We start from the raw sequence: 138,381 nt of genomic DNA, 5'->3' as shown, positions 1-138,381 counted from the left end.
AAGGTCCACAGGCCAAGTCTGGAGTCTGTATAGGACTCTACAAATTGTCTCCAGGGAGCTGAGCTGCACAGCTTTACTTCCCAGCTCCGTCTGTTCTAGGGATGTCACTGGTTACACAGTGAATTGGTAAGTATCACCCTTACCAGGTGATGCTTACTGGTTAACTAGCGGCCCGACTGAGCTAAAGCTGCTCCCCACCTGCGCTAAGTGTGGTGGGCCCAGCCCCATGCCCAAGCAGCCCCTACCCACAGGAACCCATTTAAGCAGTCAACCGGTTAAGCATAACGTTTGACTGGTTAAGTGATCTAATGGGATTTTACATCCCTCGTCTATTTAGGGCCCAGTTGTGCCCTCCGGGCTCCTGTACAATGGGCATTAGGTTAGAAGGAGACGACAGCAGCATGGACCTGTACTTGCCCATTGTGATAAATTGTCTTGTGCCTTTACTTCTGTATTTTGCCTTGGTAAAAGGAAGTAGCAGCTTGTGGAGCCCTGACGGGGCTAGCTAATCACATAACTGCACGCCTGCTTTCAGGGACTGATGCCACTCACGCCGAGCACATTGAGACCATCAAGTCCCGGATGTACGTGGGGCTTACTCCAGATCAGAGGTTCCTGCCAGGGCATCTGGGCATGGGGCTGGTGGAAGGTAAGGCCGAGGACTGCAGTTAGGCGTGCAGGTGTCTTCGCCGTCCCTTCCTTCCACTTACAGCCGGCTGTCATTCCTCAGGCTACGATTCCATGGGCTACGAGATGTCAAAGCCTGACCTGCGTGCGGAGCTGGAGGCTGATCTGAAGCTGATTTGTGAGGGCAAGAAGGACAAATCGGTGGTGCTGAGGCAGCAGGTCGCGAAGTACAAGCATGTCTTCACCGAAGCTGTGGCCAAAGCCAACAAGTGAGTGCCCATAAAACTCTCTGCAGTCGTCCAGGACAGCTGCAAGGAAGGGGGAGGGCTTAGCTTTGTGTCTGGGGCTTAGGCCGGGCTCTGATTATCGTATTTCCATGACGTGCTTAGGCCTCTCCAAGAGGAGTGGGGGGAGTCCTTGTTACACACAGGAGCGGCCCTAGACGAGCTGCCGGCAACTGGTGCCCTAAGCGAAACGCGCGATCGGCGCCCCTGCCTCCAAAGCCCTCAATGGCCGTTTATCTTGGCACCCTAGGCGACTGCCTAGTTCGCCTGTATTGACGGGCCACCACTGATTGCACAGCATCAGCACTCCGGCATATGGAAGATGAGAGCTAATGTAACCGCTCATTGCAGAGGAAACCAAGGCAACTGTGGGCATGTTTCTTTCCAGACTGGATCAGGCTTTGTCTCAGTATTTTGGAGAAGTGACAGAACTGGCACAGCAAGAGGAAATCTACCCAGCAATGCCTGTTCCCATTCGGAAATGTCCACGGTGCGGCAGCGACATGGTCCTGAAGAGCAGGAAGAACGGCGGGTCTGTGATCTCAGATAAGCAGTCGACAGTTCCGTGTGCTGATGTTGTGTGGGTCCCTTGCGGCTCAGTGTGGTGCACAGCTCTCCCCCAGCCTTTCTCCCCCTGCCACTGTGGCAAAGGGGATGGTTATGCCAGAGAAGATCAACAAAAATGGTTAAAGGTCTAGAAAACACAAGCAAGGAGGGAAGACTGAAAGAACCGGGTGTGTTTAGTTTGGAAAAGAGAAGACTGAGAGGGGACATGAGAGCACTTTTCAAGTACCTAAAAGCGTGTTACAAAGAGGAGGGAGAAAAATTGTTCTCAACAGTGATGATAGGACAAGAAGCAATGGGCTTAAACTGCAGCAAGGGGAGAGGTTTAGGTTGGACATTAGGAAAAACTTCCTGTCAGCATGGTTAAACACTGAAATAAATTGCCCAGGGAGGTTGTGGAATCTCCATCACTGGAGATATGTAAGAGCAGGTTAGACAGACACTTGTCAGGGATGAGCTAGACGGTGCTTGGTCCTGCCATGAGGCCCATACTTGCTCCTGCGTTGATGACCTCTCGAGGTTCCTTCCAGTTCTAGTGTTCTTTGATTCTATGCCAGCTGCCCTGAGCCTCCAGGCCGTTGTTCCCATGCCGCCAGCTGCGAGAGCTGTGCTTACTCATGTGAGCTGCAATGCTAGAAGCAAACAGTAGCTTGTATAAAACACCCTCGTGATGCTTGTCTGTAACGTTTGACTGGTGAGCCCAGTCCTATAAGGTTTATAGCTGCAGATGGGACAGCTGATGAGCTCCCTGGATTCCTCCTCTTCCACATCCTAACCCTTTATTCCTCCCCAGGTTTTATCTCGGCTGCATGAACTATCCTAACTGTAGAGCTGCTGTGTGGTTTCCTGACTGCGTGCTGGAAGTCAGCAAGGACGACAGTGTCTGTGCTGTGTGTAAACCCCATCCTGTTTATAGGTGAGGATCATTAGTTACCTACAAACACACAACTGCCCTCAGAACATACACCTCTGCGCTCAGGACCACTCAGCTGCAGTGGTTCGTGCTACTACATAGGAAGCCATGTCCAGTTTTTCAGCTGGGCTTGGATTGCTACAGACACAGCACATCCTGTCCTGGGACAGTTTGAGGATGCTTCATATTGCTACGGCCAATTAAAAACCAGCAGTGACTGGCATCCAAATAAATCTAGTCCATTCCTCCTAGACTGGGAGAATGGTGGGTGCAGCGCAAGGCTGGGAGGGCCGATAGAATGAATAAACTTTGTGGTCCTCAAGGTTCCAGCAAAGGCACTGAGGTCTGGAGAGGGAGAATTCTGATCTGTGGATTTAAATTTTTCATTTAGGCTGAAATTTAAATTCAAGCGAGGTAGCGTCCCACCCCTGCTGCCCCTAGAATTTGTTGGCTGTATTGGAGGCTGCGATGAGACTCTGCGAGAGATCTTGGACCTGAAATATTTACAAGGCGCGCCCAAACCGGTACAGTCAGTCAACCCGCCAGCTAACTACTTACAGGTCAACCAGTCCCTGAACCGCATGGCCAGCAATGAGAATGGCCAGGGGAGAACTCACACAAACGCTGGTGCAGCAAGGGCCCCCAGAGCGGCGACTCACCCAGCTCCCGCTGGGAACAATGCAGTGGTTTGCAATTGTAGGGAGGAGGCAGCACTGCTCACAGTGCGTAAAGAGGGGCCCAACCAAGGCCGGCAGTTCTATAAATGCAATGCTGGCAGCTGCAACTTCTTCCTCTGGGCTGATCAACCATCAGATGAGGGAAATAGCGTAGCCCACAGGAGCTTTGCTGCATCTTCTGATTCCTTGGGGGAAAGGCCACAAGGAAGTTTCCGGGGCCTTGGAGGAGGAAGAGTTTTGGGCCACCATGGAAGCAACGGTTTCGACTCCGGAGGAGGGGGCGGCGCGATTTGTAAGTGCAATCAGCCGGCCATCACACGCACTGTCCAGAAGGAGGGACCCAATAAAGGGCGTCAGTTTCACACGTGCCCAAAGCCGAGAGAGCAGCAGTGCGGCTTCTTCCAGTGGGCGGATGAAAACGTGGCCCCAGGTAAGGCTGGGATGGTGCTTGGCGTTGGGGTTTGGGTGGGCTGTGTTTAAAGCTGAACTGAACCGAGAGATAGGGCACTCCTTCCTACATTTAAGATAAAAATAGGAAAAGGACTGTAGAGGCAAGGGACACGGACTGTGGTAAGGTAGCTTGTCGGAAACGCATTGCGAGAATCCTTTAAAGAAATGTCAGTGTTCTTCTAAAAATCTTGGTTGGCTCTTTGTAACAACACACAAACTCAGAAGCTTGTCTTTGAATTGCTTTCCCTTTGACTGAGCTAGATCGGGGTCTGTAACACACAGGTGCCCTGATATGCGTTAGTTCTCAGCTGACTTATTCAGCAAATAGGGCACTGCTACTGGCTGTGGGAAGCTGAGGGGGGAATTCACTTGGAGGGCCCACTTCAGAGCTCTCGACCTTTGCCAAACTGAGCGTCATCAATTGGGGAATGTCCTCTCAGTTTGAAGTATCTGTTTCCAGAAAAGCTATTTTTCTTCTCACAGCACACAGTCAACCTGTGGAACTCCTTGCCAGAGGATGCGGTGAAGGGTAGAACTTTGACAGGGTTCAAAAAAGAGCTAGAGAGATTCATGGAGGTTAGGTCCATCAATGGCTATTAGCCGGAATGGGTAGGAATGGTATCCCTAGTCTCTGTTTCTCTGGAAGTGGGAGACGGGAAGGATCATGTGAGGATTACCTGTTGTGATCCCTCCCTTTTGGGCATCTGGCATTGACAGGATACTGGGCTAGATGGACCTTTGGTCTGACTTAGCATGGCTGTTCGTATGTTCTTACGATTACTGAGTGGATGAAAAAATTGAAAAGCGTATGCATCAATTTGGTGCATATCCTCCCTCTCCTGGCATTGGAGCCGCACTCCATCCCACCCAAGGAACACTGAGCTACTTTTCCTGTACAAGTTCCATTAAAAATAGATCTCCTCCCTCTTGCATTACTGCGTAACAGGACGAGCTAAAGCCTTCAGGTGGGGCAGCATCAAACTTTCCTTGGAGGGACAACTATCAAGCGTTACAGGGTTCAGTTGGCCATTTGTAAAAAATGGACTTTCAATCTTACCTAGAATCCCTTTATTTTTTAAAAGAGGAAGGGTTTTTCTTGCTCCCCTTTATTTCTGCTGGTCTCTTAGAAACTGACCATAGGGGCGGGAAATGGTAAAATGATTATTCCTGGAGCGCCGTCAAATCACAGAGGAGGAGCTGGAAAAAGCTATCAGGATATTTTTAGCAAGTTTTGAGGGGGGGGTAAGTGAAATTAACTAACTAAAAAGCCCAGAATACTCTCTGTTTTTGCTTTTTAGTGTGGACTTCATATAACAGACTTCCCATTTTGCTCTCCTGCACTAGCCTTTAAATCCAGCAGGACAGAAGTGACTTTAGTGTGCTGAACACTTTAAATAGTAAGATTGGTAAAATGCTTAAATGGACCTCGATTCCCTGACCATCTCGACTCTTCATTCTTCCCCCCTCCCTGTGTCTCCGGTGGTATTAAAGTGCTTAGAACCATCTCTCTCCTTACAGGAGCTGCTGGAGCCTTCCCTTCAAACCAATTCCGGGATGAAGGACACTCAAGAGGATCAGGAGGCAAAGCTAAAAGACCAAGTAATTTCTCTTCTGAGATGGGACCGACTGCTAAGAGACAACGGGCTTGTGGCATTTGCCACCAGCTTGGTCACACCAGGAAGACGTGTCCTCAGGACCGCTGAAGTAGTACGGTAGATGGGATGCTCTTGTAGGGAACCCTGGAAAAGCCAGATCCCTGAATTGCTCCTGCTCCAGCTGTGTGTCTAGAAACGCAGGGCATTGTAAACATGTCTCCGGAGCCTGTGATCACACTACTTCCTGGAAATGCTGGCTAAAGCAGGCCTGCTCTCGGTGGGGAGCAGCGCTCTCAGCTCTGCAGTCTAAGCCCTGGGAGGCTTCATTCTGAAGCGAGCGTTAAGCTGCAAAGGAGATTCAACTGCTGCTGCCATTTCTTGGTGTATTAGCGTGAGAGATTTTGTAAACCGCTCCGAAACCCCCAGGACTGGGTCCCCTCTCAGACGACGCTTAGGACAGAAATACAGGTCTGTTGTCTGTGCTCCTCCTGGAATGGGCATGGGCTTTCACAGAGCGGCAAACCCCACGTTCTTCCAAGGCTGCCATTCCCTAAGGCCCTTCTGTTCGGGAAATAATAGAGAGGGGGCCAAAAAGAGTTGTGCTCTAGGACTTGGAGGAAGCCTTTTACCTTTGAGCAGCAGTTTGTGTGCAGAGAAGGATGATGCTTCGAGGAGACCAACTCTGGGAATCAGTCTTTCTGGCTTTTCACAGGGTGGGCTTTGGCATTTAAGGCTAAGGGGAGTCAGTCCGTGTTCGCTTACAACCCTCCTACATCGCTGGCCCTTGCGGCTACAGAACTAACTGTCGAGAACATAACGCCTCACCCTTGTCCTGAAGAGAGAACTCAGTGAAAGTGCTCAAACAAGAGAGCCCTTGCCTGAGCTGCTATTGAATTTAAAACCAGCTATGCCTTGAACACTGTGAGCAAGGGAACTGAATGAAGCTGCCAGTGAAGGCAAATTATTTTGGTCAGATTGTTGTGCCTTTTAATAAAAATGCCAACTTTTACCTACGCCCTGTGTTTTAATTATGCCCAGGAACAGTGTCCCCATCTCTGCTCATAACTGCTTCTTGCATAAGTAGGCTCAGCTGAAAATTCACTTCCTAAATGCAGCTGTTTCCACCACTCCCCTATTTACAGGAACAACAGGGCCACTTTCTGGGCAGTCTTGCAAGCTTTATTTAGAAGTGATCTGCAGCAGGAAAAAGCCTGAACTTGTCCCTAGCTTGCTGCATTTATTGTCTGTCTGCTGCAGTCTAAAGACTTAACGAAATATTTACGAGTAGCTGAAAGTTGAATGGCTCAAGCTGTCTCCTTCCAGCCGATTCAACTTTCTTCCTTTCTCCACCCTGTTAAGAGGTTTTCTGTTCTTTAGCCATCCCACCATTGTACAGACTTGCCTCCAGAACCAGAGCTGATTTTGATAGTGCTCAGACAAGGCCTTAAGAGTCCGATTGCTTTTATACATCACAGCAGAAGAGGGCACATGAGCCCAGTTTAAAGTCCTTTGCCATTCAGCCTGCAGCTTTTCTGGACCTCTGAAAGAACCTCTCACCTGGGCTAGTTCGTGGAGCTTCTTAGAGGAAAGCCCCAATTTCCCTTTCCTTCGCAGACACTGCAAGTGAGGCAGTCTAGAACTGCACAACCAGGAATTCCTTGGCTAGCACTGAGAAGAGGCTGCGGGTGCAGCAGACAGGAGGGAAAGAAGCAATATTAATTGCTACCAGTGATGTGAGTCAGAGAAGCTGTTCTGATCAATTATGTAGTGTTGGTCACATTATGCTCCCTTCAGGAACTGGGGGAGTAACTACGCAAGCCCAAGGAAACAGCCCCACTTTAAAATGTTCAGGGTTTGAAGGGCACATCCCCTGCCTTAAGTTGAATTGTAGCCACTTCCCCACCATCACTCAACTTTGCAGTAACCCTCCTGGGATCTGGCAGAAATATTCAAAGAAAGGTCAACAGAAATACAGCTTCACTTCAGTCCCTCACGCCTACTGTTAGGAGCAGCTGTGACCTAAATATACCTCTCAGAGCGGCTGGATATCTTGGAAGGATTAAAAGAGGCGTTGCAGGGCAAGCACAGAACAGGCTGAATACAGTAGCGGTACGTTCGTCAGTGTCCTTATAAAGGACAATGGCCGTAAGCTGGCTGCCAGCTATTCGATCCACAGGAGAAAGCCTCTGCAGCCGCACAGCTCAAAGCGTTAACGCTGGTCTCTTGCCAGTTTCACCGCATGACACAAAGCGAGGTTTACAGCTAGTGTGCCCATTTGGCCCGCTGACGACTCCAATTGCCAGAGCAATATACAAGCACGCAAGAGCTCAGACTGATGTACGTGCTACAAGGGAGTCTAAAATAATCTTGTTCTCCAGGAAGATGAAGGCAGCAAGAAATGCCTGGTGTGCTACAGAATTCAGTGAAATAGAATGAAAGGCCTGAGCCCCTCAACATGTGAGCTGCCATTGCTGTGAGTGAAATGTGACGTAGACGGCTGTGGGAGAGGGACAGTCGTACTGTATTCCTACACATCACCTTAAGCAGCAGGGACTCAGGTAGCCAGAGCCATAAGCAGCGTTCCCGATTTGTTCTTGCCATGTGTGAAATAAACTTTGTGCATCAAGGTGCATGTGGATGTGCACCACCTGTAGAGAAAAAAAACCTAGCTGTGGGCTCTCTGCTAATCAGGGAGCTGTTTGAGCCCTGTGGGGGACCCACCATGGGCAGGGAGCTGTTCTGATGGGGACCCAGCAGTTTCTCCGGCCCGAGCCTGGATCCTGTTTTAGTTGGTTAACTGTTGGGTCAACCTAATGTTTAACCAGTTAACTGATTAACTAGGCTTTTACATCTCTACTCATCACCTGGGCAGCACCTGAATCTCTCCTGCGTGGCTGCCCAAGCACACAACTTCCAGGGAACGCTGGCCATGAGTTCCCAGATAGGCAGCAAAACCCTGTTGCCAACATGAGATGAAATATCTGATTGAGGGGGAAGCGCAGTGCACACAGAACTGGATTTTCCCCAATACCATCTCTGCAGAGAAAACTACACACCGGTAGAGGCTCACATTAAAAGGCTAAAGGTTTATTTTCCATCCCGAGAGTGCACAACAAACACGGTTCTGAATTCATGAGAACAGTCAGAAAACGTCTGCCTCGTATTGGGTAGAGCTGGTACCCAAGTAACACCATCAGCCGTGCTCAAGGAAACTCATTCTTAGCAGGAAGACAAACAAACATAAAAATAATCAAGTCGGCTCTTGCCTACAGGGAGCCTTCTGATGTAAGACTCACTGTCCCCATCCTGCCCCTTTCTGGGAGCAGAGTCGTACTGGGGACCTCGAAGGGGCAGGATGGTTAGGCAGCAGCACCACGGGCATAAAACAGGGTTCGATCTGAAAAGCTTGGCTCATGGGGACAGTCCCCAGTCTTTGTAAAGCGGGAGGAGGGGATGACATTGGGGCCCAAGAGCAGTAGTTACAGCACGTGTCCCCAGCTGTAGCATGATTCAGAATCACTTCGTTTCTGCAAAGCAGATGGGCCTATCCTGTAGTACTCGTCTCTCTCCTGCAAGCCCCACCAGTAATCCCACCGTGGCGCCCCCGCTAAAGTAAAAAGTGCATAAGGAGGGAGCGTTAAAAGAGACACACACACTGAGGGTACAGAACCCCTCCTATTACAGCTCCCATGAACAGAGCGCCCGTTAGGGTTAGCTTGTCCTGGTGGGAGGCTACATTCATAACACTGGAAGTGCTTCAGAAGAAAGCAAATGAGATTTGATTAGCTATGGCAATATCCTGTGGTGCATAATCAGTTTCACCTGATCTCTCCCCCCCAGGCCTGTCCCTTCCTATGGCCCAGATCCTGGGGTTGCAAATACACACCAGGTTCCATCACCGCCCCCACTCCAGCAGTTTAGAGCCTGTCACTTTCAGGGTGAATTTTGTGCTCCTGAAAGGGGCTGGATTGAGAGCCCTGGAGACTGAAATCCAGTTTGTACAGAGCCTGGGTTCAGCACCAGCAGTGGCAGCGGGAGGCTCTCCATGCTTCCAGGCGCATTCAATCCTGCGCCTCTTCATGCGACAGGGCCAACTCTGATGGCAGTTTGACAGGGGCCAAAACTACCTCATCCAACTTCAACACGCAATGGATGGTCCAAGCTGGACTGGAGACCCAGCAGTGACTGGCTCCAGATGCCACCTCCCATCCCTTTCCTCAGGCACTGGGTATTGAAAGAGTGAATCATTCAGTAAGTGCAAGGGTTTCACCCGGTAACACCTCGTAAGTTAGAAGCTTCACAATTCCACTTGGCTTGGAGAAGTGGACAGACAGAAGCACACAAAAAAACCACCCACCACCCACCAACGATGAGACACGCTCAGACTAGCAATTCATTTATACGCCCATTCCTGCAGCAAGAGGCCTGGCTCGGATACAGCCCGGTAGAGTTCATAGCCCATCTCATCTATCTCCTCTTCCAGCAGCTCACAGAACAAGTTAATGTGGCTGTTGAAATAGCAAGGGAGGGAGCTTCTCTCCAGGTAGCCAACCAGCTCTTCGATCGCTTGCTGGAACCTCGCGGCCAAGGCCTCCTCTGCCCAGTCGGACTCGGTTTCACTGAGGTGGAGGAGGACGTGAGTCAGAAGGCTGCCGGTCAGTTTGCTCAAGAAGGGATGGTTTTTACACACCCCCTTTAGGATTTTGAGGCAGCACTGCCTGGCTCCCGAGTCTGCAGCATCCAGATCTTTAAGCTTGGAGACCTCGGACCTATAGAAGCTTTGTCGCCAGAGGTTTTCCACACGTCCTTTTGGAGGGTTGGCAAGAAGAATCTTATCCCCCGCTTCTGTCACTGGGCAGAGGGTTATGTTCAGCTGGGTCTGGTAGTGCGTGACCTCCAACTGAAGCTCCTCAGAAGCCACCACGGGTCTGATGATGCAGTCCAACAGGCTGCCTATGGCAGGCCAGTTGACAGAGGCCACCAGCATTTTATGGAGCGCCTCATTGAGCGCGTTGGAGGAGAGGTATCCGCCCACGATGAACCTGTCCCAGGGGCTGCTCCCACGAGGGATGTACTCCAGGTCAGTCCGCCGGATCATCCAAAACTGGGGGTCTTTTATGATGGTGTCCTCTCCTGGGATGAGGCTCCAGAGCGTGGTTTCAAACACCAAGGGCAGCATGAAGCAGACATGGTCGGCAGCCACAACCTGGAGGTCATCACAGAGCGAGCCCCCAAGGTACATGCTGCCGAAAGGCAGTTCCGAGCATTTGTTCTGCAGGAAGCTTTGCAGTTCTATGCAGATGTCCCTCGCTAGCTGCTTCCCACGGGCGACCTCCGTCTCCGGGATGGCAACGTAGTTTCTGTAATAAGAGAGGAGTTTCTCCTGGAATGTGAGACAAAGCAGCATCCTGGGTTCTACCTGGGGAGTCTCCGGGGAGCTGGGTTGGCCATGAGGCTCTGCAGCTGGGAATGGAATAAAGAGACGTGTTAGACTAGTCAGTGCTTCCACACAGGACACTGGCAAGCCCAAATACTCATCGTTAGTGCTACAGACCGAATCCACACTCAGAACTGCAACAGCATAAGCAGTGGCAGTGCAAGCTAGCCCCAGGCAAGCTGCGCCCGCCATGTCTCGCTGCTGACCTGGAAGGATCATCAAGATTTTCACTGGATATTCAGGGTCATCCAGTCCTTGACCTCTCAGCTGAGACTGCCAGCAAAGTACCATTGGAAGCTTTGCGGGGGCACACCTAGGATCACCACCGAGCCGTATACAACCATGCGGGGACAGGGATCACCCTCACAGGTCACTGGAAAGCCTCAGTAGGAAAGACTTAGTGACTTGCCCTGGGCCTGGCCCGGTCTGGTCCTTTGAACACAGCATACATGAGAGACATGCAGCTGACCTGGGCCAGGCCGCCTTGGGCTGAGGTTGCAGGACTATAAAATGGTAGATGTTTAGGCTTGGACTGGAGCCTGGGTTCTGAGTCCCTACGAGGGGGGGATGGTCTCTGAGCCCAAACCTCTACTTGCAATTTTATAGCCCCATCAGCTGCCCTATGAGTCTTTTATCATAGCACAGACGTATCCTCAAGTACCACCAGGAGAGCTACCGACGATGGTGCTTTTGATTCAGGAACACATCCACAACACATTACGAACTGGACTAAGGCCACTACACATGTTCTCCGAGGCAGTCGCTGCCTATTGTTCGGAGTTTGTTCCGCACCTAGCGCCCCGGAGACCTGGTCTGGGGTGGAGCTCCTAAAAGCTGTAATGACGTGTGTGGAAGCCCGCCATGCCGGAAAAGTAGTGACTTCCAATCCCTGCCAGACTGGCTGAAGCTAAACAGTCACCTAGATGGGCACATCCCATTACCACTGTCCTGCTTGGTGCATCAGAATATCTTCATTTCTGCACCGACTACCTGTCTGTTCCAAACAGTCCCCACCACCGTTTCTCCACCGGTTCAGGTCCATGACCCCTCGGCCCGTGGCAAGGCATTTTGCAACCCCCTTACGTTTCCTACAGAACAGTGGCTCTAAACCTTTCCAGACTACTTTGCACCCCTGCAGGAATCGGATTTGTCTTACGTATTCCCGCATTGTTTAAAAACCTCTTGCTTACAAAGATCAGCCATAAAAATACAAAAGCGCCACGGCACACCGGTACTGAAAAACGGCGTTTCCCTTGATTTCATAATTGTATGGAAAAAATTAGACTATAGCTGTTGTACTTACATTTCAGCAGGCAGCAGATAGAGCAGTATAAACAAGTCATTGTCTATATTGAATTCCACTTTGTCCTGCCTTCACTAGTTTTTTTTTTTTTTTTTTTAAACACGCACAGCCTGTTATAAAACTAAGCCAACATCTAGATCATGGGTTCCCAAACTGGGGGGGGGGAGGAAGGGGCGAAATTCCAGGGGGAGTGCGAGGTGTCCCGGCTCCCCCTCCCCCATTAAGTTTTGCTGCCCCAATCAGTTCTTTTTGCTGCTATTTTTGGGGGGGGGAGGGGCATGAGGGTTTTTTAAAATCAAAAAGGGGGGCGTGATGCCGAAAAGTTTGGGAACCACTGATCTAGACGAATGGATGTGCCTCCCGGAAGACCTCGGTGTACCCTCACAAATACATGCACGCTGAGATTCACTGCTCTAACAAGCGAAACAAGGTGTCTAAGAAGCCTACATCATGTGTGTGTGTTTGTGCGCGCGTGAACGTAGACAAAATATTGGACCTGGTGGGGGCAAAGCTGTGGGAGGCATGAGATTTCTCTGCTTTCAGTAGCCCTCTCTGAATGCCTTTCATGACATAAGGTTGTGATCCCCCATTAAGAAAACCATGTGACCAGTACACAGACTGCACAAAGGGGTTATTCTTCCAAATCAGGGGTTCTCAAACTTTAAGCAACCTGAGGACCCCTGTGATTTAAAATGTTGGGGGACCCTTTGTGGCTTTCTGAGGGTGGAGGAGTTCTTACGTAGTCATGGAGCGGAGCGTTACTTGAACAATCAATGTGAAACCAAGAGGTTGCCTGAGGGCAGCCACTCAGTGAACGCCTGGGACAGGTGTTTTAACCCGGTCTGGGACTTGAACGCTAGGAGGAGTAAGGAAACAACATCCATCCTGACCTTGGGCAGGTAGGGCTGTAGTCAGGGACAGCTGAGACTCGCTGAGATCTGCCCGGCTTTGCTTCTTTGGTGGCTTCGGCACGGCCTTGATCAGGCTCAGATCTTGCCAGCTCTCCTCGATGGACTTCTGCTCTGCCTTAACGTTGTCCTCGTCAGGCGAGCTGGTGGCTCGGTCTATCAGCTGTGGGACCAAATGGAAGAATGAAGGTTCACAGCAGCATCAAGGCTCCTACCAGCTATTCTCCCTGACTGACTAACCCCATCTCTGTTGCCAAAGCAGCCATCCAACCAGAAGTGGATTGTTCTGTACAGGGCTATTTAGTTTTCACATGAGTTTTGTCTGCTCATGAAAGAGGCTCAGCTGTCAGCACTACAGAACAAAGAGGATAGACAGCGAGCAGCATTCCAGCCCCCGCTCCCACGGGCTGGATGTAGAGGGAACACATCTAGGCCTGCTGAGAATACAATGAGGACTTGGAACCACAGATTAATTGGTGCTGCAGACTAATGGCTTGTTTCAGAGCTGCATCCACAGATCAGCTTTTTCCTCCCCCTTGTGAAGGAATTTACTAGATCTCAGTCTAACTATAAGAAATCAGAATGTCCACACCAGACAAACGGAGACTCTAGACAATCACAGGGGTGAACATAGAGCTAGAACACCGTCATTTCTCTCCCTCCGAATCCTCACTCCTAATTCTCTAATGAGAGTGGATTAAAGTTTAGATTTTTTTTTAAATCAGATTTTCCTTAGTTTAGATGAAAATGAGGATGATATTTAAAAAAAAATTAACATTTAATTTGCAATTGGCAACCTATGTTCAGGCCTAATTATTTGAACACCATAAGGAACATTAAACTGTACATATTTGTTGCCAAGTTTTAAAAAGACGGTCAAACCAGCACACCAATGGACATCTCTGGCATAGCCCCTAGAACCAGAGTTTGAGGAAGCGAAAAATTGCTTTTGACAGCAGTAGCCTCTTCCACAGACTCAGAAAATATTTTCTTTATTTCAAGTTTATTCAGCTCATTCAGTTCAATGATTAGTTCATACAAAGACCAGGCACAAATTGGAGCCAAAAAACCCGGAGAGCCTGTTTTCTCTCTTCCATTTATCGATGAAAACTAAGTGGGAGGGGACCTAAAATCCTGGAGGTAACAGCCAGAAATAATCCATTCAGTTCACTAACTACAACTAATACTTCTTTGGTTTAACAGAGTTACAAATTTTGCATTTAAAATTAACATCTGGCACATTTAAGGAAGTTTCAGGTAATACATTTAAATGCGGGTTTTGTGCAAGTGTAACTGAATCCAACTGGGATTTGACAAGTCACAAGGGGAAAAAATTATTCTACTAAAGCATGGGTTCCCAAACTGGGGGTGTGCCCCCCCGGAGGTCATGAAGAAATTCCGGGAGGGGTGGCGTGAGGCGACCCAGCCACACACGTCCCGGTCAATTCCACCCCAAGTTTTGCTGCTTTTTTGGGAGGGGGGAGGGCGTGAGGGTTTCTCAAAAATCAAGAAGGGGGCGTGATGCCGAAAAGTTTGGGAACCACTGTACTAAAGGAATGCATCATGCACCTTCATCTAACATTAAAAAATTTTAGGTTAAGCTACACAATTGCTTCAATATATGTGTATAGGTATAATGTATCCTCCTGGTTAGTAAAAAAGAACCACTAAACTTAACACCTAGATTTAGCTGCAAATCAACAGAAGAACAAACGGTAACCAAGCAATGAGACTCAACTTTTCTTTAGGAACATAATTAGATAGTACAAATGCAAAACGTAATTGAAAATCGGTCATTTAAATCTATTTGACTGAAAGCAATTCACCCTGTTCTAAATGAGAAAATCTTGCACCCTGTTACGTTTAGAAAGCCAAAACGTTCTTTTTCCTTTAATAAAAAGCTGAATCACATTCACAGGCAGAGTTCAGGGACATTTTGGTGTCCAGGGCTGAGAAGAATGATGGAGACCAGATGCTTTATCTTCCTTTCCCCTGTAATAATTCTCCTGCCTCCCCAAAAATACACCCAACAGGTTTTGTAACCTTTGACCACACAGGTATCACATGCAGGGCTTCTACTCTGCTTAAATACAGAGATATACCTATCTCATAGAACTAGAAGGGACCTTGGAGAGGTCATTGAGTCCAGTCCCCTGCCCTCATGGCAGAGCCAAATACCACCCGTGACAGATTTGCCCCAGATCCCTAAATGGCCCCCTCAAGGATTGAACTCACAACCCTGGGTTTAGCAGACCAATGCACAAACCACTGAGCTACCCTTCCCTCCTGCCTGAAGGGCCAAGTTCTGCATGGAAAGAGACATGGACGGAAAGTCTGCTGCTTTGATGTTGCATGCATTGCAAGGTCTTATTCCTTTGCAACCTGGGAAATTAGCTCTTTTGTTAAGTAAGTTAGTTACGTCCCTGAAGCCCCCATGCACAAGTCACAGCTTGACGAGTGCTGAAGGGACACTAGTTTATCTTCCAGAGGAACCCAGACTTACCCGTTTCACCACCAGAGTTGCGATGGCCAGCACAGCAGCACCGCCCACCCCAAGCACCAGTCTGGCATTGGCCAACAGGAAGTCAACAGCACCACCCAGCCCGTTGTCATCCCGCCTCTTCCCCCTTTTATGAACCAGCTCAGCCATGCTCCACCTACAGAGAGAGAGAAACACACAAGGTGATGCACCTGGGGTCCAAGGTGACTTGGTGGAACCTTTGGGAACATTGAAGAACATGGAAATTTTCCTTCCAAAACGATCTACTCGTTTGTGGAACAGCATCCCTGGGGAAGGAGCAGATGGTCCATTAGCTGCGACATTTAATCTAACTGAGACCAAGCAGGGAATGGACCTAGAAGATCTCTTTGGCCCTTTGATAGCTTCTTCACACTTACCTTCCTGGCTATACAGAATTGCATCTCCATTTCCCCCTTCGTCTTCCTTATCACAGCCTTCCCACTCAGCTCCATGCCTTCCTCCCCCCAACCTAGAACTGCCTTCAAGTTGTTAGAACAGTCTCAATAACCAACACTTGGTGATCAGAGAAGTTTTCCATTTCACACGTTTCTGCTACATTGTATCCCCCACAAATTACTGAACCCTGCCCTGTAAATGTGACAGAGACAATTACACTAAAAAAAAAAGGGAGGTTATTTAGTGCAACAGGGTTTTCTGACTTGTGATGGAAAATTAATTGACTGAGATGGGGCTTGAATTCAGTTTCTAGACAAGTTTGTCAGTTTGAAGTCGGTAGCCCAAGCAGGAGGCCGGGAGTTCAGAATCCAAGGTTCTCTTCCAGACCACTAGTGATACTCTGCTGTGCCACGATCAAGTCACGTGACCTCTGTGACTCTGTTTCCCCATCTGCAAGATGGGAAAAATAACCCCGTGGGTCATGAAGCTCCAGATGAAAGGACACAGGGAATTACAGAGCATCAAACGGGGCTCCCATACAAATGCACTGTGGGCACGGTGTAAGATAACTCAAGGAGCTTCAAGTCCATTCAAGGTAAAGGCACCTCACACATCCCTTCGCATGGAGATTCTGCTGCCATCAGCCAGTGAACAAAACAAGGGTGTGAACACCTCACAGCCCCAGCAATCAAGGAGCCATCTGGTCCTACTTCCACCCAGCTTTATCCCTCCTCTCAGTTTAACAGTGCAAACTTACAATCCGTTTCTTCCCAAGCCGCTGTGCATTATTCACGCACGGCCCACAGAAGAGACCACCATGCACGTCACTTCTCAGGCCAGGCGCGATTCTTCCCCACTGCTGCTTGGCAGCAAATGGGCCACAGCCAAATTCTTAGACCCCTGCGGCATCGGGACAGTGCACAGTGAACACGGCAGCTCAGACTTCTAGAGTTTGAAACCCACACTTCATCTGTGTCCTTTCCTCACATGGCAGAGACCTCTCATGAGTAATGATCCCAGTATGACTCAGTTTCACCATGTCACTATGGGAACAGCTTCTTAGGGGCTACAGTCTCCGGGAATTAAGAGCTCAAAATCTACTTCCCAGCCATAGTTTCTGTTTCAGAATACACGCTCCACTGGGCAAGGGCCAACAGCCCCAAGTGTGGGAAGGCTGGTTCCAGCTCCCGGGCCCTCCACGGGGCTACAGCAGCCCCTCTGTGCACATCAGGCTGCTCCCACGTACTGGGTAACCAGTTCCCCAGTCACACCTCTACTGGGAGGCATACCTATTGCCCCAGCAGGCGCTCTGGTACAGCCGCACACAACTCTCACGAGCAAGAATGCCAAGCGGGGCTGTGCTGGGAGCCGGTCTGTGAGTTCAAGCTTTCAGGTTTTTTCCAGTGAATAATGGAACGGTTTGAAATAGGCCCAACAGGGCAAAAACTGGATCAAGGAATCAACAAGGCCCTGAACATGTAACAGGCTCATCAAGGGAATTGGGTTGGAGGGTAGAAATTCATCTATTAGTCCCTCAAACATAAACAGAGGCCAGCACCGATCCAAATTTATATTCCCATCTGCAAAACTGCTCTGCAGATATTCGCACCCACATCTGTGGATACCCATAGGTATAAAGCAAATAACGGCAAAGTAGCAGGGTTCTCGATACCAAATTTGTATCCGTATCTGCCAACAAGGAGCCATGGATAGCCGTAGATATAGTGTGGCCAGAGAGCCAAAGGGTCTCAACGCCAGATCCCAGCCGGGACTGGATACGTGCTGTCAGAAATGCCCAGCAGCCTTCTTTAGCTGGACAGGAAATAGCAAAGCTGCCCCCACCTCCCGCACCCTAACTCAACGCGCCCCATCCCCTTGTGACACCAGCCCAACCTGCGCAGCTACGGAGGAGGAACTGGACTTTGCTCTCCCCACACGTGCCCTTGCTGTAAAAAACAAAAGATAGCACGTAGACAGCGGCCTGGATCACAGAAAGCTGCCCCAGCTGTGCTCCCCCCCCAGGCCCGGATCACGGGCCCCCCTCTCAGCTGTGCCGCCCCTCACCGGGCCTGGATCACAGGGCCCCCCTCTCAGCTGTGCCGCCCTATCAAGCCTGGATTACAGGGACCCCCTCAGTTGTGCCTCCCCTACTGAACCTGGATCAGGCCCCCCAGCTGTGTCGCCCCTCCTCCGGGCCTGGATCACTGGGCCCCCGCTCTAGATTCTCACACCTTGTTAGGCTGCCCCCCAGACTAAGCCAGAGGCCCCGGGAACTCACCGACAGGTGCCGGGAGCGGCGCGGCCGCACTCACCTTGAGCAGCGAGCCCCGCTAGGTCAGGGCATGTTGCGGCGGGGGAAGGCGGGTCCCGGCAAGGCCCGGGCCCCGGGGGCTGGAACAAGCCTCGGCCGGCCCCGCGGTTACTGCAGCAGCGGCTCCCCTACGGCCGATCCCCAGCGAACGTCGGCGACAGTCACATTCGGTCGGGCCGAGGCGGCCAATAGGAGCGCCCGCCTGTTGTCCCAACGTTCCGAAATGTAACGAGAGCCTCCGGTTGCCAATTGCGCCCCGCCCCTCGCCTCGGCTTCGTCACACGTGGGCGGAGCCCGGCAATTCTTCGCCTTAAAGGCGCAGCGGGACAGAAGCAGGAAGGGGTTGAGGATGTGGTGGGGTTGGGGGTTTCGCTTAGTCCTATCCGGGTAGTAGAGGGGCCTATATGCAGAGCTGACAGAGACTCCGCGGGGGAGGGGGGACAGTGCAGAAATCCGCCCTGGACCCCCTACCCTGTCACCACTAGGAACAGGGATCCTAAGGCAGGCATTTGCATCCTGTGGGCCTTCCTACAGCTGTCACCTGCAGGTTCCCTACCATTTGCTTGCTTTTTTGGAGTGAGCTGCCCTGCGAGTGGGAGACGGGTGTTCAGTGCAGTTTTATGGGCCCAGGATCTTCCTGGATGTTCTGGGTTTTGGGTAGCTCAGAGGTGGCAAGAGTATCTAGCCCCAATCCTGGAACAGGATCAGCCCACTGGGTTGAGTGCTGTGCAAACACAGAACCAAAAGAGGGCCCCAGCCAGCCCCCAAAAGCTTAAGATCTGAGTAGGAGACGAGGTAGCGGGTAGATACAGGGAGGGACCCCAATGAGACAGCACTGTGTTATTAATTATTAATATTTAATTATTGTTAATAACCTGTCTCCTCTTGTCTACACAGGCAGGGGCCTGGATCACAGGGCCCCCCTCTCAGCACAGGATCACAGGGCCCCCCCCTTTTAGGGTCTCACCTAGACTTATGTAGCTGGGCCTATCGACTGTAATGCATTTCATTAAATGCAGACAATTAAATGCATTACAGTCAATAGGCCCAGCTACATAAGCCTAGGTGAGACCCTAAAACCTGATAACCTTCCTAGGCTCTGTAACCCTTGATGAGAGACCTACAGTGGGGTTCTTCAGACCGGCGTTCTAGCCCCAGCGGGCTGTCTTTGGGAAAGCCCCTTGCCTCAGTTTCCTCTGTGTGAAATCGGGTTATGATACTGACCTTGCTTGTAAAGCCCTCTGAGATCGGCCAGAGCTGGCTGTTATTTTCCTAGCAGTTTGCCCCACTATCCTTCCCAATAGTATTAACATTCTCTCGCCCTCCCACTGTTCCAGGGGGCTCCAGGAGAACGGGGGGGGGGGGGTAGTAGCCCCTTAAAAGCCTTCTCAGCCGCAGGCAACAATGAAGGTAGAATGGGGCAGGTTCCCCCAGGACCACAGAAAGGGGGATTCTCCCCCCACAGGGGTGGAGGCAGGCAGCTGCGATCACGTCTCCTCCCGGAGGGGGCTGTTTAAAAGCAAAGCTCCCTGGGAGGCTTGCAGCGCCCCTGGCAAGGAAGGGGTTAAAAGAGCGAGCGCAGGCTGGGTGTCAATGCAACACGCCCTGCCCTGCCGCCGGCTGGCTGCAGCTGCTGCGGAGCGGAGCAATGGCTGCCACCGGGGTGCTCCCCTTCATCCGGGGGGTCGATCTGAGTGGGAACGACTTCAAGGTACCGCAGGGCCCCCCCCCCACCCTGGGCTGGGCTGCGGGCAAAGCCCGGGGCTGGGCGACAGACAGGGAGGTGGCTGGGCAGCTCCCAGCCTCTAGGCCCTGCCTGTTTCCTGCCTGGCTAATTTTAGACAGTGGCTCAGCCCTGGCTGCACTGTGGGGCCTGACATCCTGCTGGGAGGGGGCCGAGCTGGCCTGGCCAGAGCAGGGGGGGTTGCCAGAGAGGCCGGGCAACTTCAGAGCCCCTGGTTCTGGGGGGTGATGGGCCTCCTGGCTACAGACTATGGGTCGTTTTTAAAGTTTTTCCTGTTCCAGACTCACTCGGCTGCCCCCCTGAAACACTTTTACTCAGGGCGCCCCGCACTGAAACTAATCGCATCCCCTCCTGGTCCCTGTGAGGAGGGGCAAGGATTCTGTAAATCAGCCCTTCTCCATCCGCGGCGTGGGGGACCCCAGCAGGTTTCTAGGGTCCGAGCGAGAAAGCCAAAGCTACTCTGGGTGGAGTTGAAGTTTATGGGCACCCCCGGACTGAAGTTGAAACCTGAGAAACGAAGCGTCATAGAGCCCCTAAGATGTGGGGCCGGGGCCCCTTCTTGCTGCCCCTGGCTTTTATATGCAGGAAAACAGTTGTGCTAACTAACACAGCTGGGCCATGGAGTTTGTATAGCTCTGGGGAAAGAGGCCTTGGAAGGAAAAAGATGGCGAGCTGCTGGTAGAAAATCCCTCCTAGAGAGATGAAAGGGCTTGCCCCAGGTCACGCTGGCAGAATTGGGAATGCAACCCTGCTCTGATCCCTCACTTGCTTTGCCTCCTGGGATCTATTTCCCCAGCCTAACCTCTGACCAGGGAGTGACCGTGCTGCTGGTGGTCCTTTGGCTATGCTCTCTGGTCAGCCTGTTTCCCTGTGCCCATCGCTTGCCCTTGGCCATGGTGGTTTTGCTGGTCTGCGTGTGACTTAAGTGACTCAGCCAGCTTTGCCCGGTGCTGTGACGTGACCCACAGTTTGGGCCTGTATAATCTCCCTGTGACACTAAGGAGCTATGAGTCCGTGTGCTGCACTCACGCTGACTCCTACCGTGTGTGAAACTGTAACCGGGCCAGGCAGAGAAATGAGCTCATGCCGGCCCTTGCCAGGCACCGCGTCTGAGGAGCAGGGTGGCAGCTCTGCCGGCCCTGGATGGGGCATGCAGAGATGCTCCCTCCTGTGAGGTTAAAATTCAGGTTCTTCCTTTGCAATTAACCTCCCCCAGCACCGGAGCCCTCCCATGGCAGCGTTGGCAGATCTGCCCTAGAAGGCTGTTGATCCGAGGAATGGCTCTTGGGCGCGGCGCATGCCGGTGGGCCCGCGTTGGTATGGTTGGGGGTGGCGCAGGGTTTATCTCTGCGATGTGGCTGTGGGGGTTGTGAAACCTGCCGCTAAACAGGCCCTTCAAATGCAGTTGCACAATCTGGGTTAATCTTTTTGCATGGGAGAAAGGCCCTTTCCTGCAGGTGCGTGGGTCTGCCTGCCCCTCCTCTCCCTGGATGGGGAGGCTGCTAGTTAGAAACCTTCCACCAGCGGTAGCAACACGCCTGCTAAGGCCAGGCTCGCACAGTGACCGACACTGGGGCACAACACCCTCGTGGGAGGAGCAAACTCCTGTGAATGAAGCTATACGTGTGCTTGAGCCTCGGCAGAATCGGGGCCTGCGAGTGTCCGTCCATGGGATTCATGCTGCCTCCCAGCCCCCTAATCTTGCATAACCTGCCCGACCGCTGCTCCGCTCAGGATTGGCTCCCAGGGCAGTGTGGGAGAGGCAGGGGGGCAAGAGAGGCTGCTGCGGAGCGGCCTCTGCCCGCGGCAGACCCAGGTTTGCTGCAGACAGAGGCTGCTCCGTAGGATGCTGTCACAGCCTCTATCCGTGGCGAGCGCAGACCCCTGCATTCAGGGTCTGCTGCTGTTCTGCGCTGCTGCCTCTGATACAGAGGCAGCCATGTGGGGCGGCGGAGGGCTCCCCGGTGTGAGTCCCCAGGGACTATCAAATAATCGTGTGACCGCTAAAATGCTGCGGTTCCACGACTATTCGATTACATGGGATCTAACATCCCTAGTTACAGTAAGTCCCGCGCTGTTGGAACAGCCTGTCACATTGGTGCATTTGGCAGGGATCCCGGAAAAGGGGCCGTGGGTGGTTCCCCCCTGCGGTGTGGGGAGGGTGTTAAGAGCACAGGATCCTACCGCCCCGTCTGGATGAGAAACCCGTTTCCCTGCCCAGCGGATGCCCAGCGTGGCTCTTTCTCTCTCCCGCCTCTCAGGGTGGCTATTTTCCGGACCACGTGAAGTCCATGACCAGCTTGCGATGGCTGAAGCTGAACCGGACCGGCCTGTGCTACCTGCCAGAGGAGCTCTCTTCCCTCCAGAAACTGGTGAGAGTGGCCTGAGGCCGGCGGTGCCCAGACTGGCTGCTGGGTGCTCCTTGGGAAGCTGCCTTTGGGGCGGGGGTGCGTATAATGCAGGTGAGCGCATGGAGTCGTTGAGAGCAAAGGGGCAGGTAGACCCAGCTGAAAGCCCCTACGATCATTCTACTGGCTCGTTCTTCCATGGCTTTTCATCCATGCTTCTCTCCAAGAGCTTTGCAAAGGTTCTCTCCATTCCACAGCTGGAGAAACCGAGGCACAAGGGGGCGACGTGGCTTACGCAAGCTCACTGAGTCAGCCAGTGGACCAGCCAGGAATAAAACCCTTGTGGTTTGGACTGGTGCTCTACCTGCTACACCCACTGTCTCCTCTGCAGTGCATTCCTGCAGGTGTACACACACCCTCTCTCTCTCTCTCTCTTTCTTTCTCGCTCTCTCTCTAAGGACAACCTGCAAAGGCTCTTTAAATTCCATTCCCTCTCCCCTAGAAATGCCAGGCCCATCAATCCCACTTCTTAGTTTTCCTGAGCCCTCACGACTTGGTCCGGGGGCTTGAGGGTGGAACTTTAGCAAAGACAGGGATGCTGGAATGAAACCAAGAGCGGAGTTCCCCTCGGCTGGGCGCTGCGCAGTCTGTCTCTCTCTCAGCCGCGAGGCTTTCCCTGTCTTGTGAGAAGAGGCCTGTGGTGGATTCCCCGTCACTTGAAGTCTTAATTTCAACAGGGCATCTTTCTAGGAGATCTGTTGTCGCTCACTCAGCAGTTCCGGGCTTGCTGGGGGACCTGCTCTGGGGTCCTGGGGGGCCTGTCTCTTCTCCGGAGCTCAGATCAGGCAATCCAAAGGCCTTTGAATCAGTGCATTTGTGTCAACTTTACTAGTTCTCCGTAGAGCCTCCCTTAGTAGATCAGTTCTGAATAGCTAATGGTGCCAGCAAACTCGCTTCCTTCCTGGCCTGCTGTCTGTTATAAAGCAGCAAAAACGGTCTCCAATCCCCGTTCGTTTTTTTTTTTCTTTATAGATCATCTTTAGCGGAAACCTTATGACCAAAGCCCCAGTGAATCCCATTGCCCGGGTGACTCCTGCAGCTAGCCTGACATCTAGGACAGCAGCGTGTGCATCCCCTCACTCCTGTGAATGGTTTCCGGATGTCGGTGTGATGACTAGGGGTGTTAGACTAGTCGACTATCCAATAAGCATTTGTTTATTGGATAGGCTTTTGACTAGCTGACGTTCCCCCTGCCCCCTCTCTATCCCCTAGGCCATGCCAGAACCTGCCCCACCACCTTACTCTCAGGGCGCCCTTCATCCTGCCTGCTCTTGGAGGGGTGGGAGGGAGGGACAGCAAAGCAGGGGTGGGGAGAAGAGTACGTCAAAGCAGTAGCGCCACACAGCAGCGCTGCCACTTTGAAACTCCAAGGCGACCGTTTCAAAGGGGCAATCACCACATGACAAATCCATGGATCACAGCTGATCGGTGGATCACGGATCAGCTGGGAGGTGGCTGCCCCTTTGACACTGCCGCCTCTGCACGTTTCAAAGGGGCAGTGGATTCTTGTGCGTTTCAAAGCAGGTGCCCGTGTGCAGCTCGGAGTCAGCGAGCCGTCCCGCTGGCCCCAGGCTGTATGTGGAGTTCTGCAGGCCTCCTTTGAAATGTACAAGAGCTCCAGCAGGGGCTCTTGCATGTTTTAAAGGAGGAATGCAGAAGTGCCTATCAGCTAGTCAATGGACGTTCCGTCGACTAGTCAATTGACCACATTTAAACATCCTTAGTGATGACAGACATGGGCATGTTTGCTCGTCGGCATCTGCAAGAGGGAAGCTTTTGCTGAATATAACGGGCAAGAGGCAATGGGCTTAAATTGCAGCAAGGGAGGTTTAGGTTGGACATTAGGGGTACGTCTAAAGTACATGCCTCCGTCGACGGAGGCATGTAGATTAGCCAGCTCGGCAGAGAGAAATGAAGCCGCGATTAAAATAATCGCGGCTTCATTTAAATTTAAATGGCTGCCCCGCTCTGCCGATCAGCTGTTTGTCGGCAGATCGGGGCAGTCTGGACGCGACGCGCTGACAAAGAAGCCTTTCTTGATCGGCACAGGTAAACCTGGTTTCACGAGGCATACCTGTGCCGATCAAGAAAGGCTTCTTTGTCGGCGCAGCGCGTCCAGACTGCCCCGATCTGCCGACAAACAGCTGATCGGCAGAGCGGGGCAGCCATTTAAATTTAAATGAAGCCGCGATTATTTTAATCGCGGCTTCGTTTCCCTCTGCCGATCTGGCTAATCTACATGCCTCCGTCGATGGAGGCATGTAGTTTAGACGTACCCTAGGAGAAATTTTCTAGCTGTCAGGGTGGTGAAACACTGGAATAAGTTGCTGAGGGAGCTTGTAGAGTCTCCCTCACTGGGGATTTTTAAGAGCAAGTTAGACACACACCTGTCAGGGATGATCTAGACTCTAGATCCATGGTCACCAACAGTCGATCGCGAGGCCTCAACCAGTCGCTCGTGAGGTGTCCTGTCTGCCCCGCCCCCATTTCCCTTCCACCCCCGAGAAGCCCCACTACCTACCTCAAGTGAAAATGGAGGTAGTGTCGGCTTCCCGGGGATGGACAGAAGTCCCGCAGCTTAGCGCCACTTCTGGCGATTCCAGAAGTGCACTAGCTGCTCTGCCGGGCGTACTGCGGGAGGGAGCATCGGCTCCCTGCACCGTACAGGAGGGGTGAGTCAGCTCTGGGGAGGCACGTGCGGGGTTTCCCAGCACACGCTGGGGGAGGGGGGGGTCGGCCCTGGGGTAGGCGTGCGTGGGGCTTCCCTGCACCAGGGTGGGGGGGTTGGCTCCAGGGCAGCATGCACGGGGCTTCCCTGCGTGGGGTGGGGTTGGCCCCGGGGCAGGCACGCGTTGGTTTCCCCGGGGGGGAGGGGAATCCTGGGAGGAGGCAGATGCAGGGGACTCTCTGCTTCCACTGGCACCCTGCTCCCCAGACCTCTGCTCCCCAGCCACAGAACTCTGTCCCCACTCCCCTGTCCCCAGCTACAGTACGCTGTCCCCACTCCCCGAACTCTGTCCCCACTGGCACCCTGTCCCCAGCTACAGAACTCTGTCCCCATTCCCATCCCCACTCCCCGAACTCTGTCCCCACTGGCACCCTGTCCCCAGCTGCAGAACCCTGTCCTCTGCCCTCCCAGCACCCTGTTCCCTCTTCCCTGCCCCCCACTGCAGAACTCTGTCCCCACAAAATGTATAATTATAAATGCTTCATTTTAGATTTAAATAGCATGAATAAAAACCAGACCATTTATTTCATAACTATAAACACGTGATTTTAATTTTATATATCACATAATTTAAAAATAAACTGTTTATCAGAGTGTGTAAATAAGGGCTGGGGATAGCAAGTGATGGACAGGAGGAGAATAGAGAGGGCGGGGCTTCAAGGACGGGGCGGAGCGTCAAGGAAGGGGCGGGGCGGTAGATCTTCGCCTGTTCTGAGATTTAAAAAGTGATCTTGGGTGTAAAAAGGTTGGGGGCCACTGCTCTAGATGGTGCATGGTCCTGCCACAAGGGCAGGGGACTGGACTTGATGACTCTCGAGGTCCCTTCCAGTTCTAGGAGTCTCAAAATGGCCTTACATGATGGATTCATCAACCCTTTCATTTCTGTCTGTAACCAAACTAAAGTGGTTCAGTCAATTTCATCTGTGTTCTGTGTCTGTCACTTTGTAGCCCGCATCCCTCTGAGGTTCCCATGTGCTTTCTCTACCACTGTGCCTAGGTTTTAGCACTTCCCATCCACAGGGCTCAAAGAGCTTCACAGAGGCAGCCCGTCTCTTGCCAAGGCATTCATCTTAGCCCCTCACAAGATTTTAGCATAGTAATCCCCACAACATGGCTGGGGACAGGGACTATGGTAAACTGAGGCACGAGGCGGCTCAGGAAGTTTGTGGGGAATTGGTTGAACCTGAGTTCTAGCGAGGCCACCCTGCTGCGCTAGCTGGATGCGGCCATGTTCGGGTTGCGGTAGGGGGGATGTGTTTTCAACAATCCATCACAGTTTCCGAGGGACTGATGAAAGCCAAACGCTGGGGACTTGTCTGTAGCATCCACCGGCCCCGTGGCAGGCTAGGGCCTGTCAAACCCACGTTTTTTGCCCAACTAAGCCGGCGTGGCTGGGGCTGGAGTGAAGACGCCTGCCTGTGTTCGGCACACGGTTTGGTCTCTAGCTCCTGCTGGGGTGACAGAAGCAGGAAGATCTTTTGTTGCTCTGCGGACGCACCAAAACACAGGAGTGGGGGGTGGCTTGGGGCCAAGAGCGGGGTCCCGCTGTGTTGGGTGCTGCACAGCGTCCGTAGTAACCCGTCCCTGGGCTGTCCCTTCCCGTTGGGTTTGGTAACCGGGGCTCGCTCTTCGCTTTCCACACAGGAGCACCTGTCTGTGAGCCACAACAGCCTGACCACGCTCCATGGAGAGCTCACCGGCCTGCCGTGCCTCCGGGTGAGTGACCCGCGCCGGGTCCCGCTGCCCCAGGCGTGGGCGTTCCTCTTCGGCGGCCAGCCCCTCGCTGGCCCTCTGCTGCTGATCGCCCCGGGCGTGACCGTGGGTGGGCATCCCTGGCTCCCTTGCCAAGTCTGGACCCGGGGCTGCCCCGGCCCAGGGGCTGGCCTCGTCTGCAAATACCGGCTAGTCCTGCCCGCAGACGTCCTGCACTGCCTCTCTCCCCGCTCTGCAGCTCACCCCGGAGGAGAGCTTAGCCCCTGAAAACCAACCCTCCCTCCTCCCGGCCCCTCCCGGGAAGCGGATGGGTGAAACGCTGCGCTCTGCTTGGGTAACTTCCTGACCCGCTGGCTGTGCTGTAACCCGGCCAGCCGGCTTCCTGGCCACCGCTCCTTCGATGGGCTGGCCCCTGGGTGGCTGTCGGGCGGAGCCCGGCTGCAGGGCCTCTCCAGGGCTGTGTGGCTGGGGAGCGTAATCGGAGCGGGGGGTCTGGGAGTCCAGACTTGCCACGGACTCTGTGCGCCCCCATCACGTAGAGCCCGATCCCGCAGCCATCGCTCGCTCACACGGGACATCTCCCTTGAGGCAGGGCTGCGAGGCGGAGCCTTTCCCTGCCCCATGCCTCAGTTTCCCCATGTGCCAAACGGGGATGTTAGTCCTTGCTGAGGAGCTGGCTGGGGGCGGGTGGTTCCTTGGGGTGGGCTGACGCCCAGGGGAACTGTCTGGGCAGCCGCGGCGCTACAGTGCCTGGGTACATTGGCACAGGCTGGAGAGAGACGAGCTGTTCGATCCAGGGGTCCCATGCTCAGCCCCAGCTAACCCATCCCGGGGGGGCCGCGTTGTGCTTGGACACCCCTGTTTGTGGGTGGTCCCTCCTGGAGCTGGTGGAGATGCAGCCTGGGCCTCTTCCCCGGTTGGGGAGGGAGGCTGGATGCTCCTAACACCCGATGTCACTGGATGATCTCGGAGGAGCTCGCAGCATGTGGCCCTGAGAAGCTGAACAGGCTGGTCTCCATCCCCCTCCCCCGACCCACGGCTTCCCTCTTTGGGCTTCTCTCCTCTGATCCCGCCCAGCCTCCTCGCCCTCCCGCTGCTGCCCTCTGCTCACGCCTGGTCGGTCGCTTCCCTGCTCTGACCCGGGTGCTGAGTAAGGGGCACGCGGAGACCTGGCTGTGAACAGCTCCAGAGCCCTGACTCTGCCTCCCTTCCCCTTTTAAGGCAATTGTGGCTCGAGCGAACAGCCTGAAGAATTCTGGCGTCCCCGACGACATTTTCCAGCTCGATGACCTCTCGGTGCTGGTATGTGCTGCCTGTTCCCTCCGGGCTCCTCCCTGCTCTCCTCACCCCCTCCAGGCAGTGTAGGAAAGAAGCAGAGAGATTCCCACAGCCTCAGGGGGGAGGGGAAGAGAAGCCTAAATCCCCACGTTCCATCAACCCATAAGAGAGGCACCTGCCTCTGCCGCTGACTTTCTGTGTAACCTCTGGCAAGTCCCTTTGCGTGCCCGTGCCCCTTTTGAAATGGGCATTATGCCGATCTTTCTGAATTGCTTTGTCACACTTTGTATTAAGGGCACATTTGTAAGTGGTTTAGTGCTATACAGGGTCAATAAACAGGGGTTTTGGTTCCTCAGTTATTCAAGTCCAATAGCACACAAGGTGGCTTATAAACTGTGGCTTAGAACGATCTCTAACCCCATCTACTGATGTACTTTTAACCACCTCTAGGCCTACCCGCATTTGACTTACAGTTTCAGTGGATATTAATCAATGTTTATTTTTTAAGCTTTGTTTAGATTTATATTGATTTTAATGTATCACAGATGGATGAAATCATGGAGGGAGGGTGTTGGGTCAGCCAATAATTATTTAATGACCGTGGATGTTGAGATTCAAAAAGTTTTGAAACGGTTAAAACAAATTGCTAACCTCATACCTCAATATACATCACAAGTGACTATACTTCCAAGTCTAAGTTCTCCAGCAGCGATTTTTCTGACTTTGCCTCTCTGCAAATTTTGAAGGTTATTCCCCGATTAACCCTTTACAAATGTATCCTTGTCGCAAAGTCTGGCCATAGGACATTCCTGGCTGTACAGGCGCCAGCCCATTACTGCAGGGGAATGCGGAGTGTGACAGGGACGGTCAGTTATTAGTGTGTGTATTATGCTAACGCTCACTTTGGCCTCCAATTAGGGCCTAAGGACATTACTGTAATGCACCTAATCACCTACTTGACCTCGGAATTCGTCTCCATTTTAAAGCTGATCTAGTCGACCCAGGAATGTCCTTGGGGATTCCTAACCTGTCTTTTGTAAACACCACGATCTGGCAGAGAAATAAAGGGGAACGTCCAATGAGCAGCCTCCATTTTGGTGTGCCACACCAAAACCCCCAGGGGCCCGACTCTGAGCGGCGCTGATGCGTCCTCGGAAGAAACTGACGCAGGACAGCTGCCCCCGGCTGCTGCTGTGTTGGAAAGGGCAAAGTTCATGGTGTCCTTGTGCCTGGCTCGGCAGGTAGCAAAGCTCACGGCTGGGTTGTGAAGACTAGAGGCTGTGCCCTGGTTTTGGATAGGGGCACCGAAGGGGGGCAGGGTTGTGTGCCGAGGTAGGTGCAGTCCTGGCTCATGTTCCTTGTCAGCTGGGCACTTGGGCGGCTGCTCAGGAGAGAGTCCAGTGCTGCCCCACTGATTGGCCCGCTGCTGGGTTTGGGTTTCTGCTGGTGGTGCACATTCTCACATGCTTTGGTGCGCGCGACAAAATTTATTCCGCACCTGTGTGAAAACAAGGAGAGGGAACATTAATCATGGTACCCGCTCTCAGTGCGTCATCCAGGGCATGCGTTTGCCCTCAGACCTGGCCGTTCGGCAGCATGGCCAGCCCTGAAGAGCCTCGCAGTGGCGGCAGGGGGCTGATTCTGGCTGTGGGAGGCTGTTGCTGGGCGGGTCGCTCTGTGTCAGCTGGAGGGCTGCTCCTGACGGCTCTCTTGCTTCCCGTCCCCCAGGACCTGAGCTACAACCAGCTCACAGAGTGTCCCCGGGAGCTGGAGAACGCCAAGAACATGCTTGTGCTCAACCTCGGCCACAACAGGTGGGTTGGCCGATCGGGGGTCCCTGCCCAGGCTGGGGCAGGGGGCTCCTTGGCTGGGTGCACCAGCTGGGCATGCAGGTGAGACGTCCTGGCTAAGCTGGCAGGAGAGCCCTGCCAACCAACCCCCCTCCCTGACCTGGGGCAGGCCTGGCCGCTGGCGCTGATGCCGTGGAGAGAAGGGATCTGCTACGAGGGGCGCGTAGAGCAGCCGATCCCAGCGTGTCAGGTTCCAAACAGGCCACTGCAGGGAGCCCTCCTCTGCTCTGCCTCCTGGGCAAGGGGCGCGTGTCCCGTGCGGCTCACTCCCCCTGGAAATGCCCTCCCTCCCCGGCCCGGGGAATCCCCTGCGGCCCTGTCCACACCCGGAGGATCCCCCTTTGTGTTGCTGCCGGGCTGGGTAACAAGGCTGGGTCCCCTCGCTCCGCCCTGTTGTGCCGGGCAGGGAGCTGAGCGCGCTCTGCTGTCTCTTCCTGGGGACCCGGGGCATGTGTCTGCACCCAGCCAGGCGAAGCGGGGGGACTGCCGGCGTTCCCTGTAAGCGGAGTGCTTGGGCGGCTGCTCAGGAGAGATTCAGGTGCCACCCAGCTGACTGGCAGAGCGCCCACAGTCAGCAGCAGGTGTGTCCATGGGTGGTGCACGTCTCTGCATGCCTCGGTGCGCAGAACAAAATTGATTCTGCACATGGGTGGGGAAAAAATTAGACTGCTGCACGTGGCGCCAATCACAGCTGCGAGGCTGCAGCCACCCAGGCGGTACGACCCTGGCCAGGCCCTGGGTATGTTCTGGAGCAGCTGGCCCATGCCCCTTCGTGGCTGTGGACGTGGCTGATTGCAGCCTTGACGCCCCCTCGGGCGCCGGTTCCACTCAGCCGGCTCCCGGGGAGGCATTGCTGCGGGCTTTGCAGGATGAAGCTTTCATCCGACAGTTGCCGAGCCGGCAGCGTGTGACAGTGTCGGCGGTGACCCGGTTTCCTATTTAACCGACTGTGAACACCCCAACTTCCCAGCCTGGCACTGCAGGGTCCCTGCGCCCAGCCCCATCCTTCCCCTCCCTGCGCCCAGCCCCGTCCCTCCCCTCCCCCGGCCGGTAACCAGCCCCTGCCTCGTCTTCCCCCTCCAGCATCGATACCATCCCCACCCAGCTCTTCATCAACCTGACGGACCTGCTGTACCTGGACCTGAGCGAGAACCGGCTGGAGAGCCTCCCGCCCCAGATGAGGCGCCTGGTGCACCTTCAGACCTTGATCCTGAACGACAACCCGCTGCTGCACGCCCAGCTCCGGTAGGTCGCGGGGCTCAGGCTGCCTTGGTGGGGGGAGGCAGCCGGCACTGTGGGGGGGGGGGGGCAGGACGGGCCAAGAGAGGCCCCGTTGGCTGGGCGCTCTTCGGGCCGCTCTCCTGCGCCTTGCTGGGCAGAGCCTGGTCTGGCCTGGGCCCCGGTGTCTTGACTGGTTTGCAGCTGCACCGGGCTGGGGAGGCAGAGCCGCTGCCGAAAGGCAACCCAGGGGCTTTATTCCCCGCTTAACACCTGAGAACCCAGCCTGCTGGGCCCCTTCTGCAGTGAGCCCTTGGGCGAGGGACCCGGCCTGCGGCATCGCTGACACCAGCCCTCCCCCGCTCGCCGCCTTAGGCTTGGCCTCCAGCCCTGAAGTCTTTCGATGGGCCCAGTTTCTTGGGCCTCATAGTGCCGGCCACAGCCCTAAAGACTGCTCCGTCCCTGGGGCAGCTGTCTGGCCACTCCCAGGGACTCAAACCCACAACCCTGCCCTCCCCAGGCCAATGCCCTATCCCCAAGGCCACTCCAGAGCCCACCCCACTGCCAGTGGGTCCCTTGTCCTGCCTTCCTGACGCAGGAGGCAGCGAGATCCCTAGAGCAGCCTGTGTTGGCTGCTCTCTGCATAGCTGTGGCGGGCACAGGTCCTGCCGGCTTGCTTCAGCCTCGGCCCCCCAGCACGGCCTCTGGGAGGGCTCCGGCTCCCACGGCCCGGGGCACCCTTGAGCCTTCCCCGCACGCTGCCGGAGCCCGTGTGGAATGGGCTCGTGTCCCGGCTGAGCCCAGTTTTACGCCTGTGCTGCTTCCCCTTGAACCAGAGCTTTGGATGCCGGGCTCGGCCCAGGCCTGGCCGTGGCTCTCCCCTCACAGCGTCCCCCTTTCCTCCCCCGTGAAGGCAGCTGCCCGCCATGACGGCTCTGCAGACCCTCCACCTGAGGAACACGCAGCGCACGCAGAGCAACCTGCCCACCAGCCTGGAAGGCCTGACCAACCTCGCCGGTGAGCCAGAGACCGGGGCTGAGGGGAACGGCCCCTCTCCGGCCCTCCTCCCGGCCGCGGCTGGGCAGCGCACGAGGCCTAGGAGGGACGCCATGCGCCGGAGAGAGGCGTCCCGCTCCCAGCGAGCCGTTGGCAGCTCAAGCACTGTCCCCAGCACTGGGCAAGCGGTGGGTGCGCTGTGGGCGCGTCTCCCAGGGCAGGGCCTTCAACTCCGGCCTGCCTGAGCCCGTCGCTGGCAGCTCCCTCTTCCCCGATGGCAGCCCGGCGACGGGTGCGAATTCCCTGGTCCAGCCGTCCCACCATGCAGTGCGCTGGGGCTGAGGAAATTACCCAGAAGGCCCTGCTCCCGCTAACAATGCGGAGGAATTGGCCTGCAGTCCCAGCGTGCACCGGGACACCCCCCGGCGGAGGGGCCTCTTGCGAGCGGGAGCTGCCGCGTGGGACAAGCCGTTGTGGGGACGAGGGAGGCAATTGCCTCGGGGCCCCGAAATGGTGCAGGCCTGACCCCGTTGTAGGTGGAGAGGGACCAGGGAGGGGGGCTGCCTGCCCCGTCCCCACATGTCCCTGCTCGGTGTCCCGTCCGGGCGCTCGCAGCGCGGGTGGAAGCCAGCGTCTCTGGGCTGACTGTGGCCCGGCCCCGTGGGCTTCGCTTCCCCGCCCGCTCTTCCTCCCCAGACGTGGACCTCTCCTGCAACGAGCTGAGCCGGGTCCCCGAGTGCCTCTACACCCTCTCCAGCCTGCGCCGCCTCAACCTGAGCAGCAACGAGATCGCGGAGCTCTCCCTCTGCATCGACCAGTGGACCCAGCTGGAGACCCTCAACCTGTCCCGCAACCTGCTCACCTCGCTGCCCGTAGGTCACACGCCACCCTCCCCCCGCGGGGAGCTGGCCCGGTGCCTCCCGGCTAGCTGCCTGGCACCAAGCTCAGCCGGGGGGTCGCGGTGGCTTTCACGGGCGCTTGGCCGCTGGCTTGTGACGCTGCGACAGCCCCAGCAGGGTTACAGCCCCAGGGGCCAGTCCCACCGTCCCCCTGTCTCCTCGGACTCCACAGGCTTGTGCTTTGCTCGCTGAGAGGGGTCCCCATTAGTGCCCCTTGCAGTCTGTGACCCCAGGAGCGCCATGGTGCTGTTGGGGAAACTGAGGCACGGAGCGGCTAAGTGAGTTGCACAAGCTGCTGGCCAGATGCCTGGGATGGTGGGCCCTGTGGCCCAGGCTAGGGGCGGCCCCTGATCCGTGGCCCGTCTCTCCCCATGTCCAGTCCGCCATCTGCAAGCTGATCAAGCTGAAGAAGCTGTATCTGAACTCCAACAAGCTGGACTTCGACGGCATTCCCTCGGGCATCGGCAAGCTGGCCAGCCTGGAGGAGTTCATGGCCGCCAACAACAACCTGGAGCTGATCCCCGAGAGCCTGTGCAGGTGGGTCCCCCACCTGCTGCCCTGGCCGGGGGGGGTGGCTCTGGAGGTCAGAAGCAGGATCCTCCCCATCGTCTGGGCAAGTCTCCCCCGGGGCCGCTGCGTGGGGATAGGGCAGCAGGGCTGGCTGGCCCTCTCCGTCCCGACGCGCCTTCCGGCTGCCGGTTACCCGCCCGCCTCGCGGGACTCAGCCCCTCCGGCCCTGCTGCGTGTGGAGCTCACCCGCCAAGCGGCCGACGAGCCCGCCCCAGCCCCGCCAGGCCCTGACCCCTTGCGCTGAGGCAGGCGTCTCTGGTGCCCCCGAGGTCGCTGGGCGGGAGGAGCAGGCGGGCGCGTTCTGCGGAGGGGCCGGCAGGGCTTTGCGTGGCTGGCAGGCGGAGCTAGCCTGGGCGCGGAGCAGCGCCCGGGTGGGATGGGACAGCCACCCCCCCGCCCGGGCACCAAACCTCTCCTCCGTCTCCCTCCAGGTGCACGAAGCTGAAGAAGCTGGTGCTGAACAAGAATCGCCTGGTCACCCTGCCGGAGGCCGTTCACTTCCTGACGGGCATCGAGGTGAGGCGGGGGGAGGGCGAGTCGGGCCCCTGTGCTCCTCCAGCGCCCCCGGCCCCGCGCACCAGCGGCAGCCGGTCCCTGCATCCCGGGGGGCTCAGGCTGGTGGTGGCGGAGCGCAAGGCTCAGCCCCTGACCCCACCAGCTGCACCCTCAATGGGCCGGATCCTGCACAGGCGGGGGAGGTGCTCTGCCCCTCGCCAGCCATGGGGCGGCCGAGTTGATGCAGGGGGCTGGGCCGGTCTATCGCAGAGGCTGGGAGCCTAGACCCATCCGGGAGCCAGGTCGAGGCTCTAGGCAACCACGCAGCAAGGGGTCTAGCACGCAGGGGCTGTGGGGGTCTAGCCTGAGGCCAGGTCCTGCTGAGCCGGCTGCCCCGCGCCCTGGCTTAGCAAATCCCTGGGCGGGAGCTGCTACAATGGAGCCGGCTGAGCCCTTCACTCCCCGGCTGCCCAGCGGTTGGTCTGGGGTGCCCAGCTGGTGCCATGCTGGGGCGGGGAACCTGGATCTGCCCTGCTGGGCCCTGCCTGGTGTGGAATCCCCGCCTACCGGCCCTGCACGGGTGGGGGAGATGGAGAGTCCCTCTGCCGACGGGGCCCATTCCTAGGGGTGCTGAGAGCGTCAGATCTGTTCTGAGTGGCGCTTGGCTCCCAGGCCGTGGGCCCTGCTGGCTGGATTAACCCTGGGCCCCGGCGTGCCCGCTGCTGGGCATGGCTTTCCTGTGGGCCGGGGAGGGTTGGCATCGCAGCGCCTGCGACCCCGTCAGGCCCTGATCCTAACCCCGCTGGGGCAGGGGAGACTCCCAGCCGGTGCCAGGGTCTCTCTCGTGGCTGGTGTTTGGATCGCCTCTCTGTCGCGGGCCCTTGCAGATCCTGGACGTGCGGGAGAACCCCAACCTGGTGATGCCCCCCAAGCCGGTGGACAAAACCTCCGAGTGGTACAACATCGACTTCTCCCTGCAGAACCAGCTGCGCCTGGCCGGCGCCTCGCCCGCCACCGTCGCAGCAGCTGCGGCAGGTGAACCAAGGGGCGATTTTGGGGAGGGCGGAATGTCCCGTCCAGCTGAAGCCTGGCTCTCTGGGAACCCCGGACCCTGGGAGCAGAGAACCGGAGGGCACCTGGCCAGGCGATTTTTCTCCCCCCCGCCCCCCACACCTTCCCCCCTCTGGGCCGAGAGTGCCCCGTGGAGCAGGATCCCGCATGCAGCCTGGGCTCTGGAGAGGGGCTGGTGACTTCCAGGCTGTGGCTGCCGGTTCTCACCCCCTTCGTCCGTGTTCCCAGGGAGCGGCACGAAGGACCCCTCGGCCCGCAAGATGCGGCTCCGCCGGCGCAAGGACTCGGCGCAGGACGACCAGGCCAAGCAGGTGCTGAAGGGGATGTCGGACGTGGCTCAAGAGAAGAACAAGAAACTGGAGGTAGGGAGCGGGGGCAGGGTGTCCGTCCGTTACACACCCAGACCTTCGCCTGCGGCTTCTCGACAGCAAACAGCACGGTGGGGCCCCATCTCCGCTTGCCCCTTCTCCCCCTCGCCTGCCTCCCTTCACGGCCCATGTGCATCCACCCCCGTCCCAGGCCAGCGCAAGCTATGGGCGCTCCGTGCCTCTGCCCGTCCGGCTTGGCCATCGGGGCACCAGCCTCGCCCCTGGGGGCAGACCTCACTGCATCCTGTGGGCGTGGGGTGTCCGGACAAGGCTGCCTGCCTGCCAGGGCTCTCCACCTGCCGGGCATTTGCTGACAGATCAGCTGCTGGAGAAGGGCTGACCCGGCCTGCCTGGGCAGCTGTGCTCAGCAAGGCCCCGTTTGCCTCCAGTTCTGGGGTGGGCAATAATTTTGGATAGGGGGAGCACTCCAAGATTTTGGTAAGTGGTCAAGGGCCGCAGTTTTCTGGGGGGGCGAGGGGGGGGGCAGGGTCTGGGGCAGAGTTTGGTGCAGCTCCGGGTAGGGGCCTAGGGTGCAGGTGGGAGTGGGAGATTTTAGAGGAAGTTTGGGTCCAAAGGGGGTTGTGACCCGGGGCAGGGGAATGGGGGGCAGGGTCTGGGAGGGGGCTGGGTGCAGAAGAGGATTCTGGCCTGGGGGGAGGGATCTGGGGGGGGGTGCAGGGTCTGGGAGGGGGGCTGGGTGCAGAAGAGGATTCTGGCCTGGGGGAGGGATCTGGGGGGGGGTGCAGGGTCCAGGAGGGAGTTGTGACCTGGGGGAGGTGGGTGCAGAGTATTTATTTAGGAGGCGACCTGGGGCAGGGAGTTAGTGGGTGGGTGCCAGAGGCAGGCTCTGGCAGGAGGCACTTACCTAGGTGGCTCCCGGCCAGCAGCCCTGCAGGACCCTCAGGCAGCCCTACCGCCTGCAGCAGCCCCAGGCAGCTCGGAATGGCTGGCTCCTGGTCAATGGGGGCTGAGCGGTGTTTTGCTGGGGGGCAAGGGCAGTGGGCAAAGTCTCCCCCAGATCAGCTCAAGGCGGCGTGGGGCTGATCTGAAGCTGCTGGCTACTCTGTGCCTGAGGGCCCTGGTGGGGCGGCCCGTGGGCCGGGTCCTTAGGGTTGGTGGGCCGGATTCGGCCGGGGACCGGATCTTGCCTTCCCCTGCCCTAGCAAGATCCTCTGTGCGGGGGATGCTGTGGAGTCCAGGCCTGGGAGAAGCCCCCCCGCCCTCACCTCTCGCCCCCCCCTCCGCCCTCACCTCTCGCCCCCCCGCCCGGCAGGAGAACGGGGACGTGAAATACACGGACCTGAAGACGCGCCGGTGGGACCAGAGCCTGGAGAAGCCGCAGCTCAACTACTCGGAGTTCTTCACGGAGGACGTGGGGCAGATCCCCGGCGTCTCCGTCTGGCAGATGGAGAACTTCGTGCCCACCCTGGTGGACGAGGCCTTCAACGGGAAGTTCTACGAGGCCGACTGCTACATCGTGCTGAAGGTACCGGCGCCGCCCTGCCCTGCTGCGAGCTGCCCGGCGTCCCAGGGCAGAAAGGGGAATAGGATCTGGGGGTCCTGGCTCACTACCCTCTTCTCTGACCACTAGGCCACATTCCCTCCAAGGGGCAATGAGGTCCTGGTTCACAACTCCCCCCCACTCCCTCCCCCCACCCGCCTGATCTAACTATTAGGCCATGCTCCCCCTGAGCTGCAGATAGAACCCGGAGCCCTGTGCTCGGGCCACGCTCCCTCCCTAGGCTCAGAGGGTGCCTTGGGAAGGGGTTTAATACGGTGGGCGGGAGATGGGACAGTCCGAGGTCCTGCCCTCCACGGGCTCCCTCCAACCTGTCCGTTGCCTCAAGACGCCCCTACCTCCGCTCCCGCTTTCTCATGTCGATCGGGCCGTGTCCCCTCGCGGGGTGTCGGGGATGGTGTACGTGGCTGCAGAGGGCGTCCCAGTGCCGGAGGGGTGGGGGGGGACGTGTAGGTGGCCCAGGGAGGGGGGATACCCCCACGACCTGCTCAGCTTCCCCCTGCGACCGCTCTGCCTGTGGGCGTCCCCCCGCAGACGTTCCTGGACGACAGCGGCTCCTTGAGCTGGGAGATCTATTACTGGATCGGGCAGGAGGCCACGCTGGACAAGAAGGCCAGTGCGGCCATCCACGCTGTCAACCTGCGCAACTACCTGGGGGCCGAGTGCCGCACCGTGCGGGAGGAGATGGGGGACGAGAGCGACGAGTTCAACCAGGTACCCCCCGCCCCGGAGACCGACCCTGCCTCCTTCCCCCCTCCCTCCGCCCCGGGGGCTGCTAGCTCCTCCGCACAGCCCCCTCCGGACCAATCCGGCCCTGGACAGACGACACCCTCCCCCCTGCCTTCCTTCTCCTTTCTCCCCCGCCCCCGGGCTGCCAGCTCCTCCACACAGCCCCCTCCGGACCAATCCGGCCCTGGACAGACGACACCCTCCCCCCCACCTTCCTTCTCCTTTCTCCCTCTGCCCCGGGGGCTGCTAGCTCCTCCGCACAGCCCCCTCCGGCCCAATCCGGCCCTGGACAGACGACACCCTCCCCCCCACCTTCCTTCTCCAGCTGCCCTGGGGCTGGAGAACGTGGCGCTTCCTGTGATGGGGCGCGACCCCCAGCCGGCCGGGAGGGAGGCGCAGAGAAGCCCCGTGCGGCTGGCTGACCCCTTGTCCCCTCCCCCGTGTAGGTGTTTGACCACGAGATCTCCTACATCGAGGGGGGCACAGCCAGCGGCTTCTACACCGTGGAGGACGCGCAGTACATCACCCGGTAAGGCCCCCAGGGTGGGAGGGCACAGAGGAGCTGCCTGACTGGAGCAGAGCCCAGGCCTATCTCTGGGCCTGGCCCACCTCACCACTGTCCCCGGGAGCCCAGGCCTCCAGTCCTGGACATGGGGTGAGCTTGTGAGCTCAGCTGTGGAGATCCCAGATTCAGTCCTGCCTGCTAAGTTGTCCTGTGGCAGTGAGTTCCAGAAGTTAACCCTCCCCCCCCACACACACACACCTTGATCTATTGCGAGCATGTTGCCAGCGAGTCCCCCAGGGCATGCCATCACCCTGGTGCCCAAGTGGGGTCCAGGTCTCTGTGGGCGGTGGGTTCCTTTTGTGGCCCTCTCCCACTCAGCCCCCCGGCGTGCTGCCTGTCCTTGCAGGCTGTATCGGGTCTACGGGAAGAAGAATGTTAAGCTGGAGCCTGTGGCGCTGAAGGCTGCCTCGCTGGACCCCCGGTGAGTGCGGAGGGAGGTCGGGATGCTCGGCAGAGAAGTGCGGTCGGACGTGCCTCTCGTGGGACACGCAGGGGGCTGGCCTGCCGGGATAGGGGTGGTGACCTGCAGGCCCCCGTCTGGGAGCAGAAGCTGCAGAGATCAGTGATCCAGCCTGGCCCCGGGTGACCGTGGCCAAGGCACGAGCCACGGGGCTTCCAGCCCTGCCCTGCCTCCCACGGGGAAAGGCTCGGGGGCGGCGATGGAGCTGACGCTAGAACTGGACTCGCCCAACCAGGCCTTTGCTGGGTGTGTTGGCTGCCAGGAGCTCTGCCCCGACCGGCTACCGGGGGGGGGGGGGCCAGGGGAGGGGCGGGTCTCTGCCACTGTGCCCCCGTCTCAGCGCTTGGCTTCAACCCCTCCCCCCCTCCTTGGCCTTCAGGTTCGTCTTCCTCCTGGACAACGGCCTGGAGATCTCCGTGTGGCGGGGGAGCCAGGCCACGCTGAGCAACACCACCAAAGCCAGGTACCACCCCCAGCAGGGGGGCAGGGGCAGAGCCAGGCTGCGCTGAGGGGGCCCCCGCACCAGCCGTGCCCCTCGGGGAGCAGGGTGGGCGCCGCCCCCGCCGGGGAGCAGGGTGGGCGCCGCCCCCGCCGGGGAGCAGGGTGGGCGCCGCCCACGCCGGGGAGCAGGGTGAGCGCCGCCCACGCCGGGGAGCAGGGTGGGCGCCGCCCCCGCCAGGCCGGACTGGGCAGAGGGCCCGGCGGGACTTGAGGCGCCTGCCTGCCATAGCCCCGCATGGCGACCCTCTGCCAGCCTGGGCTGGGTGGGGGATCCTGCCATCCCTGGGCAGGGCGAGCCCCACCCGCTGCCATCTGGCCTCCCGTGCGCCCCCACAGGCCGGGGGCCCCTCCCCCAGAGCACTGCAGGCTGGGCCTGGGGTCTCACTGGAGTCTCTCCGGCCCCCTCCCCTCCCCCCCGTGCAGGCTCTTCGCCGAGAAGATCAACAAGAACGAGCGGAAGGGGAAGGCGGAGATCACCCTGCTGAGCCAGGGCCAGGAGCCGCCCGAGTTCTGGGAGGTGCTGGGGGGGCAGCCCGAGGAGATCAAGGCCAACGTCCCGGACGACTTCCAGCCGGCCAAGCCCAAGCTGTATAAGGTAGAGAAGCCCTCGCGGGCTACCTGCCCTGCAGGAGTCCCCCTCCGTCCCCAGGCTCTGGGATGGACTGGGCCCTGCCCGGGGGGACCTCCCCCCCCCATTCCCCTCAGGGCCCTGGAACTAATGGAGCCCTGCCCCACAGGGCTCCCCCCCGGTGCCCTGGGACAGACTGGCCACCCCACTCATCCCCCCCCCCCCCCCCTCTGCTCAGGTCGGCCTGGGGCTGGGCTACCTGGAGCTGCCCCAGATCAACTACAAGCTCTCGGTGGAGCACCAGAAGCGGCCCACGGTGGACCTGCTGCCGGAGATGCGACTGGTATGGCGGGGGCGGGGGGTCCCTTCCAGCAGGCTGGCCGGGGGGGGCTGTCTCCGCTAAGGCCACGGGGCGGGGGGGGGACTGGCCTGGAGCTGGGGCCCTGCTCAAACTGCCCTGTCGCTTCAGCCAAGTGGGGGGGCCGCTCCCTGGGCGGGGCTGGGCGGTGGGCCAAGCAGTGCCCTGCCCCCCAGCAGAACGGTTCCCTGGTGTGGGGCTGGGGGGGTTAGGGGGTGGGGCCAAGCAGTGCCCCCCCCAGCAGAACGGTTCCCTGGTGTGGGGCTGGGGGGGCCGGGCAGGGCCAAGCAGGCCCCCTTTCCCCACAGCAGAACGGTTCCCTGGGGCTGGGGGGACTCCCTAGCGCTCTGGCTCAGCTGGAATTGGGGACTGTCAAGAAAACGCCTCCCTTGTGTGGGGGGAGGAGCAGGGTGGGGCAAGAGGCTGGGTGGCTCCTGCAGGGAGCAGGGCTTATCCGTACAGCTCCCTCCCCTCCTGCTTGGCTCAGGGTCCCTCTGGGGGGGCGGGGGGGCAGATCCCAGCAGGGGCCAGGGTTGGAATTCCCCCCCCCCCCCCCCCCCCCGCTCAGTCCCTCCTCTCCCGCTGCAGCTGCAGAGCCTGCTGGACACCAAGGCCGTGTACATCCTGGACTGCTGGTCGGACGTCTTCATCTGGGTGGGCAGGAAGTCCCCGCGCCTGGTGCGGGCGGCCGCCCTCAAGCTGGGCCAGGAGCTGTGCAGCATGCTGCACCGGCCCAAGCACGCCATGGTCATCCGCAACCTGGAGGGCACCGAGTGCCAGGTACGGGGGGGGGCAGATCCCCGCTGTGCTCGGCTCCAGGTGCCCCTCCGTGGCCCGGGGCTGGCTGGGGGCACGTTCCCTCTGCTCCCACGCCGGGGGAGGGGTGCCCCATGTCGCTCCCTCTGCCCAGTGCTCTGCATTCGCACATGCTGGCGGCCCGGGCAGCGCTGCCTAGTGGCACCCGAGCACCAGAGCCCCGTATTTCTGGGCTGTTGCCGGAGCCTGGCTGGCTGATGGCCCCTCCGCTCCTGGAGAGGCCAGTGGAGCTGTGGTGGGAGTCGGGGGCTGCTCTGCAGGGACAGTCTGGGTCCGTCTAGTCTCCCGTCTGGCCGCGCCGGAGCTGCCCTGCAGGGCCGGATTCCCCTCCCCCCACCGGAGAGGCTGAAGCGCCCCGGGCCGGCGTCTCTCTCCTCCCCCCGCGGCAGGTGTTCAAGGCCAAGTTCAAGAACTGGGATGACGTGCTGAAGGTGGACTACACCCGCAACGCGGAGACGGTGCTGCAGGGCGGGGGGCTGGCCGGCAAGGTGAAGAAGGATGCGGAGAAGAAGGATCAGATGAAGGCGGACCTGACAGCGCTGTTCCTGCCCCGCCAGCCCCCCATGGTGCTGGCAGAGGTGTGGCACATGGGGGGGGGAGCCCCGCGGGGGAGTCGTCTGGGCCCTTGTTCTCCCGACCGGGCAGGGAGGGGCTGGGACTACCCTTAGGCAGGGGGGAAGGGGGAGGGGGCAGGCCAGTCCCACTGCATCTGGCCAGTGGAAGCATTGGCCCTACACGCAGGGGCTCTGCCCCACAGCCTGGGGAGGAGCCATCAGGACCAGGACTGGCCCCAGGGTCTCCTTGGCCGCCACGCAGAGCGCTAACCGCTAGGCCAGCTTGCCACCAGTGGCAGCGTCGCCCTCACGGCACCTCATGCGGGCCTCTCTCTGCGCAGGCGGAGCAGCTGATGGAGGAGTGGAACGAGGACCTGGACGGCATGGAGGGCTTCGTCCTGGAGGGCAAGAAATTCGCTCGCCTGCCCGAAGAGGAGTTTGGCCACTTCCACACGCAGGATTGCTACGTCTTCCTGTGCAGGTAACATCCCCAGCCTCTCCGGGCAGCCCCCTCCTCCCCAGATCCTCCCCCGTTCTCATTTGTCAGCGCCCCCCTCCCCAGACTGTTCTGCTGTCACCCCCCCCGAGTGGGCGTGGCCAGGGGCGGCTGGGCTGGGCTGTGGGGCCCTGTGTCACTGGACCCCCCCGAGTGGGCGTGGCCAGGGGCGGCTGGGCTGTGGGGCCCCGTGTCACTGGACCCCCCCCGAGTGGGTGTGGCTGGGGCGGCTGGGCTGGGCTGTGGGGCCCCGTGTCACTGGACCCCCCCCGAGTGGGTGTGGCCGGGGCGGCTGGGCTGGGCTGTGGGGCCCTGTGTCACTGGACCCCTCCCCGAGTGGGCGTGGCCAGGGGCGGCTGGGCTGTGGGGCCCCGTGTCACTGGACCCCCCCCCCCCGAGTGGGCGTGGCCAGGGGCAGCTGGGCTGGGCTGTGGGGCCCTGTGTCACTGGACCCCCCCCCGAGTGGGTGTGGCTGGGGCGGCTGGGCTGGGCTGTGGGGCCCTGTGTCACTGGACCCCCCCCGAGTGGGCGTGGCCAGGGGCAGCTGGGCTGTGGGGCCCCGTGTCACTGGACCCCCCCCGAGTGGGCATGGCCAGGGGCAGCTGGGCTGTGGGGCCCTGTGTCACTGGACCCCCCCGAGTGGGCGTGGCCAGGGGTGGCTGGGCTGTGGGGCCCGTGTCACTGGACCCCCCTGAGTGGGCGTGGCCAGGGCGGCTGGGCTGGGCTGTGGGGCCCCGTGTCACTGACCTCCCCCCCCCCCCCCCGTGCCGGTAGGTACTGGGTGCCGGTGGAGTACGAGGACGAGGCGGAGAAGAAGAAGAAGGGCGGCGGCAGAGGCGGTGGGGCGGAGGAGGAGGAGGAGGAGGAGGAGAAGCAGCCGGAGGAAGACTTCCAGTGCATCGTGTACTTCTGGCAGGGGCGCGAGGCCTCCAACATGGGCTGGCTCACCTTCACCTTCAGCCTGCAGAAGAAGTTTGAGAGCCTCTTCCCCGGCAAGCTGGAGGTGAGCGCTCCCCCAGGGAGCCCCCCCCCAGCCACATGGAACATCCCACGAGCTGGGCTGTAGCAGGCAAAACCCCGCTCCCCAAGGCCGTATAGTCCCTGCGGCGTGGGGGGTGTTACCCATCCCTGTCCCAGCTGTGGGGCTCAGCCTTGGACCCTCCGGCAGATGCTGACCCCTGGGGGGCGTGGGGAGGACTGGAGCTGGTGTGACACGCGTCAGGCCCCTGTGTTGGCTGGGGCAGGCGCTGCCAACCTGCCCTGGCGAACTGTGGAGGCTCCAGGCTCGCTCCTGCAGGAGCCAGCGAGGGAGACTGAGCTCCGGTCAAGCCGCTGGAGCATGCTGCTCAGCCTGCCTGGGGTCAGCCGAGCTCCTGGGCTCGCCTGCAGGGGGCGCCCTGCTCCTGCCGCGGCTGCACCTCACCTGGGGCAGGGTCTCATTTGCATGGAGATACCCAGCATGCTTTGCTAGCCGGTGGCTCTCCCTCCCTGGATGGCTCTGCCCATGTGCTGGGGTCCCCTCCGTGGCGGCCGGACGCCTCGAACGCTCTCCCCTTGCCCCTAGGTCGTGCGCATGACCCAGCAGCAGGAGAACCCCAAGTTCCTGTCTCACTTCAAGAGGAAGTTCATTATCCACAAGGGCAAGAGGAAGTCCAAGGAGGACAACCTGCAGCCCAGCCTGTACCACGTCCGCACCAACGGCAGCGCCCTCTGCACCCGGTGAGAGCCGGAGGGGCCGCTCTGCCAGCCAGAGCCTGCTCCTTGGGGGGGGGGGGGCGGCCGGGCGGGGATCCAGGCGGGGGCTGAGACCGCCTCGTCTTCCCCTTGCAGGTGCATCCAGATCGGCACCACCGCCAGCCTGCTCAACTCGGAGTTCTGCTTTATCCTGAAGGTGAGGGGCCCTGGGGCTGGGGCGCCGCTGGGGGCTCCATGGGCCTGCGGCTGTGACCGCTCGGGTCGTAGCCCAGGGTCTGCACCCAAGCACCAGATCCCCCTCTGCAGACGTGGGGCAGCCACGGCCCCGCCCTTTCGACAGTGAGCCTGCTGCTGTCTCTTCGGGCGCTACGGCAGCCCCTAGTGGCCAAAAGGTGTAACTGCCGCACCACCGCAACAGAATGGATTGTTCTGCAGGGAGAAATCTGCGGGGGACGTGAATTCTGTGCCTGTTTCTTTTACTTAAAAAGCAAGAGGCCGTGATTCCCCTGCCCTCCCTCTCCCCTCCCTGTTCTGGCTAACGAGGTGGAGTCCCTGGAAACTCCCTGCTGCCACCTTCTCGTGGCTGGTCCAAGGAGGCACCAGCCATCCAGGGCTGCCATTGAAGGTGCTGGGTGCCTGGTTTCTTCTCCCCACAGCTCATGGGCAAGGAGCAGCTGGAGAGAGGAGGAATGGAAAGCTTGGGGGTGTGTGGGGCAGGACCAGCTGTGTGAGGCGGCTCAGGGGAGAGAGTCCAGCGCTGATCAGCTGAGCACCCACAGCTCGGTTTGTGTTTCTGCTGGTGGTGCACATTCACACAGGCCTCGGTGCGTGTAAAACATTATTCTGCACATGGCTAGAAAAGATTAGTGGGAGCATTGGTCAGGACTTGTTAGCTGACCTTGGGGGCAACGAGTTGCTCTGAACTCCTGGCTTAAGCCAAAGCAGCAGATCCCGCCGCATGGAGTCTCCCTCTGCCCTTCTCGGAGGGCCTTGGCCCCTGTTGACGGGACTCCATCAGCTTGTCCCGCTTCTCCTAAGGGCTCTGCCCCTGCCTGACGGGCTCTCCACGCCCCTAGGTGCCGTTCGAGAGCACCGATAACCAAGGCATCGTCTACACCTGGGTGGGCCGGGCCGCCGACCCTGAGGAGGCCAAGCTGGCTGAGGACATCATGAACCACATGTTCGATGACTCGTACAGCAAGCAGGTGAGGCGGCTTCCGCGAGGGCACTTCCCCAGGGCAGCCTCTGTCTGCCCAGCCCAGTGGCTGCTCCTCAGCAGCGCTCTAGGCCGGGTCAGGCCAGCCATGGCTCTGCGGATGGTGGGGGAGGTCTCCGGCCAAGCCTATGGGGGCTGAAACCTCAGTGCGGGGAGGCTTTGGCCAGCAGAGAGCAGCAGCTGGTTACTCCAGGCCCAGGCCAGTCCCCAGCTGCTGAGCGGTTTCCTGGTGTTGGGCAGATGCCCATGTCTGCCAGCAAAGCGGGACAGCTAATGGCAGGCTGAGCCTCCACGAAACAGTCCCTTGCCCCCTGCGTCCCCGTAGGAGGGGAGGGCCAGCACGTGGGACTCAGGCCGTTTGGTCCTGTGCAGTAACGAGGTCCCAGGCTGGCCAGCAGTGTTCCCTGTGCACGGGGCAGCCGCTCAGGAGAGAGTCCAGTGCTGCCCAAAACTGATGAGCAAAGTGCCCACAGCTGGCTGCTTTCTCCTTGTTTCGCCGGGTGGTGCACATTGGCACACGTCTTGGTGCACAGAACACACCTTATTCCGCACATGGCTGGAACAGATGAGCGGGAACATTGGTGGCTGCTGACCCCTTTGGGGTGCATCCACAGGGGAGAGCTTGGTCCCAGTTCAGGCACCGGCTCGGGATCTGACTGTACCTGGGAGCGGCTCTTGCACTCACCCCCCCACCCCACCCCGCCAACACCCACGGGCGCACACTGACCCCTCTGCTCTGCACCAGGTGATAAACGAAGGGGAGGAGCCCGAGAACTTTTTCTGGGTTGGTATCGGGGGCCAGAAGGCCTATGACGAAGACGCCGACTACATGAAGTACTCGCGGCTGTTCAGGTGCGTGCCTCTGGCTGTGTCCTGTGGGGCGGGAGCGGTCGCAGCCCCGGGCGGGCGGGCCAAGTCCCCGGCGTTGGCAGCCCGGTGGCTGGGAGTTTGTTCCAAGGGCTCATGCTGGCTCTTCATGCCAGCGGGATGGCCTGGTGTCAGCAGGGGGGCTGGCCAAGGGGCAGGAGCCCCTAGGCGGTGGGGTCTGCAGAGCTCAGGCCCACGCCCGCTTGAGATCTGAGGAACTCCTCACCCTGCCTGGCTCCTGCAGGGCTGGCCTGGGGCAGGGCCCCGCTTGCTAACGGCGCTTTGGCTCTCACCCTGCAGGTGCTCTAACGAGAAAGGCTACTTCGCCGTGTCGGAGAAGTGCTCCGATTTCTGCCAGGACGACCTGGCGGACGACGACATCATGCTGCTGGACAACGGCCAGGAGGTGAGGGGTTGGGGCCGGGCCGTAGGCAGGGGATCAGCCTCCCTGCCTGTTCTGCACCCTGCAGGCCTTTGCCGCTACCCTAGAGAGCCTGATCCCTGCCCCCCGGACCTACCCGCTGGGCTGCCTGCCCCGGATCCTCCCTAGCTCTGAGTGTCTGTTCTTCCCTGCAGGTTTACATGTGGGTGGGCACCCAGACGAGCCAGGTGGAAATCAAGCTGAGCTTGAAAGCTTGCCAGGTAAGGCTGGGCTGGAGCATCTCCAGGGGCTCCCGGGCTACGAATGGAGGCTGGTAACTGGGGGGGGGGCACACTGCTGCAGCCTGGGCCTGCCCCCTGGGAGGGAGGCTCTTGCTCTTGCCCCCGGTTCCTGGGGCCTGTTGAGCTGTATGGACCCTTGACACGCTGCTCCTTGCTCTGCCTCTGAGGCTCAGCCGGGGCTGGGGCTGCATTGTCAGCGGCCTGGTGCAGCAGAGGGGTCGTGGCTGGGCGGGGCCGGTGCCTGCTCCTGCTTCCGGCAGTAGGATCAGGCCTGGCCGCCGGGAGCAGCGCTTGAGGCAACCCCTCCCCCTCCTTCCAGGTCTACATCCAGCACATGCGCTCGAAGGCGGCCGAGCGCCCCCGCAAGCTGCGCCTGGTGCGGAAGGGCAACGAGCCCCACCCCTTCACCCGCTGCTTCCACGCCTGGAGCGTCTTCCGCAAGCCGCTCGCCTGAGGAACCGCCACGGGGCCCGGACCCCAGGGAGCCTCGCCCCTGCCGAGGGGGGCAGCCGGCACCCGGCCCTCCTTTGCGGCCACCTCTTGCTCCACGGCGGGTTCCTAGTCACAGCCAAGGCCTGGTCCCGAGCCGCCCTTCTGCGGGAGAATCCCTGGGGGGGTAGGAGCAGCCGTGGGCCAGCCCCTGTAGCCACCAGAGCGGGACTGAACTCTGTCTCAGGGCTGGAGGGGGGTGACATGCTGCACCCCCCCTGGCTCCCCAAAGTCACAGCCCAGCCCCTCTCAGCTCTGAGGCCAGGGTCGGTGCTGAAGAGGGGCTGAGGGTGGGATCAGCTTGTGGGGGGCTGAGGGCCCCATGGGATTATATCGGCTCCTGTTGCTGGGGCCATGAGGGATCTGCTCTCAGGAGGGGGGGGTTGGAGGGAGCTGCTACCTGGCTGGGTGCACTGGAGGGGTTGCTGCAGCTTCCTGCTGAGGAAATGAAGCCAGCTCTGCCGGCAAGGGGAGGGAAAGGGGGGGGTGCCCCTCCCCTAGGCTCCACTATAGAAAAGGCCCAGTTGCCCAGGGGAGACCAGTGGGGTGCTGTTAAAATCCCTGTTTTCCAGCGCTGTACCCAGCCTGGAGGTGCCTTGGCCTGCCCCTGCCCCCAGCCACTCACTCACCCCTGTGCTCCAGGGCCTGGCTGCTAGGGCTAAGGGGAGCTCTTTGCCCCCCCACCCCTGCCCCTTTGCGGGCTGCTACTGCTCTGGCCCCCTGCTGCTGTGGGACCAGGACAAGTGTTTGGAGGGGGGGGGGGGTTGCTGCTCTCACTTGCAAGCACTGAGCTGCTGCTCCTACCCCCGAACCTGGTGCAGACAGCCCCACCGGGCCCTACTCAGCCGTCGCCTGGCTGAGGTAGGGGTGTGTGCGTGGGGGGGGGGGGGGTGTAATTCCACAGCAGGCACTTGGGCTTAGCCTAGACTTTGCCACGCAAGCAGGGCCTGTGCGCCAGCTGGTGGACTCCTCTGCCCTGGTGCTGCTGGAGTTGGTTTAACTACCAGCTGCCTTCCCTCTTCCCCCCCCCCCCCCTCCCGTTTTGGCTCTCGAGGTCTAGCTGCACCATTTGCACCCAGCAACCCGCTCCCAGTGCCTGGCCTGGACCCTGGCTGCAGGGCTGGGAGGCTGCCGGTCTGTGTCATATCAATAAAGATTGCACTTCACCAAGCCCGGCCGGGCCCAGCGTGACTGTCCGTTGCCTGCTGCCACCAGCACAAACAGGGATGGTGCTGGCACTTGAAGTATTCAGTTACACCAGGTGCGCCTGGCCCCGGCTGCTTTCTCCTAGGCACGGGTAGGACTGTTTTATGTGCACCACAGTCAGGAGGTGGGGCCAAGCAGGGCAGAGGCTGGAGGTTTGCTCAAGGCTGAGGGGAGGGGGCAGGCTCTGAAGTGGGGCCCTGACCGGGGTTTAGGGTGCAGGCTGCCTCAGGGCTACAGCCAGGAGAACGGACTCTCCCCCCATTTGCTCTGGGGCTGGGGGGGAGGGAACCTCTCTCCCCACCTCAGCCCTGTGCTGCTCTTAGTGGGAGAACAGCCAGTGCTGGGTGAGCAGCGGCAGCAGGGCTAAGGCAGGGACCTTCCGCACCTGGCCCCATGGACGATGCTGCACCCCAGAAGCAGCTGGAGGCCAGATTGGCTCCTAGGGGGAGACGCTCCCCACGTGGTGCATAGAACGGTGAGCTAGGGGTGAGCTGTGCTTGGAGTAGAAGTGCTCTGGTTCAAACGGTAGGGGCAGCTGTGGGGGGCTCATGGCACAGGCCCAGGTCAGAAGACGGGGGTGGGGGGCAGTTGAGTGCCCAGGGGAACTGGACAATGGCAAACTGCCACCAAGGTCTTTGCCCTGGCACCAAATGCCCAAAGAAGAGTGGAGAGCTCTCCCTGGCCACATTCGTTAAAGTGCCATTGCCTGCTGAACTAGGCCAGGGGTTCTCAGCATGGGCCACATGGCTCCCCTGGGGGCCACATGGAAACAACTTAACGGGCAGGCGTAAGATGAATTTGCCATAACCCTCACCTCTCATGCTCTGGGCTAATTTCAGCAGCTTTATTTATGTGGTTTAGTAATCTTACTTTTTCGGCTCAAGTCTATTACACGTGGTCACCAACCAGTCGATCACCCCCCCCCCCCACACACACACACCCCACGGAGCCCCACTACCTACCTCCAGCAACAATGGCGGCAGTGCCGGCTTCACCCCACTTCTGGGGATTCATAGACTTTAAGGTCAGAAGGGACCATTATGATCATCTAGTCTGACCCCCTGCACAGTGCAGGCCACAGAATCTCACCCACCCCTCTTAGAATAATCCTCTCACCTAGATCTCAGATATTGAAGCCTTCAAATACTTTGAAGGCCCCAAGATGCAGAGAACCCTCCAGCTGTGATCTGTACCCCATGCTACAGAGGAAGGCGAAAAACCTCCAGGGTCTCTGCCAATCTACCCTGGAGGAAAATTCCTTCCCGATCCCAAATATGGCGATCAGCTAAACCCTGAGCATGTGGGCAAGACGCACCAGCCAGACACCCAGAAAGTTCTCTATAGTAACTCCTCTCATCCCTCCATTGACCTCTGATTGCGGCTGTGCACTGGCTGCTCCCCTCCTTTATGCCTGTGGCCCGGAACAGAGTGGCTTCCCCGTGCGACAGGCGGGGTGTCAGCCCCAAAGGAGGAGCGGGGGGATTTCGGCCCTAAGGTGTCCCCGTGCCACGGGAGGGGGGAGTTGGCCCTGGCTCCGACGGGGGGGGGGGGGCACACAGGTAAATGAGGCTCAGAAGGGGCCATGAACAAAAAAAGGTTGAGAAACACTGATCAATGCATTGGGGCTGCGCCTCACGGCCTGGCAAAGAGGCAGGGCTGTGCGGAGCCGGGGGTCAGCAGGGGAGCCCCCAGGTTGCACACGACGCTGCTGCTTTCAAACGTTGCCTGGGGACAAGCCAGCTGGCCCAGGGCTGCATGCGGCATTGCAAAGCGGCTGCGCGTGCATGGAGCTCAGGGGCTGGCCCCAGGCTCCACATGGTGCTGCCGCTTCGAAACCCCCCCCTTCCCTTCTCTTTCTGATAGAGGCCCGAGGGGGGGGGAAGGTGACTAGTCCTTCACAGCCCCCTACTATTCTGCTTAGCCGTGGCCAACCGGCCCCACACCAGGGTCCCAGGAGTTTCACCGCCATGCGACACCTGGGGCTGTGGGATTAGTAGAGCAGGTCTCTTAGCCCAGGCTCCAGCTGCACCTTGGGGGGAGGAGGGCTGTTAGCAGGCCCTAGCTGGGCTTCCTACCCCGAACTGCAGCCGTTTCCCTTTCAAAGGGCTCAGCAGCAGGACTGGCCACAGTGCCAGGCACCTGCATTCCTGGGGTTTCCGGTTTCCCCAGGGAGGGGGGCAGCACAGGGCCTGCCTCCCGCTTGTGCTGCTCCTTTGAGGGGGGGGAGGCTGCAGCTTCTTACGGAGGGCTTTAGCCGAGCCATTCCCCTGCCACCCTCAATTCTCCCCTCCCCAAGCAGCTGGGTTCCCTACCAGCCCCCACCCTGCCCCCCAAAAATGGCTGCAGCCATGGCCAGCCGTGCCCCACCCCAAGCCTTTGGCATATGCTACACCCCCCACTGAGGCGGGGCGTGATGGAGGAGCCAGGGACCAGCCCCCAGGGCTGGGAGGTAAGAGGGGACGGAGCGGGGGAGCTGCCCGCCACAGGGGCTCAAAGCACTGGGTGGTGCAAGCAGAGGCAGGGGGAGGGAAACAGGAAGAATTAGAAGCCCCCGCGCAGCCGAAGAGCTCTGATTCGATCGGAGTAGCGGAGACATGGTGGGATGACTCCCATGACTGGAGCACTGGCATGGAAGGGTATAGACCAGGGCTCCCCCAACTTTTTGACACGGGGACCAGGAAATCCATTCACGAACTTTTGGAGGACCGGTAATGTTCATTTGCATATTCATTAATCAAACGATGAATATTCAAATAAGTTGTTTCTGGTCCGCCCCCAACCCTCGGTGCCAGCTTTAGCAAAGCTTGTGAGATGGTCACCCACAATATTCTTGCCAGCAAGTTAAGGAATATGGATAAACAGGCTGTAAGCCAGACAGAAAGCTGCTTAGACCAGGGTTTCCCAAACTTTTTACATTAGTTATGTAACCCCCAAGGAGATGACTCAGATGCCCGGGGCCTTGTCTGCTGGCAGCTCAGGGAGAGGCACCCTGAGTTTGCCTTGGCTCCCCTGCCCTACCAGGGAGTGAGATGCCCCTCCCAGGGGGAAGGAGAGACCATGGTTGGAGGAATCTGGAGCCAGCAGGGCAAGGGGGAGTCTGGCTGTGTGGGAGCTAGTAAGCCCCAGGCCTGCATGCAGGGTTCCCCCTGAGAACTAGCCTCTAGGGACCTGACAGCAGGATCCCTCAGCTGGGTTTTATGTCTCCACTGTTGATTCCCAGTTGGTGGAGTTTGCTGGGAGGCTTCCCCAGCCAGGCTGAGTTGGCTCCAGCTCCCGGGGTGAGACCAGTCACCACCTGGTCAGCCTGCTCTAGCGGCGAGTTCAGGGCTGCTGCCTGCTGGGTGGGTCTGAATGCTGGGGTAGGGGGTTATTTGAATTTTGGTGCCGTTGTGTGTCCTGCACCTTGAGCCCTGCATCCCTTCACGGTGAGGGGAAATTCTGGGAGCGAAGCAGCCTGGTTCCTGCTTGAAGAGGATCCCTGCCAGAAGAGAGCAGCCCCTCTGCAGTGACTGAGTCATCTCTGAACCTGAGGCTCATTCATGGAGGGTGGGAGTGCACCAACTTGTAGTTAGGAAATCAGGGAATTTGTTTGGGGATTTTATTACCTGAAGCATATTAAACCTGTGGAGGGATGTACTGCCTTCTCCCATGTGTGAGTCCTTTGGGCTGTACTGGACCTAGTCAGCCCCACTGCTAAACCAACTGCAGAGAAGGATTTTGGGGTCAACAGTCATCAAGGGCCCCAAAGTACGTGTACCAACGGGACACTGATCTTACAGTTGTGGGCACCTGTGACCCTAAAAATAGTGTTTTACCCTGTTCTATTTGTCTCCTGTTTAATATAATTGTGTTTATTATAGCGTGTGTGTTTGGGAGTCTCCAACTATCGGGCAAATACATGGGGATTACCCTGGGCTAGAATTTTCCTCCCAAGCTGCCAGGAAGGAGTGAGGGGTGTGGAGGCACCGCTAAATAAATCCATCGGAAAAAATAAAGTTGAAAGGAGATAGGTAACCAGGTGGAGAATGCTTTTCTCCCCAATACTGCTTTTTGCAGCCCAAAAATAGAAACACATAAAAAACAACCTGAGAAAATACCAAACATTAACAGGCCTGGTATTTCTCAGTAGGTAAGTTGTATTATTACTAGATGTATCAGTTTGTAGATTCGAACTGCCTGGCTGGTCAATGTGCTCAGGCTGCATGAGTGTGTCTCCCAGCCAGACAGTTCGCAATTACTCAAGGGGGGGGGGGAGTGAGGGGGAACAATAGAATCCCTGGGCCGGACTAACTCCTGCTTTGTGATTTGCGGGGGTAAAGGGGGCAGCGTCCCAAGATCTACATATGGCCGGGTCAGTCCCACTCCCCGCAGGCCGATTCATTCCTCCTCCTGCTGTACCTCTAGCCAGCCCCACTTCCCCCAACCCCCTCCCGGGCAGCCAGGTCCCCCCTTCTCCTCTCAATCTCCCATGGCCAGCCCCACTGCCCCCACCCAGCCCTCCTTCCAGCAGCCACTTCTCCTCCCCCCCCAGCCAGCTCCCTGCCCCCAGCAGCCTTGCACCCCCGCTTCCATGGCCCCCAATCTCCCCAGCCTGCCCCGATTCCCCCATCCAGTGCTGCTTCTGGTGGCCAGCTCTCCCCTCCCTCACCCCAGAACCCCCTGGCACCTGCACCTTCCCTTAGCCCTGCACCCTCCTAGTGCCACCCCCTTCCCTCACTGGCCCTGCCCCCTTTGCCCTCTTTCCCTGATACCCACCCCCTCAGCACATCCCCTCCTGCCCCTCTGTGCCCTCACACATGACTTGCTCCATCCCCACCTCTCTCATGCCCACCCCTCCTTTCAAGCCTTCTCCCAGCACCTCCTCCTCCAGCCCCCAAAGCCCTTCCCCTCTCCTCTCCTCTCCCAGCATCACCCTGTCCCCCTCCCACTGACACCTCCCCTCCTGCCCTTTCCCTCATTGTCTGCACTTGGCCCCCTGGCATTTGTCTCTCCCTCCTGCACCCTGCCCCTCGGTGCCTTCCCCTCCCAAGCCCCTTCTCCTTCCACTCCTCCCCCTCCGCGCAAGCCCAGCACCGCCGCTGCCACCTCCTCCCAAGCCTGTTCCCTACCTTCTTCCTTCCACATTGCGGGGCTGGAGGCCAAACCCGGAGCCAGCGTGGCCCCGCCCCGTGCCTCTGAAGAGTTTTAAAATCCCGGGCCGTGACTTCATGTCACGCCCAGGCGACTTCCCCGCCCACGTGCAACGCCGCATATGGGCAGCAGCAGGCAACGAGGAGCCGCCGCGCATGGCCGGGACGCTCTGGGGGCGGAGTGGGAGGACATGCAGGGCCAGCACCAGAGACCCGCACCAGGCAGAGCCGGGGAGAGACCCAGCTCCACATATCGGTGGAGCAAGGCACCGGCTCTGTAACTCGCCGGCACTTCCAGGTTCGGGGCGCGGGGCCCAAAGCCCTGCCGGCAGCCACCAGCCATGCTGAGGCCCAGTATTTTTTTCCTGTGGCCCGGTACCAGACTGCAGCCCATAGTTTGGGAAACGCTAGTATAGCCTGTTGAGGAAGAACAGGCAGGGAAGATAAGGAGGGGGAGTTGCATTGGATGTAAGAGCAGTAGGATTGCTCAGAGCTCCAGTATAGAGAGGGGGAAAAGCCTGATTAGAGTCTATGAGTTACATTTAGAGATGGAAGCAACAGGGGTGATGTGGTTGGTGTCTGCTATAGACCACTGGATCAGGTGGAGGAGGTAGATGAAGCTTTCTTTGGACAACTGAGAGAAGCTTTCAGGTCTCAGGCCCTGGTTCTCATGGGCAACTTTAATCACCCTGACCGCTGTAGGGAGACCAATACGACAGTACACAGACAATCCGGGACATTTTTGGAGAATGTTGGGGATAATTGCTTGGTACAAGCGCTGAAGGAACCGACATGGGGCCATGCGCAGCTTGACCTGCTGCTCACAAACAGGGAGGAACTAGTAAGGGAAGTAGAGGTGGGTGGCAGCCTGGGAAGCAGTGATCATGAGATGGTAGATTTCAGGATCCTGACCAAAGGAAGAAAGGATTAGCAGCAAAATACACACCTTGGACTTCAGAAGAGCAGACTGACTCCCTCAGAGAATGGATAGGCAGGATCCCCCGGGATGCTAACATGAAGGGGAAAGGAGCCCAGGACAGCTGGCAGTATTTTAAAGAAGCCTTATTGAAGGCACAGGAAGAAAAAGCAAATATGGTAGACGACCAGATTGGCTTACCGGGGACATCCATGGCGAGCTTAAACATAAAAAGGGAAGCTTACAAGAAGTGGAAACTTGGACTGATGACTAGGGAGGAGTATCAATATATTGCTCGAGAATGGAGGGGAGTTATCGGGAAGGCGAAAGTGCAATTGGAATTGCAGCTGGCAAGGGACGTGACGGTTACAAGAAAGGTTTCTACAGGCATGTTCGCAATAAGAGGGTGTGAGGCTCTTACTGGATGAGGGAGGTAACCTAGTGACAGATGAAGTATTCAATGCTTTCTTTGCCTCTGTCTTCACGGAAAAGGTCCGCTCCCAGACAAACGCACTAGGCCAGTGGTCCCCAACCTTTTGGGGCTGCCGGGCGCCCGGGCCGCTCACACGCCAGGGGGCAGGGCTGCGCACATGCCGGGGGCAGGGCCACCCATACGCCGCATGCCCGGAGCTGGCGCCACCCATGTGCCGCACTCCCAAGGCTGGCGCCACAACTGTGCTGCACGCCCAGGGGTGGGGCCACCCATACGCCGCGCTCCGAGGGCCAGAACAGCCCACGTCCCAGGGGCAGGGCTGCCACCACCCATGCCCTGCGTGCCCAAAGCTGGGGCCTGTGCCACACACCCATGCGCCACGTGCCCGGTGGCGGAGCCGCCCATGTGCCACACGCCCGAGGCCAGCGCCACCCTTTTGCCACGCGCCGGGGTCGGCACCGCCCATACGCTGCAAGCCCGGGGCTGGCACAGACCTCATGCTGCTCACCCAGGGGTGGGGTCGCCTAACTGCCGCATGCCTGGGGCCAGCACCGACCATGTGCTGCGCGCCCAGGGGTGGGACCGGCCCCGATCACTCGGTGGGCACACAGAAATAGCCCGGAGGGTGGCATGGCACCCGTGGGCACCACGTTAGGGACCACTGCACTAGGCAATGCAGTATGGGAAGAAGGTGGACAGCCTTTGGTGGGGAAAGAACAAGTTAGGAACTATTTAGAAAAGCTAAACATTCACAAATCCATGGGCCCATATTTAATGCATCCGAGGGTACTGAGGGAGTTAGCAAATGTCATTGAGGAGCCTTTGGCCATTATCTTTGAAAAGTCATGGAGATCGGGAGAGATCCCGGATGATTGGAAAAAGGCAAATGTAGTGCCCATCTTTAAAAAGGGGAAGGAGAACAATCTAGGGAACTACAGACCCACCAGCCTTACCTCAGTCCCCTGACCAATCCGATTAGCTTCTGTGATGAGGTAACTGGCTCTGTGGAGGTGGGAAAGTCCATGGATGTGATAGACCTTGACTTTAGCAAGGCTTTTGATACGGTCTCCCACAATATTCTTGCCAGCTACTTAAGGGAGTATGGATTGGATAAATGGACTGCAAGATGGATAGAAAGCTGGCTAGACTGTCAGGCCCAATGGGTAGCGATCAACGGCTCCATGTCAGGTTGCTGGTCGGTTTCTAGCGGAGTGCCCCAAGGAGCAGTCCTTGGACCGGTTTTGTTCAACATCTTTATTAACAACCTGGATGGGGGGATGGATTGCACCCTCAGCAAGTTTGCAGATGACACTAAGCTAGGGGGAAAGGTAGATACGCTGGAGCGCAGGGACAGGGTCCAGAGCGACCTGGACAGATTAGAGGATTGGGCCAAAAGAAATCTGATGAGGTTCAACAAGGACAAGTGTAGAGTCCTGCATTTGGGACAGAAGAATCCCAAACATTGTTACAGGCTGGGGACTGAACGGCTAAGTAGTAGTTCTGCAGAAAAGGACCTGGGGGTTACAGTGGATGAGAAGCTGGATATGAGTCAACAGTGTGCCCTTGTAGCCAAGAAGGCTAATGGCATATTAGGTTGCATTAAGAGGAGCATTGCCAGCAGACCCAGAGATGTGATTATTCCCCTTTATTTGGCTCTGGTGAGGCCACATCTGGAATAGTGTGTCCAGGTCTGGGTCCCCCATTATAGAAAGGATGCGGACGCATTGGAGAGGGTCTAGCGGAGGGCTACCAGAATGATTAGGGGGCTGGAGCGCATGACCTATGAGGAGAGGCTGAGGGATTTGGGTTTGTTTAGTCTGCAGAAGAGAAGAGTGAGGGGGGATTTGAGAGCAGCCTTCAACTTCCTGAGGGGAGGTTCCAAAGAGGATGGACAGAGGCTGTTCTCAGTGGTGACAGATGCAGAAGAAGGAGCAATGGTCTCGAGTTGCAGTGGGGGAGGTCTAGATTGGATATTAGGAAAAGCTTTTTCCCTAGGAGGGTGGTGAAGCCCTGGGATGGGTTCCCTAGGGAGGGGGTGGAATCTCCATCCCTAGAGGTGTTTAAGTCTCGGCTTGACAAAGCCCTGGCTGGGTTGATTGAGTTGGGATTGGTCCTGCCTTGGGCAGGGGGCTGGACTCGATGGCTCCTGAGGTCTCTTCCAGCTCTGGGATTCTATGGAGCGGGGGCTGGTGCAAGACCAAGCCAGCTCCCTCCTGCCCCAGGGAATTTTACCGCAGAACAGCCCTGTGGCCAGTCCGCCCTTCCACACCCGCAACGGGGACTATGGGCCAGCAGATCCCAGCTCCCCCGGCCCCGCTTGGAGAGGGGAGAGAGGCAGCAGGGACAGCCACAGCTAAGAGATATTAAATGCTTTATTTTCCATATTAAAAACCAGTATTTAATAACTAGACAAAGCTAAGTTCATCTTACCCGAAAGACACGGCGGGGACACGCTACAGGGCACTCGAGCCCCATGGGGCCGGGGCGGACAGCAAGGGACCCCATGGCACATCGCAACTACGGTCCTCCCCTCCCCCCGGCCACCTGCCCCCCTCCCCTCCCAGACCTAGTACCAAAACAGCCATACAAAGTATTGGTTCTGGCGGCAAAGGGCGGGCGTAGAAAAATACTATTAGCAACCGAGTTTGTGCAGTTCCCGTTCTTCCTTTGCCCAAGCCAGTTCCTCTGAAGACTCCACACAGCGGCCGCTAACCGAGTCCCCCGCCGGCGAGCCCCAGCTCAGAGCGCCACCTGGACACCTGGGAGCTGCCTGGAGCTATTTTGGCACAAAGGGCCATGCAAGGAGGCAGCCAGGCCGGGCGAGGGGAGATGGGCCTTGGCTTGTGCTGGCAAGAGGTGGGGCTGATGCCCATAGAGGCCTGGTGGGCGGGGGGGGCCTCACCCCATCCAGCCCTTGTAACTCCTACTGCACCCCCGGTACCAGGGTTTCTGCCCCGGAGTCGGGCCCAGCGGCCCTTTGGCACTTTGGCAAGGGGAAAGGAGCCTGGTGCAGGCACTGAGGGGTGTGGCCTTCGCTCCACCTCGGGCCTGTCTTGGCGTCCAGGCCCAGCCCTTGCAGTGGGGAAGGCAATGCCTGCCCAGGGAGGGGGACGCGGGTGCGCACGCTGGGAAGGTGCCTCGTGGAGAGAGGGAGGACAGTTGGGAGTTAACCTGTGGGGTGAAGGACGGGACCCAACGGGCCGAGACCCCCAGGTGGGACAACCTGGGCGGAACATGATGCTCTCAGCTAGAGGACCAGCCAACAGCCGCAGGTCCCTGGGGAAGCCAACCCAGACACCAGCGGGGCCAGGCCTGGGCCGTTCCACTCCCTCCGTCCCCGCCGCGACGCTGCCCACAGGAGCACGCAGCCCCGGGCGAGCCCCCGTCGCACAAACCCCCTTGCAATCCCGGTGAGACCGGCATTCCTAGCACCACCGCGCTGAGCTTGGCACCTCGGCTCAGCGCCTCTCAGGGAGCTAATACTGCTGAAAAGGGGACCCCGCCATTGGGGGGGGGTAGTTCTCCCCCCCCCCCGTTTTCCATTTGACCAAGTCAAAACAAACCAACTTCACCACTCCCTAAGCTCCCTGCACCCCACGTCTCACCCCGAGAAGGACTCGTGTGGAAGGGGAAAGCGGATCCGAAGGAAACGGACTGATACACCTGCTGCCGCCGGCCAGCCTGCGGGGAACGCGCCTTTGATCAACAGGCCCCTGCCTTTCCACTGCCTGGGCGTGATCGTGGAGCGGCAGCTGCCTTTCCACCCCGCAGGCGGAGAAATGGGATGGGGGTCACGGTGCAGCTTGGGCCAGGGGCTGGCGTATGGCCCCGTTCAAGGCAGGCTGTGCGGAGAGCCACGGCCGAGGACGCTTCACTCTGGCGGCACAGCCTGGTTGAAGCCAGAGGAAGGGAACCTCCCCCAGCAAAACCGGGGGCCTGCCTCGCAGCTGGCGGACCCGGCAAGCCGCCCGGAAGGTCACAGCAGGCGGGCGGCTGGGGCTGTTTCCGGAAGGAGGCCTGGGAAACCAGGCGCGTCACTGGCTGCCAGCGGTGCCGGGCTCTTGCAGTGACCAGGGAGAGCAAGAGGCAGGTACTCAGTGCCCAGGGGTGGGGGGCTTGTTTTGGCATCCCTTAGGCACCCTGGTTGAAGGCACTGACCTAGGGTCACCCACCCCTGGCTCGTCCTGCCCCAGCGGATCGGAAGGGCAGGGTCCCACCCTGGGCAAGCCACGGCTGGAACTGCCTGGCCTCCTTCAAGGTGCTCCACGAGGGGAAGATGAAGGCTCCTAGAGCCCCCCTAAACTAAAACCCGCGCAGGCCTCGCTTCTCCCGACCTGCAGAAAGGGAAAGGGGCTGGATCCTCCCGCGCCGGTTCGGCCAGCGAGGGGCTCAGAGTTGTGCTATTGGCAGGCGCAGACGCCTGTCACCTGACAGCGAGCGCCGCTGGGGGACCCCCGGTCCCTGACCCTCGAGGCAGGACAAAGGGCGAGTGGAGCCGGCTCCCCAGGGCGTGACGGGGGGCAGATGCTGTCCACACCAAGGAACCGGGCGAGGGCCTCTCGTGGCAGACGGGCGGTCAGGCGAGCCAGCCCAGCCCTCGCAGACTTACCGTGGGCAGCAGGCCGGCGGGTTCAGTGGAAAGCAGAAAGAGTCCAAGAGCTGCCGGAGGGAGGAGCAAACATGTAAACACTCCCCCCAGGCCAAGCAAAGTCACTCGCCCCGATGGCAGAGTCATTCCGGGAGCTCAGCTGAGGCAAGGGAAAAAACCCCAAACCAGAGACTAAGTGATTAACCCTCCCCCCGACGTCCGTGTGATGCTGTGCCCTGGCGCCGTGGTCCCTGGAGTCGGATCCGGTCCTTCCCAGTTCAGACCAGGCCAGAGACGCGATCCCACCCTGCTGCCCCCGGGCCTGTTTCGGCTTTGGGGGGCAGCGCTGTAGTGTTGCTTGTGCTGAGTCCGCTGGGCTCCGCGGAGAGAGAACCCCCGAGCCGGGGCGGCCTCACGCTCCAGCTTCCCGGCCGGCTGTTAGCGAGGAGGCGAGTCTAAGGGAGGCTGAGGGTCTCTGAGGAACAGCGGAGCCGACAGCCTGGCTCAGTCAAGTCTTGTGGTCCATGGAATCCAGGTGCAGAGATGGGCCGGCAGGGTCCCTGCAGGGAGCACACGCAAACGCATCAGCCCGCCGGCCCGGGCGTGCTACGGTCAGGACGCTGCCCTCTGCTGGATGGAACGAGGACTGCTCAGCTAATGGTCATAGACCCTACACTGAGACTCTCCCTTAGCTGAGGGGGCTGGAAACTGCCTTGTCGGAGGGGCAGGGGCGGGCTTCTAGCTTTGCCACCGCCATGCTGCTGCCTCTAGCAGCTTGGGGCCTGCGGGTTTCAAGGGGGATCTCCAGCCCCAATGCAATCCTGAGCCCCACACAGCCCAGCTCCGTCCTCCTGCCACAGCCGCGCTCTGCATGGAGGTGGGGAGGAGCCCCTGGCACAGGTTAAGGCCAGACATACAAGGGAGCCATTCCCTGCGCTCGCAGGGCACCAGGCAGGGAGCCCTGCTAGGGGGACACCCTCTGTTCCGTGTTGGTCTGGGTGGGAGTTTCCTAGTGACAACGCAGGCCCTGCAGCCGTGCTCAGGGGGGCCCCCACTACCGGGGTCCCGCTCCCCAAGGCCGGGAGACCAGCCCAGCTGCCCCAAGGCACCCGCACAGCCGCTCCCAAAGCCCGGCAGAGCCCAGGCCACATGAAACCCAGCACCTGGCAGCAGACTGATGGCTCCCAAGTCCCAGCTGGGGGCCCGGCAGGGGGTTGCTGGCCTATTGCCCACTGAGCAGGCTGGTGACGGGGCAGGAGGAGGAGAGGCAGCCGGGTTCCACAGCGAGCAGCGCCAGCCAGGGCCCCGGCGCCACCGGCAGAGCGGCTCCGAGCAAGCTCTCGGCAGCGGTGCTGGGGCCGAGGGAGGGCGGGGCCCCGGGAGCTGCTGTCCCAATGCCCCCCCCTTCCCCGAGCATTGCTACTGGCCTCCCGCTTACCTCATTTAATCAGGATCCCGGGGGAGCGGGCCTCCTCCTCGCTCACATTCCTCAGGTTCCTCTCCGCTTCCTCCGAGGAGCTGGAAGACAGACGCTGCCGTTAGGACGTTCCAGCCCCAGCCGGGCCAGAGACGCCCTCCCCTTGCTGCTGGGCCGAGCTGAGAGCTCCCGGCTCCGGAAACCACCCTCCTCCTGGGCACAAGAGGGCGAGCTGAGCCAGCACTCCCATTAGGCAGGGGATGCTGGTCCAGCCCCCCACCTCCACGTGCCCCCTCACAGCAGGGCGGCACAGGCCCGGATCCAAGGTGGGACGTGGGACAGGCCAAGCCGTTGAGCCAGTGGAGCCTGGGGACTGAGTCCAAAGGTGCCCGCGCCACAGACCCGTCCCCTGCACCCGGCGCTCCGGCTGCCAGATCGCCGCACAGGATCCCTGAGCTGCCCGCCGAGACGCACTCTCCGAGCCTTGGCTGGGCCGCCGGTCCCGCAGCGCCGCCTGCTGACAGCCAGCTAGGTCACGCGCAGGCCCATGGCCGGCCCTGCTGTGGCCAGGGCGGGTTCCAGGCCGTGGCGCACACAGAACGGCCCCAAGCGCCGGGGCAGACCCTGGCCGGGGCATCGGGCAATCCCAGCCCCTCGGGGGACACGCATGCACAGGCTGGGAGTCCCCTGCCCGGCCTCTGCTCACAGGCCAGGGGCACATGCCAGAGGCGGGTCACGGGGCTCCTGGCACAGACACTGCATAGGGGCGCGGGACCCTTCTAGCTAGGGAGGGGGGGATGAGCCCTGGGGAGGAGACCAGGGTGAAAATCCTCTGCCACCCTCCAGGCGCAGGAAGGGTTCACTCCGGCCCCTCCAACCCTGCAGAGCTCTGGCCTCGGGCGGTAGCTCCGGGCATGCACAGCGCCCTCCGGAGGGGCACCGACGACGTCCCACCCGATCGCAGTCACAAGCAGCTCCCAACCCTCACGTGTGCGCTCCAATCCCGTGGCAGGGCGGGGCGGGGGCGAGCGCCCGGAGCGTGAACAAAGCCACTGGCCCCGGGAAAGGGGAGCTGCCCTGTCTCGTGCACCCGCCCCCAGATGCTGGCTGTGCCCAGACAGCACCCAGGGCAGAGCTGGCCCTGACAGGCCCAATGGGAGCCCTCCGGCCGAGAACGCTCACGCTCGCTGCACCCGACGCCCCGGCACATGAACTCACGCCAGGAAATCTTTCACTTCCTCCACCGTGATGTCCCCGGTGGTGTCCAGGGGGCTCTCCAGGCTGCTCGGTGAGTCGATGGGCGTCGGGGAGAAGGCAGCTTGGGGCTCCTCTGGCGTCCCTGCAGGAGAACACAGGCGGCGCTGGGTGCCAGCCCCACAAGAGGGCAGGCCTCGTGGCTGCTCCCCAGGCCAGCAGAGCGAGGAGCTGACAGCCCCACCCAGACAACATCCTCCCCCTCCCCAGACACAGCACATCCGGCCCGGTGCCAAACTTGCTCGTGGGTCTTCCTGTGCCAGGGAGCATCCGACTGCCGGCACCCAACCTGCCCAGCAGCTGTTCAGAGCAGGAGCCGGGCCGGGAGGATTCCCCAAGATGGGGTGGGCTGAGCAGGATGGCTCACCCTGCAAGGCTGCACTGCACCCCTCCCCCCCCACCCCTCGGCTCTGAGCAGGGTGGCATCAGGCTGGTGCCAGCCTGCCAAAGGGCCCAGCTTTGGCCCGAGGTGCTGCCTGCACCGGAGAGGGAAGGGTACTCAGCACCCAGCAGCACCTCCTCCCACCACCGGCCAGGGAGACACCCCGCCCCTTAGGCAGCACACCCCCCAAGAGCGAGAGGGCAGCTCCAGCCCCCAGGCTTTGCCTAGGAAGGAGAGGGGCAGCCTGGCAGCGAAAAGCACTAGGATCCCCAGGCCTTAGAGTCCTGCCCCCCTGCACCCAGGCCTCAGTTTCCCCATCTGCATCACCGGCCCAGCGGGCGTGAAGCACAGCTCCGCCAGCACCCGCCGCACTAAGGTGCGGAGTCCGAGCTGTTTCCTTACGGGCGCTGTCACCAGGGGAGCCGTTCGCCTCCGAGCCCTGCAGCACGTGAGTCCCGTTGGCCTGGGTCAGTTTCGGCGTGCCAGTGAAATTGGGGCTGCGGGACAAGGAGAGAGTCTTTCCGTCACCAAGGGGAGGGCTGCCAAGCGGCTATGGAGGATGCTTTTCTGCAGGGGACTTCCCCACAGACGGGCCCCCACACCTCCCCCGTGCCCCATCCGAGCCGTGCCACGGACTCAGGGATGCTCCACCGGCAGCAGCCAGCTTGCTTTGGACCAGCAGGGTTCCCACCCCACACCCTAAGGCACAGCTTGAGCAGCCGGCCGGCCTACCTGAGACAGGTGGTGCCGCGAAGCCGGCCGAGCTCCAGCGAGCACAGCGGCTCGGTGATGTTCCGGGTGCTCAGGGAGAATCGCTCGAACTCGGAGGGCGAGATCAGGTAGAAGCCTGGGGGGAGGAGAGAGCCCAGAGGCAGAGACGCGGGCAAATTAGACGGGACGGAAAGATGGGGGCCCCTGCTAGCCCAGCTCCCAGGGCAGCACTGCCCCCCACGGCGCAGGAACCCGGTGCCAAGCCAACAGCCCAAGGAGCCCGTGCGCCCGGCGCGCTCACCTTGGCCGTGCTTGGTGAAGACGCAGGAGGCGATGCCGCTGATGTCCTCCTTGCGGATGCAGTCGTAGTGCACCTGCGGCCGCAGGCCGGGCACCGTGAAGATGTGGATGTCCCCCAGGTTGGTGAGGCAGGCCAGGCAGTTCTCCGTGTAGTCCTCGCACGCCAGGCTGGTGAAGCTCACCAGCGCCACCTTCCGCACCCGGCAGCCCTCGTGGGCCGTCAGCTTGAACTTGGTCTTGGCGCTGACTTTCGGCAGCATGAACACCTGGGGGGAGGCGGAGAGCAAGCTGCCTAGAGCGCGGCCTGGTCCTGCCCCCCAGACAGCGCCCTGCCATGGAGCAAGGGATCCAGTCTGGCTGCAAGTGACACAGGGGCTCTGGACACAGGCCAGTTGGGTCAGAACAGCAAGGATCAGGTGTGCCAGGGCTCCGGCTGGCCGCATACCCACCCGGCCACGTCCGCTCCCTTCGCTAGCCCACGCCACCAGCCCAGAGCCCATGGCTGGCTCACAGGGATCGGTCTCCCAACGGGAAAGCTGCTGGGCCAGGGACCGTGTTCCTGAACACCAGCGCCAGCTCCAAGGACGCTGTGTCTGGGGAACAGCGCAGACTTCCTGGGCAGAGCGCAAGGGCCTTGCACCCCGGCCAGCGCTAAAAATCTCCCAGCGCCCGCCCCTCCAACCTGCCTTCCCAGGGTTCAGAAATGCCCCGTGGCTCCAGGAGTGGCCGTGTCCTTCCCTGGCGAATGGGCATGTGCCCGGGGGAGAAGCCGGGATGAGGCAGCGTCTCCCGCTACCTAAGTCGCCCGGCGTGGGCGGGAGCCGCTCCGGGGAATGGCAGCGGCTCGCAGCATCCCCACACCGATGCCGCCAGCCACCCCGCCCCTCTTACCTTGAACTGCTCCTCGGAGGCGATGAGCACAGAGTGGCTGCCCTGCATGTCCGGGGCTTTGGCCAGGTCCCGGGACACCTCGTAGGGCTCCGGGAGGGGGTTCCCCCGCCCGTCCAGGACGGCGATGGAGACCACCGGCGCCCTGTGCATCAGCTGGATCTCCTTGCCCAGCACCGCCTCCACCGAGCGCTCCGAGAACTTCTCCTGCGACGGCACCTCCAGGGCGTAGGCGAAGACGGAGCCCGAGTTGGTCCCGGCCCACATGGTGGGCCCGTGGTGGGCGGCTGAGCAGCCGGGGAAAGCAGCAGTGTCAGCAGGGCTGCACAGAGGCTCTGCCCCCCTCCCCCCTTCCAGACTTTCCAAAAGCCAGACTCCTGAGGGCGGCCCCAGGGCCCAGCGGGCAGCACCTCACCTCACAGCAGCATTTTCTACCCCCCAGGGCTGGGCCCAGCAATCTGGAACGTGGGGTCCCAGCGCCACCCGGGTCTGTGCAAGGCCACTTGGGTTGGGGGCCCTGTGAACGGGGGACACCGGGCAGACCGTCTGCCTCCCCAGCAGCCGAGTGTTCGCACAGCCGCCCACCCCGGGTCAATCCGCACTTCCTGAGCGTGGGTCTAGCACTGGCTAGTCCACAGACCAAAGGAAGAACTACACGGGCGGCGCTAACCAGGGGAACTCTCTGCCTCATGATGTTACTGAAGGAGGCGGGGTTTAAAGCGGAGCCTCTCCCCGCAGAGCTACTACACAGCACAGCTAGAAGCCCTGTTATCCCCCAAGCCTCGGGGCAGAAAGAGAGCGCCAGACCAGGTCCGGAAGAACCTGCCTCCGCTTCTCAGTGCAGGGCTGTACCCGTGGGGGCACCGGGGTGCTGCACACCTGCCTCTTGGGCACCGTGTACTCAGGGCTGGCACAGACAAGGGGTCCGGCCAGGGGAGCTGTAGGTCCAGCCCAGTGCCCACGGGATCCCCACCCTGGCTGCATTCCCGCTCAGAGCTGCAGCCAGGCCTTACCGTCTCGGAGGAAGGTGTCGGCGAAGTACAGGCAGCGTACCACCCCCGAGAGCGAGTCGTCGGCCGACCGGGGCTCAATCCGCCTCTGCACAGGGGCCATCTCCACATCGGGGGGGCACGCCTGCTCGGCCAGCTGGGCATTCGCTTCCTGCAGCTGGGGGAGGAGGCACCAGTTCACCAGGGGTCAGCTTCTCCCCGCAGACAGCTAGGGAGCAGCCCCACAGGACAGCCCCTCTTGGGGCTCCCAAGGGGGAGCTGGGGACTCTCCAGGAGCTGGGAGGGTGGGGAGATAGGGAGAAAGGGGCTAATCAGGGCACTAGTCTGGGACATTAGAGGTTCAAGTCTCCTCCGCTGCCACTGACTTCCCGTGGGACCTTGGATGGGTCACTTAGCCCCAGTTCTGCTTGGCCTGGAAGGTGTATGTCACAGAGAGAAGCAGGAGTGCGGATTCGGCTTGGTTTCTACTTTAGAAACCCAGGCCCCATCTGCCCAGGAGGACTCTGCCAAGCAGAGGCGGCGCGGAGCAGCTGCAAGGGATGGGGAAGGGGCAGGTGTAGTTTTCAGCAGTCTGACAATCCCCCTGCTCTGCTCCCATCTCACTCCAATGCTTCACACACACTTGGGACAAAGGACATCCTTGTTAAAGAGCCAACACCCCGCCCCCGCAGTGGAGTCCTGGAGACACCCCCACTACAGGGGCAGGCTCAGGATGGGCCGGCGCCCCCCAATGCCCCGCCCCACAGTTACCTTGCTGGAGGGGCTGTTGGCTCCGACCCTCTTCTTGCCGGAGACTCGGCTCTTGCGGATCCTGCGGAAGGACTGGCGCAGAGACTTCTTCAGAGACTTCACGCGGGAGAGGGGCCCCTCCATGGCCAGCGAGTCGTTGGGGTGGAGGGTGCACCTGCAGCGGCACAGAGCTGTTCAGCGCCGGCCCCGCGGCTGGTACCGGCTTGGGGGGGGGGGTGCATCACCGGGGGGGCCCTCGAGGATTCGCCACGTGCACAGGAGAGAGGTTCCTTCCCTGCCTCCACCCAGCTCCACCCTGGCAGGGCCGGCCCCCCCATCTCTTGCATGGTGGTTCTCAGGTAACCCGTCAACACAGGGTCCTGGGACTAGACCCCTCCCCGCACAGCTCCTCCAGTAAGTCCCCTCTGCAGGCGGCGGCCACCAGAGGGCGCCTCTCGGCCACCCCGCGAGGCCGCAAACGCCGTTTAATTGGTTGTCGAATTAAAACTCTGCCTTCCAGCAGCGAGCCCACTAACGGGGGCCTGCGGGGGCCGCTGCTTCTGCCAACCCCACGTGCGAGCCCGGTGGGGCTAGAGCAGCCCTCTTCCTGCAGTGGGCTGTGGAGGGGGGCTGCTCCCGGGTACCGTTACCCGTTCACATCCCTAGTCCCCGTTCACTGCAGAGCGCTCCACGAGGTGGCTGTGGGGAGGGGGAGGGCCGAGCAGCCTGGCTAGCGGGGTGCACCCTGGGCCCAGCAGGGACACTGTCTAACACAAGGGTCTCAGACTCAGTTTACCTCAGGGCCAGGCCTCAAAGCCTCCTCGCAGGCCAGCAGGCTCGAGACGGCTCTGCACATGCCCTCCGTGCATGCTCTGGCACGACCTGCTGCCCCCCAGGTGACAAACCCGCACCCCAGGGGCCCCACTGCCACCGCCGGCAGCACAGTGGGGCCAGAGCAGTTTCCGGCTGCGAGGTCCGTGCCATTGCCGGCACCTCCCCGTGGCCCGGAGGGGTATGCGGAGCCATCTTGTCGGCAGCCGCCCCAGCCGCCCCAGTCTCCCCTTCTCAGCTTGGACGAGGTGAAGCAGAGCCAAGTGGATTGGGGCTGGCCTGGGAAGAGGTGGGGCAAAGGGCCCCCCTCCCCTAGCCGCAGGGCCTCACGTGCCGGCTGGGGGCCGGATTGAGGAGCGGCTCAGGCCCTAGGTGGCCCACGGGCTGGGAGTTTGAGACCCCTGGTCTAGAACATGCTCCACAAGCGTGCGGGCAGCCAGGACACCCACGTGTGCCCCCTGATGAGCACCTCCTGCCCCCAGCTATGGGGCTGCTCCGTGGAGGGACCTCGTCCTGGCAACTGTCCCCAATGGGCCCCATGCAGCGCTCTGCCTCTGGCTGCAGCAGCAGGAACGGCCGTCCAGCTCCCCGGGCAGGCCCAGGTTCTCCCCAGGCAGGGTGGAGAGCAGCTGCAGAGGGGGTGGAAACCCCCGGGCTCCCGCTGGACCGTCCAAGCCTCATCAGCCCAGTAACAGGGTCGGGATCCTCCTCAGGCACTTTGCTCACCCAGGCAGGGAGCGGTACGTGCCGAGTGCTGGGCTGCTGCCGGGGCTCCTTGGCGGCACACCGACAAGCCGGCAGCGGCGCATGGGACAGCAAGCTCCGGCACCTGCTTCTCGGAGCTAGGACTCCCCCCAGGCCAGCTCCCCACGGGAAAGGAGCCAGCCACACGATATTTAACCCTCCCTCCACCCCACTGTGCCCCCCTGCAAGCTCAGAGCAGCTCCGGGGTGTGGCCGCATCCTGGCCATTAACGCCTGGGGAGACTCTATGGCCCAGCCAGGATGAGCATGGGGGGAGAGGAGCCCAACCCCCCTAGAGCCCAGCCCTGCCTGGGGCAGGCTCAACAGCACATTTGCCAGGACCAGCTCCATCTCCGAGCAAGCACCGAGCTGGACGAGACTGGCCCTGCGCCTGGAGCCGGCCTAGGGGCTCCTTCCCAGCACGCTCCCGGCCCCCCTACCTGGCCAGCACCGGGTTGCGTCGGTAATAGTCGAAGAGCCCAAAGCCGTGGCTGGTGCCGAAGGCCACCAGGTTCCACTCGGAGTGCAGCGTCACGGCGGTGACGGCGGCCGGCGGCATGCACTGCACCAGCACGCTGGGCTGGAAGCCCGGGCCGAAGGCGATGGAGCCGTTCTTGGGGGTGAGCCGGTCGTGGCCCTTCCAGGTGAAGCCCTCGCGGTCCTGCAGCAGGTCCACCGTGGCCACGCTGATCATGTGATCGGACCGCTCGTCACTCAGCTCCATGACCAGGACCTGGCACGAGGCGGAGGGGGCAGAGCGGCACTGAGGGCGGGTCCCTCCGGGGCATCTCCCTGCTACCCGCGGGGGCAGCCGGAGCTAGTGACAGCAGAGCCCCGGCAAGTAGACGAGAGCAGGCTCAGGGTTCTCCGGAGCACCTCCCAGACCTGCTGCATCGGCCGCTACCTCAGGGGCACCCCAGCGCCCCACTCAGGGCTCCCCTCTTCCCAAAGCCAAACGGGGTTTCAATGAGTCTCAGCTGGGCCGGGGGGGGGGCCCTCTCCTCTAGGAAGCAGCTGGTCCATTCCTGCCAGGAGCGCAGGTTGGTGGGTGGGGGCCCAGCGCAGTGGCCGGTGGCAGCCGATCACTAACACAAGGGATTTCCCCTGCTCAGCTAGAAGCCAGCTGGACAGAGCAGACACTCCACAGCTGATCAGAAACTTACAAAGCTTCCCCAGCCAGGTCCCGCCCGCTCCCGCCAGTCTGCCATGCCCCGAGGCAGATCCACCAGCCGCGGGTGCTGCCCTTCATCCCACAGGCCGGCTCACCGGGACGGCAGGGAAACACGCCCCGGCGTCAGCTCCCTAGCCCCAGGGAGAAACCCCCAGCCAAGGTCTGAGACACCCACCCTGCCCACCGAATACTTGGGCTCTGCCCCAGCCTCTGCACTCCCTTCCCCCTCCCCGTAGGCAGAGCAGGGCTGGCCGGCCGGCATCGCCCTCCCCCCGAGTCACCCGGCTGCTCTACCTGCCCTGCGGTCCCAGCCACCACCATCCGGGACGTGTATTTACACAGCGCGATCTTCTGGATGCCCAGCCGGGGGTCGTCGCTGTACGGATCAAAGCAGCCCACCTGGGGGATGGAGACAGGGAAGGGGGGAGGGGGTCAAGACACGGCAGGAGAGGGGGCAGGACGCAGCTTTCGTTCAGGGCTCCCGCAAGCCCTTGCAGAGTCTCCTTCCAGCATGGGCACCCCCAAGCCCCCTCCATTGACTGGTCTCAGATCCTGCCTCAACTCCCAGCACGACCGGCCCTTGCCAGGGGTCCCCGGCCTCTGCCACAGGGCTGCGTTATTGGATAGCTCCCTTCCGTGTGCACTGGGGATGGGTCTAGCCAGACACCGCAGGAGCGGGCGCTGATGCTCAGGCCGACAGGCTGGGATCGGACGCAGGCACAGCTGTCGTGCTGGCCGGCCAGCGATTCCAGCCTTCACGAGGCAGGCCAAGCCAAGCCGACCTCCTCCAGCAACTGAACTGAAGCCGCGCTCACGCGCCTCCTGGACGGGCCAACCTGGCCCGGGTCATTCAGCCGCAAGGGCGAAGATTCAGGGAGTCGGTCCCTCTGGGTGCCCTATCAGATGGCAGGTTCTTGTCACCGCTACTGACCTGGGCTGGCAGTGAGCTGCCCTGTGGGGGGGGGGGGGGCCTTATCCGAGCCACAGGCCTCCGGGAGCCCGCAGCCAGCCAGGCCAGGGCAGGAGGCCCAGGGCTGCCCCAGGGACGGGGAAGGGGCGCAGGGCGGTACCTTGCGGAAAGGAGGCCACTCCTCCTCGCTGGCCTGGTTGAGGCTGTCGTTGTGCTCGCAGTCAGTCTGGAAGATGTTGGCGGTGCCCAGTTTGTAGAGCGGCCGCAGGGACACCCCGGAGGCATCCCAGAAACGGACCGTGCCGTCCTCGTGCCTGGGGAGGGGAGAGGGAGAGACATGCCACTCAGTGCGGAGAAACCGGGAGAGCGGCTGATCTGTCCCTTGCCTGGTCCCCGCATACGTGACTGTCTGGAGCAGACGCGGGGGTCTCTCTGCAGGCCACGCTAGCTCCCGTCACCCACAGGCAGCCTGATGCTCATCGCGGCGGACTCATGGACAGCACTGGTGCATCCCACCGGCTGATAAAGGGAGGCAGCCTTGGGGAGCGGAGGCCCAGATGCATCCAGCTACTACAAAGCCAGATGGCAGAAGAGGATCCAGTCACTGCAGCATGGACCAAAGGCACCTTAGACAGATACTCTCGGGAGATGCATGGTCCCCAGAGAGCTTCTGCCGCTGGTAACATCCTATTCGTGCTACGTAAGGAAAGCCACCCACGCTCCGCTCTAGCAAGCCATGCCCGGCGAGACTCTGGAAGCCCCCCAAGGATGAGGCCAGACACTCAGTACAAGGACCGGATGCCAGCAGACGGTAGGGACCAATCTGCACGACAGCCAGGCGTACGGTCTGGAAAAGGCTATAAAAAGCCACCAGCTCCAAACTGAACAGCAGCAGGAGCAGGGTGCAGTGACCAGCGGTCCCCGAAAGCAGAGCGCTGGGGCAGCCACCCAGGGGAGAGTCAAGCGCCACCCAAGCAGATGAGCAGAGCACCCCCAGCCGGCCGTGTGTGCACATGCCTCAGTGCTCAACGTTTATCCTGCACCTGGATGGAATAAGTTAGAGGGAACACCGGTGAGGATTCAATTCTAGCAAGACTAGGAGACCGGCTGCGTTTACATTTGAAAGGCCACAGGGGCATGGCCGCTCTGGGGCAGAATTTCTAGTGGACCCTACAGCGACAGAAGGGGCCTTTTCATGGCTGGAGAGAGGTCACACCTATCGACTGAGTGCTGTCTATACCGGGCCTCAGGTCAGCTTCACTACATCTCTTGGGGGTGTAAATTTCACACCCAGGGTGACGTGGCTGGGTCAACCTAATTTCTGGCGTTGGCCAGCCACAGTACAAAAAGGGGTGAAAAAAATTGAGTAACCAATTCCTCAAAGCATTAAGATAACAGTACATATTAAAACACTGATTTAACTAACACCCAATCAGGAGGTTTTCACCATGTTATTAACCAACTCGTAGTTGATGAAATACATGGCCAGTCATTTTGCTAGGAGAACGACAAACACTAAGAATCCCCCGTCATGTTGTTTAAATGTGAATACACAGCCCCTGCAGTAAACAAAACCATGAACTCACAGCAATCAGCATTACCGGAAAGAGCGAATCTGGCACCTGAATCCCCAAGATCGGAGTATCGCTTGCCCAGATCACTTGCCCAATGAGGGACCAGTCAGAGGGTTTTTAAACACACACTTTCCACTAAACAGGCAGGTGGAATCCTGCAACACCCTCTATTAGCCACAGTTTAGCCTGAAAGTCCGTTCACTAGCTGAGCATCCACGAGAAGATAAATGATCAAAGAGCAGGAATCTCTCTTACAATAAACCACGCGGTTTAAAGGGCCTTGCACCGTGCTGGTCTGACGTTTGGAAGGTTTTCGGTGGGGCTGTAACACATGGCAATGCCCAGACACTTGTGTGTTCCAACAGCAATACAGGCAGCCAAGAAGTCTGCTGTGAAGACTGGCTTTGGCAAGAGCAGCCATGCAACGAGGGTGCCCGAAAAGCTCCCAAGACAGCTTCCTCCACTCGCCCTACTCAGACAATGCAGCTTCCTAGCTTTAAATGTTTCTTCCCAGGCCGTTCACCCCTAAAGGGATGGATTCTTAACCCGGACCCCGACAAACCTGTTTCCCCTGCACTTAAAGACGGAAGAAGCACCGAGATGCAGCAGGGGACTTGGGCGGGGGGGATGCCAACCGCACGTTCTGCCAAGCGTTTCCCACCTGGGATGCAGCGTGTGCGCACAGGACGGTAGAGGGGGGTACAAGACAGGAATGGACTCTGTTGTTTCACGCCTGCTCAGTGGCTCTGCCATGCTGACGCCATCGCACGCAGCCTCCCCGGCCCACGGCCGTCAGGGCAGATCCTGGCGCTCGTGTCAGTCCCCAGCAATCCCTCAGCCAGCATTCCCCGCCCTTGGGGCCGGCTGGCACAGGGAGGGCGGCAGAGATCAACTGGGTCCAAAGCCAAGCGGCGAATGCTTCGAATCCACAGCACATCTGGATCCCGGACCAGCTACCGGGTCACGGAGCGGCCCCCTGCCACTGCGGTGATGCCCTCGGGATGGCGCCTCAGAGCCCTGATCAGTATCAATGAGGGGGGGGGGCGGGAGGGAGGCAGGCGGCTGCAGACCCTGCCTCATCCTCGGCTGCACTAGCGCTAGGCAGTCCCAGGATTCGAAGGGAAGCGGTTGCTTAGCAACAAGCCAAGCCGATGTTTCCCTCCAGCCAGCCGGCCTAGAATCCACCCAACTCGCATGCCGAGGGCTGGGGAGGAACCGACACGCCACCGAGCAAACATTTAGGGCACTACGCCCGCAGAAAGGGGGGGTCCGATGGTCGTCCCCCCCCCCCCCCCTCGGGGAGTGCCACGCTGCTCCAGGACGAAGCCCACGAAAAGGCCGACGTGGGCGGCTGGGGATTGGAGGAGCCGAGCGGCAATGCCTCGGCGAGGAAGGGACGCCCCTGGCTGCTTCCTGCTCCCCCTCCCGGAGCTCTGTGGAATGGGGACAGCTCCCCAAGGCGGGCGCCGGGCATGGGATCTACCACCACCGCCCGGGCTTGGCTCACCAGTAACTGACCAGCCCCCCGCGCTGTCCCCGGCTTGGCCTTTCTAGCAGCAGGCAGACCGGCTTGAGATGGCGTCTCCGGGCTGGGCTCCCGCAACCAGCAGAGCAGGACTATGCACACAAGCTGTCTGCGGAGGGAAGCTCTGGCCAGTGCCAAATCGGCTCTTGCCATCTCCGCTCCAGAGCGGGCTGAGAGCCAGCAGGGCAGCGAGCCACCCAGGAGCCCCCGTGGGCGTGCGCCTCCGCGGGAAAGCAGGCTCTGCCCAGCCTGACGTTTGCCTCGAATTTTCCATCGCCCCCTCCTCCCCTGTGCCAGCCTGAAGGCCTGCGGCCGCCAACAAGCCCGGAGGAGCTGGGGCAGCGCTCAGCCAGCGATGCCTTTGGCAACGCGTCAGCCAACGCGGAGCCAAGCTCAACCCTCCACAGAGCGAGGGGAAGGAAAAACAAACAGAGGGAGGCATCCTTGCCAGGCTCAATGGGGAGAGCGGTCAGCTCGCCCACCCAGCCTCCGAGGGGGGACTTCCCCATCTCTCCCCGGCATCTGTTCACACCCCACACCTCTCGCCCAGCCTCCTGACTTCACACTCCTCATCCCTTCCCCACTCTCAAGAAGCAACGTCCCCTGCCCCGCAGTCCAGCAGCGGTGAACCTAGATCTCACAGGCCCCTGCTCTAGCTGCTGGACAGCGCTACCCTGCTGTGGCAGAGAGCACCCTTCCGCACAGACGCCGGCCCTGACTTGCAGCCAGCCAGGGAGAGGACTGCCCTTGAGTCCTCGGTCCCATCCGACCCGAGCCAAGAGGCACTGGCTGCCTCTGGGGCACGACGGAAGCCCCTGTTATTCCAAGCATGTTTTAGCTTCAGCCATTTTAAGTCCCAGCCCCCGTCTCTTTGCCCTCCCTTGTGGGCCCTCTAATAGAGGGGCGGCTGTGGGGGCCAGCACCTGCCAGATGCTTGGATTCAGGCTGGGCAGTTCCTCCGGGTTTCCCTGCTTTGGGCTGGTTCCGTTGCCCCCACGTTGCCTGCCTTCGTGCGTAGCTACCCCTGCGATTAAAAACCTGCGGCTGGCTCCGGCCAGCTGCCTCCGGGGCGGTTTCATGGCCGTGGAGACATGCCCTGCAAGGCAGGAGGGCCCCAGAAACTCATTAAACTGCCCCTTGGCCCAAGCCTGGGCCAGCTGCGGGGTTTCAACTGTAGTGTAGACAGACTCATCGATCTCTTGCATGCTGCTCCCCGGGACACTTGCCAGGGCATCTCCGAGCGAGACCCCGTCTCTAGGGCAGCACTGAGGAAAGTTTGGCCCTTCGAAGGGACGGAGGCAGAGTGGTACTTACCCCGTCAGGAGAAGGCCCCGCTGGCTGGGTTCCTGGGCTAAGTTTTTCCCTCCGTTGATCGGCCAGCTCTGGAAGACACGCAGAACGGGAGGAAACATTGAGCAACATTCCATGGGTCTGTGGGGGGCTCCCCGCTATGCACAGCCCCCTCTCTCCCCCCTCCCTGCGGCTGGCATCAAAGCCAATCGAGGTGGGTGTTTTCACAACCCAACTGGACACAGGTCGAGCCAGATCAGCGTGACAACGCCCCACAGAGGCTCCACCAGACAACACCGGCTCATTGTGCCAGGCGCTGTACGTACCCAGATCCAGCTCAGTGGCTTTTCTCCAGCAGGGGCACTGCCTTACCACACAAGAATGCCGTGGGCTCTGCTGCTCCCCGGCGCTGATTATCCTCTCCCACAGCTTCAGGGGGACGTTGGAGATGTGATAGGAGCAGGTGATGGCGGAGGAATGGAGGGGCGCTAGGTAGGGGGCAGGAACCGTAGGCCAGCCGGGCGTCTGCAGGTCGAGGACCACCAGCTCTTCTTCCACCAGGACCACCAGGGCACTGGGGTTATCAAACTCTAGAAGGCAGAACAGCCCGACGTCAGCAGGTGTCGGGCAGGGGAGGGAAACTGAGGCGGGCTCAGTTCAGAACAGCAGGTCGCCTACCTTCCTCTGGCTCCGTGTTATGCACTGTGAAGAAGTCGATCACACGCGACGTGAAGTCCAGGGTGACCAAGGTCTGGCCCTGCAGGATGCTGACGCAGTGCCGGTCCCCGTAGCTGGCGCGTGGCATGCCCCCGCTGAAGATGATGAAGTGGCTTCTGCAGGCAGGGAGAAAGAGCCGGCTATAGGATTTCCTTTCATCCCACCGGCTGGGGCGTGGGGCCTCCCGGCCGAGACTTTCACAAGCCCCTGCAGGAACTCCATGTCCCACCAAAACACCCTTGGGAAAACCCTACCTGGACTGACTTTGTGGGGATTCTACCTTGCCCAAGAGTGAACGTGCAGGGGAGGGGCCGCAGAGGGGCTTAGCTGAAAGTGGCACCTGACAGATGGGGGTGATGCCAGGAACTCGGCTGGCATGAGAAGCCAGGCTCCCAGCCCTGGCCGGGCAGCAGGGCACCTTGGCCAGCCCCGGAATACCAACGCACAATGTTCTCCTGACAGCCCGTGTGGCACCCAGCTGCCTGAGTGGTACAGAGGAGGTCACCCCCGAGTTTTGCTGGTGGCATTTTGAACGGGGGCTGTCCTGGGAAGTGTTCCTGTGTTCCAGCTCTGCCCAGACATCCCACCTCCCCCGCAGCCCGGGCGGGACTAGAAGAATGCAGCAATCGTAGAACACAGGCCGTGCTGCGCAGTGGAGCCAACCTGCCCCGAGGGAGAGGCAGAGCAGAGAGGCCGGCCGTACGGGCGTTTCTCCAGACAAGGGAGCAGTGGGGTTCGAGACAGCCCAGGAGCTGCACTTCACTAAGGTAGAATCCCGGTTTTGATTCACCTCTCGGCAAACTTCAGGCCCTGGGTTGCTTGGATCCAGGCTCTGGTTAGGGCCCTCCCTCCAGCCTCCACCTTTAAACCTTCTCTCCGCTTTGGTTCTAGCCAATGCAGCCAAGCGCTGTGTCCCCGACAGGACCGACTGCAGTCAAACTACCCCAGTCGCTTCCCCAGGGCCATGCACTCTACAAACTGGCCGCTAACTGCTGCTCCTGAGCGTCACGCCTGCGTGGAACGAGCCCCCTTCCTGCTTTTAGGGGTTACCTCACTTCCGTCTCGCTCAAGGGCGCCGGGGGCCATGGTTTAGCTAGCCCAGAAGCCTACATGCTAGGGCAGAAAACGCGGCGCTTTAGCGTCCATTGTACGAAGAGGAGCGTTCGTAACGGGAACGTAGGCCCAGGCTCTGAAAAGAAAGTTTCTACTAACGGCCTCCCCCCTTAATTCGTGCACTCCTCCACAGCTCGGGGGGACGGCCTCCCCGGTCACCACCCTGCGAGAGCAGCACGAAGTGCCCCTCCCCAGCTGCCCGACAATATTCGACTGTATGTGCAGGGCCCGTACCCAGATTCACAGGTTCTCCACAGGACTTTGTTGATTGCTTTGCAGGGAAACGGACCTGGAACAAAGGAGTCGCCACATTAAAACCATCCTCCCTACGCAACCCCAGCTCCTCGGACGGGCCCCCCTAAGTCACCCCACTCCCGTCTTTGTACCACAGCAGCTCCCCCCGCTGGCTTGGGAGTCCATCCGCTCTCCTGTCCACATCAGGAGCAGCCCCCAGCTGTTTCTGTAGGAAGACAGCTGCTCAGCAGGGCTCTCGGTGCTGGGAGACAGCAGCGGGTGTCCCCTGCACCAGAGCATCCAGCCCAGCCCAAAGGACACCACCGTCACGAGCTGCTATGGGCTTAACTTGAAAGTGGCTACTCAGTGATCACCTGCAAATCCAGCAGCCTCCAGACCACCCTCCCCTAGATCACCAAAGTCCCCACGGGAGCTGAACTCCCTGCCCAGCAGCACGCCAAGCAGACGTGGTCGGGTTCCAGGAGGGAACTCCTGGGGGAAACACCCCGCTAGCAGCACGTGGCCGGCCCAGGCTTGGAGACACCGGCTTGCTCCAGCCGTCCAGGTAACAGGAGAGTGGCCGGTTCCAGAAGGAAGCCGCAGAGCCGAGGCATCCTAGTTACAGGGATCCCGATCCAGCTACTGCGTGTGGCTCCGTCTCGCGCCACGAGTGAAGGAGGTTTAGCCTCCTGTTCCCACCCCCAGGGCCCACGGGGAAGCCCTCGTTGCCCTCTGGGGGGCAGGGTTCTTTTGGGGAGCTGAACGCTACTGGCAGCCTCAAGATGTAGCTACAGGCAGGGTCCCTTTAAACCTCAGAGCCCAAGTAGCTCAGACAACATTTGCTGGCAAGCGAGGGGCACATGCCACAGCAGTTGTCCCACGGCCACCCCTCCCTAAGCCCTAGGCCACCAGTGGCCACTTCGGAGCACCCTGTCGAGAACAGCACAGCTGACCACGTGAGTTCATGCCCCAGGCAGGAGACTCTCCTTGTAGCTCCATACCCGCCTCCCCTCCAATAAGGCCCTGGGGCTTGCGCGAAGTCAGAAGGGGGATAATGACAAACTAGGGATGTTAAATTTCGATTCATCAACTAATCGAGTCGTCGATGGAATTTCCATTGACGACTCGATTAGTCCATAAGGCAGTGACTCCCAACCTTTCCCCCATGGAGGAACCCCTAAAATAATTTTCCATATCCCAAGGAACCCCGATGTTTGCTTGGCCAGAAAAAGTTGACAGCAGGGAGCACAATTCAATTACTTCTAAATTATTGTCAATAAAATGTATTTGTAAAGAGCTGGTTTTTTAATTTATTTTTATACACACACACGGCTTGACAAACTGCGGTGAAATCTACTCGCCAGCCCCGCACTGCGCATGTGCAAGACCCGCATTGCGCATGCCGCCGGTGAACGGGGCAACCAGCTGAAACCTACTCGCCACGGTCGAGTAGATTCACCGATTTGTCGAGCCCTGTATATGTCAGCTTACACTGTAAGGAAAACATTTATTTATTCCACGATTTCTCACGGAACGCCTGACAACGGTCTGCAGAACCCCAGGGTTCCGAGGAACCCTGCTTGGGAAACCCTGCCATAGGGGAAGGAGCTCACTATCTTGCTGCTCTTCTGCCTTTGAAATGTACAAGAGCCACCCACGGCTCTTGTACATTTCAAAGGCAGAAGAGCAGCAGTCAGGATGTCTCTGCCTACCCTGCCCTCTGTGGAGAAGGTGTGTGGGGGGGGGAAAACCAAATTTTAAGCCAGCTCCCCCCCCCATCACGGGCTCCTGCTCGCACCCTTTACTGCCTCTCTTTACTGCCTCTCTTTGAGTGACTACTCGACCGTCCGACAAGCTTCTGCTCATCGAGTAGTCGACTAGTCGCTTACATCCCTATGACAAACCCCAGTAGAAGGCGAAACGGCCCTCGGGCCCGTGGCTAGAGCAGGGGACCAAGGCGGGCAGGTCACGAGGCAACGCCAACTCACCATAGGGGATAGTGGACATGAGCGGCTGCAGAGTCTTCTGGCAGCTACTGTGGATGGCCCACACCATGTAGCCCCCATCGCTGTGCGAACTCACCACCGTCCTGCCGCTCCGCTCCCAGCCAAGGCTCTCCAGCTGCTGCAAGGAACAGATGTGGCCAATCAACCCAAGGTGGAGAGAGACCCAGGGCATCTCATCCCCTTTATGCAAACACAGCCGGGGAAGGATCTGCTTTTCCCAAAGGGACAAGGGGACAAGACAGCACTTCATACCGGAGAGGGGGGATCAGGACAGCAATGGGGGCCTGGGGAGCACTGCAATATCACGGGTGCTGCTGTAAGGCAGCAGAGGCAAATCAAAAGCATCCTTGTCCCTCTGGCCACAGGTGGTGTTCCCTGTAAGCTGGGTGCTTGCGGCCACGCAGGAGAAATTCAGATGCTGCCCAGCTGATCAGCAGAGTGCCCACAGCTAGGTTTGTGTCTACTGGTGGTGCACATTCCTCAGTGTGTATAAAAAATTATTCCACACAGGGATGGAAACGTTATGGGAGAACACTGGCCACGGGTCCTTGCCAGCCAGGCCTGGTTTCCCTGCCACTGACAAGAGGGAGCTAAGCTCCCGTGGTCCGTGCCTAAGCGGGACACCCACAGTCCAGAGCACATGATGCTCTCCATGAAACCCCACCCGAGGTACCTGATTGCCCAGGAAGAGGTGGCTGACAGTTCTGGTGCTCTGGTCCCACACGATCACCAGCCCCCTGCTGTAGCCAATCAGGATCTTGGAGGAGTCTTGCGGGTGTTCCTGCAGCGACTCTACGGGCCCCAGAGACTTCCCGCAGCGGTAGTCGTCTGGCACGCTAGCAGGGAAGCAAGGGGGGGGACCAGGCTGGTTAAGAGCCATGCAGCCAGGTACCTGCTCTCTGCTCTCACCTCTCCCCAGCCCTGTGGGGAGACAGCGCCGCCCAGCTGTTGTGTGGTGGGGAGGAAGAATAAGAGGGTGTCCTCTCTGCCCTAGAGGAGGGCGTGAACATCCCGAACAGCCAGCGGGATGCAGACGGAAGAGTCAGAGCAGTCTCTTCATACAGGGCACAGAACCGGCAGCTTCACCTGCCTTCCTCCTGGCCCGTCGGAGGGGTAAGGCAGGCGTGTTAGGGAGCCACATATCAAGGGACGGGCTCCAAACCTAATCTGAACGCCACTGGGCACAGGCGCTGCACAAAGCTACCCCCAGTCCTGGGCACAAGCACTGCACAAAGCTACCCCCAGTCCTGGGCACAAGCACTGCACAAAGCTACCCCCAGTCCTGGGCACAAGCACTGCACAAAGCTACCCCCCAGTCCTGCCCACTAGGCTGAGAGAGCCCTGGGATGGAGTCTCTGATCGCAGCACCCGCTTCGGTCTTTCCCACGTCCTGCTCGGGGATGCGGGAGAGGATCAGGTATCGTACAGCGGTGCCTGCTCCAAGATTACTTAGGAATTGCCAGTTACCACCTTTACGGTGGAGGGGTCCTTTCTCCCAGGATCAGGCCCCGTGTTTATGGATTCTCTGGTTGGGAACCCGGACGTGCACAGGTGCAACGCTCACTCCAGAACTCTTGTCCATTTACAAATAGAGTTCCCTAATGCATTTAGCAGAGTCACAAACCCCCCGGGTTCACGGGAGACAGGCAGCTGTATTTCCGTTCCATACACTCACACCATTCCTTCTAGCACCGGGGGCGCTCGCCATCGTCTTCCCCATCGCCTGCACCTTCCCCACCATGCTGTCACCTCCCAAGGACTACACGCCCTCCTACCGCCCCTAGGCCGGGATGGCACTTTTATCGTATGTGACGCTGACGTCGTTCTGCTTGATGCATATACAGTCGGCGAGGTTTCCTTTTCTCCGTATTTGTATTTCCTCACCTTACTGATGACTAAGTGTCTTTTTCCTATAGGTCAGCATATCATGGGCCTCATTACCCCACACGTCCATTCGTTACCACGGGCCTTTCGCGGCTATTGCGTGTGTTATTTCTGTCCTAGCCAGTTATTCAGCCTGGTGGAGGGGAGTGACCCGCATAGCTGCTCTCTGTCAGCCCCAAGGCCGCTGCAGAAAGCGCTCCAAGGGGGCAGCCTCCAGGCAGCTCAGCTCCACCCTGAAGCGGCTCAGCGTGACCCTCTTCCCGGCAGCAGGCTCCACGCTTGCCAGGGAGCAGCCCCATTTTACGGGGAACATTAACAGGTCGGCAGCCACAGCCGCCCCAGGCTGGGTCACTCTCCCCAGACCCATCGGCCGTGTACGTTGGCGCCTACCACCAGGAGCCGATCTCCAGCAGCACCCGTCCACACAGCCGCCTAGGCCGGCTCACCTCTGCAGGATCTCCTCTTGATACAGGGTTTGATCCTCCCGCAGCGTGAAGCCGGCGAGCTCCAGGAAGTACACGCCACCCCCTTCTGTGCCCAGGCAGGCCACGTCGCTAGCAGACTTCAGCAGGATGACCGTCACCCGGGTAATGCTGGGAGGAGAGCTGCCGGGAAGACAAGATTCAGACAATGAGAGCCACGCCAGTTGAGAGGCAGGAGGTTTATGCGCAACGGTGCAGTGGCTCATTTGGAGAGGAGTTTCCCCGTTCCCTCCAGGGGATGCACCGTGGCTGACAGAGAAGCGTGGGCTGGTTCCCTCCGGCGGATACTGGGGCAACTGCAGCTGCTGCCTTTTATGGGCCCTCCAAAGCGCAGGACACCAGTGGGTCCCAAAGGTTGCCCACGAGAATCTACTGAGCAGAGCCACGTCCGTTCGGGGTCCAAGCCTGGACAAAGCTCCCTCAATTCCTACCGACTGTAGCTTCAGTTCCTGCCATCAGCGTATCCCCCAAGGACCCTGACCTGCCTCAGCTACCAGGGCCCCGCAAGGAGGGAACAGACATTCCACTTTGGTGGAGATGGACCCTGGCCCACAGGAGCCTGGGGGAACCGAGCCTGCAGACTGGCGCCTGCATGTTTATAACTGGCTTTAGACCCCGCGGCGACTCTTTGGGGACAGAGAGGCAAGCGGCTCTGTCTATACCCGACGAAGACGTTTAGGACCCCAGGAGAGGATCGCGACTGCCCCGGACAGCAATCGCCTTCCCTCTTATACTCTAGCCTGTGAGCTCTTCAAAGGCCTGCACGCCGGACAAAGAAGACAGCTCCCTGCTGTGCACCCCTGAGGCCCGCCTGCCCATCAAGCCAGCAGAGGCAGTGGGGGAAGGGGTCGCGGAACCCCCAAAAGCAGCCACCGCAGGGAGGCATCCGAGAGTCTGACAACCTCAGTGCTGGGGCAACTCTCGCCCGGTGCCTGCTCTGCCCGTCTCTCGTAAGCTCCTCCTCAGCCCACCTGCCATCTTACAAGCTGAGCCCTATCTAGCCAGGCAGCCTCTTTGCTGAGGGTGGCCAGGTGTCCAGTTTTCGCCCGGACTGTCTGTTATTCGGGTCCCCTGTCCAGTAAAAAAAAACCAAAAAAAACCCAGAAAATATCGGACATTTCATCCGGTATTTCCTGTTTCTCTTGGACAGAAGCCCGGCAGGGACAATTTTCCCTGCCATGTCTGACCAGGGAGTGAGGAGCATGGGCTCATTTAAAGGCACAGCGCTTTTTTTTTTTTTGAGGTGGGGAGGGGGGTGTTCGGTATGTTTTGTTAAACCATCTGGCAACCCTATCTTTGCTTTCAAGTGACGTTAAGTCCTGCTTGGGCATCATGGTCTTTTAAAGGGGGATTTAGATTTCTAGCACCGGGCTGGATTTTGAGAGAGGAGAATTCAAGGCCCAGCAGCGGCATTCAGCGATTCCAGTAATAAAAGGACCCACTCCACCCGAGGGCAGGGGTCTGCATGTCAGTCAGTTGTGCAGACTCCTCCTCTCCCACCAGCACGGCTGCCCTGGGCCTAGTGAATGAGAGCTGAAAGATGTAGTGCCGACACAGAGGCAGCAGGGGGCAGCACTGCCTAGCATGGAAGGAAGCCAAAAGGCGATTCCAGCCAAGCTCCTCCAGGGCCCCATCAATAACCAGGCTGACCCCGTTGCTCATTGGGGATTTGGCATTCCATGCGCATGAGACCCCCGGCTCAGGGAGCGAGCTCCAAAGCAGCACTGGGACGTACCCCGAGCCAGGCCTAGAACTCAGGAGGGGCTTTAACATCCGTCTTAGACGGTGCCTTTTCCAGCCATCGTCGTCCATCGGGAGCGAGCAGCTACTCTGACCTGGGATTTGTAACCCAGCAGATCCCACCCGTGGTCCTCAACCTGACACCGCAGCAGCTGGGTTTCCCATTACACCACTTCACTGGAGGATTTGGAGCCAGGAACGACGACGGCATCGCCTTGTAGCCTGCTCATCACCTGGGAAATCGGAATGACAGACAGGTCTCCTGCCCAGATCAGTCACCCCAATTTAACTACTGCTGCTCATTAGCTTCCCAAATGGCTGTTTCAATAGCTGGGCCCGTTTCTATTCCCTGCTATTAAGTACCTGACGTCACTTGTACCCGTCTCATTGTTTAAGCGAGTGATCCGTTAACCTCTGCTCCTACTTTGTATTGTTTCCGAAAGTCTTCGATCCAAAGAAAGATTGCCCAGGGCTGTCTCTTTGTAAACCCAGCTGCTGCACTGGCAGGTTGCGGCCGTACCAAGCGGTAAACAGGAATAGGCAGGTATCTGTGCAGAAGGGCCACCATACCATTATGTAAAGCAACTGGCGCTCCTTCGCCCACTCACACGCGCTGTGTGTGCGCGGCGAGTTTCCACAGCCCTCTTACTGCTTCACAGGACTTTCCACCCAGAACATGAATAGTGCCCCTGCCTGCTCTCAATGATGCAAACAGCACCAGAACAAAGCCTTCATTTAAGGGGACTGCTACACAGGAAGAGGATCTTGCATCTTCCAAAGCTAGCCAGAGGGACATCAGAATTTACCCCTTCGTTTTTATTACTGTGATCGCCTCAGCTGAGCAGCTGTAGTTGCAAAATGCAGCACATGAGCACGCGATGGTAGCAACCATATGTGCAAAAACCAGTAACTCTTTGCTCGGAGCGTCTGCACAAGTTGCTCACAAAAGGATGCTGAGGATTCGCATCAGCTGACATTAGCTTCAACTGGAATTCGAGGCATCCAGCACTTCGGAAAAATCAGGCCGGAGGCGATTTTAAGAGAACACGGTCCTCTGCTGCGCTTGTAATTGTACAAGTTAAAAATCTCAGCGTTTTTTGAAATTCTGCCATTTAACATTTGCTCTTTTATCATCCAATGCCCAGAGAGACTCATTAATTCCGTGCTGGTTATTGTGGGCAGGTGCAGCAATTCAAGGCTTGGGCAGCAAATGCCGCTGAGGTTTGGAAAAAAAATTCTTCTCTGGTCTTTCAGAAAGATCGCAGAAGCATTTCCCTCAACCGTAGGGGCTGCAACATTGAACTCGTAATAGCATCCATTTGTTTTAAAGAAAGAGGAAACGGTGCTACCTACCTAGAGTGGTTGGTAGCAAATTTTACAGAGTATATTTGGGCTACATTCAGAACCGAGGAGTAAGATGTGCAGACAGAGGCACCCGTAAAATGAACTCAAGGTTTCATTTACACTGTTAGTTGGCCCAAAAGATCCAGCCCATCCCCATGAGAATGAGGGTGGGATTGTCCTTCCCCACCCTGAAGTAAAATGAGGCCAAGCAGATTTAAATAATTTAAAAAAAACCAAACTTTTGCATCTGGCAACACTGCAGCCAAATTTCGCCCCAGCACAGAGAAGCTTGAGAATAAACTCTGGCAGACCTTTTGCAAGCTCCGTCCTGTTATCACTGCTGCTTGTTTAGGAGACTGTGGTTTGTTTCTTGGTTGTTGTTTTTTTTTTTTTTAATTGAAAGACATGCGTTTGCAGAGTCCAGCAAAGGCTGAAACTCAGACTTCAGTTTGTTCCCCCGGCAGTTACTCAGCCATGCTGCCTTTCCCCATTTATAAGCAGAGGTGTCTGCAGAGCCAAGCTAATCTCAACCACGCAAGCTCTGTCTATTTTCTCCACCAATGCGACCATTCCCATGGCAACAGAGAGATAGGAGAACTATACAGCTGTGTACAAAAGGGAAGGCTTTGGAAACCACAGAGCCAGGGTAAAGATTCCTGGAGGGGAGAAGGAATGAAACTGCTGCTTAGGAGAAGTGATTGAACCAGATGGATAAAATTAAACGGGGATGTTTGGCCTTTTAAATACCCGTCGGCGGTTTCCTCAGAGTGGCCCGTACAGGACAACAGAAACTTAGATTCAGTTCAACAAGTCCAAGCTATTTTACACTAAAATCTGGGCTATTTGGACAGGCTCACAAGGCAGAGCGATTAAAGGTTTCACAGCTGGCGTTTCATCAAGCGCTTTGCAACAGGGCCCAGTGCCTGAACTGCGGCTTTAACACCTCCCTCACGTGTGGATGTTGCAGAAGTGCCCAAAATGAGCAAAGTACAGTCCGTGGGTTTTGCCTCACGTTCCTCCTAGGTAAGCTGGCTCTGTTTACACGGCAGCAATTGAGCTATTGGTGTCCAGCTCTGCAAAACCCCACCAGGGTCTGAGGGGCCCCGGTTTGCACATCATGACCAGCAAGACTCCGGCAGGCGAAATCCTGACCGTAGGCTCCCCAAAGGGAGGGAGATTAAAACTGGCCCCTCGTGCCGAACTTCTAGGACCGTGGCGTCCAACCAGCTCCCTTCGCCAGCTAGCTACACTCAACCGGCCAATTAGCTGCACGTGACTAGCAGCTATTGGGTCGACACCACGTTTCCAGGAGGTTGGGAGGTCTGGATGATGCACAAACCAGCACAGGCCCGAGGGAGCTGGGCTCTGAGCGGACAGGGCCAGGTCAGCAAACCAGGGGCACACACAAAGCACTCGGCACCCAGCAGACCCCAGGTCCTGTCCTGCTCCAGCACAGCCCTAACTCCCCAGACACGCATGCAAAAGGAGGCGGGCGGCGGTGAGTACTTAGCACTGTCGAACCCTGCTCGGCCCGGGAGGGTGAAGCTGAGGGTCTCCTCCAGGTGCGAATAGCCGTCCTTCTGGTCGATCTCCCACAGGTGCAGGGTGTTGTCATCCAGCAAGGACAGCAGCCGGCCCTGGGGGAGAGAGCGCGACGTGTGAGGAAACCCAGGACGTCACAGGATGAGGAGTTCGGTCCCCCTGCTCCACGGCGAGACCCCGCTGGACACGGCCGCACCAGCCCACCACTCTGGATTTGGGTGCAGGTACCTTTAAGCACCATCCCAAAGGCTCAGCCTTGCATCCGCTTGCTGGCCGCACCCACCCTCCCCACAGCAGTGGCTGAAGTCTTCCAAGGCCCTGCTAAGCAGAGCTGTTCCAAGGGGCAGAGTTTGTGTAGGACAGGAGGCCCTAGTGCGGGGAGGGGGGAATTATCAGGCCAGGAGGAGTTCGGGGGGCTTGGAGACATTGCCTGCCCCCTTCCTTGCCAGAGAACGGCCAGCAGTCTGGCTACATCAGAGGACGGGCTGCTGCACCATGCGGACAGCAGGGCCTGGGCTACTCCCCATTCAGGTGGGAGCCGTTGCCTCTGGAGGAGAGGCCGGGCCATGAGACCTGAACGCAGCAACGTACCTGTCCAGGCAAAAAGTGCATCTGCGTGACGGCGGCAGTCTCCTTGTGCAAGCCAGTGAACTCCACTCCTGGAGCGCCGTATCTGGTGCAGGCTGGGAGTCAAGGAGGCCACGAGAGAGAGAGAGAACGAGAACAAACGCACAAGCCCCATACCAACCCCCCATTCTCCCCTCCCCCAAACCAACCGTGCCAGCGGGCAAGATCCCACGTTGAGAACAGGGGACTAAATGGTTTTACCGTCTCGGTATTTTGGTGGCATCATGTTCACCACCAAGGTATCCACACACCTATGCTGGTCACTCACCAGCCGATTTTAAAGGCCTGCCATTGCCTTTCTACAGCCGGGCACTCAACCTGGTTAACAAAAGGCCAGCCACCCCCACAGCACCTGAACAGGGCAGCCGGGTTTACATGGAGGGTTTCACACCATCATCTGCCTGCCCAGCCTGGGCGCACTGAATCCTGCCTCAGCCCAGAGCGGCAGGACACGCGTCAGGGCTGGGGCCTACCAGAAGGTGCGTCCCAGCAACCCCTCTGCATGGAGCTCCACGGGAGGGACTGGTTATTGCGCTGTACCCAGCAGCAGTCGTACTGGGCCGGGGCTAGGACCGGTGTTTTCCGTGCCCGATTTGGGGAGCGCGATATAGCACAGGACTAGACTTGTGCAAGCCGATCCACTCCAGCATCACGTCTGCGCTGCTCAGGAAGAACGCCCGGGTCCATCGACAGTTCCACACCCGGCCCTATTGGCGGCTCGCAGGGCTCGGGCGAAGGCGCGGTTGAATTGCAGCGTTATCGTTTGGGGGAGCCCAGGCCCTGGCATCCCGTGAGGTGAAGGAGCCCAAAGGCTGCAGCCTGAGCCCAACCATCCACCCCACAATTAAACAGCCCTTAGCCCGCAGGCACCGGTCAGAGCCCAAGGCCCCCCCTCACCCGGCCCCTTGAGCCGAGACACGGCAATGAAGCAGAAGGTGCTAATTCTTTCAGCAGGATGAAAATGCAGCGATTCCCGGCCCTTTCACGCACGGCCCCCTGCTAAGACCGGCTCAGGCCAAGTCCCACACGTGAGCCGGCGGCGCCTCTCTTCGCTCTGCAGGCATGCCGCAGAGCCAGCCTTTTGCCGGGAGCCAGGCTGGCGGGAGGGGTTCTCGGGGCACCGTCTGCAGACAACAGGCGGTGCCGTCTGGCCAGCTGGCAGTTCCACCCCAACCGTCCTGGGCTGCAGACGGGCAGGGTGAGTCTAGACAGCACTGTCATGCCCCAAACACTGCGCATGTCAGCAGACCCAGCAGCGGGACTGGCAGCTTGCCAGGCACCCCGGGGCATAAGACAAAGCTGGTTTCCCCGGCTCTGCTCTAGAGAGGCAGCTCTTGCCGAGTCCTGCGGCCTTCCCAGGACTCCCCGTCTGTAGCGGGAGGGCCACCAGAGTCTGCACTGGGCGTCCCATGGACAGTTCTCTGCAGAGGCCGGTGTTCATGCGTGAGGCTGACTGCAGACACGCATGGCTGTTTGCATCCTCAACCCCGCTGCTACGCACGAGCGCACGACCTTTCTCGCCAGCAATTTGCATCGACTAGAACGGTGGCTTAGCCTGTCTCTCTGCAGTCCGGGGCTGCAAGCTCCTTTAGCGTCCCTGGGAACGACGGGCAACAGGAACTCAGCCACCAAGCCTTAGTGGGCTCGCTGGCTCTAAGGCCTGCCTGCCGGGGAACGGAACTGATCCAGGTGCGGGGTCGTGCAGACACTTCCTCAGCCCCAGGTGCATCACCAGTGTGCCTGGGAAGCCCCGCCCAGCTGTCTCTGCACCTCGCCAGAGGTTAACAGGCTGAGAATTAGCTCATGGGCCGCCGGCGCTGCACGCTCCACCCCCAAGCGGTTCACGAGCCAGTTGGGTGTTGCAAGAAGCAGCGCACCCAGCTGACAACTCGGGGGAGTCCACCAGCTCCCAGCAGGCACCAGGGCCTTGAAGCAAGGCCAGAAATGCCAGGGCAGCATGGCTGCCTCCAGACAGACTAGCTCTCTGGATAAACGGGGATTTCAGCCTTTAGGTCCATTCCTGCCTTTACCCCCACTGCCCAGCCAAGTGCCAGCTGCCAGGCACAGACCCACCCGCTCTCGGGGAGGAGCCTGGATAAGTCGACCTGTCTCAGGCAGGTGACAACGGACATTCTCGCGGGGAGACTGTTTCCTTGCTCACAATGGCTCTCCTGGGAGTGCTGCTTTGGGAGAGAGGAAGTTGCAAGCAGATGCTTCTGCCCCTGCCCTTCTACTGATGGCTAAGTACCCTGGTGGAATCCAAGGACTCGGGGTTCTGCTCGTCTCCATCGCAGCCCTCCAAAGGCCCCAGGTCGCAGGGGGCCTGGTGCCACCATCCCACCAGCCTTACAGTGGGTTCCACCAGTCCCTCAGCTCCTGGAACGAAACAGGCCGCAAGAAGTGGGGCTGGGAGCCATCGCTGTCCTTTGCATTTGTCCTTCCAGGCTGCAAGGGCAAAAATCCACCCTCGGCAGCGGGAAGGGAAGGCGCATATGGGGTTAGCAATAATTCCGCACTGCAGCCTGAATGGGACTGGGAAGGGAACTTGGACAGCCCAGCCCCACAAGGCCAAACCTCCCTCCACATCAGCGTTCAGCTTCGCTGCAGGGGGCAACTGTCAAGGTTATTTTATAGTTAAGGTGAAGCCCTGAATGCATCTGAGAGGAGGCCAGTCCGTAAAGAGGGAGATGGCTTTCCCAGGGCGCCCTTCCACTGAGTCCTCTCTTGGGCCATCCAGGATCGGCGGGAAAACGGCGCAGACAAGCAAGCCTGGAACAAACAAACCATACAACTGGGATGGCCAACACGCAAACCCTGCTCTTGCCATTAGCCCGGCAGGTGTCATGCTGAGCCTCTGGTTTTAGAATAAATATTTCATAGAGCCTGAGGCCAGAAGGGACCCCCAGGATCATCCAGCCTGAGCCTCTCCTGACTTAAGTGGCCTGTGATCCCTGGAAAATGCATTCCAGTGGTTAATCACCCTGCATTACAAATTCACATTTCTCTGCTAGAGACTGACAAATTTCTCCCCATCAAGTCACCCCCAACCTTCTCCTTGAGTCTCCCTCTGCAAGACGTGCTTTCTAACCCGCTCATCACACTCACAGCTCTTCCCTGAACCTTCTCCAATGTATCAATGTTCTTGATTTGCGGGCACCAGACCTGCCCAGTCGCACCAGAGCCAAAGACGGAGATAAAAAGATCCGCTCCTGTTCCAATTCCAGTTTCCCGTTTGCACATCCAAAGGCTGCATTAGCCCCTTTTTAGCCACAGTGCCACACCAGGAGCTCACATTCAGCTGATTATCCATCATGTCCCCCAAATCTTTCAACCACTGCTTCCCAGGACAGAGTCTACCCCATCCGGTCAGAACGACCCATGTGCTTTGTTCCTAGGTGGATGCATCTGGCCAGATTAAAATGCATACCAAGCAACCCAGGTTGCTCTATTCATCTGTTCCTTTCCTTATGCCCACAGGACCCCTCTGGAAACACCACCATTCAGTGATGATTCCCCACGTAGAGGTCTCAGAATGCCACTACCAATTAGCCACATTTTAAATGGGTTAAAAGCTGCCATGTTGTATCACTCTAGTTGTTTAATCAAAACATCAGTCAAATGCCTTAAAAAGTAGATCACAGCATTATCTTTATCAAACAAACTTGTAATAAAGGAGAGATCTTGGATTGGAATGAATGGAAAATTGATCCTATTAACATGCACTTCTTGCGTTACCCTCCTTTAAGACTTTCGGAAGCTCTGTATCCGCCACTCTAGTATCTTGCCTAGGATTGATCATAGAATCATAGAATAATAGGACTGGAAGGGACCTCGAGAGGTCATCGAGTCCAGCCCCCTGCCCTCAAGGCAGGATCAAGCTCCGTCTACACCATCCCTGTCAGACTGATACCTATAATTAGCTGGGTCATACCATTTACCCTTTTGCAATACTGACAACATGAGCTTTCGTCCCGTTTTCCCCATGTTCCACCACTTACTAAAAGTCACCGTTAATGGCCTCTCAAGCTCGTGACAGATCTTTTTAAAAAAACCTCTTGGATTCCTTTTATCTGGACCCGGTGATTTAAAAAGGTCTAATTTTCACAGAAAAAGTTATACAACAAATAGTCTTGCAGCACCTTAAAGACGAACAAAACATGTAGATGGTATCATGAGCTTTCGTGGGCACAGAAGTGAAACACTGCCTACAAAAGCTCACGATCCCATCAACATGTTTTGTTAGTCTTCAAGGTGCTGCTAGACTCTTTGTTGTTTAAGTTTTTCCATTTACAAACTAACTCTGCTACCCCTCAGAAGCTTTTAATTTTCATCACTGGTGTTTAGCATCCTCCAGAGATACCAGTGGAATGGAAATAAGTATTATAAGTGATATTGTTCATATATTTTTTTGGGGAAAAAAAACAGAACAGAAATGCTTACTGACCACTTCTGCCTTTTCTGCTTAATTGATAATTCTACCATTTTCATCTAGTAATTGACATGGCTAGGTTTCTTTTTTGTTCGCTTTTTAAAACTCCTCTATTGTCCTCAGTTCTACTGATCATAGATTTCTCCTTGTATCCCTTAATCATTTTCTATAATTCCTTGCTACGGATTGATATAGATGGCTATCAACTTTCCCGTGCCTCCCTTTGTTTACCAGGTTTTTTTGGTTCGGTTTTCAAACCAGTACAGCCTTTTCTTCCTCCATTGCGAGATTAAGGAAGCTGTTGACTGAGTAGGCAGAAGGAAGATTTATTCTATTCGCTGCCATCAGCCTGTAGTTGGCCTTGGGTATTTAGACAGCGACTTCTATGGGGGCAGGAACTCTCTCTGGAAGTGCAGTGCCTAGCGCATGGGGGTCTCAGTGACAGAGATACAAACAGACCTGTACCTACGGGAGTTGTTACAAGAGCTTTTACAAGGAGCACCAGGCTGATGGAGGGAACCTAGAGTTTGCAGCAAGGATACCCCTGGGTTATTACCAAATGCTTCAGTCTTGCTAAAGGGCTAATGGAAACAGCAGCCCACAGCACGGTTCCCAGAGGATCACCGGGACACAAGCAATTGCTCTGTCCTGGGAAACAATTACCGAGTAGCCAAACTGGCTTTTGTTACCACTAGAGGCTTAAAGTTCAATCCCAGAGAATTTGCTGCCTCCCCACCCCATCCTGCATTAAAATGTCCCTTTCGGTCGCTTGTTTCCAGGGACATTTCTCGCAGGCTTTAGCAGAGAGCAGCTTGTGTGTCACTCTCTTGCAATCCCCCCCTCCCTGGAGGGGCAGAGCGCCCTGTATGTACTCCCCTACGTCTCCTGGCGCCTCCCTTCCTTTCTTTCGGGTTCACTGTGGCCTCCCAGAGCTGTGTGCTCTGGAATCCCTCCCTGGAGGGCTGCCCGCTTGCCCGTTGCTCAGAGCAACCCTCTCCTCTCACTCCCGACTCCACGCTATGCTTATTCAGCAACTCTCCTGCGCTGGTTTCCTGCCCCAGAAAAACAAAAAGAACTTCAGAAAACGCAAGGAAACAGAACGGGACGGAGAAAATCCAGCACCTCTGAAATGGGGACGCAGCCGCTGGAGGATCTGGCTCCTTCCTCACTCAAAAGGCCACACCTCAGGGGCCCCCTTTGTTATGAGGCCCCCCCCTAGAAGTTTGGGGGTACAGATGAACTCTCGGCTGAACATGAGGCTAAGATGGGAAAGCCCCTGGCCTTGAAGAGGATGATACGACGCCCAAGGTACAACAGAAACTTATCCCAAATTTCAGGTTTAACGATCCCGAATGCTTGGAGGAAGAGCCAATCAAATCTTTACCAGAGACACTTTCCCTAGACAAGATTCGAACTAGATCTGCTCCGTCTGACGTGGGTTTATAGGGATAGAGGGATTTGGCCCTTCCTCCCCCCCTTAAACATGCTTTGCAGTTAACAAAAGGGAAGGGGCGGGGTGGAGTTACAGCTACGTTTGGACGCGTTCCCTGAACCATCTGCCCCCTTGTGCCATTGTCCCGACCCTTTAAAGCCGCCGCGGCGGCGTCTGCAATGCAGCAGGAGCGTGGGGAGGAAAGAGGGTGACAGGATGAATTTAAGTCGCTTGCATAAACTTGTTTCAGCGCCCAATTAAACTCCCCAAAGGGCCGGCGCGCTGGAGTTGGGTAATTCGATAGGCTGGGCATGTCTGCAGTTAGCAGCGCTCCTGTGGGCACGGACAATGGCAGCTCTCCTGCTCTTTAGGACCCTGAACTTTTTCCCCTCATCGGAACATTCTTCCAGCTCCCCCACGGCCCAGGTCCCGCTGGAGTAGACCTGTGCTGTGCTGTCGCCGTAGGGGTTCGCGGCACAGGACCAGCCTGGGCTCAAACCCTACGACTGAGTGGTAAGATCAGCTATGGGGCCTGGAGACATCAGCCCCACACAACTCAGAGCAGCCTCCGCCCCAACAAGGGGGAGCTGGAGTGAAGGGGGAGCTGGAGTTGAAGGACAGGACTAAAATGAACCGACTGAACCCTGCCTCCCAGGTAGCCACCAGCCACTAGCCACCTTAGGATCTTGTTCTCATGGGCCCTGACTTTGCACACGCCTGCTCTCCTCCTGGGAAAGATGGAAGCCACACAACCCGAACTCCAGACCCGGCCCCACCAGCAGTGACTGCGAGCCCCGTCCACAACACCCGACTTCCCAGCCCCAGCCACACAACAGGGCACCAGCCACTTCCACCCACGAGGTCAGCCAACCAGAGGGGGCTCAGGAGTCAAAGAACTCAGGTTTTGATCCGTTCCTGATTCTGGCCACCCAAGAAACCACTGAACGGCTCCAAGCTTCTGGTGCTCCTAGACTGGTCGGCCTTGAAGGCTGGGCGCTAGGGTCACCCTCGCTCCCCACCTCCTGCCATCCAGAACTTCTGGGCTCCCTAGACTGACCGAACTCGGGTTTGTGTTGGTTGTGAAGCCCTAGATGGCTCCAGGCAGGTTGCCGGGGCAGTCTAGAGGCCAAGCTGGTTGGCTCTCACAGGCCTCGTAACGGAGATTGCTTCTCACAGTGTTCACCCTGCTACAAGACCCACCGGCACCTCCCCGAACTACGCCTGATGGGAAGGGCAAGAGCGAGGCCGCATCACTCCATTTCCCAGGGACCAGGTGCCCATAAGGACCAGCGCAGCTAGTGCCTTCACGAGCCTGGGGGCCGATACGGACACAGACACCCTCCTTCACGGTCAGAGCTGGGACACGCCGGAAGCCATGGGGGAGGAAGAGGAAGCCCAGGGAGAGCAAGCGAGCGCCTGTACCTGCAGCCTGGCTGAGTCCAGGACCCCTCCACGGCACAACCTGGGCACGGAGGCCCCGCAGGAAAGCGACCGATTCCCACCACACTTGCCAGCACGACGCCTCCAGCTTTGGGCCAGAAAAACAAGAGTTTTGCAGCCTCCCTGCCACGCGCCCACCCCCTGCAGCCCTGGATTCTCACCCACTGATGCTGGAGCATGTCCAGGAACAGTTGCCCTGCTCCAGCGTTCCCTGGGAGCGGCCACCCAGGAGAAATTCAAATGCCGCCCAGAGGATCAGCATGCAGCTCTACTGGTGGTGCACATCCGTACAGGCCTTGGTGCACATAAAATTTATTGCACACATGGGAGGAAAAAAAATGAAAGGGAACGCGCTGCCTCCCCCATCCCACCTCCCGGCACTCCACTTGTATGTGGCCAGAATGGAGGCTGGAGCAAGCCAGCGGTACACCCCAGGACTGGCACGAGGGACAAGGCCAAAGGCCGGGAAAGGCGTCCAAACCTTGGGTGGAAGCGGCAGGGGGAACTGGAGACTGGCTGGATTCTGCCCATTGGGCCTTCACAGAGTTAGAGAAACTCCCTTGTATCACTGACCAGGGTCATTCCCGGGCGGGGCGGGGCCCCTGCAGATGGGACTTAGAAGCAGGGGCCAAAGGCAAAGCGACTGGCGCCGAGGCTCAGCGTTAGTGACGTTGCACTGGATGTCAGCGAAGAGCCGACTCTGCCTAGCCAGCTCCCAGAGCCCAGCTCCGCCAGGACCACACACACGGAGGAGCGAGGACAAAGCTGGCTCCAAAACGCTGCCTCTGGAAGAGAAACAAAACTCTGCACCCCGGGGACACAGGGACCCCGCCCGCTGGCGCTGCTGCAAGGCCTGGGCTGCCACACCCATCCCGGGGAAGAAGCACACACAGACGGTCAGCGGGCCCACGGGGCATTCCTAGCATCCCCTGCCCCAGCAGCCGCAGGCTCCCTGCCACACACACCACTGGCCATTGTAGCCAACGGGGCAGCCGATCTGTTCAGTGTGGAATCAGATGCCGCCTGGCAAACAAGAGGAGCGAAATCTCGAGTCAGGGCGCTAGAGAGGAGGCTGTCACTGCCCGGGGTGAGGGGGAGGAGCCAAACCAGCCCCCTCCTGATGTTAAATATCAATTAATTAATTAATCGAGTAGTCGATGGAATTCCCATCAGCTACACGATAAGTCGATAAGGGAAAGCACTCCTGCTGCAGCTGTGCACTAAAGCGGGTTTAGCTCCTGGGGCCGCTCTGCTGCTCCTGAACCGGAGAGACGGTGCCAGGGGGGAACCAGCTTTTAACTGGTTCCGCCGAGGGGAAGGAAAACAGCCCGAGGACGTGGGCTAGACAGGGGAGGTGTTCAGAGGCCCCAACTCCGCTCAGCCCTGCATGTGGGTTTCTAAGCTGATCAGCCGCCCAGAGAGCAGCTTTAATTCTGACGAGGGTTGGGCCAGGCGAGTATTAGCGGCACAGAGCTCCAGCACGTCCCATCCCCTTAACCTGCCGCACGGAGCAACTTCCAACTCAGCCAAGCAGCTGTTGCGGAAGGAAGACGGACACCCGGGGTCAGGAAGTTCCCTGGCTGGACGCCTGCTGCCAGGGGGGTCCTATAGGTAGGTTAGCGGGCTGAGTCCAGACTCCACTCCTCTTCCTGCCACCCTCCTCTCGCTCAGGGACGGATGGAGCCAGACACGCCAGACTTGGGCAAGGGACCCCCGAATGCTAAGCAAGCGCCCGGCCCCCCCACAAGGGATCTCTGTCTCCTGCCCACAAGGTAGCCCCGCACAAGGAGCCCGCCGGCAACGCGAGTGCTGCAGGCGTGGGTTGATTTGCAACGGTAGAAACATGCTCCATCTGGAATCCGCTCTGAGAAGCATCCCAGCTTCTAGTGCAAGCGGCCAGGGCCAGACGGGAACCGGCATCCTACAGACAAGTCGGTCAGTTCCATCTCCTGGCTTGGTGACGCCATGCAGCCGTGGGTAGCAGCTGTAGGTTCAGGGGTTTGGGGAACAGCGACTGGCATGGCCATTTTGTTGCCAGAGAGACCCAGGACAGCGTCACAAGAGCGCACGCCCCCAGCCGGGAGATCACAGCACTAACTTGCTGTACAGAATTGGGACAAGTCCTCTCCCCTGGCAAGGACGCAGGAGACCAGCAGGCTCCGGGGCACAAGGACATCTCAGCGCTGCCTCGTTCACACCTTGTGCAGAGCCGCATTTAAAGCGGAGATTGCAACTCCCGACAGGCAGGTTCTCCCCAGCACGAACCTCCCCTCTCAAGCCAGCCAGGCGTTAAGGGGCAGCCCACGTGGCCGTCTGGGACACGCAGGGGAACTCCTAGAGCAGCTCCCAGCCCTGTCCGCAGCATGGCCCAAATCAGGAGGTTGCAGTGTAGCGTCTGATTCAGGTTCTATTGCCAGAAAGGACCAGCACCGTCCTCTTGTCCCCTGCAGGCCACGGAACTCCCCCAAAACAATCCCTGGAATAGATCTTCTCCGAAAGGACATCCGGGCTGGATTTTAAAACCACCAGTGATGGAAACCCCACCATCACCTTGGTGAGTTGTTCCACAGACAACTGACGCACTGACCCAATCGGGCACCGTATTTCCAGTCTGACTCGTCTAACTTCCACTTCCAGCCACGGACGGGGGTAGACTATTCTTTGCTCCACGGAAGAGCCCGTTACTAAATATTTGTTCCCCGTATGGACACTCACAGACTAATCAAATCACCCTTTAACCTGCACACGGTTAGGCTAAGTAGAGTGAGCTCCTTGGGTCTGTCACTATAAGGCAGGTTTTTTTAATCGTTTTTCAGGGAACATCTCTGAACCCTCCCCAATTGATTAACATTCTGCATTAATTGTGGGCACCAGAACGGGACACAGTATTCCAGCAGTGGGTGCACAAGGGATAAAGATAAAATAACCACTCCGCACCTACTTTCAATTCCTCAGTTTCGGTATCCACGAATCACATTAGGCCTTTCGGCCAGTGTCCTAGAGAGCCTGTGTTCAGCTGATTATCCACCCAAGTCTTTTGCAGACTTTTCCCAGAAGATGTACCTCCCCCATCCTGTAAGCACGGCCTGCACTTTTTGTTCCTCAAGGTATAGCTTTACTTTTGTCCCTATTCAAATGCATAGTTCGCTTGCATTCCTCTTACCAGCTGGCTGTTTCAGTGACTTAGCATCCACTTCATTTACCACTCCCACAATGGGGGTCAGTTGGGTCCTTAGTGATCATTTTATGTTGTTGTCTTCTAGGCCATTGATAAGTGTTTGACAGAGAAGGCCAAGTAGCACCAATACCCGCAGGACCCTCCTAGAAACACAAGTACTTGATCATTCTCCATCTACAGTTACACGGATACCTATCAGTCGGCACACTTTAAATGGATTAAAAATTGGCTGTGTTAATTTGAGGTCATTCTTTAATAAATGTCATGCAGAACCAAGTCCAAAGCCTTTCAGAAGTCTAAGTATATTACATCGACAGTATTGCCTTTACCAACCAAAGGTGACTCCTTTTGACAATCTGGATGGACAGGAGCTATTTTCCATAAATCCACATTGATTGCAATTAGTTATCTGCCATTAATCAACAGAGTCCCACATCAGCCACTTCTTGTCTTATCCAGAATTCATGTCAAACTGCCAGGCCCAGAATTATCCAGATCACCTTGTTGACCCTTTTTAAACACTGCCACAAAATTAGCTTTCTTCCAGCCTCCTGAAACATCCCTGGTTCTCCAAAATACATTAAAAATAAAACCCAAACTTCACGGTCCAGTGAATGCCTCAGTCAGCTCTGGACATTTTTGGACTCAAATGATCTGGAGCTGGCGATTTAATTATGTCTACCTTTAGTAGCAGCTATATCTTCCAGAGGTACTAACAACACGGATGGTTGTTATAGTTGGTATGACTATATTTGTCCCCCAACTCTGCCCTCCTCGCAGAGAACAGAAATATTTACTGAACGCTTCTGCCTTTTTACACTATTGAGTCTAACATTTTGTAATCAATCAATACCTTTGTTAGGACTTTTTTATTCCTAGTATACTTTAAAAACTCCTCATTGTCCTCATCTCTGCTGGCCTTGTTTCTCCTTGTGTCTCTTTGCTTCCCTTATCAATTTTCTGCAGTTTCTGGCTTTTTATTTCTACTTGTTACTATCAAGTTTTCCTCTCTTCTATGAGCTGCGATCAGTTCCTCTTTTTGGTCAAGACTAGGTCTAATATACAACTTCCCTGTGTTGGATGCAATGGTGTGAGTTTGGAAATTGTCATCTAATATTTGGAAATATTGAGTAACTGTCACATTAAAGCTTTACGGTCAGGAAGGTGTGGAAAAGCCAGACCTGAAACGCAGGCTGCAGAGTTGCAAGCAGAAAAAGGGGAACTCAGCCAGCCAGTAGTCTGAATAGATGCAGCTCTCCGCAGCATTTTGCGAGCATCTCTGCAGGGAGGAGAGCGCGGTCCTCTTGGAAAGCCAAGCCGTGCACACCAAGAAGAGCAGCACTAGCTACAATTAAGCTTCTTTCCTCCTCGAAGTTGCTCTCCTCTCTCAGGAAGGCAACAATATATTAGCACAACCCTTGCATTGCCATCGACGCAAGTCAGCAGCGGCACACCGGTCCCATCGTACAATGTCTGACTTAGCCCTGCAGGAGGGGTTCCTGGACTGGATGCAATTGCCAAAGGACCCAAACAGAAGGATGTTCGGGGAGGTGTTCAGCTAGGGGAGGAAGCTGTTTGGAAAAGGCTTACCTTGCTTGTTTTAGTGCCCGAGCAAGGCAAATTTACAACACTTGCTGAGGCTTTAAAAGCCTTGTTCTTTGAGGAACATTTTAAAGGCCAGGCTACGCAGCAACTGGCTTTGCTGTGCGGAAGTCCACTCACCAGGAGAGGTTTTAACCAGCTAGTGCAGAACCCCCCCCTCCAACCGCCCGAAGCCAAAATACCCAGGCTCATCAGGGATTTTGCAGCCCACGTGTAGGCTTGTCAGAGGGAGCTGCAAAATAAATCTGATCCCAGGACGGTTTCCATTTAAAATTCCAATGAGATGCAAGAATTTCCTCCACCCGATCTGCCGCTGCATCAAGCTAGCGGACTCGAAAGCGAAACCCACACGTCTGCAGCCAGCACACAAGCCAAGCGAGGTGATAAAGAGACACATTCTGCTTCAGTCAGTCTCTGTCAGTGCGGCTTTCAAAAGGTATTTTAGTAACACAGATAAGGCAGCGTGGGAAAGAAGCTCCATTCGATTGTGCTTCCTCTGAAGGAATTCCGTGGCTTATTTATTGGAAGTCATTTCCTGGGCTCTGGTCACAGCACTCAAACGCACCCCCACACGGGAACCCACGGTTGGCAGCAAGCAACTTACAGAGAACCTAATGCAAGCAGTGGCATTTTTTTTAAACCCAACGGTTTGCACGGCGTACTGTCTAGCATTTTATCAGCTATCAAGAATTCCCCCGCTCTGATTAAACACTTAGTGGACGGAGAATTTGCTAGACTGCAGCAAGTGTGCCAAACTCTTCAGCGCTATGCGTTTGACATCACCTGCATCCGTTTACAGAGCGAAGCCTGTAAAGCTGGTAATTAATAAAGGCTTAGGCGAGGTAATTGTGTTATGCACTAACTTGATAGACACCATTGCACTGTAAGCGTCTCCAACAGGCCGGCACCAGATGCCGAGATATTCGTTATCACAGGCCTCTTCATACAAGCCTGCCTACATGTGACTCATGGCGGGAGCTGGGAGCAATGCACCAAATGCTAGTTTCAGATGCAAGCTTACAACCAACACCCCCCCCCCCCCCCCGAAAACCGAGGCCACAACAGCAACTGGAGGCTGCCGCGGGGAGGAGCCTCATGCTGGCCGTTAGCCTATCTGCATTCAGGATCATGGCCCAGCCTTCTGTAGCAAGACATGCTGTGCGCTCTGAACAGACAGGGAAACGGCTCATGCACTAGCCTGGGCGGGGATATTACAAGGAAAAGGCTGCTCGAGTTCCAGGACCAGAATTGAAGCCATATGAGAGAGGCGGCAATTCCCTGGGGAAGAGGCCGGCGTGCATGGAATAAGAATCCAGAAGTAATTTAACCCTCAAGACAGCTTAACTTCTGCTCTGACCGGACAGACACTAGCATGAAAGCTGGAGAACCTTTGCCACCTTCTTTGCAATGCAACCAGGCCCAACAAACTTTTAGCAAACCAGTAACATTATGTGAATATTCATTATGTTCCTAAATATGCAAATAAAGTGTTGCCAGTCCGCCAAAACGCGTAGCCCAGGCCTGGCTGCTGTGCGGTGGCTCAAGGGGCCGGGGTGTACCATGAACAGCCAGCTTCAGGGCAATCCAGGGTATACCCCAGCCCGGGTCCCGGAGAAGCCAGCACGGGCGTGGCCTGGCAATGTGCCACGACCCAGCAGTTCATGGCCCAGCACCGGGCCACCGACCAGCAGTTGGAAGCCACTGCTACAAGGAAGGAGCCCAGTGGCTCTGGAGAGCAGAGTCCTCCAGATGCAGCGCTGTTAAAAGGGATAGCGCAAGCTTCCTACAGATCTTGGTTTCTGAGGACAGGACAAGGAGTAATGGGCTTAAAGTGCAGCAGGGGAGGTTTAGATTGGACATTAGAAAAAATTCCTAACTGTCAGGGTGGTCAAATATTGGAATAAATTGCAAGGGAGGTGGTGGAATCTCCCTCTCTGGAGATATTTAAGAACAGGTTAGATAGACATCTGTCAAGGATGGTGTAGGTGGAGCTTGGTACTGCCTTGAGGGCGGGGGGCTGGACTCGATGGCCTCTCGAGGTCCTTCCAGTCCTATTATTCTATGATTCTATGATTCTATGATCACCGAGCGCACGCCAGCTTTCCCAGGAACCCCCCGGCCAGAGATATGCATGGTCATGCTGGACTGCAGCCGAGGTGCTTCTCAGAAGTGGCACCGATAGGGAGAATTCCTTATGCCTTCCCCATAAACAAGGGGGACTGATTGGCTTCCCTGATGTCATGCTGTTAAGATTTGTTGCCGGTGCCCAAACTGAGGAAAATGCAAAGCTAACAGATCTGGCTTCTGGAGTCCAGTGCACAACCGCGCACGGTTTACAACGAGGGATGTAAATATGCAGGAAAAGAGTGAACCGGTTAAATCCTTTAATTGCAATTGTTTAACCAGTTAACCGTGCCGTGGCTGCAGTCCGGCCAGCCCGCCAGGAGGGGGGTTCCTCCAACCTGGGCCAGGAGTCGGGGACTGCTCACTCCAACCAGCTGGGGTCCCACCAGTCAGGCTGCTGTGGGCGAGGGGGCTGCTTTCCCTGCCCAGTTAACCAGTTATCTAGTAAGCATGCCAGTAAGGCTGATGCGCACTGGGGAACATCCCTACTTGGAACTTTTCTTCCAAGCGCTAGAGTTTTATTTCTTCGCTGTGTTGACGAAAATTCACCTAAAAAAAGGTAATTTTGACCAATCGAGGTCCCTTACACGCACAGGAGAATGGAGCAGGAATTAGGATCAACAAGACCTATTTGAAGCCAGTTAAGAGCAAATCTGGTATCTAACAGCATCTCCAGAGGAAGGACCAGGACAGCACCCTAAAGCAGCCACCTAAAGCAGTCGCTTTGACTATCTGGCCTAGAGAGCTCTGTTCCACAGGACCGTGGACGCGGACAACCACCGTGCGGGAGCAGAAGAGCTGCAAACTCCCTCCGAAGCTGGACTGAGCAGTGACGATTGCATAACGAGCGCTTTCCAGTGGTTACGACAGCAGCAACTCCACCGAGCACCACAGATGCACTGTAGCAAGTGAAATCTTACAGGTGCTAACTGGAAATCACACTTCACGCAAACTGCGACACAAAGGGAGAGGAAGTGGTTTAAAAATAACACACGCGCGCACACACACACACACACACACACACACACACAATGCTTTTAACCATTGAAAGCCGAAAACACAATGGGTGTCTAATTTACTTCTGCACTTCACTCAGCAAAAGCAGGTAACACAGACGGGTCAGTTTCGCTTTTATGACTGTGCACTTCCACCATCTCATTTGACAGCCTAGGGCCCCGGCGTAACACACACAAAGCACTTCTCATTGTGAGGGTGTCTGGGGAAAGTTTTCACGTTCACTATTGTCTTTTGTCAAGCGCGTGCAACCAAGCACCTGGCCAGTACTTCAATGGCTGGGGGAAGAGACAATTTAACACCAAATGCCTGACAAATAAAAACCCACTAAGCACCACATCGAGGCAGTAATACTGGGAATCTAAAGCTTCTTAATATTCCTGGCAAGACCCTTTGAATTCACCCAAGCGCCTCACAGAGGCGCATACACAAAGGGGAAAGCGCATTCGCTCTCCTCCCTTCCCCCCAGTGTCAGCATTATCCACAGTGGCGTTGGTTTGCATCGTGCTGTGGTTTGCGCAGCTACTGCTCTACATTTCACAGCAGTGTTGGAGCCAGTGGTGGGAGCGGAGCTTGACACGGTGTCAGAGCAGTCTGCTACACGGCTGCTAATTCTCCAGGGCTGTGTGAAATGCTGACACCAGGCCCCCCCAAGAGCAGCCTTTTTTACTGCAAGTGTCTGCACTAGCGTCCCCCCACTACATGCATCCCTCTTTTCATTAGTCCTAAGACAGCTTTGCCAGCAGCAGCAACTCAAGGGCTAGCCTCCCCTCTACCGACTACGTCTCGACTTACTCAGGCTAAGACCACGAGCGCCCGTTCGACACTGGCAGCGCCAGTGCAGAAGTTAAATTACATGCTACTGTAGAGAAGACCTGCACTCGCATATAGGGGATTCTATTAGGGACGTTAAATGTAATCAACGAATGGGTTAGTTCAGTGGTCCCCAACCTTTCATGGCTGCCGGCTGCAGGGCTGCTCATGCACCACGTTTCTGGGGGTGGCGCCATACATGCACCGTGTGCCCGGGGCAGGGGCTGCCCACGCGCCCTGCACCCGGGGCCAGCACTGCGCATGTGCTGCCCGCCAGCGGCGAGGCCAGCCCAGATGTTTTGGCAGGCGCACAAATGCCTCGGCAGGCGCCATGGCGCCCGCGGGCACCGTGCTGGGGACCACTGGGTTAGTTGATAAGCGGGGGAGCCGCAGAGGGGTTAGCGCTCAGCCCGGATAGGCTCTTAACATATTTGAAAGCCTAAAGCACAGCAGGAGGGACCCAGCATGAGCTAGGGCAGCTGATTCCTGGCTCACACCCAGTCCCTGCTACCCCGCTGTCTCCTCTGCCCCCCATGGAGACGGTGCTGGGGGGAACTGGCTTTTAAGCTGGCTCCCCCTATTACCAGCCCCTGCTCCCCCCTCCCTTGCTGCCTCTGATAGAAGGGGGGCAGGGGGAGAGACTAGTCAAGGGACTAGTAGACTATCTGATAAGCTTTTGCTTATCAGATAGTCAACTAGTCGCTTACATCCCTAGTTTCTATGGATAATAAGGAGAATCATAGAATACTAGGACTGGAAGGGACCTCGAGAGGCCACCAGTCCCCTGCCCCCTTGGCAGGACCAAGTACTGTCTAGACCACCCCTGATAGACATTTATCTAACCTACTCTTAAACATCTCCAGAGATGGGGATTCCACAACCTCCCTGGGCAATTTATTCCAGTGTTTGACCACCCTGAGAGTTAAGAACTTTTTCCTAATGTCCAACCTAAACCTCCCTTGCTGCAGTTTAAGCCCCTTGCTTCTTGTCCTATCCTCAGAGGCCAAGATGAACAAGTTTTCTCCCTCCTCCTCATGACACCCTTTTAGGTACCTGAAAACGGCTATCATGTCCCCCCTCAATCTTCTCTTTTCTAAACTAAACAAACCCAATTCCTTCAGCCTTCCTTCATAGGTCATGTTCTCTAGACCTTTAATCATTCTTGTTGCTCTTCTCTGGACCCTCTCCAATTTCTCCACATCTTTCTTGAAATGCAGTGCCCAGAACTGGACACAGTACTCCAGCTGAGGCTTAACCAGCGCAGAGTAGAGTGGAAGAATGACTTCTTGTGTCTTGCTCATGACACACTTGTTAATGCCTCCCAGAATCATGTTTGCTTTTTTTGCAACAGCATCACACTGCTGACTCATATTCAGCTTTTGGTCCCCTCCACTATCCCCCAGCGCCAGTCACTGACCCCCAGAGTTCCCTGCACCAAACCCCCCCAGTGCCAGCCCCCTGCCCCTTAGAGCGCCCCACCACCAGCCTCCTGTTTCCAGAGCCCCTCTGTACCCAGCCCGGGCGGTGTACCTCAGCCCCACCCCCCAGATCCGCCACGGCCCGGCAGGCAGCAGCCCGGCTGGGAACCGCTGCTCTGGGGGCCAGCGGTGGCGTAGAAAAGCCGTCCTCTGCACACAGCCCCTGGAGCAGGGAAATGCCGTCGGGCACGGGGACGACCGGCTTCCCGGCAGCTCTATACGCGGCTCAGGCGTGTGTCCGGCCTCACGAGAGCTTAGCAGCCTCCTGGCCCCCCCTCAAGCGGGGCTAGAAACCAGCCTTGCTCAGGCCCAGCTCGGCCTCTCAATAAGAAAGGACAGCACACTGCCCACCCTCAGAACTTCCCCCGGTCGCCACTCTCCACAGGAAAAGCTGGCCAGTCGCTCTGGGGAAGGGCTGGGTGTACAGGAAGTGGCAGAAGCAGCACCGTACCACCACCGTCTGTCAGCGGCAGAGCGCCACACGGTTAATCTGAACTTTTCTACAGAGAACCCCACAGATCACAGGCTCTTTTGAGGCCAGGTTTTCCGGCCATTGAGGTCTAACATTTCAGAGCTCCCTCTGGGGCTTGCCCTGCATGAGCTTTCGCTAGATCAGCAGTGGTCAATCTTTCCACTTGCAAACCCCTAGAAAAATGTCCAGATGGAGAAGTGGACCCCTTTGGGCGTCTTAGGCACAGTCTGCAGACCCCCAGATCCATGGACCACATGCTGAAAGCCAATGGGCTGGAGAATTGAAGTCACATGGTTGAGGAAGCACATACCAACTCAAGTTTGCTCCTTCCACGTTCAACAGCAGGGGGGCAAATTAAGGAGCTAGACAATGGAGCACGGAGATGCATTTAGCTGGCCCATTTCCAGCCCTTCAGAGGAACTCTGGTGGGAGATGTAGAATTAGCGGCAGAGGAGTCTGCTGGGAGCTTTGGAAAGCTCAGCCACTGTGGGAGGGAGGCAAGCTGGAACCTATTTCTCTAATCAAGCCAGTTTGTGATCAGCTTAAAGTCTGCAACTCCGCAGACAAACAGCTGAAGTTGCTCCCATCGGCCTCCCTTACTCATCGCGATAGTGACGTGTACCAGCGCCGACGGGGGCACCCTCAGTATTCCATTTAGCGGGTCTTTACTAGACCCGCTAAATCAAACCCCAGAAGATCGATCACTGAAGCGGCGATCCTCTGGGTAAAGAAAGATGTGGCCCGAGTGAAAAGCAGGCCCAGGCATTTCTCATTTCTTTGGCCGACTTGGGAGGGATGGATTGTCTTGGAATAAAATGAACCAAACAGCAGTAAGTCACCAGGACCAGATAGGATTCACCTAGGGAGTTCTGAAAGAACTCAAATATGAATTCACAGAAGTACTGACTGTGTATGTAACCTATCATTTAAACCAGCCGCTGTACCAGATAACTGGAGGACAGTAAACGTGCAGGGGGGGCTGGAGCAAGCGGTATAATGGGGATACTTAGAGCCACTACACCAAACTGTAAATCCTGTGTAATGGACACCACTTCAAGTCAGCATCCCCCGCTCCTCCGAGTTCCACCACCTGTGCAAATGTAATGCTGATTTTTTTTTTTTTTAAATAAAGCAGTTAGAGGCCAGCAAGCCTATTATCAGCACAAAATAACCTGGCTGAAACTATAGTACAGGACAAAAATCAGACACCTAAGACGACAACCATTTGTGGGATAAGCCTCACAATTCTTGTAAATGGAAATCACGCCTCACCAGGCTATTAGAATTCTTTGATGGGGTCGATCATGCAGACAAAGGCGATCCAACGGCTGTCAGTGTTCTTAGATTTCCAAAAAGCCTCTAACAAGGTCTTTACTTGGCTTATGAGCCTTTGGGGAAACAGTTGTGAGATAAGAGTGAAGGTCCTCGTATGGATAAGTAATAGACTTGTTGATAGGAAACAACGGGTAGGAACAAATGGTCAGTTTTCAAGGGGGAGGGAGGTAAACAGCTGGAGCCCCAAGGATTTGCACTGGACATGTGCTCGTCTACACATCCATAAATGATCTGGAAAAGGGGGGAAACAGCGAGGTGGCAAAGTCTGCAGATGGCAGCCCTCTTGAGTTATTCTGTAAGCCCACGGCTGCCTTTGAGGTAGGCTTGCCAGATGCGTTCAACAAAGTCCCGAACATGACAAACTTGGCTGAGAAAAAATAAATAAATGGGGAAACCAAAGTTGTTGAGGGAAAAAAAAAAGTCGCTGCACCTTTAAATGGCCCCGCACTCCTCACTCCCCCGCCCCCGCCTGATGCGGCAGGGAAAAACTGTCCCTGCTGGGCTTCTGTCCGACAAACAGGAAATACCAGACATTTCACATGTCCGGTATTTTCTGGGGGGTTTTCAACCAGTCAAGGGACCCGAATACTGAACTGTCCGGGCAAAAACTGGACACCCGGCAACCCTACTTCAAGGAGTTACAAAGGCATCTCAAAGACCTGGGTGATTGGGCAATAAAGCAGTAGATAAAATTCAACACTGATAAATGCAAAATAATGCACAGGGGACTCCCCGCCCTCCTAAGTTATACATACAAAGGGATGTGGCCTAAATTAGCTCGTTACCACATGAGAAACATCTTGGAATCACTGTGGATAATTCTCTGAAAACATCTGCTTAATTGCAGCAGCCGTCGAAAAAGCCAACTGCGTGGGGAACGGTGTAGGAATATAAGACGGTAACTATAACGTCACTACCCAAATCCTTGGGACATTTGAATCCTCCACGTAGATCTCAGAAGAGATACCCGAATTGGAACAGGCTAGAGGGTCTAGACAATCACGCTGGATGTGGAGAAAGCAAATAGGGAGGTGTTATCTACCCCTTCACAGAACACAAGAGCGCAGGCCCCGATTCAACGGACAGGCAGCAGGCTTAACACTAAAGAAACAGTCCATGTAGGCACTACAGCTGGCTGCTAGCTGCGAGCTTGTCTCTGGCCAGCTGCTCTGAGCTAGCAGATGCACTCTCCTGGACCGAGCTCTTGCTCCCCGGGAGACGTGAGCTTGGAGTAGGGATGTAAAATCCTGTTTTAATTGGTTAACTGATTCCAAGGGGGTGCAGCCTCTGCTAGTTAACCATCACTCATTAAAAGTGAGACTTGCCAGTTAAAACATTCACATCCCTGGCTTGGCGATCAGGAGCGAAGGGAACAGGAAGCCAAGGACTCTGCTCACTTTAGCTCTAAGTTCTCCACGGGCCCACGTCCAGGGTTACCCATTAGGACTAGTCCTTGCCGGATACAAGCTGCCCAGCCGACACCAAGGTAGCTCCAGCCACCCCCGTCAAAGGCAGTAGCTTCACATATAGGCTACCCAGCCTGGCCGCGAGGTGGCTTTCCTTGGGCAGAGCAGAGTTGCGGCTGTGAACCCTACCCAGGCTGGGGCAAGAGGAAAAGGCACGGAGCCAGCCCCTGCCCGGCCCTTTGTAGCAGATCTCAGAAGAGACACCGTCCCTGCCCCAGGGAGCTGACCAGCCATTCGCACACCTGCTGCAGAAGCGCCACCACGCACCCCTGACTAACGCAGACAGGAGCAGCGCCTGAGGAAGGGAACTTTCACACCCCCACCAAGCAAGGAGCAATTCATGCCAGGCAAGCGGAGTTTGTTGAGCTCAACTCTCCCTGCACAGGCGTCTGCGTGGTCAGGTCCGCTCTGACTGGGGGAGGGGGAGGAACAGGCCCGGCGAGTTGCCAGGGCAGCGCGCCGGTGCCAACGTGCCTGCGTGCGCGCAGACACACAGTCTGTTGTGCCCGGCGGCTCAGCGCGCCGCTCCGGGGACAAGCAGAGCCATCTTCTGGCAGCGTGGCCAGCAACGTCGCAGCTGGGCCGGCATTCAGGCCAGGCGCACAATGGAAAGCAATGCCGGCTTTGTGCTAGGAGGCGGCATGAAAGGAGCCCCTCGAGCGCGCACGCAGCAACAAGGGTCTTCGATTTCCAACCCCCGCCCAGGCAGAGCGGCTGCACAACCACGGCCGTCACGGCGCCGAGAGGAGTCACCCGCGAGGACAGGCCAGCTCCTCACCGTGTCCTGTCCAGTACCCCCTGGCATTCCCGCAGGGCGGGGCTCGGAGAACAGGGCCTCCAAAGCCCCCGGGGTGAACGGATTCCTGGCCTGCTGCCAGAGCCCTCTGGAGTCTTAGCAAGCAACAAAGGATGCTCTCTGCCAGCCCTGAGAGCATGTGGCTACGTGCAGCCGACGGGTCCAGACGCCCCGGACACAAGAGGCCTATTTCTCCCCTTCCCCCCTGCCCACAACAGCCCCTCGCTTCGGGGCAGCCAGTGAGCTGGGAAAAGCTAACTGACTGGCCCCGAATCGGAAGAGGCCCTGGAAGGCTGCACCCCAATTCCCTGACAGGGACCCGGCTGCTGTCCGGGGGCTTCCAAACAACGGTCCCAAGACCAAATGCATGGCAGCATCCTGGCAAGGGAAGCGCTGGGACGTCGCAGGCAGACGGGCCATGGGCTACGGCCTCCGGAGAGGAGTCTTTCCTCTGAACTGGGGGTGGAGGGGAAGCGTCTATGCCCAGAAGTGCGGTCTGAGCCCTCGTGACACCCAAGAGCAGCGTGGGCCTCAGCACTGAGCTGCCTGCGGCTTCCTCCGGTCGCACGCGTAGGATTTCGGCAAAGAGAAATCCAAGCCCTAACTGGACACAGGTGCATGCACTCCCGACACAAACCCCTTGGTATCCCTGCAGCGTGGACGAGAGCTGCACTGCGCCCGGCCCTGTACACGCAGAACAGAACCACCCGCGGTTCCCGCGTCCTTCCGAGCCCTGTAGAATCCAGATCCCCAGCTCAGTATCTTCTTCCCCCTCCCAGTCCATCCCCATTTCATCTGTTAACTGGTTACGCTTAACATTTAACCTGTTTGCTAGTTAAATGGCATTTCACACTGTAGGCCAGAGGTGGGCAATCATTTTTGCCTGGGGGCCACTTGAAAATTTTGTCAAGTAGCCCGGGCCACTCCGGAAGCGGTGGGGCCTAAACGGGTGGGGGAGCCCCTTTGCCCCCCCTTCCCACTAGGCACCCATACCCTGGAAGGGGCTTGGCACGCTCCCCCACCCCCAGGCCGATCAGAGCCTGGGGCAGGTGAGCGTTGGAAGCCTCCTCCCACCCTGAGAGGAGCACGTGGCACTTTGAAGTGCCGCAGGCTCCTTGCAGGGCTGGGGCAGGGTGAAGGAAGCTTCATTCAGCTCCCCTGCCCCTGACTGGCCATGGGGAGCCCGCCACGCCTCCTCTGCTCTCCCCCCTGCCCTGCGAGCAGCACGTGGCACTACGAAGCGCTGCGCGCAGGGCTGGGGCAGAGCGGAGAAGGCTTCGGTCACTCCCCCGCCCCCAGGCCCTAATTGGCCCGGGGGTAGGGGAGCAACAGGGCCTCTGCGGGCCAGATCCGGCCTGTGGAGGCCCTTTCGTCCACCCCTGTTGTAGGCCGGGTTCTCCTTCCCCTCGTTTGCAGAGGTAGAAGACCCAACAGAAAAACACCAGGCAAGGTGCTTTAAACTCCGAGTCCCTGGCACCCCAGGCAGCAACTGGCCCTGTGTGTGCGTTTGCCAGCTCTGCACTCCCCAGCCCTCTCTCCAATTTGCCATCCTCAGTCTGCAATGTGTGTTCCTTCAATGACACCTGGGCTGAAGGTTCATTGGAGGAGGAGGAGGAGGAGGAGGAAGAAACACACACGTCCGCTCCTTCCCCCCCCGCATGTATCGCTGCTCAACCCGACTTGCCATTGGCACTGATTCTTTGGCATCGCGCAGACAGCTGGAAGCCAGCGGGGGGGAGGGGAACTCTGTCCCCTACCGCGAGCCCCTGGCAGGATCCGGGAAGGCCAGCTCCGAGTGCCGGATCGGCCATTTCCCCTGGGCGCCGCTCCACGGTGAACACGGACACCACGTCCACGGAGAGCAGAGGCAGGCTCCCTTCATAAGTCACGTGCCATATTTGGAGCAAGCTCAGCTGTTTCCTTCCCCGCCCGTTGGGAACAAGGCGCTTGGATTTTAACTCGGCTCGTTCATCCAACACCCCGTCAGACACTCCAGCTGCGGCAGAGCCGGGTCTAGGCCCTGGATTGGGCTCTGTGGAGAGAGCCCTGCTGCTTTCCCTCCACCCCCAAGACAAGCGATAGCCAGGGCAGGCTTATGCTTGACGTGAGGGGCTGCAGAGGGGTTTGGTTTGCCACACTAAGGAGATCCAAGAGCCTGGGCTAATGAAGTTGCCCTTTGGGGACTGGCTCAGCCTGTCTATTCACAGCAGAAAGCAGCCGCATGGCAGCCAAGCACGTGAAGTGTGTGGTCGGAGGCGGACGGGCACACGGCAGCAGGACATCACAGCTGTCTCAGAGGACTAAGATGGGAACAGGAGTCTCCAACGAGTCAAGGGCCGGCTGCACCTCCGGCAGAGGGAACGCTAGCCTAGCAGGAGAGCACGGCTGGGTTAGGCAGAGCTGGTGGGTGTCAGATGCAAGCCTGCGTCATTCACTCACTGTCCCCACACTTGGCCAAGCCGAGGCCCACCAGGGGCCGTCCGGCCAAGGCTCCACAGCCATCCAGATGTCTCCGTTCAGCCCCCTCTGTATCCCCCCCTCAGCCGTAGCTGCTATTTATCAGCAAGCCAGTTGCTAGGCACTGAGGAAACATCACCCGCCCTGCTGGAAGCCGAAAAGCCGCGCTCAGGGGAGGATCAACTCTGAGTCACAGCTTTGCCCGACAGCTGATTGCTGAGGCTGGAATCTTGGCCAGAGCTATTCGCAGCAACGCCCATGCAGGGAGAGGGCGAGGGCGTGCCCTCCCGCCCGCCCACCAGATCCGGGGCTCACGCAGCCCTCCCCAACCTCCACGGCTGGACCACAGAGCGGTGACATCACTTCCCCTCCCCGAGCCTGGTGACTCACGCTCAGGGAACCGCCCCAGGAAGCAGGTAAACACCAGCCTCCCTGGGGAGCACATGGGGGCACAAGCGAGGACCCACGAACAGGGTCGGGGGCAGAGCGAGGAGATCCCAGATTCCGGGCATGTGCTCCTGCCGCTACCTCCGAAGCAGACACCTGGGGAGGTCGCCGCACCTCTGGCTGTCCTCCTACCTGCCTCCAGCAGGTCTGCTCCTTACCCGGGCCCCATCCCCTGTCGCCTGGCACCAGAACTGTGCCCTCGCTTTAGAGCTGCATAAACAGCCCCTGCCCACAAGGAGCCACGTTGGAGCAAACTGGCAGGCGCAGCGGGGAACACCCATTCGCAGTGGGTTACGAGAGTCAAGACACCACCAAGCCGGGCTCCGTGGAGTCCTCCAAAGCTCCCAGCTCCGCAGCCTTCAGCCCAGGCACAGAGAGAACACGGGTAGCCAAGGCTTTCAGCGTGGCTGCAGTCAAGGCAGAGAGATTTTGCAGAGGCAAGAAAAATAAAAGCTCCTCGCTGAGAGCCCAACTTTGCACACTCATCTGGACAGGGCAGCCAGCCAGCTCCCCAGGGTCAAGGCTGTTCCACGGGCCGAGAAACCCCACTTCCCCATCCAACACACCTGGCGCTCAGCCGCAGGTCCAATTTTCAAAGCCACAGGGGAGCTAATGAGTTGAGATCAGCTGCCAGATAGATCCTGGAGCCGCAGCAAGCTGGACTGAAATACAGCCCTGGCGCAGGACAGTCCCAACACCTCCCAGGGCAATAGAGAACGCCTCTAGGGGACGAGGGCTCACCAAATGAAAATAATAGGTACCAGGTTTAAAACAAACAAAAGGGCGTTTTTCTTCATGCAGCACACAGTCAACCTGCGGAACTCCTTGCCAGAGGATGTTAAGACCATGCCTGGTGGTAGCTGGAAAGCAACCCACGGGCAACAGCAAGTTCGCCCCGCAGCTGGCCCGAGGCGACCTTACCTTCTGCCCTTCTCCGGAGTCTCCCAAGAGAGCACGTCCAGGAAAGGATACACTTTCACAGCTCCCGATTTGGTGCCGACTGCCATAATTCTCAGCTTGGGGTCGTAGGCCAGGGAGCTCGGCTGGTTGGGGAACCCATGTTCTACCGTCTAGGAGGAAGACGAGAGAAATGAGACGTCACCCGTCAGAGTCCAGCGGTGCGAGACGGACTCGTTGTGAGCCCCAAGAGAGGGTCACCCGTGGCCCCACTCAAAACCTCCCGCCGGTGCAGCCTCTGTGGGCTTGGGCAGTGTGTGCACAACTTCAGTCGCATCCTTATTTACCGGGCCCACAAGATCTCGCCATGTGCAGCCCACCCCTCCCTGCAGTGCTGGGGAGGAGCCGGGAGGAGAAGGACTCACTCTCTTGGAGGCCGAATCCCCGAGCAGCTGCAGGCAGCCCTGCCCTGTAAACCCATTGCCCAGGTGGGCTAGGCAAGACCCACACACCCCAGCCTAGCCCTTGGGCAAGCTTGAGCCCTGGCATGGACCGAAAACAGTCAGACCACGTCTTCCCTGCTCCTCAGAGCGACTTGTGCTTTGACAAGCCCTGCAGAGCTCAGCCCAGGATCAGGGCCGAGAGCAGCGTTCCCCAAAAGCAGCCGCCCAGGAGGGATTCATCAGTGCACATAAAATTTATTCCACACATGGGTGGAAAAAACTTAAGGGGAACATTGACCCGGAGGGTTCAGAGCGTAGGAAGCTGGGCCCTGCCCCAGATGGCAGCACGACAGGGAGAGAGTCAGGACAACAGGTCCAATCACCCCACACGCGGTGAACAGCCGCCTAATCTAGCAGCCCTGGCTCGAGACAGCTTGCGGCGACTGAGCGGGACGCAGAGAAAGAGAGTGGCCAATCCCTGAGCATCCCAGGGTCTGCGAAGCCTTTCAAACAGCTGCACGCAACAGCCAGGAGGCAGCGCCAGCCTCGCCTTCGCGCCGGCCTCCGCCTGCTCTTTGCAGCAAGGGCTCCGAGCAGCAGCTACAGGAGCAGCGCTCCAGAGACAGCCGGAGGCCTTCTCTTGCTGGCCACAGCCTCCCCTCCGGAAAGTTAAGCGCCCCCGCAGCCCGCCGGGTGCAGCTGCGGCCTCTCCTCTCACAGCTCCCACCTCAGGGGCCTCCCAGGCGGCCAGGAGTTCGGAGAAGTGGACGGGAGGAAGAGGGGAACGGACTCGTCAGGCTTGGCTGGAAGAGCAGCCTGAGTCGCTCCCTCCCCCCCGCCTCCCCCGAGCGGTCCCAGCTGCCCTCCGTCCATCCAAGGACCAGGCGGTTGGGGGATTTTTTCAGGACCAACCCGCAAGCCTCCTTGTGGCCAGTTCCCGCCCCCTCTCTCAAGGGCTGGGGTCAAGCTGAGCTCAGCGCAGGAAGGAGAAGGAAGCTTGGCTCTCGCGCCGCGGACACTCCCCTCTTCCCTCACGGCCCCTTGGCAAGCAGCGTAGCTCCGGGCAGCCCCCCAGAGAACACGTTCCTCACCCTCAGAACGGGGCCCCCCGCGGCCGAGCAGGGGGGCATGGGCATCCTATTCGCTAGCAACCAGAGCTGGGGAGCAGCAGGCCCGAGGGGAGCTCCCCTCAGCAACTCGACGAACTTCACTCATCTGCCACACGGAGAAACAGGATGTTTTGGCACCGACAGCGCTCAGAACGGCGTTATCCAGGAAGTGGCATCGGCAAGAGCCCCCGTTACAGGCGCAGAGCACAGGACGGTACATTCCTCCTGCCCCAAGCGCATGAGGCTCATCCCCTCCGCGGATGCTCAGGGGTACGACCCATCCCGCCAACAGGGCCATCTAACACGGGGCACTTCCCACAGAAGGCTCTCCCCAGGGCTGTGCCACTGTCTCCAGGACTAGGGCCAGTCTATGTGCACAATGCTGGGCCGCTGCAGCGTGTCTGATGAAGATGCTCCGTGCCGATGGGAGAGAGCTGGCTGGCACAACACAGTCACCTCCACAAGCGGCAGCAAGTGTGTGTGTGTGTGTGTGTGTGTGTGTGTGTGTGTGTGTGTGTGTGTGTGTGTGTGTGTGTGTGTGTGTGTGTCACACACACACACCCCTCCTGTGCACAATGCTCACCCATCTCCACAAGCGGCAGCAGCGCGCTCTCTCTCTCTCTCACACACACACACACCCCCCACCCTATGCACAGACCTCACCCATCTCCACAAGCAGCAGTAGCTCTCTGGCTAACACACACACACACACACACACACACACACACACACACACACACACACACACACACACACACGTGCGCACTGCGCTGTCAGTGAAACTTACATGGCTCAGGAGGTGCAACAGTCACACCACGAGTGACATTTCACCAACATCGGCTGTCGTGTAGATACTAGCCGTTGTGTCACAATATGGCCTGGAAGGTGCTGTTGGGAAGAGCCTACGCACAGACTCCGAACCCACGTGTCCACTTAGCATCTCCTCACTGCCAGCCTCCTTGTGGCGGCTCTGGGGCAGATGTTCCAAGCGGCCCTTTCAGCACAACTAGTACTTTCTCCAACAGGACGGAGCGGGGAGTTCGAGGAGGACGAGACTAAAGGATGCTCAGGAAGCGCAAAAGCAGGTTGGTTTGTAGACTTAGAATCCAAGGACAATTCAAGTTGTAAATAACGAGGCAGCTTGGGAGGCAGGTGGGAGTTTACCCAAAGCCAGTCAAAGGACGGCTCGGGAACAACCAGCCAGCAGCCCCCCTTGTTCCGAAGGCACTGCACTGACGCCAACTCCTGCGCAACTAAACAGGGCCCCGGAAATCCCAGCCCCACAAGGGCACGGTCACAGAGCACCGCAGACCAGACTCAGCAAGTCCCGATTTGCTGGCGGCTGCTGGGCCCAGTGCAGCAGTGAGAGACTCACCCCCCCACGCAGGGGATCGGGATTCTTACGCAGCCCTGCACAGAAGCTCAGCGGAAAGGCTATGGATGAAGTCAATGCCCTTGCCCGACGAAGGGCAGGTTTGGGCACCGGGTCTGTCTGCCAGCAGGGGCTTTAGATCTCGGACCAAGCGACACCTCATCACCTCACACTGGAGGAGGCCCTGGACACGATACTGCCACATTTCTCCTGGGACCGGGGCTGGGATCTGCCCTGGTGTCGGCCACCGTATCAAGGGGAGAGCGGCAGGGCACAGCAGCCATGCACGGGTGATGCATGTATCTTCCATCCCGCCCCGCAAGACAGCGACCAGAGAGCACTGAACTGGAGCGCCAGTGGTGGTCCTCCGGCAGGACGGAGTCAGTACCATGCACGGCCCTCAGCCCCGCGCTGTGCTGCAGCCCACGGGAGGAAGGAGGGGACAGGAGCTGTGACCTCAGCAAGCCAGAAGGGTCACTGAGTGTGAAGCTACGGTCTGGAATTCAGGCTCCTTGGAGCTAGACCCGAGCTGCCTCGGCACCTTCCATCCAAGGGTCTCCGTGCTTGGCAGCCACCCGTTTGCACCCCGCCCCTCTGGGTTGTAGGTCTCCATTCTGTAAGTGGGGTACACCAGGAAGGCTAAGTGACATGCCCAAGGTCACAAAGCAAATAAGTGGCTGGACTAGGAGGGTTCTCTGCTTTAACTACTAGGTTGTTTTGCCAGCAGAAAACTCAGACCCATGGGTTGGGATGGCCAGCAGAGGACACCCGCAAGCGACTCACAAGCAGCGAGGGGCATTCACAGTCCTCAGCACGCACTCCCTCAGAGAGGAAGCATCACCCGCTGTCGAGGCAGGGAACAGCGCCACAGAAAGGAAACTGACGTGCCCAAGGTCAGCATGAGCAGTAGGAATTCAATCCAGCTTTCCCAAGTCCCCCAAACAAGGCAATTCATTGTCCCTGACAAGACACTGCACAATCACAAGGGGTGAATGGAGGGCAACATTCACCAATCTCCTACGTCAAGGGCTATAGAATTTCACGAGTCTACACAGGGGTCCTCCCAGCTGAAATATAGAGGGAATTACATACCCTTTTTAACTAGAGGCTGCCTCTCTGACTCCTCCTCAGGGGAATGGCACAGTGGTTGGCCAGAAGACCCTGATTCAATTCCTTGCTCTGCTACAGACTTCCTGTGCAACCTTGGGCAAGTCACTTAGTCCGCACGCCCTCTATAAAATGGTTATTAATTTCCCTACCTGCAAAGAGAGGCACAAAAGACTGCAACACACTCGGGGATTTATATTTGGCTATGACAGCTAAGACATCACTCCACAGAGTATTCCCAGATCAACCTGCCAGGTCAGGACGCAACTTTTGCCTTTCGGCCGAGAGCAGGATGTACTGCAGATGCATTTAGTCCTTCCTTTTTGTCCCCCGAGTGACAAGCCGCAGCGGATTAGCAGCTTACCCCCTACCACACACACACTGACGTTAGCCATCTGCTATTTTATGTTTCCCCCGGCTCCCAAAATCGTATGCTCCCGCCTCTCCAACTGCCTCCCCTGGTTTTCCCACTGGGAGCTGAAGATTTGGTTTATTACCAGCCGTCAGCAGCAAACACTTTATTTTTATTTCATGCACCAGCTGTTCAGCGCTCTTCCCTTCCGTGTGGGTTCTCCGTTTTGATGGGTTTCCGCAGACCAATTACGTGAGCGAAGTACTGCAGGCGCGCGGCTGTTTAACAGCCATGCTGCTGCACGTCTCACCCTGGTTTAATTACTCCGATATCAGCTTAATCACTGTCCTGGGCTAACTAGCCAACCAGGAAGCAATCAGCGGGTGGGGCCTGCTGTCTCATTCCCAGCTGCGGAATTCCTCATTGACACGAACCAATTGGCTCGTCCCCATTTTCCTGAAGGCACCCGATCCCTTCCGAATAGGCTCTGCTGGGCGAGTTCACCTGCAGCCACGCAGACAGCTCCTCCCACTCTCCAGCCAGGGGAGGGAACCAGCTGGTACGGAATTCAGACATCAGGACAGCTCGATTAGATCCCAGGGCTCTGACTACACCTGTACAGGACCTGGGATGGGCACGTGCGTTTGTTTGGGTACAATACTTCAGCGGTGAGCAACCTGTCTTCCTGGCTGGGGTGGCAGCACTTGGATCTGGGCTGGCCAGCAATTTGTTTTCCCGGCCCGGCGCCTGACGTACATGGACTCCCGGCGCCTGACGTACGCGGAAGTGGCAGGGGAGCGGACCAGCGCTTTAAATTAAAGGGGCTACAATAATGTTCCCAGCAGGTTTTTTTTTCTCCCCCCTTCAACAAAAATGTTCCCGGTGAATGAAAGAAGATTGAGCACCACTGCGATACTTGGGGCGTCTTCCTAGGGCGCTGGAAGGTATTAGGCAGAACTAGCAGGAGGGCTGAATATTCCAACCTCTTACCTAGGCAGAAAACCCCTCGGCAGCAGGACAAGGCATTACATGCCGGGAGGCTGTTTGCCAAAGTTCACCGGCCACCCCTGCTCAAGCAGATCCGGCCTGCACCGCACCCGTCAACGCAACATCCAAGGGGAGTCCGACGGGAACGACTCCACATGCTACAGCAATAGTCAGTGGCGCATCACCGCACGCCTGCAGCGAGCCTCCCCCGCTCGCCTTGCCTGGCTTCATACAAAGGCCCGTCTCCCTGCGGCCAGCTAGATCCACTCTCGACTTGCTCTCTGCGGTGACTTGTCCAGCCAACCGCCGATGAGCTGGCGTCTTGGCACAGGGCCGCTGCCACCAGCCCGCTCCCTTTGGGCGGGAGGCGGTGCCTTCTCCCAGGCAGGAGCGACCTGTCTTTGAAAGCGAGACTCTGCGTTTCTAGCCGCTTCTAGTCTTTTGAGAGGACGACCGGGGATCCGTGACTGGCCACAACAATCACTCCGAACCTCCAAGATCAGAAGGAGAGGAAGAGGCACGAAGTGCGGTTCCGCCACAGTCCCCTCTAAGGCTCTTGCTTACAAGTGGCCATCACGCAATCCTCAAGGCATCCCCTCTTCCGCCGCTCGTGCGCCAGTCTCGGCACTAGTGAGTGCACCGGGATGAGCTGCAATCTCCGCGTCACACCCACCCTTTGCATCCGTCACCAGCAAATGGGAGAAGAGGGCCCAGAAGGTAGCTCCCCACAGTCTGCCGGCCTTTCGAGGAGCACCATTGCTGCTGGAGTCATCTGGACGATAGCTTCAGGAGAGAGCTGCAAAATCCCCTTGCACCAGTTAACGGGTTAAATCAGGGATGTAAGTGACGAGTCGACTACCCAATAAGCGTAGGCTCGACTAGTCACTCCCCCCACCTTGCTGCTTCTATCAGAGGCATCGGGGGGCGGGGGGAGGAAGTGGCTTAAAAGCCGCTCCCCCCAGCACCGACTCCGCAGAGGGAGGGGCAAGGGAGGCAGAGGTGCAGCAGGGAATTGGACCAAAGCAGTCCCCACTCGCTGGGTTTCAAACTGCTGCCCCTCTGCTGTTGAAATGTACAAGAGCCGCCTGTGGCTCTTGTACATTTCAAAGGCAGAGGTGTAGCTGGATAGTGAGCACTTCCCCTTATCGACCACTCGATGGAAATTCCATCAACTACTCGATGAGCTGATGAATCGAAATTGAATAGCCCTAGGTTAAATGTTACATTTAACCCCTTAACTGGGATCCCGCAGGCACGGGGGGAGGTGGGGGCGCTCTCTAGCCCAGCCTGGCCACCAGTTAACTGGTTACATCCCTAAGGGAGCAGAAAACCTCTCTAGTGCTCAAGTCACTTCCTCCGGATCCCCACGTGATGGTGCACCACTGGCATGTAAAAGTAATTCATGACTTGGGGAGGGGGAGGGGGAGGGGGAGGCGTGGCTACAGCTAGGACCTAAGGCGACAAGAAGGGCCATAGCAGATCAATAGGTGTGACGGGGAGGTGGTGGGCTCCCTTCTCTTCCATGACACAAGCTAGAGCAGCTACCAGCTGACCTTGGGCACGTCAGTTTCCTTTCTGCGGTGCTGTTCCCAACCTCGAGGGTGGGTGATGCTTCCTCTCTAAGGGAGTGGGTGTGGAGGACTGCGAATGTCACTCGCTGCTTGCGAGTCGCTTGTGGGTGTCCTCTGCTGGCCATCCCCAACCCGTGTACTTGAGTTCTCTGCTGGCAAAACAGCCTAGTAGTTAAAGCAGAGAACCCTCCTAATTCAGCCACTTATAGAATCATAGAATCAGAGCTGGAAGAGACCTCAGGAGGTCATTCCCACTTACTTGTTTCCCTGTGGAACTCCTTGCCAGAGGATGCAGTGAAGGTTAGAACTTTAACAGGGTTCAAAAGAGAGCTAGATAGATTCATGGAGGTTAGGTCCATCAATGCTATTAGCCAGGATGGGTAGGAATGGTGTCCCCAGCCTCTGTTTCTCTGGCAGTGAGAGACAGGGGAGGGATCACATGAGGATTACCTGTTGTGCTCCCTCCTTCTGGGGCATCTGGCATTGGCCACTGTCAGCAGACAGGACGCTGGCTAGATGGATCTTTGGTCTGCCCCAGTGTGGCCGTTCTTATGTCCATGACAATCTAGAGGACCTAACCAGCTCTCCCCACAGATGCCACCCTTCAAGCCACCCATTCTCTCCCCCGTTCCAGCATCTACAGTTACACATTTCAGGGAGGCACCAAGTCCCCCCCGAGGGGTCCGAGTGAGACTTGTGTTTGGAGGAGGCTAAAAGAGTTTAGCCACCGGGCCAGGCAGCGCTAGCTTCTTTGGGAAGAGCATCGCTCCGCCGACTGAACTAGAGACGGCAGATAGCGATTCATCTAATAAATCGTGTAGCCGCATCCAACTTCAGTGCTTTCACGATTATTCGATAGCCCCTGAGGGCAGGGCCGGCAGCCAGCGCGCTCCTGGCCCCCACGTCAGAAGCAGCAGTGCAGCGTGGCAGGCGAGTGCCAGTCCGTGAGGGAAGCTGCCTCCCCCGCCCTTGCTGCTTCTGATACAGAAATGCGTGTCCTCGATAGGATTAACCAATAAGCCCAGGCTTGTGGGTGAATCGTGTAGTCGGCTACACACGGACATCCCGACACCGAACCAGGATCCGTCACTGCCCGGGAGCCGTTCTTGGCTCCATCGCTGCCCGGGAGCCGTTCTTTACCGTACGGATTAGGTAAAGATGCTGCCTCGAATAGATATGGGGCATAATGAACCAAAAATGTCCCGCACCCAACAAGCAGGCGGCAGCCACAGCTGCGCCAGGGCAGGCAAAGCCCTTCTAACCCGCACCCGGGTGCGTACAGATCGAACGTCATCAGGTTCGTCACCCTCAGGGACCTCAGAGGTCCCGAACCAGGGAATTGGCCGGACCATGGTGGTCAATGCGCCAGGAGCCCCACTTTTCCTCCCGGCCACCCCACTGCAGCGAAGGGATTTGCTCCCCCCATAGGAGGGGGGCGGGCAGGGACCTCTGCTTCCCATCTCCCTTCCCCACAGCTCTGTGCTCTCCCCACAAACAGGGGGCTCTGCTTTTCCCCCTGCGGTTCCGCTTTTTGGGGGGCTCTGCCACCCGGAGCTCTCCCCAATGGCTCTTCCACTACCTGGGGGGGCACTGTCACCTGGGGCTCCCCTCTCTTGGCCCCCTAGTCTGGAAACACTCCTGGCCCCAGCCGGCCCGCCGGCTTATCCCTGACAATGCCGGACCAGGGGTGTTGCTGGACAAGAGAACTCTGGATTACAAAGTCTCAACCCGGACTCATCTCTGACTTGATAGAGGAAGCCGAGGGACTGTCAGCGAATGAACGTCTTCATGACCTGCCGTCTCCACAGCAAAAGCCACATTCGGCCTTCCAGCTGAGGGCGAGCAAGCTGATTTTTCAGCCGGGTGGCAGAACTGAACAAAGGTTTCCTTTGGGGCCAAACCCAACCCGAACGTCAGTACGAACGGGCTGGGGTTTAATTCAATGTTTTGGTTTGCCCCCCCTGCCCAACACAATTGCGTTTCCTTTTCGGTTTAATTTTTTTTTTTTTAAATCCAACTCCATTTCTACATCCAAAGTTTCAGCGCGGAAAGTGACACCCGGCGCGCAGAGTGTCCCAACGAACGGCGGTGAGATTCTCAATGCAGCCCAAAACGGTCGCTGCGTTGCCAGACACTTTCGGCTGCCCGGAGCATTTTGGGGCCAATAAATTATTGGACTGAAAAGTTTCACCCCACTTTGAATTCCAGCCCTTTAGAGCAGCGAGACGAACGTTAGCAAGAGCTAGGAAAGGACGAACGCTTCCGCCTCCTTTGCACTTTGCAAGAACCCTAATCCAACTGGCATCTGCCTCGATTACAAGAGATGCACATGCATCTGACGAAGTGGGTCTTTGCCCACGAAAGCTTATGCTCCTACACTTCAGTTAGTCTATAAGGTGCCACAGGACTCCTCGTCGCGATTACAAGAGAGTTCATCCCATGTAGCCCCACACACCCCCTTGCCTGCACTTAGCTCAGCATTGCAGCTGCTCCAGGAGCAGCATGGGGATTATTCCCATCTGCAGCCTAACCATGAACACAAAGGTTCTGTAAACACCAAGTGATGTCAGGGTGGCGGGAGGAGAGAAGCTCCCTGATTGTCTGAGCCGGTTAGGGTGGGTGCCTGAGCTTGTCCTCGGAGCCATCTGGATCCCTTCGCAGATGTCTGTAAGGGATGACCAGCCCAGTCCTTTATCCCCCGTGCTCTGGGTCCGGCCCCTAGAGGAGCGACTGCCAGCAGGCACAGCCCTTCTCCCCTCTGAGCCCAGAGCCCGCGAGGAGCCTCAGGAAGGATGCAGCGGGAATGAAGGCAGATCTGCAGGTTGCAACCCTCACCCAGAACGTCACAGCTCTTCATCTGGGGGGATCCAGCTCCGAACCCCTCACCATGCAGAGGGTGTGAAGTGACCCCCGTTACTTGTTAACGGACAGGTCTCCAGGGTGACTAACAGGGCCCGTGCACTAGCAATGCAGATGTTTGTACTCCCCCTCCCCTCCCCTCCCCCCAAAAAAGGTTCAAAGTTCAGGAAATCCCAGACCATTGAGGGAGTAAATTTAATCTCAGTCCTACAGGGAACAGAGTCCTTGACTGTTCTTCGGAGGGGCTGGAGAGAACAGCAGATTTCACGATTCAGCCCCGGACATGAAGGAAGTTAGGCCAAGAGTCCAGCTGCATGGACCACAGAGCTTCTTGTATTTAGCTTGGCTGTGCAACTTGACTGCAGCATTTCCTGGGGTGCATAGCAGAGGCTCCTCTTTGGGGAGGGAGGTTGCCATGGGATGCGGACAGGTACTCAGGGCCAGACTGGTTTCCCCCCAGTTTGCAGAGGCAGAGAGTCTGGGCATGACATGGACCACGTGGCATCTAATGCAACCAGATCGGATTCCATCCCTGGCCAGGTTGGCCCGGCAGAGACCCTGGCAGATCTAAACCCAATCCCTTGCAGCTACAAGATCTAGAGCAGCCAGTGCACCCGAGATGTCTCTTGTGCATCTGTTTATGAAGCCAATCTATACGATCTCCGCTAGCTCCCTGCTGACATGGGAATTCTATAGCTAGCTCCAGGCCTCCAGCCCATTAGCCCACCTATGTGAACAGGAAGGGCCGGTGCCGATATTTGCTCACAGCTGTCAGAACGAAGCACCACAATGGGCGTTACAATCAGTTCAGACCCTGCTCCTCTTCGGGGTAACACTCCCCGTATTGAACGTGGAGCACAATGGGCCTTCCCCCACAGACCAACAAAGCTCGACTTGTCGCTAGCCACACAACTGGCCATTTACAGACATCCCCTCGCTCCAGAGCATGGCCTCTTTCCTGAGTTGCTATTTATCAAACCTTCCTCCAGATTAGGGATGTAAGTGGCTAGTTGACTACCTGACGGGTAGTCGAGTCACTACTCAACTACTCGTTCCCCTCCCTTTCCTGCCTCTGTATCAGGCAGCAAGGGGAGCTGGCAGGAGTCGGTGCTGGGGGCAAGGGGGCAGAGAACTGGCTTAAAAGCTGGTTCCCCCAGCACTGTCTCCATGGGGGCAGGAAAGGCAGAGGCTCAGCAGGATAGGCAGCAAACGCCCCCCTTAACGATTAATCAAATAGTCGATGGAAATTCCATCGACTACTTGATTAGCTGATTAATTGAAATTTATCATCCCTACCCCAGATCCTTCCTTCGAGGCAGATGGAAACCCGACTGCAAGTCAATTGGTCCCCAGTATTTTGCTCAGCTCAGGGGCCACCTAGTCACCGTAAAGCCAGAGCTGCTTACAGAGGTGAAGGCTGCAAAGGAAACTGGTCCTGCAGAAGACTCAGGAGGTTCCGAGCTTGGCACCCCACCAATAGCCAGAGATATTCCAGCCACGTCCGAAAAGTTGCTGGGGGAAATGCTCGGGGGTGGCCCATTCTTTCGGCTCAGGAGATAAACAGGAGACAATCTAAATCCCTGGTACAACTAAGAGGAGGAGATTAAACAGTCGCCGTCACTGTACGTCTCAAGTGCAGACTTAAAAGCCTCCTTTTCCCAATTTGACATCCACTGGAAATCCACAGCAGATCCAAGGTAACAAAAACCCAGAATCCTCTGGGCTTGTCTCCTGCACCATGGGACAGACCCAGGAGTCAGACAACAACCACCAGGCAATTGGCTACCGGACACAAGTGCTAGTGACATCTACAAGCCTGAAACGTACAGTTTGGAGAACATCTGCATGGCTCCACCCTTCTGACTCCCGGGTCTGCAGTGAGACTCGTGTGCAAAGCAGCCCAGTCACACAGCCAGAGATGGGAAGCAAGCGACCACCAAGCCAGAGAGGGGGCCTGGCCAGGTAGGTGCCCAGGGCTTGCTTTTCCACCTCCCCTGCGTCATTAGGCATTACCTTGCTTTGGGAACAGTTTAACACCATGAAAGAAGAATGCCAACCCCCCCCCCCCAAACACACACACCCCTACACCCAACCCTACAAGACAAGCCCCAAGACGTGATCCCCATTTCAGACCCAGTACGAGCTTTTCCGGGGAAGATCGTCACGACTAAGGTCCAAATCTGTCTCCATTACGGGGCAAACAGGCGCCCCCTGGAAACATGCAGGCACCAGCGGACAGAGCTCCAGGGACTCAAACCCTGGATTCGATCCCCCAGCTCCAACACTGACCTGCCCTGTGCCAGTGGCCAAATCACCACCTCCACTAGCTTCCCCTTCCCGCTTGCCCTGCAATCTCTCCGAGGTGAGGACCGCACAAAGGGGCACAAAGGAACAGAGCGAGGCCGGGCAGAGTCCTCGGCTCCGAGCTGCCTCCAGCCATCCCGCAGCCTGGGCGGCCGGGAGCACAGATGTCTCTACAAAGCAAGTCGGCTCCTTCAGCAGGATCGTGCCACATTCGCGCCCAAGCTAAACAAGCGATGGGGGCGGGGGGGGCTGATCTCCCTTCCTGTAGTTTGCAAGCGCCAGGAGGGGAACGGTGTCAAGGTTTGAGGCATTCAAGGGCAGCCTCCTGGATGGAATCCAAGTGAGCAGGGAGACCCCAGAGCACACAGCTGTGCTGAGGGGATACCCACTAGGGTGTGGGGGGGGAGGGACCCCTCCACTTCCCAGATCAGAGAGCTTGAGGAGCCCCTACAGGTGCCCAGTCGGAGATGCAAAAGGGCAGCCGCATTCACAGCATTTCTTCAGGGCTGCCTCAAACTGTGTTTGTGGCCTGAAGGCCAAGGACCAGAGTCCTGTTTGGCCATAAAGGCAGGACCAGGAGGTCAGTTATATGCCCACAGCTGTCCACAGAGTGCCACCCCCTGGTTGTCTTCTGCATCCCTCTCCCCTCCGTCCCCAGAGACATTCGTTTAAAGACCCCAGCGGGCTCAGTAAGCCTGCACAATCAAGAGCCAAAGGTCCAGGATGAAAAGGGCTGTAAATCACAGTGACGGGGCTCTGTCCCTTCTAAGGGTAGCGTGCACCCCGCTCCTCCGGGCACCAAGCCCCCTTTGCCCAGCTGCAGCGGTTCGGTGCCAAAATGCCAGGCCGCTGCGCCAGGATCAAACCTCAGGTGCGGATCTGCATCCCGGCTCCATCTCCTCCCATACAAACCCCCCCATTTCCACCCGTGTCTGCGGGCAGGAGTCCCTGAAAACGAACCAGTCCCTACCCACCCCGGGCAGCGGGTTTTGCTGCCCAAACTGCCCTTCGCATCCGCTCCCTGCCTCTCCCCGGAGTCCGCATTCCTCAAGCCCAGTAGAGCCCCATTGTTTAGCCGGAGCGTGCAGGGCACAGGCAGGGGGCTGGCCCAAGGAAGAGCTGGGGAAGGCTCCGCCGCATGGGGGGGGGGGGGGGGGGGCGCAGCACCCGAAATTCAATGGTGCGGGCAGGAGACACAAGGCAAGTCGGGTCCCTTCCTCAGCCCGGCTGCGCTCTGCAACTCGGCACAAAAGCACCCGCGCCACCAACTCCAGTCGCCCCCCCCCCCACCCCGCGAGAAAAGGGGGGGGGGAAGCGATGCCAAATGTCCCCAGAAGAGGAGCAAACGCAGCCCGGCTCGCCCCCCGCAGCTGGAGCCCGGCCCCTCCTGGCCCAGCCGGGGAGAGGGCAGGGGGGCGCTGTCCCCAAAGCAGTCCCCAGGCCGGGCTCTTCAGTGTGCGGATCCCAGCCAGCCCGACCCCTCTCCAGCCCCCGAGCCACGTCTCGCCCCGGCCCGCGGGCGCAACCCCCCCTCCCGGCTGGACAGGGGGGCGCCCCACCAAAGATGGGGGGGGGCTAAGAAGCGCCCAGCACCCAGCCTGCAAGTGGGTGCATCCGAGCCGCTGTTGCTGCCCAGCTCCCTCCCCCCCCGGGCTGCTGCTTCTGCCCGGCTCCCTCCCCAAACCCTGCGCCCCCCGGGTTGCTACTGCCCGGTGCCCCCCCCCAAAAAAAACCGCCCCCCCCCAAAAAAAAACCCGCGCCCCCCCCCAAAAAACCCCGCGCCCCCCGCGCCTGCAGCCCCCACCTTGTTGAAGGCGAACAGATCCAGCTTGAGCTTCTCCCGCTGGGGGTCGTGCCCCTGCCGGCGGAACCGAAACTTCATCATGGTGCCGGGCGGGGCGCGGGGCGCCGGGGTCCCTGCAACTGCAGCCGGGCAGCGGGCTCGCCTCCCCCATGCACCCGGCCGGCCGCGCCGCCAGCCCGCAGCCTGGACGCGCGGGGCTCCAGGGGAGGGGAGCGCAGCGGAGGGGCGGGGCAGGTCAGGAGGAGGCGGGGGGGGAGCGACGCCCGGCCGAGCCAATCAGCGACCCCGGGGGAGGGGGGGGGGGGAGAAGCGAGCCAGACAATGGGGGAGAGAAAAAGGCCAGCGTTCGGCGGCTGCGAGTCCGTCCTGCGCTCCGGGCATGCGCTGCGGAGCAGGGGTGGCTGGGAGATGTAGTTTTTGTGTTTTACACACACACACACACACACACACACACACGCTCTCTCTCTCTCTCTCTCTCTCTCTCACACCCCGAGGGAGGCTGTAAAATCATGAATGGGGGGCAAACTAAGGGGATCTCGGGGTGGGGGGGACTGTAAAATCATGAATGGGGGGCCTGTAAATAATGAATGGGGGCAAACTAAGGGGATCTCGGGGTGGGGGGGACTGTAAAATCATGAATGGGGGGCCTGTAAATAATGAATGGGGGCAAACTAAGGGGATCTCGGGGTGGGGGGCTGTAAAATCATGAATGGGGACAAACTAAGGGGATCTCGGGGTGGGGGGCTGTAAAATCATGAATGGGGGCAAACTAAGAGGATCTCGGAGGGCTGTAAAATCATGAATGGGGCAAACTAAGAGGATCTCGGGGGGGGGCTGTAAAATCATGAATGGGGGCTGCAAAATTATGAATGGGACCAAACTAAGAGGATCTGGGGGGGGCTGTAAAATCATGAATGGGGGGGGGCACATGCACACACAACAATCTAAGGGGATGGGGAGTCTGTAAACCATGAATGGGGTGAGGAAAGCCGACAGAGCGGTGTTATTTTTCACATAACACAACCACCAGTGGCCTCCCGAAGAAAGGAATAAAGCAGCAGGTTCCAAGCAGACATAAGGAAGCACTTCTTCCCGCAGTGTCCTGTCAGCCGTGGCATTCCTTGCCAGGGGAGGATGTGTGGGCCAAAAGTATGACTGGGTTCAGGAAACAATTAGATGAGTTCATGGAGAATCGGTCCCTCCGTGGCAATTAGCCAAGATGATCTGAGACACATCCCATGTGGTAAATGCTCTTTATCCTCTGATGCCAAAAGCTGGGCCTGCCTCACAGAGGAGGGATCATTTCATAATTGCTCTGTTGTGTTCCTTCCCTCTAGGGCCGTGGTCACCAACCAGTAGATCTACTGGTAGATCTCAGGGGCTCCAAGAGTAGCTCTTGAGCCCTCTCTGAACTGCGCACCTGCGCAGTACATTTACATTAGATTTCCTCATGTAATGTAGGCGGGGCTTCAAGGAAGGGGCGGGGCAGTAGATCTTCACCTGTTCTGAGACTTGGGTGTAAAAAGGTTGGAGACCACTGCTCTAGGGCATCTGGCCCTGACCATTGTCAGAAGGCAGGACACTGGGCTAACAGGCCCATAGGTCCGGCCCAGTGTGGCCACTCTTTGGCCCAACTGTGCCACCTCTTGCTCGTCGTGTAGCATCCCTCATCTTGCTGAGCTCAGTGAAGCCACTCCCAGGTGGGACTGCTGGCAGAAGCAGACCTTGATGTGAATATCAACCTCCCCAGTACGCCACTTTCTGCGGGGCTTCCTCCCCCAGGACCCCACCAGCCCCTCCCTGACGAGCGCACACATGGCTTCCTCTTCTGTCATACATGCAGAGCCTGCTAAGAAGAAGACTGTGATGGTCTATACCAGAGCTGGGCAATAATTTTCGCAGGGGGGCCACTTAATGAATTTTGGTCTCTGGTCATGGGCTGGCTCCACCCCCAGAAGGGGCGAGATTTGGGGAGGAAGGGGTGGAGCTGGGGACTGGCTTCCCCTTAGAGTTGTCGGGGGCTGGAGGCTTTGAAGTAAAAACACATTGAAGGGCTCCCAGCCCTGCTACTATGGCCCTTCCCGGCGTAGCGCTGCGACCATGAGCCATTTAAACAGGATTCTGCTGCCTGAGCCTCCGCCAGGAAATTTGGTGGCCCACGCTGTGGGATATAAACAAAAAGTGGCCAGATGCAGCCCATGGGCCAGATCAAAGTGTGAGGCAGGCCGGATCTGGCTCCCAGCCCACACCTTGCCCAGGCCTGATCTATTCGCTGAAATGCTGGGGTCACGCTTGCTCTAGATTTGGCGGCTAAATTATCCCCATCACAAGTAGTATTATGACACTCATCAGTATCACCTACAGTCACCAGGAGTATTTCTTGATGCTTTTTGCAGCACTCAGTAACTCCCGATCTTCTTGTACAGAGATGAAAACCCCCCAGGGATGTCCCTTGTAATAAGGGACCATGGGTGACCCCCCTACTTGAGGGCTAGAAAGCTGAGTTTCTCATGCAGTCACCTCCAGGAGCCAGCGTTCTAAGAAAAACACCAGCTATTGAAAGTCGCGCAATAAAATCTCAGGAGGTGCCAACACTGGTTCTGTCCCGGAGCAGTGTGTGGGTTTTCTGTAATGGGTGGCGGCAGCAATTTTATGGAGCTTGTAAACACTGTGGAAGAAGAGAAACTCAGCAGTGGGTTTAAGCACAGGCTTGAACCTCTGCTCCTTAAGTCAGTGTTTTGCTGATTCAAGGCCACAGGGCTCTGGGGCACACCAGCAGACCAATGCAAATCCGCACTGGATCTCTGGAGTTCTTTCTGTGTTGCAAGCACTCAAACAGTGCTGCAAAACAACCATTGATTTTCCCAGCCTCTCTCGGCTTCTCCCTGCGCTGATTAGAAATGGGGCCCATCGGGACGGCTTTTAAAGTATCTCACTGGTCCTTTGCGTAGTAATGGAACACTCCCATCTTTGTATGTATGTTTAAATCGCTGCCAAACTGCATCTGACCAAGCGGGCGGCAGCCCATGAAAGCTTATACCCTAATACATCTGTTAGTCTTTAAGGAGCCACAGGACTCCTCGTCAATGTTCCCTCTCATTTTTGTCCATCCATGTGCAGAATAAATTTTGTTACATGCACCAAGGCATGTGTGGCTGTGCACCACCAATGGAGATACATGCTGCTGGGCATTGGGCACTCTGCTAATCAGCTGGGTGGCACCAGAATCTCTCTTAATTGGCCACCCAAGTGCACAGCTTACAGAGAACACTGTTCCTCATTGGTTTTGCTGAAACAGGTGAACACAGCTCCCCTTCTGACACTCATGCGTATTGGAAGCATTCATCTGAGACATGCTGATAAAGCCCAGCCCAGGGCATGCGTGATACTGCAGAAGTCAGCCAGCAGTGTTGCCAGCTCCCATGCTTTTGTCATGAGTCACATGGTAATTATTGTTTTCCCTAAAGCCCCAGCTCCTGGAATCCAGTGGAGATATGGTGATTCCAGGCTTCAGTCCTAGCATGTCTCACCATCATGGCTGTGGAGAAAACAGAATGTGACCCCAGTGCTCCCTAAAGACTCAACAAGCAGCAGGCAAATAACCCACCTGTGATTTTTTTTATACATAATCTCATGACTTTAAAGCCAGTCTCAGGATTTCGGGTGAGCCTGACTCACAGTTGTTAAATATTTGGGGTTGGCGAGACCAGTGCTGACAAAGCAGTGCAGAGCTGTGAGGGGCAGGACTGACACAGGGCAGTGCTATTTGTAGTCTGCAATGTTCCTTCTAATCTTCCTCCACACGTGAATTTTTTCCACCCATGTGCAGAATAAATTTTGTTACATGCACCAGTAGAAACAATAACCCAGATGCGAGCACTCTGCTAATCAGCTGAGTGGCACTGGATTCTCTCCTGAGTGGCTGCACAAGCGCCCAGCTTACCGGCCGTGTACAGTTCACACGGCTGATGGCTTGCTGAAGGGAGTCGCCCTGGTGCAGTTTGTAGCTGGGCGGTGTTGCTTGCACCATTGGAGCTATTACACCAGCGCTGGCTGCACAGTGTGTGTAGAGACATGTTACAGCTTCATTCCGAGGCAGCTTTTACAACATCCGCCTCGTGCCGCACAGGGTTTGGCTCTGTGTGTTGCACAGGGAGATGTGGAAGCTCACTTGGGTGGGTTTCATTTGATTTGATTTTCTAAAGCTCTCTGAAACTGACACAGCTCGACAGACCAAGTTCTCCACAAAGTGTGTGGGAAGCAGAGGGGGAAAGGCCAGAACGAGGGCTCGATCCAAAGCCCTTTGAAACTAACTCACTCTGGTTCTGATCCCGGTCTAGTTCGGGTCCAGATTAGGCCTTAAATGCATGAAACTTCAGGCTTCTAGATGGGTCCTACAAGATGCTGCCTCCCTTCATGGGCAGCAGTGAGGGCTCAGGGCAGGGCTGGCGACAGACTTTGCCGGGCCCTGGGCAATGTGGGGAGCTCAAATCCAGGACCCCAGAAGGGGCAGGATCTTAGGTGGTAGGGCAGGGGTAGGAACTAGCCTCCCCCAGCCAGCCCCCGGTGCCACCCAGACCATGCTGCTGGGGGCTTTGATGGTTATTTAAAGAACCCAGAGTTCCAGCTGCAGCTGCTGTCACGGTAACAACCCAGAGCACCTGGACCTTTTAAATTGCTGGGTCTGGGACAGCTTCCCTCCTCTCTCCCTCAGCGACCCTGGAGAAAATGGGAATGCAGTCAGCTAATATTATTGGGCCCCACATCTAGGGAACTGGATTATTTTGAACTGAAAGTAAAGGGCGGGCGGCTATGATACAAGTCTACAAACTCATGAAGGATGAGGCCAAAGCGAGCAGAGCACACAGACGTGTTATTTTCTTCCCCACCCTCCAAAAACCAGAGGTCACCTGATGAAATTAACAGGCAGCAGGTTTCTTATAAACAAGAGGAAGTATTTCATCACACCAAACACCGACCCCCCCAGGCAAGTCATCACCACGGGATGTTGTGAGGATGACAAAGTATAAGTAGGTTTTAAAAAGAGCTGGGCACATTCATGGAGGATAGGTCCTCTAATGGCTAGTAGCCAAGATGGGACCCCATGTTCACGGTGACCCTAAGCCTCCAACTGCCAGAAGCCAGGAGGGGAGGATGAGGTAGATCCCCCAAATTCCCCTGGGTTGTACACTCCCCCGAAGCTCTGTTACTGGCCAATGTCAGTACGCAGGAGGCTGGGCTAGATGGATTGTTGATCTGACCCAGCATGGCTGTTCTTACGAAATGGATAATGAGAAACATTTGCATCGGGAGCTGTCTCAGGCGCATGGCAGAGTTCTGGTTCCGGTCGTTGGGGTTGTTCCATCAGGGCTAGTGTCACAACATGGATCGTTAACTTTAATTAGCACGACCCTTTGAAACATAAAACTCCCCTTGAGCCTGCTCGATATTATCACACGCGAGTCACGTTCACCTCTGGGGTAAAAACAATGATTTGAGTTGGCCCGGTGAGGATTCTGGAGAGAGGGAGCTGAATGCTAGAAAGAAAGGGGAAATCTCAAGGCAAGAATAAAGCCAGCCTTTTCCAACATGGCTTGTGGTTCTGCGTCCCTCCGGTGTCCTCACAGGATTTTGGTTTCTTTATGGCCTCCTGTTACTTTCACTCAGAGGAGGTGCCAACCAAAGTCATGTCAAAGAATTATTATTTGTATCGCAGAAACCTTCAAAACAAACTCAGGCTCCTACTCTGCTGGGGATTGTGCAGCCACAAAATGAGAAACTCGACTTGCCTGCCTAATAGACAGGAAAAATAAAGTCTAGAGGTAAACTGAGGCATGAAGCATCAACGTGATTTGCCCAAGATCACGCAGCAGGCCAGTGGCAGGGTCAGGAATAGAATCCAGCTTTCCTGATTCTCAACCCAACTCCCTCCCCAGTTGACCACACCGCCCAATTAATTATTATTGTTCACATGAGGATGCCAGAGAAATTGGACAACGTATCACAAGCATTTAGGCCAGAGGGACAAGACGATCTAGTGCCTCATGACTACTCCCCACTCTCTTCCGGCTTGCGGCCAGCTTGCCATACTTTTTTAATTTACATCAGCCACAAATTCAAACATCCCCGGAGTTCGGCTCCAGGGTTTTGATTAATTCCTTTGGAGAGATGACAGGCGCGAGCTGAAAAATCCGGATTCAGATTCTGCTCCAGTTCCCAACTTCCCCAAAGTTCTGCAGCATTCAGACTTCAGGTTGGGCTGGGTCTCAGCTTGAAATCAGGTCCCAGGAAGGTTGGCGAAGGTTTGGAGGAAAGATCGAAGGAGGTGATTTTCAGTTTCCTCAGGGAGTTAGTTGGCTGTCCACTTCCCACCCAGCCTCATCCGAATTGGGCATCCAGATCTCAGTCTGGGACTTACAGCCATCGTTACCCTTTTAACAAGAGACAGAACGTGGGGTCTTGCATGTGGTTTCCATTAGGAGGAGAAAATGGGAATGCAGTCAGGTATTTCTCTGATGCAACCCTGTTAATTTACCAAGAATGTACATAAAGCCCTGTTCCCCCGAACACAGAAGGACTCAAAGCCCATGGGACCGTTTCTTTGCTCACTGTTCCAAGACTCTTTCCAACCAGCACCCCACCCACAAGCTCTTCCTATGAGCTTTTTCTCGGGATCATGCTACAAATACTTAGTGCTTTTTGTGGGGTGTGCCTTCTCTATGTTCTCCACGGTGTTTGTGCTGCTCACACACCCATACACACAACCAGATCAACCCCCTGGATCTGCATAAGACAGAGCCACCCCCCCCCCCCCCCCAGGAAATCCCTTGGACTATATGGTCCAGCCACTATCCAGGCTAGCACATGATGTCCTTGGGCAGTGATTTTCCATAGTTTCAGCTATCACTAAACAAAAGGGCATTTAATTGCTCCATCACGGAGCCTGTATGGAAGACAGCTGTGGCACTCAACAGCATGGAAGAGGACTGTGACTGCCCAACTCCCAGCCCCCTTCCCGTAATGGAAGGCATGATCGAATGAAGAGATCCGTGGCCAAGGAGAGAAAGACTCAAGGTTGCTATTGCCAGACAGGCTCTTCAGCCCTAAGCACATTTTTTTGCCCTAACTAGATCTCATCTTCAGCTGCCTCCGTCCTCCAGCTACAGATCCCTGGTGAAGCTGCTCTTCAGGGGCTTGATTTTTGCAACCCTTCCTCTGTTCTGCAGTGCTTCTTGGTACCTGCGGGAGCTGGCTCCCAGTCCTAGAAACACACTTGTGCTTGCTCGCTCCCCTCGCCAGCTACCCCACTGAACCCGCCAAGAACCCACTTTCCTGCTTGGCTCAGTCTGGAGATACAGTCTAGCCCTAAGCTCCACCCAAGGAAGAAGAGAGTCTGTCTAGAGGCAGGGGCTGCCACCTGTCTGCCCGGCTCACTGGCACAGCCCCAGAAAGGCTGGATGGGGCAGGATCCCGCATCGGCCAGTGGGGAGATGCACTGAATCAGGACAGCCAGCAGGCACCTTAGCAGGCCTGGCTGTCACCCAAAGCTGCCTCCCCGCTGTGGGAATGTGGCAAGGTCTCCCCATGGGGCACAGTGTGCTGGCAATTCTGGCCCATATGCTTGTGCTGCCGGGATCCGTGGCCATTCGTGGCTGATGGGCTGTCTCCTTCAGGCGTCTGGGGTGCTGCTCTCACACCTGGCCAGGGAATGCCCCTCCCCCCCCCGCCTCACCCCCACACCTCTGTAGGGTTACCAGGTAGCTTCAGAAAAAATACCAGACACACTTGATCGGGGAGCGGGGGGAGTGGGAGTGGCCGGGAGGGGAGTGGGGCTGGCTGGGAGGAGCAGGGACGGGAAGCAGGGCTGGCAGGGGCGGGGTTGGAGGCAGTGGGGCTGGCCGGAGGAGATCAGGAGGGGGGTGGTCAGCGGGAAGTGGGGCTGGCAGGAGGGGGCGAGGGGGCAGCGGGGCTGGCTGGGGGAGATCGGGGGGGCAGCCGGCAGGAAGCGGGGCTGGCAGGAGGTGGGTGAGGGGGCAGAGGGGCTGGCCGGCGGAGATCAGGAGAGGAGCGGCTGGCAGGAATCAAGGCCGGTCGGGGGCAGTAGGGCTGGCCAGGAGAAGGGGGGGTCGGGGGAAGTGGGGTTGGTCGGGAGGGGTAGGGAGGGAGCAGCGGGGAGAGAATCAGCTGGCAGGGAACGGGACTGACCCGGGCACATGCAGATCCCAGGGCGCTGCCCGTCCCGCACACGGTCCCGGCGAAACACGAGCGAGCCCGGCTACGGCTCCCCAACGCGCGTGACCAGCGCTCAGGGGCACGGACGGGGCTTCTCCTCCTCCCCAAGGCATCTCTCCTATGTCAGACGCAACCAGAGGCTCCCAGCGCCGATCGCGCCCCCTCCCAGCACTCCCCCCGCCCCCGCCAGGCTTTTGTCAGGCATTGCACATGTCCGGTATTTTCTGAATTTTTTTACCGGACAGAGGGCCCAAAAAGCGGACTGTCCGGTTGAATCCCGGGCACCTGGCCACCCCACACCTCTGTCTGGATGCCTCTGGTGGTTGCAGCCTGAAGTGCCCGTGCAAAACAAACCCAGGGACAGAAGAGGCTGCCTGGTGTCCGCCCCTCCCCTCCCCTCCCCTCCCCTCCCCTCCCCTCCCCTCCCTGCCGCCTCCTGTGCTGCCCTGCCCAGATGTATTTACGTGCCAGCTCCTTGGGGCACAACCCCTGCTGGTTTGCCAGCTGTGCGGCCCCCCTCACCCCCAGGCACTAGAGGCGTGACCGGGCTGTGGGATAACAACAGGTCTTCGCCATCAGCTTATCCCAGGGCTGACCACCCCCACTCCACCACCTCCAGCTTCATGCCTCTGACCAAGGAGGGCCAGGCAGATTCCACTTGGGCTCTGCAGGGTTCCCCTGCTAGTGGGCAATGGGGATCACCGCAGAGCACAGCTCAGGCCTGCTCCCATCCCTGGGGCTGGCCAGGACGTCGCTGGAGGCCGAGGCTCAGGGCAGCAGGCTGGCAGACGGGCTGGCTGTTAACAAAGGGACTAATCAGACCGGGGAGAGAGAGCTCAAGAAGGCTGGGGAGATACACAGGAAGTGGATGATTCACCAGGCTGGTTAATGGGCCGAGGGGGTTGAACATGTCTGGGCCTGGGCCTCCCAGGCTGACGTCTCCTCACCGGGGTCAGCTGGATCCTGGGTGTCACTGGAGGAACCCAGCCGGTTACCAACACCAGGTTCCGTTTGCAGGAGAACAGAAAACCCAGGGATTTTCCTGCCCCTTTGAAGCTCTCCAGGGAAGGAAACTCTCCACCTGTTACAGAAGCGCAGTACGGGGCCAGCTGCCTTGCCAGGAACCCCCGTCCTCCCCCTCCCGGAGAGTCCCCGCCCGGGCTCCGTCACCCACACCACGGCTTGCGGGGTCGGGTTGGCCCAGCCTAGGCATCCAGTCCCCCCTCCACCCTCAAATGAGATTGGCTTCAAAAGGAGGATGAAACATTGAGGGGAGGACATTGTCTTTCCAGCTGCCTTCTCAAGCTTTCCCCATCCCCCAGCACCCAACCAAGCCTTGAGGGGAAGGGTTTCCCTCCCTATGCAAACAGACATTCTCCTGGGGTCACCAGACTCCAGGAGCTGGGGCTTCAAGAAAGACACAAGCAATTATGCATGTTATTGACAACCCTCCACAGGCCTGGGGCAGCACTGGCACCCCATGTCTGCAGGTGTAAACACCACCATGCAGATTTGAACCTGGGCCCTCTGGAGCTGAGTATAGGAGCCTCTGCCCCCTGAGCTAAAGGCCAGCTGGCTCCCAGTCCATGCTGTAGAGGTCACTTGTTCTTATCAGTTGCTGTGGTCTAGGTGCCACTGCATAGGACCACACTAGGGCTATGTCTTGCACAAGGGTTCTTGTGCAAGGAGTCTTGTGCAAGAACACGTCCACACTGCCATGTGCGAGCTGTGCTTTTGTGCAAGAGCATCCATGGCAGTGTGGATGCTCTCTTGCGCAAGAAATCCCTGCCCAGCGTCCACACTGCCCTCTTGTGCAAGAGCTCCTGCACAAGAGGGCTTACACCTGTCAGAAAAGAGCGTAGCTCTTGCACAAGAAACCCTCTCTTACCACGCCGTGCTGTAGATTTCCTTGCGCAAGAGCAGGCGGGCCGTGTGGACGCTCTGCGGATTCTTGCACAAGAACGGCCGTACTTGCACAAGAAGCCGCGAGTGTGGACATAGCCTAGGTGTGCGGGTTACACAGGCAGGCAGCCCCGAACACCCTCCACATCCTGACCTTGCAGCGGGAACACGGATTCCCTGCAGCCAGCTGAGTGGTCCCTCCCTCCATGATGCCCGTGCGGGGGCAGGGTCGTGAGGCATTTGCCTTTGGCACGACACGGTCTTGTCTGTGCCCGCCAGCATAGATCAGCTCCCTGACTCCACCAGCCTCTGGCAGCACAAACCCTGCTGCCCTGGCCTCTGCAGGCCTGGCTCCCTCTGTCCAGGGAACAACAGCACGCGCCAGCCCTAGAATCTCCAGAGCACGCCACGTAGCGTCCTCGCCACCGGACAGTCACCGAGCTACCCGGCCGGCCGGTCGGTCCCGAAGCCCCAGGACACCAGCGTGTCCAAGTCAGCTCCAGCTCATCGCTTTGCTAAAGGCCAAGAGCCAAGCAATAGGGAGTTGGATATTGCAAGCCAGTGGTTACAGATCAAACTAACTCAGAACATGCACCCTGAAAATTAAATGTCCTTGATCAGTTACTCCCCCACCCCAGAGCAGAGAGGAGGGAGCCCCCCAGAGCAGAGAGGCAGATGGAGCAGCCGGACGCTGTCCCGCTCCCTGCCTGCGGGTGCTGGGGGTCCCCCAGGCTGTATCTTATCTTGCCCATCCCTGGCCTTCGGTGCAGTGTTCTTGTGGGGCTGAGAGTGCATGTACCACACGTCGCTCCACAGAGCCTGCGCCCCCAGCAGGGCCTCTCCACCCCACCGGCGCAGGAAGAACACAGGCCGCCCTGCGGGTTCTGCGATGGCAGCAGTGGTGCCAGGCAATGGGGGAGCAGAACAGCCCCAGTGTTGCACGGGCACAGTGCCCAGCTGGCAAAGGCACTTGGCATAGCTCCAAACTCTCCCCCCTATGGCTAACACACTGTTCCTGTCCCCTCCCCTGCACGGCCCATCTTTGCGTGGTGCGCTGCCCGGGGTGGGGCCATGTTTCGATTCGGAAAGCGCCCGGCCCCTCGTGGGCACAGCTAATGATGCCACGCTGTGTGATGGCCACGCATGGTGAACCCCTCGCTGCAGGCATCCTCTCCGGCAGCCTCAGTGCTGCAGGGAATTACGGCAGCTCTTAAGTGAGGACACCCAGCGACCGGCAACAGCCAACGCATAGGCTTCTGGGGCACGTACCTGGCGCGGCAGAGCACAAGTCTCAGTTTGAATAATGCACTTGGTGGTGATAGCGTGACATAGGGGTTAGAGCAGGAGCATGGGAAACAGGACTCCATTCTGACACTCAGGCCACATCTACACTAGCAGCTTCTTGTGCAAGAACAGCCGTTCTTCCGCAAAAACTTGCCGGCTGTCTACATTGCACAAGCGTTCTTCCAGAAGTAAATTTACAGTCTAGCGTTGTGAAACAGGGCTTCTTCCGGAAGAGTTATTCCTTTCCCCACGAGGAATAAGCCCTCTTGCACAAGAGCTCTTCCACAAGAGGGCCGTGTAGACAGGCAACGTGAATTTCTTGCGCAAGAAACCTCTATGGCTAAAATGATCATCAGAGCTTTCTTGCACAAGAGTGCGTCCACACTGCCATGGATGCTCTTGCACAAAAGCACGTCTCTTGGGCAAAAGCACATGCCAGTGTAGACGCGCTCTTGTGGAAGAGTTTTTGCACAAGAACTCTTCTGCAAAAGAGTTCTTGCACAAGAAGCTGCCAATGTAGACGTAGCCTCACTGTTTCTGCAACTTTGATCAAGTCAGTGCCCATCCCGTGCCTCAGTTTCCCCACCCACAAAACTCCCTTCTGCGAACTGGTTTGACTCATTCAAATGAAGGTTGTTACAGGAGGGAAGGGATCTCTTACTAAGTGTGTTTCCATTGGTGCCCAGAAGCACGGATACCCCCGAAGGCTACTGGTGGAATTGGGAACTGATTTAGTGACACGGGTACCACTTTTAGGCAGTAGACACTGCTCAGTGGATGCATTCCTGATTTAAAGCGGGGTGGCGTGCATGCCACATTTTTATACACGAACATTCCTGCTAATCTTTTCCAGCCACGTGTGGATTTTTTCCATCCATGTGCAGAATAATCTTTTTTTAGGTGCACTGATGCATGTGTGAATGTGCACTACCTGGAGAAACACAAACTTAGCTGTGGGCGCTCTTCCAATCAGCCGGACAGCATTGGAATCTCTCCTGAGTGGCCGCACAAGCACCTGGCTTACAGGGAACACTGACTATAACTATCATCAAGGGATAGGTGATATTTAGCACATAGTATATAACAGTGTTTCTCAACCTTTTTTTTAATAAAGTACCCCTTTTTAAATATGTAAGTACCCCAGTATCTACAGTTTTCAGACACGCAAACATTTTTTCTACCATTGTAACACATTTATTTAAACAACTTAATCGTAGCCGGGCAGGTGATGACATTTTTGTGTGTAAAAAGTACAAAGATAATAAAGTGCTGTAAAACAAATAAAAAGTTCAGTTTTCTCCAAATTTCAGTTGTGTTGAAGTACCATCCAGACTTCTCTGGAGTACCCCTAAGGGTTCCCATACCACTGGTTGAGAAACACTGGTATAAAAAATACCACACCCCCGGCAAGAGAGTCAAATCTGTATAAAAGGCCTTGTATTGGTATGACGTATTCCCCTTCTTGTACCACCTCCATAGGGACAGAACTGCATTTGTGCTGGGGAAGCAAATCCTGTGTGAACTATATCAACACAGTCACAACAGTACAACTGCCCGGCATAGACAAGGCCTGAGAACTGAACCAACCGAGAACTGAACCTCTCCATGCACAAAGGAGTCCCAGTTTAACCACCCGGGCTGTCTAAACCAATCAGCCTTAGTCGGGAGCCTCTTTTTCAAAGGTTGCCTGGATGTTCTAGGCACAGATAGCTGGGGGTTTCTCCCCCACCCCTTACCCTGCAAGCTCACCCGGCTGCTCTCTGGGGATGGGTACACGCTCTTGCAGCTGTAATAGATGTTCCTGGGTAGCAGAACCTCAGCACACCTGCCAGCCCACACAAAAGCACCGAAGGGCTATTTAAAGAGAAGAAAAAGACCTGCCTTGTTTGCTTGACACTTTCACAGGCCAGCTGCCTGCGTGTGACAGCATGAGGGTGGGATGGAAGGGGGAAGCCGCTCACACAGCTCCTCCCAGTCAAACGGACACAGCTGGCCCCTCGCAATTACATTGCAATCACTCCAGCTGGGCCTTTTGCTCCAGTGGCCTTAGCAGCATTTAAATAGTCACCCCTGGGCTTTGAAGTTAACACCCCATTAAAAAGAAATGAGGGAGAATGGCGGGGCTGTTCCTGTCCATCAGCATGCAGTAGCCAGGCACT

At 57.9% G+C, this 138,381-nt stretch overlaps 4 protein-coding genes across 8 annotated transcripts in view; 2 read left to right on the top strand and 2 right to left on the bottom strand.

Annotated features, from left to right (window-relative positions):
- Positions 1–6,123, top strand: part of TOP3A (DNA topoisomerase III alpha) — a 19,571-nt gene extending 13,448 nt beyond the window's left edge. The window contains exons 14-19 of the mRNA XM_014575244.4: positions 536–649; positions 731–896; positions 1,300–1,443; positions 2,269–2,391; positions 2,780–3,495; positions 5,034–6,123. Of these exons, the coding sequence (XP_014430730.3) occupies positions 536–649; positions 731–896; positions 1,300–1,443; positions 2,269–2,391; positions 2,780–3,495; positions 5,034–5,218 (1,448 nt within the window). The 3' untranslated portion in view covers positions 5,219–6,123. The remainder of the gene's footprint in view (positions 1–535; positions 650–730; positions 897–1,299; positions 1,444–2,268; positions 2,392–2,779; positions 3,496–5,033) is intronic.
- A 2,053-nt stretch (positions 6,124–8,176) lies between these two features.
- MIEF2 (mitochondrial elongation factor 2) lies at positions 8,177–18,236 on the bottom strand. The gene is made up of 4 exons (XM_006126588.5): positions 17,988–18,236; positions 15,262–15,415; positions 12,741–12,921; positions 8,177–10,573 (listed from the first exon to the last, which is right to left on the bottom strand). Exons 2-4 carry the CDS (start codon positions 15,406–15,408, stop codon positions 9,504–9,506), a joined length of 1,398 nt encoding a protein of 465 aa, XP_006126650.3. The 5' UTR covers positions 15,409–15,415; positions 17,988–18,236; the 3' UTR covers positions 8,177–9,503.
- A 1,304-nt stretch (positions 18,237–19,540) lies between these two features.
- FLII (FLII actin remodeling protein) lies at positions 19,541–47,991 on the top strand. Its single transcript, XM_075899771.2, has 30 exons — positions 19,541–19,697; positions 21,992–22,102; positions 26,511–26,582; positions 27,801–27,881; positions 29,586–29,671; positions 30,791–30,952; positions 31,839–31,942; positions 32,618–32,793; positions 33,200–33,357; positions 33,822–33,906; positions 34,773–34,920; positions 35,185–35,318; positions 36,598–36,810; positions 37,378–37,557; positions 38,019–38,101; positions 38,484–38,558; positions 38,977–39,060; positions 39,522–39,693; positions 39,905–40,009; positions 40,613–40,804; positions 41,230–41,418; positions 41,736–41,875; positions 42,665–42,893; positions 43,455–43,609; positions 43,721–43,781; positions 44,662–44,790; positions 45,547–45,653; positions 45,969–46,074; positions 46,245–46,310; positions 46,651–47,991. Exons 1-30 carry the CDS (start codon positions 19,635–19,637, stop codon positions 46,783–46,785), a joined length of 3,801 nt encoding a protein of 1,266 aa, XP_075755886.2. The 5' UTR covers positions 19,541–19,634; the 3' UTR covers positions 46,786–47,991.
- An 8,867-nt stretch (positions 47,992–56,858) lies between these two features.
- On the bottom strand, positions 56,859–125,054 carry LLGL1 (LLGL scribble cell polarity complex component 1). Of its 5 annotated transcripts, none has more exons than XM_075899767.2 (23): positions 124,805–125,054; positions 110,972–111,069; positions 85,481–85,562; positions 84,869–84,984; positions 80,228–80,386; positions 78,571–78,733; positions 77,880–78,015; positions 75,892–75,946; positions 74,506–74,660; positions 74,200–74,417; positions 73,852–73,919; positions 69,599–69,752; positions 68,823–68,927; positions 67,798–68,090; positions 65,805–65,958; positions 65,058–65,211; positions 64,048–64,331; positions 63,158–63,422; positions 62,878–62,992; positions 62,548–62,642; positions 61,728–61,848; positions 60,531–60,610; positions 56,859–59,652 (listed from the first exon to the last, which is right to left on the bottom strand). In XM_075899767.2, exons 1-22 carry the CDS (start codon positions 124,883–124,885, stop codon positions 60,532–60,534), a joined length of 3,150 nt encoding a protein of 1,049 aa, XP_075755882.2. In that variant the 5' UTR covers positions 124,886–125,054; the 3' UTR covers positions 56,859–59,652; position 60,531. The 5 variants fall into 5 exon arrangements, with proteins under 5 accessions (XP_075755882.2, XP_089625443.1, XP_075755885.2 ...); XM_089769317.1 differs by having other exon boundaries at positions 56,859–59,722; positions 84,854–84,984; positions 124,805–125,053; XM_075899770.2 differs by having other exon boundaries at positions 84,854–84,984; positions 124,805–125,053.
- Between the last annotated feature and the right edge of the window lie 13,327 nt (positions 125,055–138,381).

Source organism: Pelodiscus sinensis, chromosome 15, assembly GCF_052426305.1.
Source record: "Pelodiscus sinensis isolate ZL-2025 chromosome 15, ASM5242630v1, whole genome shotgun sequence".
NCBI lineage: Eukaryota > Metazoa > Chordata > Testudines > Trionychidae > Pelodiscus > Pelodiscus sinensis.
This window is presented reverse-complemented; position numbering and strand designations above follow the sequence as displayed.

Bases quoted from the DNA above. Each gene is read 5' to 3' on its own strand.
- LLGL1 (XM_089769317.1), bottom strand. From the start codon at position 124,885: ATGATGAAGTTTCGGTTCCGCCGGCAGGGGCACGACCCCCAGCGGGAG. The intron at 69,753-73,851 runs GTAAGTACCACT...TCCCCTCCCCAG, and splicing joins CGGGGCCTTCTCCTGACGGG to GCACGAGGACGGCACGGTCC. The intron at 65,959-67,797 runs GTAGGGGGGCCG...GTGCCGCTGCAG, and splicing joins CGCAACCCGGTGCTGGCCAG to GTGCACCCTCCACCCCAACG.
- FLII (XM_075899771.2), top strand. From the start codon at position 19,635: ATGGCTGCCACCGGGGTGCTCCCCTTCATCCGGGGGGTCGATCTGAGT. The intron at 40,805-41,229 runs GTACGGGGGGGG...CCCCCGCGGCAG, and splicing joins TGGAGGGCACCGAGTGCCAG to GTGTTCAAGGCCAAGTTCAA. The intron at 45,654-45,968 runs GTGCGTGCCTCT...CTCACCCTGCAG, and splicing joins AAGTACTCGCGGCTGTTCAG to GTGCTCTAACGAGAAAGGCT.
- MIEF2 (XM_006126588.5), bottom strand. From the start codon at position 15,408: ATGGCTGAGCTGGTTCATAAAAGGGGGAAGAGGCGGGATGACAACGGG. The intron at 12,922-15,261 runs GTAAGTCTGGGT...TTGGTCCCACAG, and splicing joins CAACTCTGGTGGTGAAACGG to CTGATAGACCGAGCCACCAG. The intron at 10,574-12,740 runs GTCAGGATGGAT...TTCCATTCCCAG, and splicing joins TACAGCCCTACCTGCCCAAG to CTGCAGAGCCTCATGGCCAA.